This window comes from Podarcis filfolensis, assembly GCF_964270895.1.
Source record: "Podarcis filfolensis genome assembly, chromosome: 15".
Taxonomy (NCBI): Eukaryota; Metazoa; Chordata; class Lepidosauria; order Squamata; family Lacertidae; genus Podarcis; species Podarcis filfolensis.
Window position 1 is genome coordinate 14,639,851 of NC_139618.1, and position 140,589 is coordinate 14,780,439.

Genomic DNA, 140,589 nt, shown 5'->3' on the forward strand with positions numbered 1-140,589 from the left:
AGAGGCAAGGTCACAAATAGTGAGCTTCATGACTGATTAGGGATTCGAACCCTGGTCTCCCAGCACTCTTAACAGCTACACCGCCACTGACTCTATGCAATGTGATGCAATATTATTATTATTATTATTTTCCCCATTCCATCCCAAATGCTGAATGCAGGTTCTCAAACAAAAGGCTCTCGCAAATGGCAATCTCGACAGTTGAACCAGGACGTGAATTGGCAATATATGCCCGTTCCTTGTTTTCCTGCAGAGGGTGGCTTAAACCTGCTTTGTTTCAGCTGGGACAAGGAAGAGAAGCAGCCCTTGGCCACCTTTTGCTGGTGTGTTCCCAGACGAGAGTGGGTTGAGCAAGCTTCTGTTTATATCTGCCTGTTCCTTGCGCAGGGAGCATAATGGATGATGGCTCCCACACCCTCCTCCTTGGAACAGCACACCTGCATGAGGCAGTCATTGCAAGGAGGACACTGCGGAGTTGGGGGTGGGGAGAGAGAGGCAGGTGGGGCTGGGAATCCTCAGCAGAAACAGAAACGGAGTGGTTTGGGGAGCGAAATGGCCCAGCCCCTTGTTCACTCACATTTCTTTGGGGTGGGGTGTCCATACATCATCAGCGCCAGGTTTTATTTTTGGGGGAGAGAGGAGTTGAGCAAGGGAGCCTTCATCAGGTTCCCCACCACCGCCCCCAATCGTAGAACTGTAGAGTTGGAAGGGTCCCCCAAAGGTCATCCAGTCCAACCCCCTGCAATGCAGGAATCGCCGCTAAAGAATCATTGGCAGATGGCTGTCCAAGCTCTTCTACGCCCCACCCTCTCTCTCACACACAAAGCTGCACAACTGCCCAGAGGGAATTGATGGAAAGGCAGATGAAAGAGGCAGGAGGAGGAGGATCTGCAAAACTGTGGAGCTCCAGACAATGCCAGTGCCCACCCTCCACCTTCAAGGCAGCGGGTCTTGGCATGCACCCAGTTATGCCCACCCCTCACACCGGCCCCCTGGCATCCTTCTGCAATCTTCCCATGATTCCCCAATGCTGCTTCGGGGGGGGGGGCAGCCAATGTCAGCCACTCCTCAGAGGACAAACACTGAAATAAACTGAATTAAGGAACTTAGCAGTCAATCAGACGATGATTTGGTAGGATAGCACCCTCCGTATTTTTTCCTTACTGTATGAAGTCTAACTTTCGGGTTTTTTTTAGTTAGCTTCATCTCCATTCAGTACAGCCTTCACCAACTCCAGGCCCTTCAGATGTTTTGGACTGCAATTCTTATCAGCCCCTGGTTGGCAAAGGCACTACTTTCCCTTTTTCCTGAGAGGCCTGGTCTTTAGCTGATTCTTTAGTTGCAATTTCTGCATTGCCAGGGGCTGGACTAGAGGACCTTTTTGGCGCCTTCCAGTTCTTCAACTGATTCTATGAAGTGGGCAGTGGTGCTATTGGGCAATTGAACCCCTCACAGCTCAGCTTACATTTCACCTTCATTATTTTTTTTTAAAAATATTAATATTAAAATTAAGTCATTAATCACTTCCTAAACCAGCCTCTCAATGCAATTTGCACATAAGATAATGAAAAACCATTAAACACACACGAAAAGCAAGACTAAAAACCTAAAAAGTGGACATTTGTATTTTTGGTGGGGTTTTTTTTTTACTATCACTATTTTATTAGGTCCCAAAACACTTTTCAGGCTTTTTCAAAAACAAATAAAAGAAATAGCAATAACAACATACTGCTTAACCAAAGGCACTATAACAGCTAAACACTATATATATATATATATATATATATATATATATATATATATATAATATATATATACATATATAAATATGAATGAAAAAATAAGGCTGGCTTATCACCATTTTAGCACCTGTTTCCCCGGCCTAATTAATATCCCTTCCAATCCAAAGCAAACATTTAACACCATGTTGTTGACATTTAACAGGCAATAAAGGACAATCACTGTTAAATCAATAAGCACTTTGTGACAAATAAGTAACGGGATTTAAGTGCTTTTTGGAAAAACCAATACTCAGATTTCCCACCCACTTTACAAATATCCACTCTGGTGAATTGGATCCTCCCTCATCCATCTCATCCATTTCTAAATGTGCAGCACTTCTTACAAAGGAGGACATTCTTGCAAATCCGAGTCTTCATTCTCGGCAAGGAGTCTGCAGTCGCCCTACTGATTGGACAGAAAGCTATTTGCAATTCTGCTTGCAATTCAGAGTGGAGGAGCCAGAAGCTTACTAGCACTAGGAGTTGCCTGTCTGGGAAGCAGCTTAGGACGCCAGCAATCATAGAATTGTAGAGTTGGAAGGGACCCAAAGGGTCATCCAGCCCAACCCCCTGCAATGCAAGAATCACAGCTAAAGAGGGAATTCGTAGTTTGCAGAGGTCAGTTTGCTCTTTTCTGCTCCAGTCTCAAACATCCAGGGGAGCGAACTGCACTCTGCCCTTCACGACACCGTGTTTGCTCTCAAAGCAGGCAGGGCACAGCGTGTTCCCAAAGACCTCACCCTCATCATAAAAGATCCAGTCCCTGGCTAAGCCCATTTAATGCCAATCAAAAGCTAGTAAAATGCTGCAAGCTTGACTGGGAGGACTCCAGCTCAGGTTGGAAGACGTGCTTTTCAGTTACTCACGGCAGATCTGTACATCCATAAAGCACGTCCTACACCTGTTGAAAGTTCATGGCTTCACCCAAAGAATCCTGGGAACTGTAGTTTGTTAAAGGCACTGGGAATTGTAGCGCTGTGGGGTGTTAACTACTGTTCACAGTATGGGGGGGGGGGGAGTCTTGTGCTTTAAATGAGAATTTGATGGGCTTTAAATATATAGTGTGGGGCAGTTGTTCAGGGCAGAAGGTGGCCAAAATGTCTGAAAAAAGTTTTCCTGAGAATTTCTCTTAAAGTCAAGCCCTTCCCTGGAGACTATTGGGTGACTTCAACTTCTCAGTCCTCTGGACAGAGTGGATCCAACTCACTGTGTGTGTGTGTGTGTGTGTGTGTGTGTGTAAGCAAAATTGATGAAGAGTCTAGTGGTGCCCGAAAGACAAACGATTTTTATGAAGGCATGAGCTTTTGTGCGTAGAATCTGTAACACGGCTCCCCCCCAAAAAAATATTGTTGAAGGTACCCCCCATCACACACTTTTTATTCTTCTCTTCCTTAGCCTGTCACTTTCTTCAAAGGTAGCACGGTTCAGCGTTCCTCAGAAGGATTTTCTGAGAAATGTGCTGATCACCTTTTTCCCTTGGAGGGCAGGATGTTCAGTGTGAAATGCACACACACACACACACCATTCCACCACCCATAAACAGGGCAGAGAATCTGGGCAGGCCATTTTCGCCTAGCCGGGTTGCACTCTGCACATACTCAGCAAACCTCCGTTACTGCACACTTTTGTTAAGAGTCCTCCCCAGCAATCACTCTTCGTCCCGTGTGTTGCCTTTAAAATACAGCAAGCACTCAGCTATCCTGCTCCAGTCTCTGCTTAGGAGCGCATGGGTGGTGCAGGAGTTGTGGCTTTGGCCAAAAGAGCAAAGGCATCTGTAGGGTGGGGGCTGCCATGTGGATGCACCCTAAGAAACGCTCCGTAGCAGGCTAACGGCGGAGGACACAAGGACTGCTCTGTGCAACTGAGTGCAGAACAAAGAATGGGTTTGTGCGACCGTCACACCCCAAAGCACATGACCGATACCTGTGATACTGAGACAGGTGCAAGATACTTGGCCCATTGCCAGCCTCTCTGTGCATGCCGCTTCAGTTTAACCCTTTCCTGGGCCCAGCAAGTCCTTCTAGGGAGAGCTAGGTGGTGCTGGCTGAGGGTTAGGCGATAGTGCAGGCTACAGTGTGAGGAGGAGAAAGACATCCAGCCCCTATTCTGCCCCGCCTCACCGGATAAATACGGCACTGCCTTCTTTCCATAACCCAAAACACAACATGCTGTGGCTTACCCTGCCAGGTTGTTAATAAGAACAGAAGAAGAGTCCTGCTGGCTCACTGAGTCTAGCATCCACCAAATGCCTCATCTGGATCCAAGCAAAAGAGCACTCTCCCACGGTGTTTTCCAGCAACTGGTATTCAGAAGCACACAATGAAGGTGGAACTTAGCCATTGTGGTTATTCTCTGTGCCGTGGATGATTTCCCTGGTTTTGCAGTGAGTCAGATAGAAAAGGGGGGGGGGGAGAACAGGGGGAAATTTAGCCAGTTACCACCAGCACAGCTTGTCACTGCTTATACAGTCCTCTTGTGCGTAAAGTTGACAGTGTGATGCAATGCCCACAAGCTGTATCTCAGCTTGACCTACCTCCCGCTGTTGTAAAGATAGGGTGTGGGACATGTATGGTCCCTGAGCTCCTTGGATGAAACATGGGATAAATATATAAGAAATTGTGGCAGGCATTACGCAGTGGTTTGGGACAGGTACCCGGTGCATGCTCAGAGGCAAACTCATTGCTCTTCACATGCCACAACGTTTCTCATAGCTGAGTCTTGGCACAAATTAAGTCCTGGGAAGGGGAATGGCAGAGTTTTGCTCTGAGTTCATAGTTGGATGGGACCAAATGGCAATTCAGTCAGTCCACTACTGCTCCACCCAATCCAAAGGCAAGACAGTCTACCAACCAGCCCACACAGATCCATGTGGTCCCAACCACCAAAGTGTACAAGAAGTTGTTGTACCACAACATAGCTCCAGGTGACTTAAGGAAGCGAGCCAAGCAACGTTGTGAATGGGAAGATAAAAACATCCCTGACGGTTCAGGCCACAGAGGTCTCTCTGGTCCAGCAGTAGCCAAATACCTCCTGGGAGTTCAAAAGCGATGAAAACGCCCATTGATTGCTCCTGTCATCTGCCCTGCTGCTTTTGCACATGCAGGCTGCATTTTGCTTTTCCATCAGCTTCGGCTCATGGCCTAGCTGCGCCCCTATCTGGACAGGGATAGCCTAACTTCCATCATGCATGCTCTGGCAATTTACAGGTGCTGCCTCTGAAGATGGTTTGGAAACTTCAGCTGGTGCCACATTCAACAGCCAGGTTGCTCTCCAGGGTAAAAGAATTTGAGCATATAATGCCAATCCTGGCCTGACTGCACTGGCTTTCAATTACTTTTCCAAGGTTTTGACCAATGAAACCTTAAATCGGTTCAGGACAGCAGTATGTCAAGGACTGCCTTTCCCCCTAAGGACCAACCCGGACCCTGTGATCATCATCTGAGGCCCTTCTTTGCGCGCCTCCTTTGTGGCAACATGAGACAGGGCCTTTTCTGCATGGGTCTTTTTAACAGGAAGACAGGAAGCTGCCTCATACTGAGTCAGGCCATTGGTTCATTTAGCTCAGCATTACCTATGCACTGACTGGCAGCATCTTTCCGGGATTTGAGGCAGGGAGTGTTTCCCAGACCTAGCAAGCGATGCTGTTGAGGACTGAACTCGCGACCTTCTGCATGTAAAGCAGATGCTCTACCGGTAAGCTACAATCTCACTGTCATCAATTTAGCTTGGTATTGTCTACACTGGCTGGCAGCAGCTCTTTAGGGTTTTAGGCAAGGGGACATTCCCAGTACTGCTTGGAGATGCTGGGGACTAAACCTCCTTCTGCATCCAAAGCAGATGCTCTACCACTCTGGTAGGACTCTGACTTCCCTCCCTGAGGAGCCAAAGCTGGTCTTTCTTTCCACAAGTGTGGCCGTGTTGACACTTCTTCTGAGCTTACAGGAGGTTCAGGACAGGAAGCACTTTCTGTTCTACTTTTTTTCTTTTTCTTTTTAAAATGTTTTTATTAGCAATTTCAACATAACAAAATATCAAAACATATCATATTCATTATTCCCCTTTTTTCCCACCTCCCCATCAAACCCCCTCCCCCCAGAGACTTCCCTCAGCTCCTCTCTCTGATTTCTCAACATATATTATTCTCTGCATATTATAAAATTGTATAAATCCTTATATTATCTGTCTACCATATTATCAACCAATAAATTTGTGTATGTTTATTCAAAGCCTTCCAAGGAGTCCAATTCATTTTGTTGTCTTTTTAAATAATTTGTAAAAAGTTCCCATTCTTCTTTGAAGTCACAGTTGTCCTTATCTCGCAATTTATATGTCAGTTTAGCCAGTTCTGCATAGTTCATCAATTTCTCTTGCCACTGTTCTTTTGTTGGGGTTTCTTCATTCTTCCATCCTTGTGCTATCAAGACTCTTGCCACTGTTATAGCATACATAAATAAGTTCTTTGTTTTCCTTGGCAGGTCTTGTCCTACAATCCCTAACAAAAATGGTTTTTTTACAAATGTCATTTTTAAGTGTTCTACTTTTTTCTGATTTGGCTACCATCTACAAAATAAAACAAAACAGAGAAAAGCTGAGTGGCACGTCATCTTGCTTGGAAATTGCTTCATTCCATCAGACAGTTTTGGGAAATGATTTACAGTGAGCTTAAGAAAATGTTCAAATGCTCTTTCCCTAAAAAGCCTGAAGCCTTCCTGCTAGGAATTATGGGTAATGAAATTCCAAAAGAGTTCAGGAAAGTCTTTATGTATGTTACAGTTGCTGCCAGAATTTTAATTGCAAAAGGCTGGAAGGGAGAGGATATCCCATCTAAATCAGACTGGCAACATAAATTAAGAGAGTACGCTGAACTGGCGAGACTATCAGCAAGGTTACGAGACGTTACAGATGAAAAAATTATCAGAGAGTAGGACACCTACAGAGTTTATGTAAAAGAACATTGTCAAAATATCAATCTGTTGGCAGGTTTTGATTGAACTTCTGTGTGTAAATAGGATAATTTTATAAAATTTAAAGTAAGTTGAACAACACGGTGAAAATAAAGTTAAGTGCGTATTCAAGGAATCTAATTTGGGAACAATGGGAAGATCGGAGGTCATATCAAATTTAATTACAAAATAATGTACAAAGCAAGTACCAGTTAAGGAATGAATGACTTTATTTTTTATTTAGTCTTTAACATCTATTGATCATTTTTGTTATACAGTTTACAATCAATAAAGCATTTGAAACCATTCTTCATTCCACACAACCCACTCTCTACACACCCAGATCTGTGGGCTGCTACTTCTCAGTACTGTTTGAACAGCACTTTGTACATGCTTGGTTGCACTGCTTGTCATAACATCCTAGGTTTGGTCCTGTATGTGGAGGAAAAGTGGAGACTGAAAACGAGAGATTGAAAGAGGGATAATAGGATGGCGAAGACCCTGGTATCCAAATCTGATATTTTCCTACACTCCTGCAAATCCTCTGGAGAGCTCTTTTCTTCTTTCCTTTGGAAAGGAAGAGCATGAACTGCTTTAAATATGAAATTTCCTTGCCTTTTCATTCACTACATGTGTGTGTGTAGATGTATGTATGTATATATATTAGGACCCACCCTATTTTTGTAATTTTGTTTAAAGCTGTTTTTAATATTGTGCAATTTTGTGTTTTAATATTAATGTGTTTTAATTGTTGGAACTTGTCTTGGGGTTGGAGTCTTAGGGTAAAACAACAACAACAACGACAACAACAACACACATATATCATGCGCTCTGCGAGCTTTTGAATTGTGCAGCACTTTTCACGCATATATGTATAGATAAATGCCAGCTTCTGAACGACACAGCATTCTTCTATTTTAAATAGAGGAGGAGCGCTGCTCGATTCTGAAAGCTGCAGATCACTCAGTCACCAAACTGTATTAGACGCCCTCTCGCTGCTCTCTGGCTCCCCCTGGCGGCGCATGCCTGCATCCCTTCTCGAAGCGACACTAGGGAGCGGAGCCTCCACACAAAGCTAGAAGAGGCGGGACTGCTGCCTGCCACTCTTCCCTGTAACCGTGGCAACAGACGGAAGTGATTCTGTGGCCCCGCCCCCCGCTTATTCGCCGCTCCCCTGTCTCCTTGGTGACCGCTAAACCCGCCCAAGGATGCTCCGCGCTCTCTCCTTCCCGAGTTTCCCGCCCCGCTGGTCCCGGCTCCATTCTTTTCGCCGCCGCCGCACAGGCCCGGCCCGGGAAAGGAAGGGCCTCGCCAGCCACGCCGTGACGTAAGCGCTCCGGGAGGGGGAGGTGAAGGCTGAAGGACGCGGCGAGGGGGGAGAGAGCGGCTTTACGTTTCCCGAAATCCTCCGCGGGGGGCCTAGCCGCTGCTCGAAGCCTGCATTTACCCGGATGTTAGGACCATAGAGTTGAAAAGCCTAGGTAGGCGCTGGGTGTCTCTTGTTGGCGCTCAGCTGTGGGCCTTTAGGTTCCCGGATGGAGCCACCATTAGAGATGTGTGCGCGCCATATTTATTTCCTGGATAGTCTCTGTACAAGGAACTGAAAGACATCGCCCCCTCTTGGGCCGATGGAGGCAAGACATCCGTTTTTCGTGCACTCAGGATAGGTATTAAAGGCTTAGGACAGGCATCCCCAAACTCGGCCGTCCAGATGTTTTGGGACTACAACTCCCATCATCCCTAGCTAACAGGACCAGTGGTCAGGGATGATAGGAAATGTAGTCCCCAAACATCTGGAGAGCCGAGTTTGGGGATGCCTGGCCTAGGAAATGGTGTGTTGCATAGAGAAAGCAGGTGCAGGAGAGAGATCCCCACTTTGCTTAAAATTTGCTTAATAATTTCTCCACGCTGCCTCCCATGGCAGCAAGTTCCATAGGTCATATGTGCTGCGTGAATAAGTCCTGTATTTTTTCTTTCCTGAATCTTCCAGCATTTTGCTTCATTGGATGTCCACGAGTTCTAATGTAATGAGAGAGGGAGAAAAACTCTTTATCCACTTCCTCTATGCCATGCATAACTGTATAAACTTTTATCATGTCACCTCTTACTCACTTTTTCTCCAAAATAATAAGTCCTAAATGCTTCAGCCTTTTCTCATAGGGGAGTCGCTTCACCCCTTTGATAATTTTGATAATTTTGGTTGCCCTTTTCTCAACCAGAAGACGACAGAATAACCTGCCACAAGTTTAGACAGATTTAAAACATGATTGAGGAGCATCTGTGGCCCTCTTCCAGCTGTTGCTCGGTGACTGTAAATATGCTCTTATCTAAGCAGAGCTCTTTTTAGAGTCCTATACCAGTGGTGGAGTTTTTCACCCTATAGCTGTTTGCCGACACTTGTGGCAAAGTCCGGACATCCCTTTCTTGGAAGGAAGGCCTTGAGGCTTTTTCCTTCACATTAACTCTCTTTCACCTCTGTTTGCAGCCCAGTGCCCGTATCGTATGCAGTGTTTGATGGGCCCTCTCCCGAGCCCCCGCTCGTTTTCCTACATGGGCTGTTTGGAAGCAAGACTAACTTTGCATCCCTGGCCAAGAAACTGGTGCTCCAAACTGGCCGCAAGGTGAGTGAGAATTGGTTTTGGGCTACATTGGGGAGGTGATTGCTGCTGGTTTGCGCTTTGGTTTGCATGCAGAAGGCTCTAGGTTCAACCCCTGGCATCACCAGGTAAGGCTGAGAAGGACTCCTGCCTGAAACCCTGGAAACAGTGTTAGAAACAAATATATACCGTATTTTTCGCTCGATAACACGCACCTGACCATAACACGCACATAGTTTTTAGAGGAGGAAAACAAGAAAAAAAAATTCTGAATGAAACAGTGGATGTATCATTTTTGTGCTTCATGCTGCGGCCACAGACATGTGATTTGACGGTGAGTTTGGGGTAGCCCAATGCAAAGATCCTGAGGATCCATGTGGATCCATGCTTTGTAACCACGTTTTTGCACCATTGCAGCCCCAGGCAACAGTGGGTGCATGATTTTTTTGGTGCAGGCTGTAGCCATGGACATGCTGTGTGATCTGATGGTGAATTTGGGGTGACCCAATGCAAAGATCCTGAGGATCCATGTGGATCCGTGCTTTGTAACCACGTTTTTGCACCATTGCAGCCCCAGGCAACAGTGGGTGCGTGATTTTTTTGGTGCAGGCTGTAGCCATGGACATGCTATGTGATCTGATGGTGAATTTGGGGTGACCCAATGCAAAGATCCTGAGGATCCATGTGGATCCATGCTTTGTAACCACGTTTTTGTACCATTGCAGCCCCAGGCAACAGTGGGTGCGTGATTTTTTTGGTGCAGGCTGTAGCCATGGACATGCTATGTGATCTGATGGTGAATTTGGGGTGACCCAATGCAAAGATCCTGAGGATCCATGTGGATCCGTGCTTTGTAACCATGTTTTTGCACCATTGCAGCCCTGTTTTTGCATCAGATCATTGCTATGTGATCTGATGGTGAATTTGGGGTGACTCAATGCAAAGATCCTGAGGATCCATGTGGATCCGTGATTGGAACCACGTTTTAAGTAGGGAGGGAAGGAAAAACATAGAAGCGACAAGGAGAGGGGTGTGCAGAGAAGCAGCTGGCTAAGAATGCAGGAGAGGGGTTTTACCGGAGGGAGGAAAGGAAGGCAAAAGTCCCCCCCCCCACAAGCCAGCCAGCTCTCTCTCTCTCTCCCCCCCCCCCCAACCTGCATGTTGCCTTCGAGTCCCAGACGCACGGAGAGGACTTAGAAGGACGCTCGGCTTGCCTGGAGGGGAGGGGTTTTCTCTGCTCTTTGTTCCGTTTGAGCAAACACAGTAAGGAAACAGAAGCGGGTGGGCAGTAAGACCCTGAGGCAGAATGCAGGAAAGCAGCAACTTCCTCCTTTCCTCCCTTCTCCGGACGTTTTGATATTTGCCTGATTTTTGCCTTCGCTCGCGCTTGTCAGCTCCAGGGGCCACACATTCGCTCGATAACACGCACAGACATTTCCCCTTACTTTTTAGGAGAAAAAATCTGCGTGTAATAGAGGGAAAAATACGGTAAGTTAAGTGCCAAATGGCACCTTAAACCTAAGTTATGGTCTGCACAACAGAATGTCTTGTTCACTAGGGGGTTGAACTAAATGACTCTCGTGGTCCCTTCCATAGAACTACAATTCTATGATCCCAACTGCATTGCTTGACTATAGCTTGCTCTTACAACAATTCATTTGTCATGGTATACAAGAAGGAGAAACACACACCATGGAAATGGTATTAGCTATGAACTAAGGCAGAGATTTTTAAACTGGTCACAAACCTGGCACCCAGAAATCTCCTTGTAGTCGTGTTTGGACCCATGCCAGTAGCAAAACGTGCCTGGTGCCTGGAGGATTTTGAACACTGCTTGGAGAACTGCTGCCAGTTGATGTGGAATAATACTGAGCTAGAGGAACCATTGCCCTGACTTAGTAGCATCTTTTTGCCACTGGACCGGGCCTGTTTGGGGGTCATTTTTATGTAGCCGGGTAGAAATCCTGGGTGCTCAGAAGCTGCGGGGCCCCCTCAAGATTTCGTACTGCATCATCCAGAGCCTATGCAAAGCCAACCTTGTGCCAACCCACTGCTGTCCCTCTTCTCCTGCCCAGTTAGGTGCTGACGGTGGACGCCCGTAACCACGGCGACAGCCCCCACAGCCCGCTCATGACGTATGAAGCCATGAGTGCCGACATCCACCTCCTCCTCCGCCAGCTGAACCTCAGCAGGTGTGTCTTGATCGGGCACAGCATGGGCGGCAAGACAGCCATGGTGATGGCGCTGCAGTGGGTAGGTGGAGTCTCTTGGTGGCCCTTCCTGTGTTCTGCTGCTGGATTCCTGCCGTGGGAGTGGGGCGGACAGTGGCTTAAGGAGCAAGCGCATCTCCTGAGCTAACTGGGAACTGGTGGTGGGGATGGTGGGGACCGGTAGCTCAGAGGTGGGGAAGGTGTGGTCCACAGGCATCCCTGCTTGTACCTGCACCTGACGCTTTTCTGACCCTTTGGCTCCTTTGTCTTTCCTCTGCACCCCAGCCAGAGTTGGTGGAGCGCCTGGTGTGTGTCGACATCAGTCCTAGCGAGACGACGGCCATTTCAGGCTTCCAGAGCTTCATTGCTGCCATGAAGGCGGTGGACATCCCCCGAGGCATCCCTCGTTCCACCGCACGCCGGCTGGCAGAAGAGCAACTGCGCCCAGCCATTCAGGTAATGCCCCACCACCACAACCTCGGAGGTCCAACATCACATGGGCCAGACCCCAAGCCTCGTCGTTCTGACGACTTGGACAGAGAAAGGGAGAAAGCGAGGGCCACCAACCTAGATGAGTTTAAAAGAGGTTTGGACAAATTCATGGAGGAGAGGCGTATCATGGCTACATGATGGCTGTGCTCTGCCTCCACAGTTGGAACAGGGTGGGGTGGCCTTTATGCGATTCTTTGGGGGCTATGGTTTAATTTTGGTGGTGCATCATTTTTTCAATTACATTTTTATATTTTGTTGTTAGACCTTATTATAAATTACAAGGTGGGTGTTTAGCTTTATTTAACTTTTCTTAACAAGAAGTTTTCATTAACTTACTGATTATTTACATTTTGTTAAATTTCCTAACCCGTTAATGAGTCTGCTCTGAGCAAGGCTTAGTTGGGCACAGCTCTAGCTAACTGCATTATATGAACCGTAACTTGAAAGAAAGGGACGTGGGTGGTGCTGTGGTCTAAACCACAGAGCCTAGGGCTTGCTGATCGGAAGGTCGGCAGCTCGAATCCCCGCAATGCTGTGAGCTCCCGTTGTTCGGTCCCAGCTCCTGCCCACCTAGCAGTTCAAAAGCACATCAAGTGCAAGTAGATAAATAGGTACCACTCCAGCGGGAAAATAAACGGTGTTTCCATGCGCTGCTCTGGTTTGCCAGAAGCGGCTTAGTCATGCTGGCCACATGACCCAGAAGCTGTCTGTGGACAAACACCGGCTCCCTCGGCCTATAGAGCGAGATGAGCGTGCAACCCAAGAGTCGTCCGCGACTGGACCTAATGGTCAGGGGTACCTTTACCTTTACCTTTAACTTGAAAGATAGTGCGCTTGAGCTTGCTTTCCCCTCCTCCCTCCCCTTCTTTTATCCTTATGCGCTGTGTCTTTTTTCAGTTATGAGCCTAGGGACAAGAACTGCGTTAGTAATTTATTTTGTTAGTAGCTCTGAGAGTTCTTTTTAACAGAACACTATAGATAAAAAATAGTTCAGTGATGTCTACAGTGATGGACAGCAATTCTCCAGGGTTTCAGGCAGGAACATACCCAGTCCTACTGGTAGATGCTGAAGATTGAACCAGGGCCCTTCTGTGTGCAAGGCAGTCACTCTACCACTGAGCTACGGCCATTCCTCTGGCATACCTCGGGGGTTGGGGCAGGGGTTTCTGGGGCACAGTCAAATGGGGACTTGCAAATCCCAACCCCAGATTCCATGCTTACAAGGTAAGCACACAGTGCCTGTTGCTGGATCCTGTGTTTCCCCATGAGCCCCTTCCATCTTCTTTGCTCAGGAGCCAACCATCCGCCAGTTTCTGCTCACCAACCTGGTGTACGCCGAGGACCGGTTTGTGTGGCGCGTGAACTTGGATGCCATTTCCCAGCACCTGGGCGAACTGATGGGCTTCCCTCCTTTCCAGGTGGACTACCCAGGGCTTACTCTCTTTCTCGGGGGCTCCAAGTCCGGCTATATCAGGTGAGCTGTCGCCAGCAGAGGGGTCTGCACCATCTCCTGCGCAAACCCTTTGGAGAGTCGAAGGGTCCCTGCTGTGTCCCCTTCTCAGTGTAACATGAAGCAAAATCTGATACCCAAACTGGCTTGTTTCCTTTTCCCATCCCTCTGGCTGAACTTTGCTTTCCCTCCCCTTCTCTGCAGCTCTGACGACTACCCTGAGATCGACCGGCTTTTCCCGGAGGCAGAGATCCAGTACGTCCCTGACGCTGGACACTGGGTTCACGCGGATCAGCCCCAAGAATTCATTGCTGCCATTTGCAACTTCCTTCGCTTTCTTCCACTGTAGTTTTCAGCTGGCCTCCCAGAACAGGAAAGACAAGCAGGTCCTTCTCCTGACGCTAGTCAGGATACCCCTCCTTCTTTTTTGCCAACTTTACTCCTGTGAACGACTCCCGTTCTCCAGAACTGGCTTCCCCAGCTCAAGACTGGCATGTGTTCCTTGTCAAGAGCCCTCCTGCCCCCTCCACGGAGGCCTGCATAGCTGCCATGTGGAATATGACCCCACTGGTGGCTGGGATGCCACTTAACTCCATGGGGCTCCTTCACTGTACAGTATTTAATATTAAATAAAACGGTGTTTCGTTTTAAATGGGTGATCTTTGACCTTCCAGAGATCCAGGAGAGAAAGAAACAGCCAACAAGGCATCTGATCCAGAGAGGAGAGAGAGCCTGGTGAGTGCTAGTGTAGGGCAATAATATTGGTTTATCGTCCCAAACTGGTTTGAGGTCCATATTGTGATAACAGTTTTGTAATTTTTGTCCTGGCAATATATGGCAAGCTGTGTGTGTGTGTGCGTGTGTGTGTGTGTGTGTGTGTGTGTGTGTGTGTGTACTATGCAAAAATCACAATGTGGGGAAAAAACCATGAAGCCAGCCAACACCTCTACATCGTGATATATCGGTATGTTGCTTTTTCCTTGCTTTAATGTGTCCTTGGTGATGCCTCTTGTTTGCTTGGACGGAGGAGGGAAATGAGTGTGTAGAAGCCTCTTGACTTCTGCATGGCTGGAATGCATCCTGTTCTACAAAGGTAGACTCCACACGTATTGTTCCACCCGGTACTGACATGCGCTCTGCCCCCTGCCAGATGGTTGCCCACAAAAGATGAACGAGCTTATAATAGGAGAGAGAAGTGGGGGTTGCAGATAGGCATTTATTTCTGTTCCATGTACTTTGGCTGAGTTACAGGAGGAGATGGGTACCCACCCAGCAGAAAAGGCAGCGGGTTCTTTCGAAGGAAAAGGGGTGGCGTGACTGTGGAGGAGTTCAAAGGCGAGGTAAAGCGAAGCTGCCTCCAGACTGCTGCTGAACATGATCCCCTGTTCACAGCGGTAGCCAGGGCCAACGATCGCCACAGAGGACGCTGGCAGAAGAGAGAAAAGGAAAAGGAATTTAGAAATGCCTCTCTTACCTGCCACAGTCTCTTCCCCACATTAATACTGAAGGCGCAACGTCTTACTCAAGTGACCTTGAGGGTTCTACAACCCTGTATGGCACTGGCAGCTGTGGGGAGCCTCTGCCCCTCCAGATGTTGCTGCAGGCAACTCCTGTCAACCTGGCCCCGCTTGCTGGGGCTGGTGGGAGTTTTCGTTCAGCAACATCTGTAGGGCCAAAGGTCCTGCATAGTTGCTGTTACGAGGACAACAAACCTGTATACCCCATGCTGGGAGCCTTTGTGGTAGAGGAGAAATTGGAACAGAAGGCTTCCAGATTTGTCACTCCGAAAACTTAAAAGTCTTATTACCAGCAGATGGTATTGAGAGGTTTCCTACCTCTGGCAATGGAGGGATGCCCGCCCCTTTTCCATCCCCTTTTTATCGTTTTAAAAACTTTTTTCAAGCTCATAAAGCTGAATGTGCACAAGTTAAATGTGTGAAAGTTGTGGGCTTACTGTATTCCAAAAGGATCAAGACATTCCTCACATCCATGCTCTTGTTTCTGCACGGGATGGACTGGATACACAGAATATGCCTTTGGTAGCTGGTTCACTTTTAGTGTCCACTTTGCTGTAAAAATGCCCAGTTGCAGCCAGAGTTTGAAGTGACAGGAAAAGAGTCTTTAGCAAGGTGTGCTGGGACGTGGGAGAGATGCCTTGGACTCCAGGGCTGCACTGCTGTGGGGGACAAGCCCCACCTGAAATGACCATGCTGCAAGATCTGGACTCCCTCTATGCAGACTGAAGACATAAATAGGTGAATAAACCACACACACACACCCCAAAACCGTCACTGGGTTTAGCTAGAAAAACTGATTCTCCCTGGCTGGTTCAGAGAAACCAGAAGGTTGATGATTCGAGCCCACCCAGGGGCAGTTGTAGGCAAGACTCCTACACTGCAAGCGGTTGGACAAGATGACCCTCGGGTTCCCTTCCAACTCTACAATTCTATGACAGACTCATCCATTGAAAGGGTAGTTTATGGAGACATTAGATGGGTTTAGCTGGAAATGGTATCACACCTCGGTTTAAGAACAGTTTTGGTTTAAGAACGGACTTCCGGAACACGTTAAGTTCATAAACTGAGGTACCACTGTAGCTGTATCTGGATAAACTCACTCGCCGTTTAAAGGTTTTGCAAGGAGCTGTTAACTACTGAACCGTGCCGCCACCTGGTGGACTTTTGTAACGCACTATGAACAAATAATGCCTGAAACCACTTCTTCCTGGTAAAAATCACTATAGTGGGCAATATTAATAATTTTCAACTTCACATCCTTTCCTTTATTGAATTCCCGAGATACTCCCTTCCTGATGTATTGCCTTCTGCTTTATCGTCCATGCTTCTCTCCTTGCCGCTCCCTCTGTGCTGACGGCATGTTTCAAATCTAAACACATTTTAAAAAATTAAAAAGGGAGAGAGACACACATCAGCTGCATCTTCCTTCCGGAACGTACGGCGGGCACAACTATTTGCGCGGGAAGCATCCCAAGTCCCACGACTGGGCAAGCAAAGGGCCGCTCCTCGGAGCAGGCTGGCTTTGCAGGGCTTGTTTGGGTGATGCTGATGCAGATGTGCTTTTGGAGATTGAGTGGTCAGAGCCGGCTTGGCATCGGACTTAAGGCTCGTCAATGCGTCATGTGATTGATTATATGGAGTGGGGCTTACCTCCCCCCTCTCCGCCCAATATTTTATTCAAGTTGGCACCTGTGCCACCAGCTGCGCCTTGTGCTTTGCAGCCCAGTTGGCAGCCCGGGAAACTGCCTGGCCCCTGGGCTAGAGAGAAAGGCCGGACCACGAAGAGACCTCCCTGCGGGGCTGCTTTAGCCCGGGGGTGCCAACTTGAATAAATTATTGGGGGGGGAGTTAAGCCCCGCCCCACAAAATCAATCACATGATGCGGCACAAGCATGACATTTGAATGGCAATGCCCATCAACTTGGGGTGGTGCTCAAATATTTTAGGGGGGGCGAAGGGACCTCAGTCCCAGGAGCTGGTTCCTATGTTTCAGTCACTGGCTTTCCCGGCATCTCCTCCACCAGGAGGCAGCCGCTCGTCTGGGCCAGTCCCTTCCCCGCCCCTTGCTAGCAGGACTTTGTTTTACTTTCACAATCGCGGTCAGAAAAAGGTGAGGTTCCTTCTCGCAGAGGCGCTGCCCCACGTGTTGGTTGAGCCTTGAGGGGCCATGGCGGGTAAGATCGCGCAAACTTTCCCCCTCTTTCCTTCTGCTAAAAGGGGCGATCGGTCACTACGGAGGGAGGCAGCGTGGGGACCAGGCTGACTCCGTTTTGTCTTTCCCTCCCTCCCTCCCTCCCTCGGCATCCTCCAAAAGATGCTCACGGCAGGAAGGAAACTTGATCCGCTTGATCCCTTTCCATTTCTGGCGAACGGCGGCGTTGCTCTCAGCCTGGACTGACAGCGCTCTCTCCCTCCTCCCCTCCCTCCCTCCCTCCTCTCTCTCTCTCTCTCTCTCTCTCTCTCTCTCTCTCTCTCTCTCTCTCTCTCTCTCTCTCTGTGTGTGTGTGTGTGTGTGTTAACGTTAACCTCCTCTTGCTTGTGCACCTTGCCCCGTGTTCCTGAAACACGTTGAAGGCGATGCTCTGCTAGGAAGGGAGAGAAGCGTCACACGTGTCATTTTTTCCACTTTCTCATTTCTCCAGTCTTGGCTCACCCCATTTCTGCATACATTTTGCAAGTCAAAGCAAAAACGAAAAAAGCCTCTGCAGGAAAGTGCATTTCCCCCTAATATTTTCTGGGGTGTTGCAGCTGGCCAGGGTGGGCAATACTGTACTGGCTGGACCAGCAGTCTGATTCAGTATAATGCAGCCTACTTTTAAAATCAGCCGTTGATGTAGAGTCATGAGCAGGGGCATAGTGGGAGGGGGCAGGCGGGCTGTAGCCCTGATAGCATGGTTTTGGGGGGGGCACAAACCAGCCCCCTCAGTAGGGATTCCACCCTGCCTGCTGCCAGGGGTCTCTGGGCCCTGGAGCCTGGCCTGGCCTTGCCACTGCATCCTGTGCCCCCTCACTGAATGGCCACCCAACCAGCATTGGTGGGAGGATACACCCACCAAGGGCTGCATCAGCCAGCCGGTTCAGCCCATATGCAGGCAGGCAGGCAGCGCAAAATGGCCCCATGAACCTTCTGTGCCCCAAGCCTGCCCAGTGGCTGCAAGAGTTAGCCTGGCATGATGGTTTACCCTGGGGAGCTGCTGCCGGTCAGTGTAGACAGTACTGAGCTAGAGGGCCCTATGGGTCTCGCTTTGTACAAGACAACTTCCTATGTTCCTGTGCCTTGGGCCAATTTTGGTGACCTGATTTTCCTTGCAGATGAGAAGCTGAAGGAAATCCGCGCAGAGTTTGTGACCTGTGCTAACAAGTCTCTCATCAGCCAGCTCCTAGATAGGCTTCTCCAGGAAGGAGTCCTGAACGAGGAGGAGGCGGATGAGGTGAAGGAGAACACGAAGAAGCAGGACCAGGCAAGGATCTTGATTGACCACGTGAGGAGGAAGGGGCCCAAAGCCAGCCAGATCTTCATCCAGGCCCTCCGGTGCCAAGACAGCTTCTTGGCTGAAGAACTGAGGCTTCAAGTCCCTCCGCCAGGTGCTTATTTAAATAACCAGTTTAGCAGTTCATAGAATTGTAGAGTTGGAAGGGACCCTGAGGATCATCTAATCTAACCCCTTGCAATGGAGGAATCTTTTTGCCCACAGACATCCCTGGGTGGGCTTGAACCACCAACCTTTTGGTTAACAACCAGATGCGTGAACCAACTGTGTCATGGATTTCTCTTCTTGGATTGTTTATGCAGATATTTAAATTTTAAGAACTACAGTCCAGCTAAATTCAATTTAAATGCATTGTTTAAACCAGTGGTTCCCAAACTGGGTGGCAGCGCCCCCTGGAGGAAGAGAGGATTACCCAGGGGGGCAATAAGAGACAAGGGGGCAGCAAGGGGGAGACTAACAGACTTTGAAAAGGATCAACTGGGTCAAGTTTACCCATTTTGTTGAATTAATTAAATAGCTTTAATCGGATTTTGAATAAATGCGCAATTGGTGGTTACTGTTTGGCATTTTATTGCATTATTATCTAGTGGGTCATGTAAACTGATATCCTGCATAATGCTTTTCATAGGGTAGGAGGCATTGGGGATGAGTGTATGGAACTAAGGGGGTGGTGGTCCAAAAACATTTGGGAGCCACTGTTTAAATAATAAATAAAGTGTGACCTGATTTATTGATTTGATGATGACATGTATACCTGACCCTTGAAGTCCAAAAGGCTCTTAGAGTCGCTTTCAAGGTCCCAATTGAAAAAGGCATGATGCCTGAGGAAAAAGAGAGGAGGGAGGAGGGGAAGAGCAACCTCACACACAAGTTCATAAACGTGCAGTTCATGCAGCTGGTGCCACTGGCAGTTCTGGTTCTCTTGCCTTGGATAAAGGCCAGACATCCCCCTTACAGTGTATTTCCCCAGCCACCCTCAAGTCCCTTCTCTGCCCCAATTTTCTTAATGAGTCTGGCCAGTTTTGGGGTGGGGGAAACCGATGATCAGTGTGGAAAGGAAACCTCAGCACAAGTGACATTTCCTTGTGGTCTTTTCCGTATAGCTACTCGCTCTTAGGAATGCACATCTACCTGTTGAACTATCGAGTCCCAGTCACACGAAATGCAGCCGTCTTCCCTATTTCAGTTGCTTGTGACACATCGTCTCATCCTATAGGTACTCCCTTTTATTCCCCCCCCCCACAGATGGGAGGCAGGAAACAGCTCTGCATTCCCCCCCCCCAAAAAAAACTCTCTAGTGTCACTGACAGGAAGACGATCCATCTGGGTCTTTGATAGAAAATAAACCTTGGGAAATCAGCCTGGTGTTTAAGAGTGGGAGGGTGGTACTCAGACTGGACGTAAAAAAGCTTGCTATCTTTCTCCGTGCATGCGCGCACACCCGCGCACGCACACACACACACGTTTGGAACCAAAAACCAGGCAATGTCACACAAAAAATCGTGTTGTGGTCCACCATCTTGATCCAAACGTTTACAAAAACCACCTAGCTCCCACCTCAGGAGCTCTGATGTAGAGTTTGATGGCAATATCTTGAGAGGGGGCCAAATCCATAGAGAACAGATGGCCAAATAGACAAGCCACTTAAAAATGTATATAGTAGATTATTATTATTATCACTATTACTATAATCTATATTATTATAATTACTATTGCATTCTGCTCTCCTTCCAAAAGGAGCCAAATGTTGTAACCAAATTCAGAATATCTACAGATACTTTCCGTGATCCTCAAGAGCATCCAAAGGTTTAACCTGGTACCCGAATCTCTCTTGTCTCCAGAGCAACAGGCTCATCTGCCACTCCAGGAAGTCGGCCCAAGGGCCATTGCCTCAGCAAAAGCAGCCCAGCTGCAGGAGACCAGCGATGGGCTCATGCTTTGCCCCCTGGACCTCTTTCAGAAAATACAAGCTGAGGAACAGGACGAGGTGAGGAAGGACCAAGTGGGCAGTCACAATGAGGTGTGGGCAGACCTGGCTAAATCCAGATCCCATTTCACTCCCTGCGCTCTTGCTGAAGGTGAGGGTTGTGGGGTGGGGGACTCAGGCCAGAGTTGAATGCGGCCCTTGAGGCCTCAGACTCTCCCCAGGCCCCTCCTCTCACCAGCTCTGCTCTGTGCCCCTTTTGAGTGCTTTGGCCTAGCTAGAAGTGTGATAAGGCTCCTTAACCCAGATTTCAGTGAGCCTAACTTTTCTTCCCTGGCAGATCTACCCGATCAAGAACAAAGAGACACGCACCCGACTGGCCTTGGTCATCTGCAACATTGATTTTGAGCACTGTAGCAAAAGGGAAGGAGCCGAGGTGGATCTGGCCCAGATGAAGCTTCTCCTGGAAGGGCTGGGATACAGAGTGGAAACCGAGACCAACTTATGCTCACAAGTAGGTGGTTGTGGTGGTGGTGGGGAGTTTTCCAAGGCGGTTTCAGTTTCCATCCTCCCAAAAGCCTGTTAACCTTCTCTTTACCCCAGAAGCCTCTTCCCTTTAAATCTTTAGGTTTAATTTCCCTTTAGCCATCAAACTTCCTTCCTGGAAACTCCCTGAAATTCCTGCTCAAAACAGCCTCCAAAACAGAAGCCAAACATTTTATAACAAACAAATAGCACAGCAGTTTTGTTCCTACACACACAGAGACACAAATCCTGAGGCCCGACGGAGAGTCAGAAACCTTGTGGTGATACGCAGAGCAGCCAGAACTGAGATGCAGAAACAGCTCCGTAATACAGTGGAACCTTGGTTTTTGAGTGTCTCAGAAGCTGAATGATTCGGAACCCGAACGCTGAAAACCCGGAAGTAATTCCTTCTGTTTTTGAATGTGCCTCAGAAGTCAAATGGCTTCCGAGGTGTGTTTCTCCATTTTTTCAATGGATTTTGCTGACCGCCCATTGATCCTCGGTTTTCGAACATTTCGGAAGTTGAACAGTCTTCCGAAATGGATTACGTTTGAAAACCAAGGTTCCACTGTATATGTTCTATTAATATATTCTAGTATGTCACAGAGCTGGAAAGTACCTTAGATACCACTCAGTCCAACCCCCTGTTCAATGCAGGATAAACATAGTAGAATGAGCACATTAGGTTCCCTGTGCTTAAATCCTGGCAGTGTGGTGTAGTGGTTAGAGTGTTGGACTAGGACCTGGGGGAGAACCAGGGTTCAAATCCCCATTTGGCCTTGTAGCTCACTGGGTGACCTTAAGGGTCAGTCACTGCTTCTCAGCCTAATCTGCCTCACAGGGTTGTTGTGAGGATAAAATGGAGGCATGTGTGCCGCTTTGAACTCCTTGGAGGAAAGTGGGGGGAGAGATATCGAAAACATACAAATAAATAAAGGAATAAATTTTCTTTTTTTTATAATAAATTTTTATTGGTTTTACAACATATATTAACAAACAAAAACAGACACTTCACAACATGACACATTAACAAACAAACATATAAACACGTATAATTTCATCACCTTTTTTTCTTAAACCTTATTTCGACGACTTCCCCATACCTCCCTTTTCTGCATCCCTGTTTTAAACTTTTTCAGCAACCCCTAATTTCTAAAGGAATAAATTTTCAATCCCACCTTTACTCCAGACATAAGGCAGGGATGATCAGTGTGGTGCATTAAAGATATTATCTCACTCCCAACTGCTGAGAGTTGGAGCCAAGCAAATCTGCAAGGCAGCCTTGGTCACTTCCCTGGACATGAGGGGGGTTCTAGGAGTAGAAGCTGCCCCTCTTCTTCCCTTTTAGCTAAGAAAGCTGCCCTTTTGCTGCTGACCCAACACCCCCTTCTCTCTGCTTGCAGGACATGGCCACGTGCTTAAAGAGCTTCGCAGCCCAGGAGGAACACAAGACCTCCGACAGCACCTTTGTGGTGCTCATGTCTCACGGCCTCCGGGAAGGCCTGTGTGGGGTGAAGCACGAGGACTCGTGCCCAGATCTCCTCTCTGTAGACACAGTCTTCTCCACCTTCAACAACAAGAACTGCCCGGCTCTGAGGGGGAAGCCCAAGGTCATCGTCATCCAGGCCTGCCGTGGGGGTACGTGGTGGGTGTTGAACCCGGGATTCCCTCCGCCTGCCTGGGATGTAGCGCAAGGCACCTCTGTGGTTAAGCAGGAAGTAGTGGTGGTCTTTGGGACTGGTAGGGTGGAAGGTAGGGAGCCCAACAGTAGGGGGAGCCAGAGGCAATAATGAGCAGAGCCAATCCCTGATTGGGGGCCAGGAGGAAGGTGGTTGGCTGAGGGCAGACTGGGGATGATGGGACAGCAGCATGTTTTCTCTAGCAGACCAATTCTGTTGGGGGGCATTGGCTGTTTTATTGGGTCCTGGTCAACAGGATCAAAAGAATTGCCCCTGATCAGCTAAATAGTTTGAGGATCTATACAACTTTGTAACATGCAGAAAACAGCAGTCTCAGAGAAACCAAAGACTGGAACTGAGGGAAGTCGGGGGTGGGGATGGGTGGGTTTTGTGTGGGAGGGTGGGGGGAGGGAGGGAAAATGGTGGAAAAACAAGGATGATTTTTTTTGGATAATATATTTTGTTTTAATTTTGAATAAAAAAACTTATAAAAAAAAGAAAAAGAAAGAATTGCCCCTGAATTAGTCAGTTTCTGTTTCCGCATGCAGTAATGTGGGGAGTAGGGGCCTGTATTAACTGGATTTAATTAATTTCTAGAATAAATAGCACCATTTCACTACAACAGGAAAATCAATGCAAGGAAGCCATTCTGAATCTCCCCTCCCCTCATGTAATGGGGAAGAGTAGTTGACAGATTCCGGGGGGCAATTCCTCACATGTCTCTCTGGTCTCAACTGAATGGTCGCCAATAAAAGGCGCAAAACCAGCAAGCAGGAAGCTTTTGATTAAAGGCACAGCAGCCCTTCAGCACCTCAGCAGTGCTCCACGCTGCACAAGCCAACCCCAGAATTGCATTCTGTCACCAATAAACCGCTGACAGGGCCGGTCTGCCCATGAGGCAAGATGGCAGGATCCACAGGGACAGCTGATCCGGCCTCCAGGGAATGTTTCGTCCGCTGCTGCTGTCGCAGTGCCAAGAACAATTGCAGCAGGCTCCTTGGAGGCCCCTTGCCTTGGCAGCACCCCCCATGCCGCCTCCACAGCAGCCTTTTGGTGAATAGGAGGCACTTCTGTTCTCCTCCCGCTCCCTGTTACTGACGTAGAACTTTACTCCCTCTTTTTTTCCCCTGGTGGGGAGAGCACCGTTTTGTGGTTCGCCTCAGAGGAATAGGTGTGGAAAGAAGTGGTGGTGTGGTCAGAACATGGAAAACACTGGGAGATGACCTCAGGATTCCCTATGAAATTTGAGCAACAGGTGATGATGATTCCAGGAAAGAGGGGTGCTGTAGAGTCCTGACAGAGGCTCTTTCCTTTTGTTTCCCCAGTGAATAAAGGATTTGCATTTGTGAGCGACTCAGCAACACCTTCGGCCGCCCCCCTCAACCCTGTCCAGTGGCAGGAAGAAGACTTGGAGAGCGATGCCATTCACAAAGTACACGTGGAAAGCGACTTCATCTGCCTCTATTCCACAACCCCAGGCAAGCGGCTCTGGTGGTCTTGTTTTTTAGTTTCATAAATACACTGCTTGATTGAAAAACAACACCTCTCACAGAGGTTTACAAAGAGTACAAAAAAATACAATTACCAAGAAGAAAAATTAAGAACAATAACTTAAATGCTTCTGAAGAGTTAAAATAGCAAATAGACTAAAAACAGATGAAGCCCCGCATCAGCTTACTAAACACCTGGGTAGATTTGTCCAAACAAAAATGTTTTTAGCAGGTGCCGAAAAGAGTACAGTGAAGGCGGCTGCCTGATTATCAAGAGGCAGGGAGTTCCAAAGTGGAGGTGCTGCCATACTAAAAGATCAACTTTTTACAAAGGGAAAACAAGTATTATGTAGCACTTTCTCTAACAGTGCCAGTTCCATCAAAGCAGTGGAGTGGGCAGATAATGGGGTAAGGTGATTTTGTAGGTAAACTGGTCGCAAGTTATCATCTGGCCCTATTCACTGGGAACTGGATAAGCTGCCCTGGTCAGCCTCAGATGCTGTGTGTTAGCATTAGCCGCCCAGAGTTGCTGGCTGACAACTCTTAGAAAAATGAGGAACTGAGATAAACCAACAGTTCAGAGATTCATCTAGCCCTAAGCGTCATACGTTCATGTTTCCTCTCCAGATAATGTATCCTGGAGAAGCCCCCAAACTGGATCTCTCTTCATCGTGCAGCTGATCAAAGATATCAAGAAACATGCCTGGAACTGCAACCTGGAAGAGATCTTCAGAAAGGTATGCCCTCCGTCCTAAGGCTGTGTCCTGCTCTGACCCCAGGTGAGGCAAAGCTCCCTTCTGCAGGGCTCAAGCCGGAGCGCAAAGCTCTGAGGTTGCTTCTGCCTTTCTTAATTCTTATTTTTCAGCCAGCCTTAATTAATTCTTATTTAATGTAAAATAAATAAACTAGTCTTTTTGCAAGAGTGCATGGAAGTTCTAGGAGCTAGTCCTTTCTTCAGCTGGACAGGGATACTATTTCCCCCCCTTTTCATTTCTTAATTATTATTTTGGGGGGGAATGACCTGCTGTGAACTCTCTCCTCCTCTGCATTGCAGGTCATGCAGTCCTTTGAAAAAAAACCATGCCAGATGCCCTCCAAGGACCGAACCACCCTGACCAAAAAGCTCTACCTTTTCCCGGGGCACTAAAACTTGAGTAAGTGCCTCTGCTTCCCCTCTTGCTAACTGGCTTTGCCAGGGTGTGTGTGTGTGTTGGGGCAACAGTGTGAGGGACAGGCAAGTCTGGAGGCTTATTAGCCACTATGGTGTAGCGGTTAGAGTGTTTGTCCTGGACCTGGGAGATCAGGGTTCAAATCCCCACTCCACCAAGAAGCTCACTGGGTGACCTTGGGCCAGTTGCTATCTCTTACTTAGCCTAACCTACCTCACAGGGTTGTTGTGGGACTAAAACGGGGAGAACTTTGTATGCCTTGGAGGAACGGTGGGGTATAAATGTAGAACTGAATAAAACCAAGTAAGAAACATTTCTGTAGTGTAGTGAAGAGGTAAAGGCTGTAATCCTGATCCTATTTACCTAGGAGCAAGACTCATTATATTCAAAAGGATTAACATCCGAGTGGGCCTGGTTAGGATTGTGCGGTGCGCTACATAGCAGGCAGTCTCTGCCCTGACATCATTTGGTGTATTTAGCCAAGCCCCCCTATCTCAGTCTCAGGAGTCCCCATGGGAGGATATAACACTGGCCTACTTTGCAGGGTTGTTGTAACCACACAGGGCTGCTGAGCACCCGGAATCACCTGACAAATGTCGAGCCTTCTGTATTATTGTGGAGAATGGCTGCAGAACATCAGGAGGCGTTCCTCAATTTCCTTTTCTTCTCTCTCCTGCAGGCGAAGGGGCAGCATTCTGAACTGAGTCCCTTCCGGCTGCTGTGCACAATCATATACAGTGGAACCTCGGTTTTCGAACGTAATCCGTTCCAGAAATCCGTTCGACTTCTGAAATGTTCAAAAACCAAGGATCAAAGGGCTGCCAGCAAGTTCAGTGGGGGAAATTGAAAAATGCGTCTCGGAAGCCGTTTGACTTCTGAGGAGCGTTTGAAAATGGAAGTGTTAGAGGTATCGGGTGGTTGCTCGAGAGCAATCAGGCAATATGCCTCAATAGTCTGTTCTAAAGCTTTCTTATTGGTGGTAAAAACCTTTAGAATGCAAGAGCACCTCTATTCTATGTCTTGCTCATTCACTGGCAGAATCTGTGAGTGGGCGGTCCTTATACCTTCCCCAGCAGAGTAGTTTCTTGACGCCCAGTCTGCGCTTCCCCTCTCGGCACGGAAGCCTACTGTACAGGGAGGGTGTGGGTAATGGAGGACCTCTCTCCTCCCCGCTTTGCTCAGGCAAGGTGTCCTGGCACCGCCTGGCCTCCTCCGAGCCTTGAAGCTCCTCTCCACTGGAGGCGTGGTTACTCTCCTCTGCTGAGGAGGTGCTGCTTCCCACGATCTTTGGAGGCTCTCTGTAATCCATCCGCCTTTTCCCCTCTTGCTCCTGAGCCGATGGCAATTCCCTGACAGGAAGCATTCACTTATGAGTTTTCGGCGTTCAGCTTCTGAAGCGTTCGGCAGCTGAGACGTCCGAAAACTGAGGTTTGACTGTATTTGCAAGTTCTGACTGCAGCATTGCTTAACCTCATCTTCAAACACCTTCCTTCCACCTCCCAACTCTCTTATTGCGGCACATCCTTGATCATGATCATGATCTCTCTCTGCACTTGAGTGATGCCACCTCTTCGCATCCCTCCTCACAGATTTAAGAAGAGCCATGCAGCTGAATCAGACCAAAGGGGCTAGCCCAGCACCCACAACCAACCAGATGTCTCTTCTGGGAAGCCCCAAAGCAGGAGATAACTGCAACGGCCACACTCTTCTCACTTGTGATTCCCAGCAACTGGTATTATTCAGAGGCATACTACCTCGGACAGAATTGCTTTGCAGATATTTTGTTTAAAAATAATCTTGTAACACGATGACCAGTGAACCTGCTTTTCCTGTGCCAGAATCTCCTACTCCCCATGCACATGATCCAAAATAAATGCACATTCTTCCCCCTTTCCCTCTTCTCCTTCCATTGCCGCCTCTTTCCAGAGTTGTTGCAGGGGAAGAGACTTGTCCTCTAGTGGAAAGCACCTTAGACAATTGTGGTGGAGCCACTGCAATCCTGTTCTCAAAGTTGGTAGGGCTGCAACGAGAGAGTGACCCTCAAACATTCATTGTGGGAGTGTGAAACACGTACTGGGTTTTGAGAAAGCATTTTTGATGTGGTTCCTAATGTTACAAGTCCATCATAGAACCCAAATCTGGCTCTGTCACGTGACACAGATCTAGACTGTCCCCTTATATCCATAAGGACCTCCTTGCCTTGCTGCCTGTTTTAGAAATCGCCTCACAAGTTAATTGTGATCCTTTTGACCAGGTCAGGTTCCCATATCTCAGCTATGGAGGCAGAAGCGATGTCAATATCAGGCTGACTTATAGAGAAGCTATGTCATGGCTAGTTGGTGATTCTTTCAATGGTGGTTTCCCTGCTCAGATTTTCTTTTTGCTTGTGTCAGGAGCCAGAGATAGGTCTGCCCAGTGTCAGTGAAGTTAACTCTTTATTCAAAGAAACCAAAACAGTGCAGGCCTAGTGATCACAGCAACCTTTCCCAGTAGGTCTTGCTGCATTGAGGCAGTTGTGGGCACTACCCAGCACTCTCAAAGTCTCTTCCCTAGGTCCTTCCCCAGCAACCTGAGGCTCCTCCGTCCTGCCTCTCTTTGCTCTGCTCTTTTCATTCCTCTCCATGTTTTGGGAGACTAGCGGGGAGGGGAGCTGGTTGCAACAGGAGAGGGAGACTCCCTAGATTCTTCAGCTACCTCTTTACCCCTCTCCTCTCCAGCCTCTGCTTCATCCTCAGGGTCTGAACTGCTCTCTGCCACAGCCTCTTCCTGCTCACTAAACCATTGCCTCTTCAGCTTCAGGAGGACGGTCCCAACTCCAAACTCCCGGCTTTGCTTTCCACAGAAATGGGCAATTCCATGCCCTAGGCTTGCATGGTCCTCGTTTCAGACAGATCCACAAAAGGTTCTCCAAATCCCATCCCTGGCCCTCCCACCCACCTCACCATGAGGGTAACTTACACAACTTTGCACTCACCAGAATTGCCTTGGCAGCCAGTTATTCTGAGCTTTCTATGCTCCGGAAGCCCCTCTGAACAGCTGCTTGACAGTTCCTGATTATTCAGACCAAGAAAAGCCATGGCAGAAGTCAGGCTGACAGTTCATAGCGAGGTGAGGGCTTCTCCGCATCAGAGACTGCAGAATTGGGGGCAAAGACCATGAGCAGTGGGTCTGAGGGATCCAGTCCCTACTGTTCTGTTTTCCCCAGTACTAATCTCAGGCTCCAGAAAAGCCTTGAAGAGCTGTGGCACAACTGCAACAAGAGAAGGACATGGGGACAAGTTAGTTCATCCCTTAGCAGCTTCCAAGATTATTCCAAGAGACTTCTCCTTAATTTCCCTGCTTCTACTCTTATTAAGTAGACACCTGTAGACACACAATGGACACCTGTAGTTAGTGGCTTTTAAGGGAGAAGTGAGAGATGTCACAATGGAGGGCAAATCATTGTTACCACAGCAACCCACCCACTTTGACCCTGGGCCAATCTTGTTTCTTCAGAACTTTGAGGCACCTGCTGTTCCGTCTGCAGGTTTGCTGAATTGTCTCTCTTCAGGGTTCATTTCATATCATTTTTCATTCAGCCACATATCTAAAGGGAGACAGTCCCAACACCCCTTTAAATGCAGTAGAAGACTCCCAAGTCTAGGGATGTCCATAGCACAGGATTAGACAATATGCTTGAGCTGTGATTCCCTGTGTTGCGGGGGGCTGGATGATGACCCCTGGGAGTACATTTCTGTGATTCTATCTACCATTTTGACCAGGAAAAATGATTTTAAAATGTATTTTTTGTGTATGGAACTATTTCAGAAGGCCTCTCAAAAGTATGGGAATAAATTGAGCATGCTTTGCTAATTATTTTACCCAGGAGCAAAATGAACTGGAGGCGTTCTAACAACATAAGGCATATTCCACCAATTTCTTCATGTTCCTGGCCAGGCTGTTGCCATATAATTATCACTGCCAAACTAACAGTGCTGAAACTTTGCTGCAAAGAAATTGCAGTTTCATGAAATGAGGACACATTATTATAACAATTCGGGGATTTGCTAAGTCTTCATTACATTGATAACCAGTTATTAAATGTCTTTAAGAAGCTTCAGTTTTTCACGAAAGATTCCAATACTTTGAAAAAAATTGTTTATGAGAACTCGCATCACTTAGAAACCTGTGGTGGGTGATGGACTTCTGAACAGGAGGCAACGTGGAACTGAAGAGGAATTAAAAATGAGGAATAGGAATGAGAAAGGAGAAACGTAACATTTTCAGTTTCTGAAATAAGAAAGGCAGGTGCTTAGCAGACAATGGAGTGTATGTTTTCTTTTAGAAAATGTCTGTTCCACCTTTCAATAAAAAGGTGGTTTCTAGAATCCTCCCCTGCAAAAATACAGTTAGAATAAGATCAAAGTGATTAAGAATGTATAAAAACAGCTGCAAGAGGGGCATGAAACAATTGGGTCTGTTTATGAATACAGCAGCCTTGACAGATTTAAGGCACTGCAGAATAAAAAAAAATCTGTCAACCCCCCCAAAAATCAAGGGAGAGATGATAGCCCTCTTTCAGAAAGGCATGCCACTGCCTGGGTGATGCTACCAAGAATACCCCACTTTCTGTGTCCTCATCAAGCTCATCTCCAAAGCTGGTGTAACAGAGGAGAGCTTCAGATTGTTATGAGTTTGGAGGGTCATTCTGGATCACAGAATCACAGAGTTGGAAGGGACCCAAGAGTTATCCAGTCCAATCCCCTACAATTCAGGAATCTCAGCTAAAGCATCTAGGACAGATGGCCCTCCAACCTCTGCTTAAAAACCTCCAATGAAGTATACTGTCCACCATCTTCCGAGGGAATCCATTCTTCTTGCTGTCAGAAAGTTTTTTCTGATGTTTAGTCAGAATCTCCTTTCTCCAAGCTTGAAGCCATGAGTTTGGGTCCTATTCTGGAGCAGGAGAAAATAAGCTTGCTCCACCTTCCTTGTGGCAGCCCTTTAGATAGTTGAAGATGGCTATCATATCTCCTCTCAGTCTCCTCTTATCCAGGCTAAACATACGCAGCTCTTTCATCGTTCCTCATAAGACTTGGTTTCCAGACCCTTAATAATCTTGGTCACCCTACTCTGCACATTTCCCAGCTTGTCAATATTCTTTGCACATTGTGGTGCCCAGAACTGGACACAGGACTCCAGGTGTGGCCTGACCATGGCAGAATAGAGTGATACAATTTTACTTCCCTTGCTATACAGTGGTACCTCGGGTTACATACGCTTCAGGTTACATATGCTTCAGGTTACACACTCCGCTAACCCAGAAATTGTGCTTCAGGTTAAGAACTTTGCTTCAGGATGAGAACAGAAATTGTGCTCCGGTGGCGCGGCAGCAGCAGGAGGCCCCATTAGGTAAAGTGGTGCTTCAGGTTAAGAACAGTTTCAGGTTAAGAACGGACCTCCGGAACGAATTAAGTACTTAACCCGAGATACCACTGTACTTCTGTTGATGCCCTGAATTTCTTCCAGTTCTTGGGATCCTGTATCTGGTGTAGTAGAATGTAGGCGAGCAAGCTTGCCAGACCAGTCCCTATGTCTAGGTAAGGGTTTTGGCTGACTAGTTAAGCACCACAATTAGCATATGCAGAGGTTTACTCTGTGCCACAAAACAAATGGGTGGGCCTTCTCCCGGCCACACACTGCCTCACCTAGCTGCTAAGTAGAACAATAGCCAGTGTGGGGTGTGTGAGCTGAGCTGGAAGCACAGAGAAACACAGAGACATGCTTGCTCTGTCCTGGATCCAAAGCTTTAACTAATGGATCTGTTGGGGGTGTTAATGCTGTTAGCCCCTCCATGCTCTGGTTGTATATATGTGTAAATAAAACCATATATCCTCAAAATAGTCTCTACCAACCATCATCGCATCATCCAGCGCCTGGAACTCCTGAACACTCAGAGATCAGGGTCGCATGCAACACCATGTTGAATGCAGTGGGATAAGCACTAGTGCAGGGGTCTGCAACCTTTAAGACAAAAAGAGCCACTTGGACCCGTTTCCGAATAAAAAAAACCTGGGAGCCGCAAAACCATTGCGACATTTAAAACAAATATAACACTGCATATATTGTTTCTTACCTTAATGTCCGATCTGACAGCGGGCGGGAAGGTGACGTCGGGACGGTGCGTGACTAACGCACACACAGCCCCCATGCGACGTCACAGCCAGTACAGCGCCCGCCACAGTGGGGAGTGTCGGGGCGCACAATACGCCTCCTCCCCTCGCTAGTATCCGCCCCGGAGCCGCGGCAAAGGTGTAAAAGAGCCACATGCGGCTCCGGAGCTGCGGGTTGCAGACCCCTGCACTAGTATGTATCCAGGGGCACCTAGGAGGTCTGAGGACACTCCCCCTAAGAAAGTGCAGGTTTTGCTCCACCATCTTGATTCAAAATGGCACCCAACTGTATCCAAAAATTGACAACATTCTGCTCCTTGAGCTTAGGAACCATGATGCAAAATTTGGTTATGTTGCCTTAATTCAAATGCATAGACCCAGATCCTGCCCCAAATCTAGACGGAGGTCAGCCCTAATGTTTAGAATTCAGAAAAGTGCAGATTTCAAAGGCTGGTCATATTTCGTTTGATGTATTTCTTGGAAACTGTGACTTAGGTTGGTTTGCCTTTTAATTCACTGAATTGTAATTATCCCCACTTAGAGTAGAGCCACTGAAATTAATGGATCAAAATTAGCCATGTATGTTAATTTCAGTGGATCTACTCTGTGTCTGACTAACAAGAGGTACAACCTGAAGATTGCTTTTGTTTTGTCAGTAAATATATAGTGTTTTTCTTAAAAAATGTTTAGGGGTACTCTCTTTTTCCTACTCATATTGAAATACTGCCCCTCAATGAGGCCAAACTTAGATTCACAAAATGTTTTGGGGTCTGTGTACCCCCAGAAAAAAGCCCTGAATATATATGTTATGGGGGAAAGGCAAAACTTTCCTGGTGAATTTGGGAACATCTGCATGCAAAGTGCTAAATCATCAAGCACCCATCCTTTGCTAGGCTAATATTCATGAAATATTAGCTTATTAAGTTCCTCAGTCATTATCATCATAATCATTTCAATTACGTATATGATTTCTCTAGGGATTTTTTATATAGTGTATGTGTTAATACTATAATACTGTAAATTTATGTTTAAATTATACTGAAAGTTGCTTGGAGACTGCTGAATAACAAGAACAGTAATAATATAATAATAGAATCATAGAAGTGTAGCGTTGGAAGGATCCTCAGGGGTCATCCAGTTCAGCCCCCTGCAAGAATAACAACAAATAATTAGCATTATTGCAATTGTTGAATACCCGTTGTTATTACTGCAGCTGTTGCGTTATCTGAACTCACACCAGGGTTCATGCCTCCGATTAATATGCAAATGAACGAGTGCACGGGCCCCACCCACGGAGGAGCGCCACCTGGAGGGCAGAGGTGACAAAGGAGAAAGGGAGCGCCACTCTCACGCTTCCTCGTGCTCCGATTGGTCCAGGCAGAGCAGCGCCCCGCCTCGTCCTTTGATTGGACTGAAATGGAGGCGTCGCAGGGGCGTGGCGAGGAGGGCGGGCGGGCGTGGCCAATGCTCGGAGGCGCTAAAATAGTTCCGGAAGCGCCTGCCTGCCGAGAGCTTCCCAGGCGCGCCTCCCCGTTTCAGCCAATCAGCCGGCGCCTCACTTTCCTCCTCCTCTTCCTCCTCCCTTTCTTTTGACAGCGCCGAGCAGAAAACGGACGTGGGCGCGCCTTTTTCTCTTTTCCCCTGCTCCTATTGGACAGCGGGAAGGACGCGCTGTGATTTCTCATTGGCCGCCGCGGCCCGCCCTTTCCCATTCCTGTGCGTCCCTCCCCCTCTCCCTTGTCAGGCAAGCAGGCAGGGAGGGCGGAGAGCTGCGCAAAGGTCGATCGACGGGAGGGGCGGGCCAATCGGGGCCTTGCGCGCCGAGAAGGGCCCACCCCCTCCCTCAAGGCGGGGCGAGCGCGTGCTTCAGGATTGGCCCTCCACTGCGTTCGCTGATTGGCTGCGTGGCGGGAGGGGGCGCTGCGAGGCGGGAGGGGGCGGGAGCGGCGCGCGGCGGCAGCTGAGGTGGGAGCAGCGCCGTCGGGAGGGAGGAGCGCAGGTGAGGAGACCCCCGCCGTCGCGCCCCCGTCCCCGCCCTGAACCGCCCGCCCCGGCCCCTCAGTCGCAGCAGGCCCACGGGGCAGGCGGGCCGGGTGCAAAGATCGCAGCAGGCCCGCAGCAGGCCGCGCCTCAGGCGTAGGAGGAGGCCCAGCCCCAGCGCCGCCAGCCGCCAGTGGGCACGGAGAGAGGGTGGGAGGGAGGGGCCTCCACATACACACGCACCTCCACACCCGCGCCAGGCCACGCATCTCCCTGGGAGCCCCCCCTCTCATAAGCCCCGCCCACTTCTGCCCTCTGCACATGCTCAAGGGGCGTGCGTGTGTGCGGAAGTTCTGGTCGGCACAGTAGGCTTCGTCCTCCTGCGAAACGGGTTACATTTCCCCTCCCTTAGAGCATGGGCAGAGTGATTTCTCCGCCCACCAACGTTTGCACTGGCAGTTTCTTAAGATGCATCTGCAGCCCCCTCACTCTGACCATGTGCCGAGTGATTTCTCTCCCTCTTGCCCCTCAACAGCCGTATTACCTGTTTCTAGGAAGGCTCTGTATACCTTACTCTGAGCATGTGCAGAGTGATTTCTTCCAGCACCCCCAGCATGTGCAGAACGATTTCTCATTTTCCCTCTCTCATCCTCCTACTAAACTGGTTATATCCCTTCCCTCTAAGCACATGCAGAGTACTCCCCCCAGCCAACTCATCTCTTGTCAGTTTGTAAGGAGCAACTGTAGCTATCCTTTTCCAAGGGAGGTTTCTGGACCCCCAACCCTCTGCAGCCAGCATAGGGCAGTGATTAAGGGTGATGGGAGCTGCAGCCTAAGAACATCAGAAGAGCCTGTGTCTGGATCAGACCAAAGGGTGTCGTTTTAATCCAGCATCCTGTTTCCCACAGCAGCCAACCAGATACCCCAAATGGGAAGCCTGGAGGGTCACAGATGGTCCCTGTCCCTGTCCATGCAGTGATCAGCTAAAAGGAAAACTGATTCTCATATGACTCAGCCTTATGGCAGCCTGATGTGCCCTCCAGATGTTTTGGGCTCCAACTTCCATCAGCCTCAGCCTGAGTGGCCTTGCTCCCATCAGCCCCATCATCACATGGCTGTATTGGCTGAGGCTGATGGGAGTTGTAGTAAAAAAAAGTATTGAGAACACTAGGTTGGCTAAGGCTGATATAACTGATACATACAGAGACATTTGCCTGTTGGTTCTAGAATGCCACCAATGCCAGGCCCCAAATCTCCAAGTGTCCCAGCTCCAGGGACTCTGCCTGTCCTGGGCACAATTCCAACATCAAGGGAGAAAGTAGAAGGGGCAGAAAGTAGAAGGTCCAGCATCTTGGGGAGAGATGTTGCCCCATGTCCTTTGGAAATGTCTGGCTATACTTCGCTTTTAATGGCCCATAACCATAGCTGTCAACTTTTCCCTTTTCTTGCGAGGAATCCTATTCGGAGTAAGGGAATTTCCCTTTAAAAAAGGGAAACGTTGACAGCTATGCCCATAACCCCTGCCACTCTTGCCCCAAATACCACTTGGAGTGGGTGGGTGGGTGCGGGGGGAGAAAGCAAATTTAGCAGGTGGATTCACAGGCCGGGTTTATTTGGTCTGCGAGCTTAGGATTGGTTTGGCTACCAGCTGAAAGGGGTGCAAACATTCAAAAAAATAACCCATGGGGGTTCTCTGAGTTTGGCGCTAACACTGGGGTGGGGGACATCTGTGGCCCTTATATCACCCCCAGCCAGCATGGCCAAGAGTGGGGGCTGTTGAGAACTGTAGTCCAGCAGCATCTGGAGGGCCAAAGGCTTCCCACCCCTGCCATAAGGTTATTTCTTAAAGCAAGTAGAGCTCATGTCTCTTTTGGTCCTAGAAGCTACACCATGTCCATGGCACACAGAATTCTGAGTAAGCCCCAAGGTGGAGGGAGAAGGTGTTTTGCCAAGCAGGCATGGGTTCCATTGTTTGGTCTCCCCCACCCCCACGCCCCATACATTTAAATATGTTACCTCTCACACTCCGCATGCTCAGGGCAGTTTTGCAATGTAAAATAGTAGCTTTTGGTTAGGACTGTAAGTTTTAGGTGATCAGTCTTTAAGCAATCCATTGAGAAAACTTTCGATTGAGTCCCAGTTAACTAGGCCACACTTTTAAATAGTTAATTGTTTTTAATAATTTTCCTTCATGTTTGTGTGAAACTTGCTGATGTCTTTTTCAGAAAGAAACATTTTTCCCTCAGAGAAGCGAAGGCCTGTTGTGATATGATTATTTGCACTCCACTGTTTAAAAACAATGGGGGTTTGTTGTTGTTCTAAACCGTTATTTTATGTGTATGCAAATTTAGGCAGATTTAATTGAACAGAAAACATTTAAATGGCAGTTCTAAGGATGTTTACTCAGAAGGCAGCCCCACTGTGTTTAGTGGTGCTGCTCAGAGCTGAAAAGATGAAAAAAGAAAGCTGGCATGTCAGGGTAAATGACTCCTTTTTTCCATGGGATGATGTTAGTTTGTGCATGAAGGCGTAGTTGGCAGTGTGAGCTCCCCACATTTGCTGTCTGAAGTGGTGGGGTACCAGAAAACAATATTTTGTCATTCTCCTCCTCTCCGGTTTGTGAGAACTAGACCATGGCTAACTGACTGAGAAATACATGTTTGTATATTTCTTACATCACCACCATAATCACTCCTATTACTGATATTACTACTACACCCACCCACCCACTCTTTCATTTCAAGAAGAAATACTTCATGGTGCAAGTACAAACAGGAGTATAAGGAACAACCAATACAGTGGTACCCCGGGTTAAGTACTTAATTCGTTCAGGAGGTCTGTTCTTAACCTGAAACTGTTCTTAACCTGAAGCACCACTTTAGCTAATGGGGCCTCCCGCTGCCGCCGGAGCACGATTTCTGTTCTCATCCTGAAGCAAAGTTCTTAACCCGAGGTACTATTTCTGGGTTAGCGGAGTCTATAACCTGAAGCGTATGTAACCCGAGGTACCACTTTATCTACATTCTGCATGCACCCAGAGACTTCTTTTCACTTGTCGTAGGGTTGAGCTGATGCTGTAATGTCACAGGAAGCTAGCTGATACCAGAGCAGCACTCTGTCTAACCCGATAGTGTCTGCTGCTGTAGTCTGGCAGTTTTGGACTGAGTCTTTTACATCATCTCCTCCCTGATACCTTCTAACTGGAAATCTTGGGGGATGAATCTGGGACCTTCTACTTCCAATACTCAGCAGTGCCCCCTACCCTTGTACCCTTGTCCAGGTAAACTGTGACACACACTCAGCCTTCCTGCTGCAAATTATCTGTGGCTTAATGAGGGCCCTGTGGTGTGATGAGGGTGCACTGGGTGCTCACTTTCCAAAAGGAGAGGACTTGAAAGCACTCCCCCCGCCTTTCCTTCCTCAATCCTAGATGCAGCTGTGTGGGAGGGATACACTGTACACACTGTGAGGTGCTTCCACTTTCACTCTGCCATTTAATACACTCTTGGATTGAGCTACAACATTAAAGGGAGAGGCCAAGGCCTTCAGAGTATGTGTCTGTGAGTATGAGCTTAATTTCTAATATCAGTGGTAGCTGGGCAGGCCACATGCCCACGGTCCCCGAGGCATGAGGGACGTGGGTTTTGTATGGTTGCCTGCTCAGTGATGATTCAGGGAAATTGCTTCATATTCTTAGAGGTGCTTTTGCTATCGCTCTGGCAGCTTTCACTTCGTGCGTTCCAGGTCTGATTCCATAGTGTTCAAAACAGATTCTAGGGTGGGGTCTGACTCTGTGTGGGTGTATGCAGTACTCTGTGCCTATTTTCTAAAATGTGAAGTGCTTGGAAACGACACAGTGGAATCCTTGCCTCTAAACGCAGATATGTGCCTGGGGCTAGCTGTATTTCTTGTGTTTATGAGGGAAAGGGTTCTTATTATCGTTCAGGGATGACCTTTTATTATGAGAATTATAGAACTGGTAGACTGGAAGGTCCTGAGTAGGCAATTCACATGCATCTGATGAAGTCTGCTCTATTCCAGTAACATTTTTGCCACAAAAGATCTGTTTTGTGTGTTTGCTGTAACATACTCTCTCACACACCGTAATGTATTCTACATTTAAAAACTTTGTTTCAGTTTCCAGTTTCTTAGCAAAACCTTCTGAATAATCCTGATCTTGCCTTACCAGATCCTTCACTGCTGCCTGACTTCCTTATCCCAACACCACTATTTATTGCCATCATCCACCGTCTTGTCCAGCTGTCAGGCTATGCTGTATATTTTTTATTTTTTTATTTACTTGCACCATTTATCCCACCCAGATAATTTATCTGGATGGTGAACAATCCAGATACAAGCCATGGTGGTTTGTGTGTGGGGACGCGGGCAGCGGGGGGGGGGGGGGGGACTTCACAAGCAAACAAATAATCAAAATAAAAAATAGAATTAAAGCCACGAGTAACAAACTTTATAAGGAGTATTAGAAAGCACTAAAATATGAGTTTAAAATGCCTGGAAAAATAAAAAGGACTTAACCTGCTGCAAAAAAGGATCATAGCATTGGTTCCAGGAGAGCATTCCTAGGAGGACACTGTGGAATGTGGCACCACCACTGAAAAGACCCTTTCTCCAGTAGCCACCCATCACACTTCCTCATCTAGCAGGCTGCTCAGAGAAAAGGTATGGGTGGATAGATGTGGGAGGAGACAATCTTTCAGGTAACTTGTCCCCAAACTGTTGGGGCTTTAAAGGATAAATCCAGCAGATTGAAATGAGCTGGGCACCAGAACATCTGGAGAGGATGTTTGTCCCTTGGTATGCTTCTGTGCAGCTCTTGTCCTAATCCTCGATAGATGTGTGTGTATGATTGTGATTATTCATTGGTAAGTGGAAAGCCTGTGCTTGCAGTGGCGCTCCTTCTTACTTCACATGTTCTGTTACTGAATCTGGATGTTCAACCAAGATCCAGGGTTGTGCACGAAATGAGTCTTGTCTGCAATTTTTTTTTACATTATTTTAAACACTTGAAAGTTTGAAATTCCCTCTCAAATAAAATTCATCTTCTACGCTTTGATAAATTATGCTGTTTTTCCAGCTCACATGAATTGCCCCAAGCAGCTTACGGTTCATGTGTTAAAAGCAATCAAACACAATTAGAAAATAAGATATACGTAACACAAACATTCCAGGAGGAAAAGAGAAAGAGAAGGACATGTCTATTTTATCTATTGTAGTTTTCATATCCACCCTTAGTGATTGTGTCTTCATGGAATCTTCTTGAAGGAAACACAGCCAATCTTCCTTCATATTACAAATGGTTCACTAATATTCTTTAAGTGGTCCAGCAAATGACCCTGCAAAAGCTACTTGCCCAGCTGCCCACCAACCACTGGAAATCATTCATAGCATATTGAAAACTTGAAAGGAAAAAGGGGGCATGTCTCTTCCAGTTTCTAAGTCTTAAGTTTTCACTTCCTGGTCATCTGGAGCCATTTCCTGATTGATACAGGTGACTCCTGTGGACATGCTTCAGCTTGAGAATAGCTTTTTGGTGAATCAGATGTTCAGTGGGGCCTCTAAATTTCTTTTTACTGTGCCAGCGCCTGTTGATATGATGAGTATGTCTGTTTCTCTACAGCAGCTGAAGTTGGCCCGGTATTCCATTTTTAATTAATAGGTTTTTGTATCATGCCGTCTGCTTATAAGTTCACTTACCTGGAAGTGCCTTACGTATCAAGGCAGTGCATTTAGTATTGAGCTGAAAGTAGTGTTGACACCTCAATCACACATGTTTCAAATGAGCCGGCCACCACAGGTAACAGCTTGTCTCTTATAACAAGGATTTAACAGTCAAGGTATTTGAAAGGGTTTTTGTCATCCACACTGATCTGGACACATTGAGAGAGCATAATTAATCTTTGCCTATGAAGATAAGCAGTGCTGTGGCACCTTAAAAGCTTTGTGGCTTCTTGTGGTGTGGCCTTTCTTAGGTTGGAGTTGGTTCCACCAGATGCATCAATTTAGGTTTGCAATCTGGATTTTCTTTCTGCACCTTTTAATCTTCTGCTGTATCAGGAGACGAAGCAGCCATCCAGGTTTCTCCTGCATGGTTTCCAACCCCCAGGCCCCAGTCCTGTTACACTTGCCCCCTCCCACATAGCTGTATGGCACACAGAAGGTCTTGCTCCATATGGCAGGCTGAACAACACAGCCGGGGCGGGGGGGGGGGATGGAAAGAGATAACAGGGCTGTCTGCCTCATTTCCTTATTCAGTGGTAGATTTTAAAGGTGCACAGGGAATCTCTAGGCTGCAGCCCGACAACCCTCCCTAGCGAGCCACATTAAAAATAAAAATACACTGTGAAGCTGGTAAAGCTGCAGAAAGGCACAACCAAAATGATCGTGGGGGTGTAGGCTGAAGGAGGAAGAGAGGTCGATATGGCAGAGATGGGGTGAAGCATTTTCAACCCCAGGGCCTCATTCCCTTCAGGACAACCTTCTGAGGTCTGCATGCCAGTGATGGGCAGAGCCAGAGGCAAAAGTGAGCAGAGCAATGAATGCAGATTTTACCTTTGTGCAGTAGGCTAGTTTCTGCACACACTCCCACACCCTTCTCTGCCTTCCATTCAGGCAAGCATGATTGGAGTTCAAGGAAACATTCCAGCCAGGTAAAAACACTCAAAAGAAGGGTGCAAAGCAGGGGTTCAACCTGGGGTCTGTTCTGAGGACTAAACACAGGGCGTCAGAGGACTGCATTTGGCCTCAGGCCTGAAGCTTCCCACCCCTGGCTTATGGCAATTAGCCATAGTGGCTGTATGGAACCTCCATGTTTAGAGGGAGTCTTTTACTGTATGCTAGTTCTTGGGGAGCAACAGCAGGAAAGGGCTGTTGCCCTCATGCCCTGCTTCCGGACTTCCTGGAAGCATCTGACTGGTCACAGAGAAACAAAATAATATGCCTAGGCTGAACCTTGGTCTGATTCTGTTCTTACGGAATTGGAGAGCTTTGCATATTGCACTTGCACACTGATTATGATATACTGGGGGGGGGGGGGATAATGCAATGAGAGCTCAGTAAAATGGGACTTTTAACAAACAGGCAAAACACATCCTGACGGAGGAAGCTGTAGGTGTGAAATCTTTATTTGGCCTTAATGTTTGCTGGAGCATCAAGGCATGACCATAAAAAGTTGATGCAGCTTCAAATGAGCAGCAGCTCTTTTGTGATGCAGAGGGAGGGAACCTCAATTATAATCTTGCCCGACCCACTATTTCATGAGAAGTAATGTCAGATTTCTTATTCTTGGTTCTGCAGTTTCTTATTTAAACTTCCTTGATTTTTCTTTTTCTTTTTGGTTAACTTTGGTAAAGTTATGGACAGATTGGCTTGAATGTCTGTGGTAACTGAATTGCTTGGGGAGAGATTTGTGTGTGCCTATGCATCAACCAGGAATTTAAGAAGCTGCTTTATAGTGAGTGAGACCATTGGCCCATCCAGGTATAGGGCAGTATATAAATTCAATAAATAATAATAATAATTTAGCTCAACACAGAGCAGCTTTACGGCATCCAGTTTGCTGGACTCTTCTTTTCTCAAACCAGCTGGAGTGTTTCAGCAGTGAAGGGAGTTGGTGTGGCATGATTTATTAGGGAGATGCAAGGATAAAGCTGTTGTTGTCCTTTGGTATTCTTCCCCACTCCCTTGATTTCCATTCACTTTTCTCCCCTCAGGAAAATGTCTATTTCCAATACAATCGGACGCCTGTGGACCGAGGAAGACTGAGACTTTGCAAGGTACTTTTAATGGCTAATGTCTTCAGTTCTGCGTTTCATTTCCGCATTTGCTGAACAAAGACCCAGGTATAATTTCTCCTAGCATGTTGTAAATTAGCTCCATTTCCCTCAAACTAGGCATTAAGTGGCAAGCAATTATTGGTTCATCTTTAGGGGTAATATTTGAACTTCATCATTGGTAAGGGTAGAAGAAATATCCTGCTGGGAAATCCACTTAGTTCAGAGTAATCCCATTCAGTGTACCGTTCTATCAGGCTGAGAGAGATGTGGGACTTCAAGGCCTCTCCACAGGCTTTGCTGAAACACCTCATGTATCGGGCCCCTTCCTCATCTGTGGCTAAGGAGGCGGGAGTAATCTTCCAAACTCAAATTCCAAAGTGGATTTGTCTGATTCACCCTGGGAGAATCATGACCCAGATTGCATTGTGGGTCCTGTGGATTTCTTTATATGACAGTCCAGTGTTGCCTCTGTTCCTCAAAGATAATATTTTTCCTTTACAAAAAATATTAAAATCTGTCATCCACCCTGGAGCGGCTAGTATGCAAGGTTCCTTTCCACAATGTATTTTGCATGCAAATACAGCAAATGACAGGGCCTTGCATTCCATCACCGTTAGGGGGAATTGCACAGAAAAGCATGCCTGTCCCAATGTCTACCTGGGCGTCTGTCAGATTGTTAGCCCAAGATCAGGGATTGTCTCTTCACTGATACTTATAAACTGGTGTGGGAGGTTTTATTTGGCTAAAAAGCGGGATAAAAATGCTAATGCTCATAATAATATGACTACACTGCCAGATTTTTATTCATTACATTTACATCTGATTTTTTACCACAATGGAGCTTGGGGTGTTAGAAAGCAGTTTCCCAGGCAGTCTCCCATCCAGGCAACAACCAGACCTGGATCTGCTTAGCTTTTCACAAAGTGGCTGCATCATGTGCCTTCAAGCTACACACTGCCTTGTTGGAGTAATTTTGTGCTTCCTGCACAACCACTTGAGAGTTCATATAGCATAGGTGAAAGTGCCTGAGTCCCTGTTTACATTTACTGTATAACCTAAATGTAGGCCAGAACTATGTCAAATTTGATTTGGCCTCTTGCAGTGTGCTGTTGTTAGCAGGACCAGTGGTCAGGGATGGTGTAGGCCAGCAACAGCTGGGGACCCAAGTTTGAGAAACACTGACTTACAGTAAATTGAATACATCCAGGAACTGGCACAGGCACCATCAGAAGTGCTTTTTTGTGAAATGTATCTCAGTTCCAGAGGCTGCATTTCAAAATGTTTGAAAACTACAGCAACCGTAAGAAGTGTGTAATTATTATAAAAAGGGGAGCCAGAACCCAGCTATAAATGAAACAAGAAATCTGCTCATACACTTTCTCTCACATACACACGCACACACACCATTGCATAATAGATAGACACTGCATATTTGGAGAAGGTGTTGGGTGTGGTTGATATGTCAGATGGGTCCAGTCAGCCTCTCTGTGATTGATTAGGAGGCTGGGAGACTTCCTCTTTTCCCAGCATGTTAAAAACATAAGAAGAGCCCTGCTGTATAAGGCCAGTCTGTGTTTCATCTGGTCCAGCATCCTGCTTTCAAATAGATGCTTCTATCAAATCCACAGTCATGAAGGCAAAAGCCCTTCCTCACTGTTCCCTAGCCCCGAGAAACTGGTAGTCAGACATGCACTTCCTCAGAACATATATCCATATATACACCATGATTAAAAGCCTTTGTGGAAATTTCCCCTAATTTGCCTAAAGCCCTTTGAACATAAGAAGAGAGAGAGCCCCGCAGCTGGATGAAACCAAAAGCCCTTCTTGTCCCACAGCAGCCAATAATATGCCTCCAAGAAACTCATTGGCAGGGTAATTAGACAAGTTGCTCTTGCAGCAACCAGTATTCATAGATAGACTGCCTCTGAATGGGGTTCAGTTGAGTCATTGGCAAGTGATAGCTGTCTCCCTGGCCATGAGTTAGTCTCATTTTCATACAACCTCACAAGGCAGCCATCTCTGCACATTGTGGTGGCCATGAATTCCATGTTTTGCATCATTTGAAGAAATTTTCTTTCATGTTGCTATTTTTCTGTAGCCCAGGCTTTCTTCTTTGGATAAATTTCTGGGGTTTTTTTTTAAGGTTGTATCATTGTTTTAAAGTACAGTCATACCTTGGTTTTCGAATAGCCTAGTTCTCGAACAATTTGGCTCCTGAACGATTGAAACCCAGAAGTGACTGTTCCAGTTTTCGAACATTCCTTTGGAAGACAAACATCTGATGGGGCTTCTGCAGCTTCCGATTGGCTGCAGGAGGTTCCTGTGGCCAATCAGAAGCTGTGCTTTGGTTTTCGAACGGACTTCCGGAATGGATTCTGCTTGGAAATTTAAAATATATAAAGCAGTTTACAAATGCTTTTAAATCAACCAATAAATATTTTGATACTGAATGTAATCACGATTCAAGATGATTTAAAAAATGGATGTGGAGGTACAGTCATCCCAGCCCCATACTTGAACTGGCCAAGTATGAAACAATTTCCATGATAGTAAAACAACCCCGCACCGCTACCCTTTTATAGCTTGGTCTCTTTCAAATGCTTTGGACTGTGACTCACATCAGTCGTGACCAAAAAGCAGATGTCGAGTGCCAAGTATCTTGAAAAGAGAATCAATATTTCTCACAAGGTTACTCCAGGTCTGCACATAACAGACTGTATTTTCCCTGCTAATAGAATTTCCATTCTTGGCTTAATTTGTATAAAAGCCTTGCTTGATGTGGTGTCCACCCGGTGTTTTGCAGTCCAAATCGCCCTCCCAGATTGGGCAGGGCTTCGCTATGCAGATATGGAAGACTAGGATTGTTCCCCCTTAAATCCTAGTTGTTAGTAGTCTGGATGGCAAGACTGGCTGAGCAAGCATTGGGCAGTCAAGGGCTAGGGGCAGTGGTTCCCAAACTTTTTGGGGCCACTGACCCCTTGATTTCATAAACCTAATGGGTTTGCACAACCTGCTAAGGAAGAGAATGATACAATAACATTCAAAACAATTCATTGCACATTTATTGAAAATGCAATTAAAACTATTTTGTTTATTCAATTCAACCAAACTGATGAACCTGATTCAGTGTTACCAGCTTTTCAAAGTCTGGTAGTCAAATAAACCTCCAGCGCCGCACTCACCCCCGCCTCTTAGCATTTTCGGTAATCCTATTGCCTGCTTTGGAAACCCCTGGGTTATTGTGTCCTGGGAAGCACCTCTTCATCACATCAGATTGAGACCAAAGCTTTTACATATACAAAAGGCACACAAAATGCATTCTATAGTGGACAGTGATCTTCCCTTTGCTCCAAGGCACCCTCAAGTTTCCTCTAATGTTGCTTATCTGGGCCTGCAATGTCACGTTTCCATACCGGAAGCACCTGCTAGGAAGATAGGCTAATATGTGGACTTTCTTCTACATGGATTGTAAAACGGTGGCGGGGGTGAGGGTTGCAGGATAGACATTCACTCTCCCTGTGTGCTTTCTGAGGAAGCTTTGGTACTTTGAGTCTGGGTGCAGTGCTCCTTGCCAGCCTCTTTGCATTCACACGGTTTGGCACTTGGTGTTTTTGTGTCAAGGAGCATATGAAGCAGGACTTTGTGACAGCAGGCCCAAGCCACCATTGCTTCTGGTTGCAGCCAACACATCCAGTTCCTACATAGGCTTCCTTTTCTCAAAAATATAGGTGGATCTTCAGCAGCTCCGGAGAGAGAACCGACATCTGGAGAACGACCATGGTGAGTGGGCTTTCTGTTCTGCCTTGTCTCCATCTCACTCTGCTGTGGATTTGTTTTGAGGTTTGCTCTGGTGGTGGCTGGAGGCTGCCGGTTCTGTGCCTGTATGGCTTCTTGCAATAAGAGCTGAAGGATGCAGAAATGCTGTGCAGAGGGCTACGGAGAAGCTGATCCGAGATCAAGTGCTGCAGAATGGAGGCAGCTGTAGCATTCTTCTCTTTGGGTAGGAAGGTCTTGCCCAGCTTGCTTGCTGCAGACATTTATGGAGGGACATGATTCCTCTTTAAAGAGCTTGGGGGGCAGGAAGGGCAGGTCAGCCTCTACCTGGTTTCATGTGGCTGGAGTCCAGAGGGAATGTCTGTGTGGTGGGGAGAAGCTGAACTGAGTGGAGAGAGGAAAGAAAAAGGGGAAAGAAAAGTCCCTTGCAAGTGATCAGTTCACATGTCTTGGGGGGAGGGAGGGAAGAGAGGGGTGGCCCCACCCACTTCCACCTTTGTTCTGCCCACTGCCAGTATGCTTCTCTCCACATAAAAATGACCCACGCCCCTTGCTTGACTGTCTTTTTAAGACAAGATGTAGGGCGAGACCAGGGGCTGGCGAGTAGAGGGCTTGGGAAGGACAGCCCTCTGCCCAAGGCCTTTAGAAGGAGGACCCTAGACTGACAGCCTGTGGGCAGGACTCATTTTCTATCCTGGTACAGCCCTTCTCTAATTTATAAGTGCCTAGCCAATAATAATTCTTCTATTCTTAGGCCAGCTAGAAGCAGATGTGCAGGCTTCTTTGCTGCTATTCCCTGACCCGTACAATCGGACCCTGTTTTTATGTGTTTGAATCCCTTGAATTCCTGGTTTTGTTTTTTTAAAAAAATATACTTTTATATTATTGTTTTATTGGTTTTTACTGTGTGTTTTAGTGATATTCTTGGTTTTTTACATTGTATGCTACTTAGAACATTTTCAACTATTAAGTGGTTTATGAATGCTTTTAAATGAAATAAAAAATGCAAATTGTTACTGTCCTGAGATCATAGACAGGAGGGGAATAGCACAGGTTTTTCAGAGATAAGGTCCCAAGATAAGGCTCTTGGCATCTTCAAATCTTCTACATATGATGTTAATCCCGTGGTCTGCCTTTTAGTGGAGGTGTATGCTTTCCAATAAAGTTGGGGTGATTAGGAGTTATAGATCAGGCCCTAGCATGTGGAGGAAGAGAGGGTTTTAACCTTATGCCTTCTGCTCTCAGTCCTGAAGGGGCTCTTGTGCCTGATATTTGCAGCTGGGGAGCTCCCATTAGAATAAATGGCAGGCGGGAGGGGAGGGATTAAAGCCCTCCCCATCCCTTATAGAGTCCCAGTCCAGACCAATGCTGGCTGTTTGTGATGAAGGAACCCGCCACTCAAGGGCAAACTACCTGATGGATGCCAGGTATAGTTTGGCGTTCAGATAGCCAAGCTGGGAACAACCCCTGCTTCAAGGCCTCTGTGAGCCACTGGTGAGTGGAGATGGCTGCAGGTGGTGAGGACAAGTGACCTGATCTCTTCTAGCTGTAGAGGAGCTAGAAGAAGCACACTAGAAGTGCCATCACACCATGCAAGTCCTTCTATGGATGGGCTTATGAGATGGGGGACTGGCATCTGCACACGTATGTGACGTCCCGCCCCTGCTGCCCCCGGTGACAATGTAGTCTAGCTGTTGTCTGGTGGAGGGTCATATTAGAAGTACGGGTGTGTTTTGATAGAACCTTAATGAAATGGCCTTCATCTGTATTTGGCTGGATAGCATTCACTTTCATTGCATTTGAACAACTGCTAGGCACAAGCCCCAGTTACCTCTGACACGAGGGAGCTCTTTTTCCATTGTGCTTTGGCTTGTTGTTGCTTTAAATTGTGATGGCATTATGATTCTTTGCCCACTCTTTGCTGCAAGATCTCAGGGCGGCTTACAGCAATCCAGGCACCTCAAGCAGGAAGCCTCTGTCAAGGGTTCTTTAGTGAGGTAAAACGTGAATTGAGGTGAAACAACATGTCTACCTTACGTTCCTAAAGTTCCCTGAGATGTTTTATAGATGCCTCACCTTTCCTGGGCCCAGCTGTGATCCCTGGCCAGTGCCACCCCCTTCCCAGTCAGTTTCCTCCCGCCCTCTGGCAAGGCTCCAGGAACTGAAATAAAAGCAGGTGTGGGGGAGTGTTTGCAGAGAGAGCCAGTAGGCTGGTAAGAGTTTGAATGAGACAAATTGGAGCCGCTTCAGAGGAGGGCAAGAAAGAAGGTCACTGGCATGGAAAATAAGTCTGATGGGGGAAAGATTGAAGTGACTGGGAATGTTCAGCCTGGAGGAGGGCAGGCAGAGGAAGGAACTTGAGTATAATTTTCAACCCCCTGAATGGCTGTCCCAGAGAAGAGGACAAGCACTTGTCCTGGTAAGAACAGCTTGAGGAGTGGTGGGCTCTCTCCCTTCTTGGAGGCCTTCAAGGAAAGGCTGGACAACTAACCCTTGGGGATTCCCTGAAGCATCTCCAGCAGATAGGTGCTTCTCCAGTTCTTAGAGGAGATTCCCTTCTCCGGTACTTTGATTCTAAATAACCCATTTCCCCTGCATATATATGCCCCACTCCCACCTTGAAAGAGGCAAGCAGAGAGCTGCGAATAGGACTGTTGCATAACACCTAGATTTGTCCTCAGCACTGGGCTTGCGTTGCCTCGTGCTGGAGCAGGACCCTACTTCCCAAGTAAGCAATGCCTGATCTAGCAGGGGACCTGGAGAGGAAATAACAAGGCAGGACCAACATAGTCCTCTAGTTATGTCAGCGGAGGACTCAGGCTGCTTAGCAACATCTTGATCTTCTGCCCAAGTTCTACCATTATTCAGCATTTAACCGATTGCCGCTAAGGTAGGCTGCAATAGAATCCCTGTCCCCCAGATTGCCCCATGCAGAAGAATTGTGGTGCCTTTCAGTTTGGGCAGAGTTAATCTTTGAATAGGTGGGTTAAAAAGTTATATTTTGCCTGGCTTTTTTCCTTTATTTGGGCTATTTTTAGATGTTTTGTAGTTATAACCTACTTGATTGCTGACAGTGTGTGCTGAGGGCTCATGGTCCCAATAAATTTAAGAAGAGGATGGTATAGCATGTTGTTCTCCAGAAATGGGAGGGGCATCTACTCCTGAGCATCTGACTGAGGAGCTTAAGGTGGTCTGTCACCCTCTCACAGAATGTGGCTTTGTTAGTTCAGAAATCCCACCCCCCACCCCCTGGCAAGGTTCATAGATTAAGGGAGCAATTATTTGTTTGTTTTATTTATCATTGCATTTTTATCCTGCCATTTTCTCCATGGAGCTCAAGGCGGCTTACTTGATTTCTCCCCTCCCCATTTAATCCCCATAACAACCCTGTGAGGTTGGTTAGGCAGAGTGGCAGGTCACCCCCATTGAGCTTCATGGCTGCGTGGGAATTTGAACCCTGATCTCCCAGGTCCTAATCCAACACTCGAACCTCTACACCCCACTTGCTCTCTCTCTTGTGCTCTCACCCCCACAAAAGCTACAGCTTTCCTCCCTAGCTTGTGACAAAACAAGACTCCCCTTGTGGACTTGCATGAGAGGTGGTGCTTGGGCAGCTGTCCCCTCAGCTTCCACCATCTGTCCAGAGAACCCCTCTTCCCATGCAATCAGTGCAGTGATACCTGGGGAATTCCCCCACCCATTTTGTGCTGACTTTGTTGCCCAGCCTCCCTTGGGTGCTGAAGAGGGCAGCTCCTTTGGGGCCAGAGCGAGGTCTAAGCACCCTCCCTCCTTGCCTCGCTTTGGCCTGAGTCCCTTGTGTTGTTGTGCCTTATTGCGAGGTGTGCGTCTTCCTGAGATGTCAACCATGTAGTCTTTGGATCCTAGCCAGAGGAGACTGCAGGTCCCGGGTAGCCGTGCAGCAGAGCTGGCAGGCACGGCAGCGGCATGCTCCTTTTCTGCTCTCCTGCTGCTTGGCTATCCTGCATGGACTGGACGTGAGCTCCGAGCAGAATCCTGGCCGGGTCTTTCTCCTGCCGGAACACACAAAGCCAGGCTGCCACTACCGCTGCTGCTATTGTTCCCTGTGCATTCCAGCACATGCCTCTTGGCCCCTTTCCTTTCCGCCCCTCTAGTCCCAGGACAAAGGGGGCGGGCAAGGGTTGCCGAGCCCAGAACCCTGCTGTAAGGGACTCCATTTTCTGTGCTTGGCTGTCAGGGAGTCCCCTGGCATGGCAGAGCCTCCTCTGGCTTCTATTGGAGAGAGGTGGAGTCTCTCTCCCTCCTCCTCCTCCTCCTCCTCCTCCTTCCTTCCCCTCCCCTCCATTGTCAGCAGCCACTGAAGCAGCCAGCGCACCTGCTCTGGCGGCAGCGTCGGCAGAGATGCTCTAGCCCTTTGCATGTCTTGGCGCGCCTGCCCGCCTGCCTGAGTCGTTAGGGGGGAAGGGGGAAGCGATGCCACTTGCCTGCCCCCGAGCCGGCGACCTCCCCGGGAAGCGACCATGACTCTACCGGGCCGTGTCTCATGCTCCATGCTCAACTGCTTTGTAAGTGGGTCTCTTTCCCCGCCCCCACCCCTTTTATTCTCTGTTCTGTCTGCCTACCTGCAAGGCTGCTTGTCAGTCTGGATTTTTCTCTTCATGTCTGATATTGGGGGGGGGGGCAGGCGGGAGGGGTAGGAGGTGTCTGGAAATGGAGCATCTTGTGAACTGCTTGTCTGAAGGCGTCTGGCCTTTCCGTACAGCTCTCTCTCAGCCTAGTACTTGGGGAGTGGCTCTGTTATCCCACCTTCTTCACTCCCACCTTGATCTGGTGGGCTCCCCCCCCCAGCATTTACCTCATCCTCAGCTGGAGGTTAGAGGTCACCGTTCCAACTGGGGTTGCAAAATGGTTGCATAGACACCCCCCTGCCCCCCGCTGAGCAAAGCAATAGGGGTCAAAGATGCAGGCAGGCAGAAGTTTGATTTCCTGCCTGGGTGGTGCAGCCACCCAGTAAGAGTGAATCTCTCTTTCTGGTGGCTGTGGGTCCTCTTGCTTTGTACTTCTCTCTAGGTCATAGCCACATGGTGGCTGTTGAGGGGGTCTGGCTTGCTGAGACACTGGTCTTCCCCTTAGAATCCCCCTCTTCGTGTTGATTGATACCAGGGGAGGCTCACACTGACTGCTGCTTGGTTGCAGAGGGGAAATGAGAAGGCGGCCTGCTTCACGCCCATCTTTTGCTGTCCTCTGAAAGAGATTCCCACTCCCACCCTTCATGAGCAGCAGCTGGCTGCAGCTCCAAATGCAGTTACTCAGCATGGCGGCACGGTAACCTCCCTCCCGGCTTCCTGAGTGCATCCTCCAGCCTGCCGTCTCTTGAAGGAGCTCTGATAGAAAGTCACTTGGACAGATTGTCCCCGAGAAGAATAGAATGTGGAGCCAGCCCCAGGGGGGTGGGTGTGTATGGTGGCTCAGAAGCCAGTTATCCCCTTGTAGTATCATGCAGTACAAGTTGTGCAGCAGGGGTGCCAACTTGAGTAAAATATTGTAGGGGCCGAGGCAAGCCCCGCCCTGCGTAATTGATCGCATGATGTGGTGCACACACACCACTTGAATGGGAATGCCCATCAACTTTGTGGAGGCCCGGCCCCCCTTAAATATTTTATTGTTGGGACCGAAGCCCCCACGGCCCCTAGGAGTTGGCTCCTATGTTGTGCAGTTTTACATGTTGTTGTCCTGACTGAATGATGCTTTGTTATCACACACACAGATGCCTGTACCTTGCATGTGTGTGTGTGTATGTGGGGAGAGCTGTTAGGTGTGCAAACATGATAACAGGTTAGTCCAGTGGGTCAAGTGCTTGCAGACATGGGGGCCTGGGCAGAATTAGGTGAATCACAATGTGCCTCTTGGCATATTATGAAAATAGTTGCACACAGACAACAGGGGGGAGGGGAGAGAGGAGAAGGCATTTCCTTCCCCTGAAAAGCTTGCAGCTTAAATTTCCCAGGACATGGTCCATGAAGGCACATATTGGTGTGGATCAGGGCCTGGATGGGAGACTACCTGGGGTGCCTAGGAGCATGTATTATCAGACCATTGGTCCATCTAGCTCACTGCTGTCTATACCGCCTGACAGCAGCTCTCCAGAGTTTCAGGCAGGAGTCTCTACTAATCCTATCTTCAGATGCTGGGGATTAAATTTGGGACCTTCTGCATGCAAGGCAGATGCTCTACTATTGAGCTTCCTTCCTCCCTCTGTGCACTGCCTTGAGTTCTGTGATAGAAGAAAGGCAGGCTCTCAATATAACAGATGATTTTCAGCCTTTGGGAAAGGATAACGGGGACAAAGTGAGCAAAATCAGCTAAGTGTGCTTGGACTTTCCCCAACTTAATGCCCTCCAGATATACAGGGCTACAGCTCCCATTGGCCTCTGCCAGCACAGTTGTAGGATGCTGGTGTATTTCAAAACAACTGGAGGGCACTAGGTTAGTGAAGGCAGTGTTAGGGAGCAGAATAAGGGTTTGTACCAAAAGCTTCTTGGAAGAGGTGGTGAAGAATGGTATATCCTTGATCCATGTTGTGAGAGTGCATGTGCACATGTACCTATAGTTGGCAGTTGCCTAGCACTATTCCATCCTGTGGCAGACACTGGTGTGTGCATGCAGACAAGCAGGGATGAGGGTCATTCCAGTGCTAATTCCTAAGGATAGGGGAAGGGCAAGCTGGGGGGGGGAGGGTGTAATTGCATGTATTGCATCTATATCCCACTCTTCCCCAAGTTGCTCAAGGTAGTGTACATTCTCCCTCCTCATTTAATCCCCATACAACCCTGTGAGCAAGGTTAGGCTGAGATGCCCAAGAGGCCCAGTGGACTTTTTTGCCGAGTGGTGATTTGAGCCCTGGTCTCTCCCAAGTCCTAGTTCAATACACTACCACTACACAGCACTGGCTGTATGGTTTACGGGAGCAGCCAATGTTTGCTGTTCCGTGCATTGCACTTTGCACTTAGCACTGGCAAGTAAATGTTGAGGCCACTTTTTTTCAAAGCCATTCAGTGGTTTGTGCCAGTGGATTAATTTTTTATAAGCCTGTCTATAAAGATGTATGTCACAGAGAGAGCCTGATTTCATTTTGTATCCCAGAGTCCTTAATTTGTGGGGATAAGCTGAATTCCCATTGATATTACTACCCATGTTCAGATTTTGCTGTTATAGTCAGGTCAAAGCGCTACCCACCACTGAGACCAAGATTGCTTGCCAGGTTCTATATGGGTGCCTAGACCACCTCCCTCTGCTATCATGGAATGACTTATGCATGAATTTCATAACTGGGCATTCTCTCCAAATTGTGTGCTGCCCCATTGAACACAACCACAGGTACGTGGTACATGGTACATGACAACCACCCTCTTCTTCTGGCTCATGTGTGCACAATGACCATGAATGGCGCCAAGGATTGTTTGACGCTTGGTTGTGGAAAAATTATTCTGACTCAGAAACGATATTTCCCTGTTTATTTAGCTAATTTTTATACTGCTTTGTACTTTAAAGAAGCCGCTGAGGGGTTTATAGCATCTGAAAACCCCCACAAATAAGATAAAATAAAATTTCCATATTTTAGCGCAGCATAAAACATGGAGTCGTAGAGTTGTAGAGTTGGAAGGGACCCAAAGGGCCATCTAGTTTAACTCCCTGAAATGCAGAAATCACAGTTAAAGATAGATAAGTTATCCTTAAATGTCAATATAAACCAAAACAATAAATAGATGGGAGCTGTAATAACTACTAGCGGACCTGAAATACAGCAGAGACAACCAGCCCCACCTGCCAAATACACAAGCTTTTATTTATAGGTAGCAGCAACACTCTCCTCTCCTCGCTCCCACCTTAAGCTGGCACAAGAAGGGGGTGGGGGTGGGAATGATACACTTCTCACCCCACCCTTGGAATTCCCTGCTGTCATCAGGGAGCACCTCTTTGAGCACCAGTGAGGTGCAGTGTTTAGAGTGCTGGACTCTGACCTGGAAGACCAGGATTCGAACTGCCACTTGGCCACGAAGCTCTTACTGGGTGGCTTTGGCTAGTCACTGCCTATCAGCCCAACCTACTGCACAGATGTGTTGTAGGGATTATATGAGGAGAGGGAGAACCATGTACACCTTCTCAAGCTCCTTGGAAGAAAAGGTGGGATATACATGTAAGAAATAATTAAGTTCCTACCCTGTTAAAAGCTTCGTTCAGAACTTGGGAGAAAGTTCAGAGACTGCCTCCTCAGCCTCCAGACTGAGGAGGTAATAGCTCCATCTTGGCCTATATTTATCATGGGCTACATACACAGCCCTTTCTTTTTTTAGACTAGCAAAAAAAGAAGTCATTTTCCAGGTATCTAATTTGAAGAACAGTATCTCTCTGGGAAACAGTGAATGCTCAGCCCCTGATTGAAGTTGCCTCTGAAGAAACTGTTAAATAGCTTCCCTAAAATATTTTTCTCCTTGTCCTATTAAACGTCTCCCTCCGCCCAATCTCCACCACCTTCTCGGGGGAAGATAAAATGTGTGCTTGATAATAGGTGAAACAGCTCATTTTGTGAAGTTTGAAAGCAAGCAAAACCTAGTTTGGTATATTTAGAAGAGCCTGGTGAACTTGAATGTCTCAGTGCTGAATTTCCAATGAGGGATGATGTCATTTTTCAAGGGAAGAAATTGTTTTAATGCATCCTAGAAATTCTGGTCTTTGTCAGTGTCTGAAGGCAGACCACAGTCATTTAGTAGATCAAGAATAGGTAAGGCTGTATGTCTAATTGGATCAGATGTTGGGGCATCCAGAATCAATATCTCCTGAGCTTAAAATGGATTTTTGACATGGGGCCAAAACATTTTTGGGTGGGTGGGAGAAATGCTTCAACTTCACAAGGCGTTCACATCATTAAAAAGCTTCTCTCGTTTTAATTAAAACTAGTTTCACTGCAGTCTTCTTGAGTATTACTGTAGGTGGGTGGATTCTAGATTTGACCAATATTATTGAAATATGTGAACATATGACAACTGCCTTTATGTGCCAGACCATCCTGGTATACATCAGGATGAAGATGCTCCCATGAACACAGAAAGCTGCTATATGCAGAGTCAGGTTAGTGGTCCACAATTTCAGCTTCTCCCGACCTGCAGTTTTGGACTACAAATCCCATCTGCCCCAACCAACCTTCATCACGCTACTGGGGCTAATTGGAATTGTAGTCTAACAGCTTCTGGAGAGCACCAGGTTGGGGGAACCTGATCTAGGCCAGTATGCCTTCTCTGACTATCAGTGGCTCCCCAAAGCCCCTAGCAGAGATTCATCCTGGCCCTGCTGCCTTATATCTGTAAAATGGTTATAGAACCTGAGACCTTCCAAATGCAAAGTGAATGCTCTGTCTCTGAGCTCTGGTCCCTTCCCAACATTTTAATAGGTTCAGTGCTAGGTCTGAAAACTCGGTACAGTGTCCATGACCCTCCCAGTCCAAGCTTTGAAACTGTGGTGTGTACATGCGCCAGCCAGACCCAGGTCATGAGATAATATAAGAAAAACCTGGCTGCTGGGATCAGGCCAGAGGGGGTCAATCTAGTCCAGCATCCTGTTCTCACAGTGGCCAACAAGATGCCCCATTGTGAAGCCCACCAGAAGGACATGTGGGCAGCAGTGCTATCTCCACTCATGTTCCTCAGCAACTAGCATTCAGAAGTCTACCAACTCAGACATTGACGGCAGAACAAAGCCAGCATGGCGAGTAGCCTTGACAGCCTTATCCACCATGGATTTGTGTTATCTCCCTTTAAAAACCATCAAAGTTGGTGGCTATGACTACGTCACGTGGGAGCAAATTTCATAGCTTAGCTATGTGCAACTATGTAAGATGCCTTGGTTTATTGGTTTCTGGGGAAGAAGTTTGAGCACCCTCCTGCTTTCTTCAGATTCTTCTTATGCTTCCAGTTGAGATGAGGGAACAAAACACAATCGGGAAAAGATCAGATGGAAAGGGGGGGGGAATACCCTCCATTTCTATCTGATGGCCTTTCAGAGTGAAAATTGACTTTTACGACTGGTAATGGCTGGGAATTATAGCTCCGTGACAACTTTCAGCACTCTTAACAAACTACAGTTCCCAGGCTTCTTTGGAGGAAAGCCATGACTGTTAAAGGGGTATAAGGGTGCTTTAAGCGTATGGTGTGAAGGGGGAGTCATACATGACAAGGTCATTTCTAGCTTTAAAAAAAGCAAGCTAACCTCAGGACCGGAAAGCCCACTCCGCCCCGTTTCTTCATTTCTTACAAGAATTTATGCTGGTTCCTAGGAATTTGAAATATTTTCCTCTTCTGGTAGTTCCTGACACTTAAAGACATGGGCATCCTTTGTGTAAAAATGGGTTTGAAATAGAAGAGGGGCTCAAAATGCTTGATTCCCCATTTCTTTTGTGCAGATCATTTATGGGTAGATCATTTATTCACCTTGAAGGGGGTGGGCTTAACCACACAGCAGGCTTTATTTCATTTATTTATTTGACAGGATTTATATATTACTTAATGGATTATTATGACTTCTAAGCTGTTTAATGGTCATTGCTTTGCACTGAGAGTCTGAGGCTATTGCATTTCTGTTGATCACAGTGGCTTTGTGGAGCCTCCATGTTCAGAGGCATTCGGCTGCAGGATTCCAGTTGCAGGTGACCCTTGCCTTTGTACCCTGTTTATGGCCTCCCCCAAAGTGTCTTGCTGACCACTGGATGGGGGACGGGAGACAGAATACTGGACTTATTTGACCTGGCTTTTTTTCTTCTTATAACTCGTGATTATTTTCAGACAATTCCCAGCATCTGCACATAACTTCGTCCCAGAGTCCTGGGCCACTTTCAAACTGATTTAGTGAAGATGGGGCTAGAGAATTTTTAGAGACTGCATGCAGAATATGATTCTAAGAATGCTGGGATACTGAGATGAGCCTGGGAGTTGAACAGAAGCTATCCAGACTTCAGAGAGAAATCAGGAGAGGTCTTATTTTTAAGAGAGACATCTCCCTGCTTGGTTTTAAAACAGGGGTGTGCTTAGTTTAGGAGGTGGGATCTAGATCCGGTCCATATCTTGGGGAACACACACTGGCTTGTGAGGGAAAGCAAGGGCAGTGCTTCTATACAAAGGAATTAGGAATGTTTCCTCCTCTGCATTTTTGGAATTTTTGTGCTGACCAGCCTATTCCTGGGCAAGGGGGCAAGGGGTCTTACTCTGATTTGTAGTGGTTGCTAACTGGATTGTGAGTGGTTATGTTGTCAGCTGTTTGCCCCCAAGCTGATTATGTTTTATTCTATACCATATTTTAGGATACATTTTTGAGAATATTAATGGATGTTTTAAAAATCTGGTGCTGCCTAAATCTACTAAGTAAAAAATAAATAAATAAATTCGCGCTGGGCAGAATTGGGGGCAGCAGAAAGGGTTATTCCCATGTATTCTGAGTCCTGGACTATAGCAGATGGTTCAGTATCAGTGTGTCAGTATTATAAGCCTCCCCACAGTATGGACCCTGCCTGTCCTCTTCTTTGGCTCATTCCTGCACAGGAAATCTGTGTCGTTTTGTGTTCTTGCAAAGTTACATGCTGTATGTAGGCAAAAGAAAGATTGTTTTCGGCTTGTTGGGTTTTTTTTGCAGGGGAGAGGCAAAGTGTGACAGTGTAGGAGGAGGTGTGCAAGCAGTGTATCTGTGTTGTGTTTGGGATGTGCATCCCGTGGCGTTTTGGCAAATGTGCTGTGCCCCTCTGAGCGTTTGCTCTTGTGTTTGGCATCCAGGGTGAAGAAGGCCCGCCCAGTCTGGAATACATCCAGGCCAAGGACTTGTTCCCTCACAAAGAGCTGATCAAGGAAGAAGAGTCTTTACAGGTAAGCTACCTGGGGGGCTCTGGCAGGCTGGATGGTGCTTGGTGCGATTCCTTATGGCCCGGCAGGAGGAGTGAGGACAGCGGGTGTGTAATAAATCTCCCTCCAGACTCCTGGAAGCGAATGTTTCCTGCAGCCTGAGTGCAAAGCTGTGTCACAGCTGCCGCTGCAAGGACACACTGTTATCACTCTGGAGTCATTCAGACCTCTGTGAGTCCTGGTCCTTTCCCCTGCTCCTCAGAGCTAGTTCTCTGTCCCTTCTAGAGCTGTACCATATTTCTTCTGCTTTGCAAGGGAGGGACGGGGACAGTCAGAGTAGCACACACAATCTGCTGGAATGTGCAATCTCCTGGAGACTTGTGACCACCAAAAGAAAAGAAATAGTGGGAAAGAAACTGAAAATTCAAAATGTTCTTAATGACCCTGAGTTTTTGTTTGCCAGTCTAAGCCACTCCTGGCAATGAACTGGGACAGTGAACAGCCAGAAGCAGAATCTCTTTAAATGTTGCAAATCTGTCTATCAGCTGCTGATAGCCAAGAACACAACTACCTCCCATACCTAAGCTGTCAGGCTGGGCTGGGCTTTATTATTACATTATAGCTATTGTCACAGTAAAAGTCACATTGGGCTCCCAGAATGAGAAATATGTAGCAACAGAGGTCACAAAGAGTCGGACTCGACTAAACAACAACAAAAGCTTTTACCTTATCAAGGGCTCAATCTTTGGGTTACAGAGATCTTTGTGAGTGTTCAAGGCTGAAGAAAACGGCTACTGGGCTAGACTAGCATTGACCCCAGACATGTTTTGTCACGTCTTAAAATAGTTGTACAGTTTTCTGTGCATGCCTTTTAAAGGGCCAGCCAAGCCTTGGTTTCCTTTTGTCTGTAAAGGCATTTGAGAAATTTCTATGTCGACCTAGGATAGTTCAGTTGGTAGATCATGAGACTCTTGTGATTTCAGGGTTGTGGGTTCGAGTACCACATTGGGCAAAATTTTCCTGCATTGCAGGGTGTTGGACTTGATGTTCTTCATGGTCCCTTCCAACTCTACAATTTTATGGTTCTAAGGTAAAGGGTAAAGGGACCCCTGACCATTAGGTCCAGTCATGGCCAACTCTGGGGTTGTGGTGCTCATCTCGCTTTATTGGCCGAGGGAGCTGGCGTACAGTTTCCAGGTCATGTGGTCAGCATGACTAAGCCGCTTCTGGCAAACCAGAGCAGCGCACGGAAACGCTGTTTACCTTCCCGCCAGAGCGGTACCTATTTATCTGCTTGCACTTTGACATGATTTCGAACTGCTAGGTTGGCAGGAGATGGTTCTAGGAGACTGTTAATTCACTGTCCAAGTTCCCTATGCATTTATAGACTGTAAGGTGTTGTGCATCTTAGAAAGGGGAACCTCCACAATAGAAGAGGCCTTCTGAGCTGAAGCTAATAAATAGATAATGTAGTTGCACCTGGATTTCAACATGGGCCATGTAATTGGGCAATGTAATTGGAATGTCATATGAACAAGATCTTGTCTGGTGAACTCAATGCAGATTTAAGCAAAATCCCCAAAATACCACTTCTGAACACATTTATTATATATTGGATTAAAAGGGATTGGGGGGGGGATGATAGCTAAATATCCTGTGAAGTGACCTTAGGGAAACAGAGCCCACACAGAGAGGAATTTTCTGTGGCTCCCCTCTGATGCCGCCTCCTTTCCACCCAAATACTCTGAGGAGGACTGTAATAATTTATTGTTTGGGCCAGCTATTGGCATGGGAGGATTACACTTCCAAATATGAGGCTGAATTTTTAGCCAATATTTTTCTTTGCCTTGATTTTTAAATTGTGTGCATTGACACACACACACACACACACACACACACACACTCTAGATCTTAGAATATTAAACTGAAACAACCAAGTAAAACAGAGGGATGCTGCATATGGAATTGGGGCTCCCTGTCTTCTGTGTGCTCATACATATATTTTATCATGGTTATGCATGGGGGCAGTGAGAACAAATTTCAGGAGGAGGCTTTTGAGAGTATGCCCTGTGATTTGCTTCCTGTGATGTGCCGGTGTGCCTTTGAGCCTTGTTCAATTTTGCTGTGTCAGTGTTGCCACAGAGAGTTGTAACGGGGGGGGGGGGGGCGGGGAGGCAGCCTGGGCATCCTGCTGCACGATTTCATATTCTCCTTCCCCCAGGGAATAAAATCACATTTCATAAAATCTCAGCGGTGTTTCAAAGACGCAGGCAGCCAGCTCTGAACGCTTTCTTGTTCCTTGTTGAAGCCCAGAACTTAAAAAGCCAGAGTGAGGCAGTGAGGCGTCCCTTTTTTATGCTGCCAGCTAAATTGCACTCCAAACCCTCCCCCTCTGATTTCCACAGTCCTGTGAGAATTTCACATCCCCTGCACAATTTCACACCAGCCTTCAGGTGTTAAGCTTCCCAGTTAACCAGCAGAAAGGGAAAAAAGAGGAAAGGAGGAGATCTATATTTAAGCATGGGAAGATACCCCTTGATGTTTTCAGGAGGAAACAAACACAATTTAGCAGTTCGGTTCAAATGCAGTACAGACCAACAGTTCAGAGGATCATCTCTTCCCACACCTTTGATGGGGGGCAGGGGAAAGGGGGTGGGGTGGGGAAAAGCTCTTAAAATGTGGTTGTATGGTATTTGTGCAGTATGTATTTTAACATATTAGGGAGATACAGTAATTGGGAGGTAACTTTAGTTGGCTGGTCATATTAGGAACAAAGAAGCTGCCTTATATGTAGAATCATCTAGTGTAGCAAGTGTAGACTTGTGGGGGTCTCTCTCAGCCTTCCTGAAGAAGCAGGGGTGCCTGCCGCCATAACGCAAACATGCAACATCACATGCACACGCCTGCACATGGTGTGTGTGACATCACACACACAACATGCATCATTGCGTCACATTTTTGGAGGGGGGCTCCTCCAAAAATGCAACGTGACGTTGCGTGCTTTGTGTGTGATGTCACATGCACCTCATGCAGGTGTGTGCATGTGATGTCATGCGGCCAGTGGCGGTGGCTTCTCCTCCTCCTCCTCTCTGCAGCCAGTGAGGTTTCTAACTCCTCATGTTCCTAACTCCTTATTTTAAAAGAAGAAGAAATGCGAGGGTGTATTTTGAGGAGATTGAAGCCATTGCTTCCATGCATCTCTTGGGACCTGTTCCCACTGCAGACACCCAGAAGAGTGCTGGACTGATGGCGGGAGCTGTAGAGCCAGGAACAGGCTTAGTGACCTTGCTCTTTTTGTATCCCAGTGCAGTGTCCTTCAACCCTTCTTGTCCCCAGATGATTTTGGCCTACAGCTTCCATCATTCCTGACTGTTGACTACGCTAGCTGGGGTGGGGTGAAGTGATGGGAGTTGTAGTCCAACATCTTCAGGGGATTCCAGATTGTAGAGCACTGCTCCAGTACCTTGAGAACTTTCCAGCTTGTTCCCAAGTGAAAGTCCTCATGGACTTAGACGTCATTATTTCTCTCTCTCTCTCAGTCACCTGTTCAAGTGATGCTGTGGGTGGTGGCTTCCTTGGAACTTCAGTCATAAGGTTTTAACACTCCTCCTTTCCCCTTCCAGGTTCCATTTTCAGTGCTACAGGGAGAGGGTGTGGAATATTTGGGCCATGCGAGTGACGCCATCATTGCCATTTCCAACTACCGGCTCCATATCAAGTTTAAAGACTCTGTAATCAACGTACGTCTGGGGCTACACGTCTGTCTGTCTGTTTGGGCAGAGTCTGCATGTCTTTGATTAGGTCGCTCCCCCCTTACTATTGGAAGAGTCCTTTATTCTCCCCTTTCCAACCCTGCTGCCAAAATGGTCCTATTTGGGTGCTCCTTGCTCCCCTGTCCCCCTGCATTCCTGATCAACCCACTCAGTCCGGGCTGTTTGTTCTTCAAGCAGCCCCAGGTGACTCAAGCAAAGGGAGGGAACAACCATACCCTCTGGAGGAAGATACATGCACAAACACCCTTAGAAAGATCACTACCAATCTGACATTTGTGGGTGAGGTGCGTGGAATTCCTTCTTGAAGGATTCACTGAAAATCGTAACACAGTAAAATGCAAATATGGGAAGTAAAAGAAACAATGGAAATGCAATTAAAAGTCAATATGAACGCCTCTGGACCACCTGGGTGAAACCTGTGGGCAACTGGTGGTATACAGATAACCTCTGTGTTAGAATAATATAGATGTTTTTGTTGTTGTTAATGCTGTGGCGCCTCTTTAATGTGACATCCCTTTGGACTTCAGCATATCTTGATCTGGGAAATTAGAAATGTGGGAAGTTTTGTAAGGTCTCTGCCCACAGAGGCTGGCATTTGCCTGCCTTGTTAGTTAGGTAATTTACTTATTAATTACGTTTATATCCCACCTATCCTCCAAAGAGCTCAAGGTGGTGTACATAGTTCCCTTTTATCCTCACAGCAACCCTGTAAGGTAGTTTAGACTGTGACTGGCCCAGTGTCACCCAGTGAACTTCATGGCCGAGCAGGGATTTGAACCCTGGTCTCCAAGGTTCTTGTCTGACACTCCATAACCACTACACCACACAACCTCACACTGATTCACTCATTCCTCATCTTTTGTTCTAGGTGCCTTTGAGAATGATGGAAAGTGTGGAGAGTCGGGACATGTTCCAGCTTCACATTGTCTGCAAGGACTCCAAAGTAGTCAGGTAGGTGCTACCTGATGACAGCCTAAGGTTACAGCAGGCGGGTAACTAACATAAATGAGGGGGTGGGGGAAACTCCTTCTGGGTGAAGGGCCGCATTCCCCTTGGAAACCTGTTGAGGTTATATATTCTAGTATTGAATCAGACCAGACCCACACATCTGTATGTTGTGTTGTGACCTGCCTTGAGATCATCTACGAGAAAGGGCAGAATATTAATGTTATTAAATAAACAATGCACACCATCACACATACCTATTTCCCATGGAAACAGATGCATGTATTCAATTCTTAGCAATGCCACTCATGTTTCATGTTTTTCTTCGTCAGTCCCCCCCCCTTTTTTTTTAGCACAGAGATTATAGAAAAAGCTCTTCAACACCCTTTATCTATCCTGGCTTTGAAAAAGGAAAACTCAGTAAATCCCCTTGGAAGAATGCAAATAACTTCAGTGCACACAGTTGAACTACAAACTCTGCCTTACGGTTTTTGTAAACTTCAGATTGCAGCTGCATCTCAGAAATTGCACACATGCAGTTGCAAAATGCATGGACTCCTTTTTCCATATTTGCAAGGGTTCTGAGTCTGCCAAGACATTTCCAACATAGAAAGCCACCTTGCACTAAGCCCAGACCTTTGGTCCTTCTAGCTCAGTATTGTCTACATATGAACTGACTGGCAGAGGCCCTCCAGGGTTTCAGACAGAGAATGTTCTCAGTCCCACCTGGAGCTGTCATTGGTAATTGAACCTAGGGCCATTTGTACCCAAAGCAGATGCTTTACCACTGAGCTACGAGCCTTTCCATGCTTTGAACTTGTAATGGGCAGAGCTGCCATTGCATACTGCATGGTATCAAAACCCTCTTCCCTCCCCAAAGGTACAGTTGAAATCTGGCTGTGAGCTGAATGCAGGGGATTCCCCACCACTCCTCTAACGTATGGTGTTGGTAGTGTGGTCTGTAAACCAGGTCCCCTCACCAGAACATAAGAATTGCCTAGGTGAATTAGGCCAAGGTTAATCTTGTCCAGCGTTCTCTTTCCCAACGGGGAGCAGCCCAGAAGCAGTTCGTGAAGGCAGCAGGGTCCCCCTCCCTTTATTTCCTCCATCACCACCTGGTATTCAGAGGTAGACTTCCCCTGCAAATGGAAGTTCAGTTTTCTACCCTGGCTAACAGCACCTTGCAAGACCTCTCCTCTACAAATTAGTCTTTGGGGCCGCCAACCCTGATGACTTTAAAAGAGGATGAGACAAATTTATGGAGGAGAGGGCTAATGATGGCTGCTAGCCATGATGGCTATGCTCTGCCTCCATAGTCAGAGGCAGTAATGCTTTTGAATACCAGTTGCTGGAAACCACAGGAAGGGAAAGAGCTCTTGTGCTTGGAATCTGTTTGAGGGTTTCCTACAGCCCTCTGGTCGGCCACTATGAGAACATGCTGAACTACATGGGCCTTTGGCCTGATTCAGCAGACTCTTCCTATGTTCTTAAGTGGTTTTTTAAAGTTGTATTTATATGTATGTTTTAAAAAGCAACAACACTAGGAACAAAAGTGGTTAACAGAATGGGGGAGGTAAAGGAAAAAGGGAGTTCAAACCTTGCTGTTCTTAGGTACATGTCACAGGTCCAGTAGATGTATCATCCCATTATACAGAGTTTTTGTTGTTAAATGTTTTTATTGAGTACGTATCTAAGCTAGTGGCCACAGGCAGTAGACATCAAAGAGATTGTGGGTGCTTATATCTCCTTTCATTCCTGTAGTTCAGTTTGTCTGTCTTGCTTTTCTGAGCGTTACAAAGTGCGCCTGTACCCATCTATGTCTTGCAGGTGCCATTTTTCTACTTTTAAGCAATGCCAGGAGTGGCTGAAAAGGCTGAGTCGAGCCATCGCTCGCCCTACCAGGCCGGAAGACCTGTTTGCGTTTGCTTACCACGCCTGGTGCTTGGGGGTTTGTGCTGATGAGGAGGACCAGCATGCCCACCTCTGCCGCCCTGGTAGGTCAAAAGGGACACCTTCTAAGGCAAATCTAAGAGGGGCCTCTAGCCGCCGTTTTTCATGCCTCGCCATGCTGGGCCCCGTTAACCCCTCGTCACCAATTTAAGACAGAGCTGTGCTCTGACAGCCTTTGCTAACCTGGTTTCCCTCTAGAGATTTTGGACAACAGCTCCCATCAGCCCCAGCCAGCACGACTGTGCTCCCATCTTTTGCAGCATCATGTGGGAGTTTTGACAGGGAATGGTGGGAGCTGGAGTCCCAAACTTCTGGATGGCACTTGGTGCTTGAGCTGACTTTTAAAAAACTGCTTATCCGTTTGCAGGAGACCATGTGAAATACCGCTTTGAGATGGAGCTGACTCGGATGGGCTTTGACTTGCAAAATGTGTGGAGGGTTTCTGACATCAATAACAACTACAAGTGAGTCATCGATTAAGGCTTCACCGTCTTCAGAGGCAAAAAGAATCTGCAGCCCCTCACCCGCCTTGTTACTGAAGTCCAAACTAGGCATTACATTAGCTAGGCATCTATCCCTTTAGAACAGTGGTTCCCAAAGGGTGAGATTACCTAGGGGGTGCTGGAGGTGGATATGACTATCAGACTTCAAAAAGCTGGCATCACTGGATCAAGTTCATCAGCTTTGTTGAATTAATTATTTAATTGGATTTTGAATAAATGTGCAATAGATTGTTACTGCTTTGAATTTTATTGTGTTATTATCTTCCATAGTGGGTCCTCCAAACGGCCATTCTGAATAATGCTTCATTTAGGGTGGGACACTGGGAATGAGTTTATGGAACCCAAGTGGGCAGTGGTCCAAATAAGTTTGGGAACCCCTGATTTAGAATATAGGAACGTGAAACAAATAATATAGGAACAGAGACAATGCCTCTTGCTTGTCTGGATGGAGAGAGGACGTGTGTGTGTGTGTGTGTGTGTGTGTGTGGTGTGTAGAAACCCACAAAAATTCCAGTTTTGTGTGATTGGAATGCATCCTGTTGTACAAAGGTGAGAGTCACATCTTTGACCCACCCACTTTTGCCTCTAGCTCTGCCCATCACTGGCATGCAGCCTTTGGACGTTTCCCCAGGTCCAAAGTGCTGCCCTTGGGCTGAAAAAGGCCCCCTGCTCCCGCCCGACTTGTGACCACCTAAGATTGCCTATCCCTTTTCTTCCCCTTCTATTTCTATTTCCAGTTGAAGAGCCCGTTGTTGTTGTTGCTGCACATTTCAGAAGTTCTTTTTAGTGGCTCTCCAAACATGCACAGCCTTGCAAGTTTTTTAAAAAAATAAGGTCTGGAATTTGCTCTCATTTCTTTCACTCCTGTCCCATGGTCAGCTCCCTGTGTCTTTTCTTTCTTAGGTTGTGCACCAGCTACCCGCAGAAACTCCTGGTTCCTGTTTGGATCACTGACAAGGAGCTAGAGAACGTGGCTTCCTTTCGATCGTGGAAGCGAATTCCAGCAGTTGTGTATAGGTATGAAAAAGAATGCTTAAACTATAGAAGGTTGCAAATCCAGTGGCAGCTGAGGGGAATCACTGAGATTCTGTGGGTTGAAGGCTGCAAACCATGGTCCTGCTTACATCTTGCCAACCAAAGATTGATCAAATTGGATTATTCATCTGTTTTGAGATATAGGCTGTCCTCCTTCTGGCCAAGTAGACTAGTGGGCTTCCTTGATTTCTCTTCCAGACATTTGCGCAACGGGGCGGTGATTGCGCGCTGCAGTCAGCCGGAGATCAGCTGGTGGGGCTGGCGCAACGCGGATGACGAGTACCTCGTAACCTCCATCGCCAAAGCCTGTGCCTTGAACCCTGGACAGAGGCTGGCAGGGGGGACCCCGCACTCTGGGCTCAGCGATGGGAACGAGGCCTGCGATGCTGGTTTTGGTAAGTAAGGCAGGCATGTTCTCATCTCTCAACTTTTGCTGCTTAAATGCTGTATTGCCCTTCGGCAGAGTTTGGTCTCTTGACCATGGTAGCATGGGCCTGGCCTTACTTCTAGTGTCTTCTTGAAGAGTGTGGTTAAAATTGTAGCCCCAGAATTCTCTTTAGTCCAGTCCCTGTTCCACATAGGAATTGTGCAAATAAAGCCACAAGCTGGTTTTCTGCTGAAAGGTTCTAGGAGGGCAGCTACTGCCAGAAGCTGGAAAGAAAGACTCCAAGATTATGATCCCAGTTAGCCATCTAAAAAGCAAATCCAAGAGAGCTGATAAGTCGTTTTCCCCCCAGCTCTGCTTTGAACACACTGCAATTGGGAGTGTTGTGAGAGCACAGAGAGAAGGCTGCAAGCCAACCTCTTGATTCCCTATCAAAACAGCTAATGGCCAGTGTAACGCCATTAATGGTTGCGCCTACAGTTTTTGTTTAAAGAGTGTAGTTCGTTGTCATCTCTTGTTATGCCTCTGACAGACTTGCGGAGTGCAGTAATACCCTTTCCTCATTACTTTATCCCTGAAAGCTGCTCTCTGTTTGCCACCCCCAATTTCTGCTTGAATTTCTCCTCCTTGAACACTTGTTCACAAGGCCCAAACCAGAAATAGTATTCTAGATATGGCATCATGTAATGCTTCTGAGAATTATGACTGCAAAGAAGGCAAAGGCTGCTTAGTTATCCTTTGTTGGTGCTTTTGTTCAAGTTCACTCTGAGGCCGCTTTTTTATTTTTCTTCTGAATTCCATATTGCTGGGCTGATTGTATAGAATTAGGACATGGATCGGGAGATGGGAGACTGAACTGTCCTTTTTGCAGATTCATCTCTGACTGCGTGCTCAAGTGTGGAGAGTTCAGCGACACCTCAGAAGCTGCTGATCCTGGATGCCCGGTCCTACACTGCCGCCGTCGCCAACCGAGCTAAGGGAGGTGGCTGTGAATGTGAAGGTACGAGGGGCATTTGAGCGCACAATAGGGGCGCATGAGTCAAAGCCCCTAAGAGAAGGGCTGGTGTTGCTTTCTGCTCCCCAGCTCTGTGGTTGACATGTCAGGAGGGGATGGGAGAGGAAAGGAGCATGTGCCCAGGGCGAATCCAACCTGTTTTGCCACAGCTGAGTCACAAGGTGTCCTTTTCAGAAAAGTCTCTGCTGCTATTCATTTATTCACTCACACACGTGCTATTCTTTGTGAGTGGGTTGGCTGTAAGGCAGGTTGGATGTGCTGATGTGTGGTCAGATTTTAAGCATTCCTCCCATTATTCATGCCTCGTTGTGGTTGGGTTATATAGGCTCATGTTACAAACTTTGATATCTGTAATTGCAACTCTGTAATTTGTTTTTTATACCGAATATGTTCCGTGTATGGTTCTCTTACTGTTCACAGGTTTATGTGTTAGTTTGTCAATAACAAATAGAATAAGATTTTTTTTTTTGCTGTGAGATATTTCCTTTGACAGCCAGCATCAGCTTCCAGCTGACCCCCTCCCTTTCTGTGCTGTGTTTCAGAGTATTACCCAAACTGTGAAGTGGTGTTCATGGGGATGGCCAACATCCATTCCATCCGCAACAGCTTCCAGTACCTGCGGGCTGTCTGCAGTCAGATGCCAGACCCCAGCAAGTAAGTTCCAATCGGCGTTTTCAGTTGGTTAATGGGACTGATAGCTTTTAACTCCAATTTAGGGTGAGGTTTCTTCCCAGGGCCTCCTGATCAGGATGGGATAGCACAGGGGCACAGCCCAACACCTCCCCACCTGTGTTCAACTAAAGGCAAACTGTTCCAGAAGCTCTGCAAATGCCATCTTGGTAGTTAAGATCACCCTATAATTAACTGGTTGTTCTTGTAACAGTGAGCTCATATATGTCTATATTCACTTGCTTTGATACAGGTTAATTGCCTTGCTTTGAAGTTCTCCTTATCTGGGCGGTTTGGAGTGCTGGGCTCTGAGCCCAGAAGGGAAACTTACCTGTAAGATTTGGGTATTTGCCACCTATGCCCTCATCTGGTCAGGTGAAGTGATAAGAGGTCCGTTGGCACGGGCAAGGCATCTCCTTGCTGCGGTGTCTGTCCCACGTCTGTAAAAGGTTGGGAGACCTGGCAGGTTGATTTGCTGTAAGTCTGCACCTTCTTTAATAAAGCCCTAGAACTGGCCGTTCTGTTGTTTTTTGACATCCTTCTTTGGTTATACCTGCACCCAGCCACTCCCACAAGCCCTCCTTTGGGCTTGTAGCTCAGAACATCACCCCATTCATCCTTCCAGCAACCATGAGAGTTTGAGAGGAGGTGATTGTTCCAGGGTCACATGGTGAGCTTCATGGCTGAGCATGGATTTGAACCCAGGGCTTGACAGTCTCTCCACTATGTCTCAGTGTCTCTCTGGTTTTGTTTTGTTTTTGGGTTTTTTTTTTGCAGGGCAGGGGGATCTGATCTGGCCACTCTCTTCCTAGCTGCTCCGCTTTCTCTTGCCTCCTTTCCACCCCACAGGGCAATGACCTCAATATTGATAGCTGCTCTCTCTGCCCCTGCCTTTTCTGCTGTGTCTTTTTAGGCCAGCTTCATCACATCACTCTTCTTTTCCCCTGTTGCCATGGAAATGTTTCCTCCTAGCTTGTTGAGGGCCAGCAGTCTGAAGAGCAGGAGGGAGCTTTCTCTGTTTCCTTGTGCTGCTGCTGGTTGCCAGCAGCTGCAGCAAGTGCATGTCATGTCCTTGGTAAGGAGCTTTCTCCTTGGAAAAGGTGGCATCTGCTGTCAATCTCTCTGTGGATCCTCACTTTCCAACCCTTGAAGCAGGGGAGGGAAGTTTCAGGTTGGAAGGTGTGCAACCTTCCAAGGGCCATATGCCAATTGGGGGGTGGGGACAAATTGGAAAGTGGGTGGAGCAATGAATATAATTAGTACCTTTGTACAGTAGGGAAGTGTCTAAACACACTTCCACACATCTCTCCATCCTCCACCCAGGCAAGGCAAGGCAAGAGGCATGAACAGGGAAGGGCAGGAGTGGGCTAGGATAGCAGTTCAGGGTGTAGGTTGGGAGGAAGCTAGTTAAAAAAGATCAAGACTGTTGGATCTGATGCAAGGCCATTCCGGTCCTGCATCTGGAAACCCACCCCTGCGGACAACCAACTTTGTGGGCTCTGATGAGGGTGCTACTGATTGAGAGAGAAAAGGAGGCATTTCTGGATGAAGCAGGTCATGGAGACAACTGATAGGACAGGGCTGAGGGGTGGTTGTCAGCTAGAGCGCCACATTCCCTTGTGAGCCACATTCTGGGGGTCACAGCCCTGTGGTGGCTGGGAGCAGAGGCAGAAGTGGGTAGGGCAATGGATATGACTCTTCCCTTTCTACACTAGTGGCTTCCAGCCATGCAACAGCCAGAAGCAGGATCCCAGTTCAAGGACATGTTCCATTTGGGCAAAAGCAGCCAAGGAGGGAGAGGAGCTGGGCCAGTGATGGAGGGTGGCTGTGTGAGAGGGAGTGTGGCTGAGAAAGAGAAGGGGATAGCATGGGGAGAGTGAGGGCTGAATTGAGGGGCCTGGAGAGCAGTTGCTCCCTGCCCCAACCCTGGTCTGAGGTTCCCCACAGCTCCCTTAGATCTGTCAGAAGCTTAATGTTCTCCCATTCCTGTGTCCCTTTCCAGCTGGTTGTCGGCTCTGGAGAGCACCAAGTGGCTGCAGCACCTTTCTGTCATGCTGAAGGCAGCTGTGTTGGTCTCCAATGCTGTTGACCGAGAGGGGCGCCCTGTGCTGGTTCACTGCTCAGACGGCTGGGACAGGACCCCACAGATTGTCACCCTGGCAAAGATCCTTCTGGACCCTTACTACCGGACAATGGAGGTATCATATCTCTTTTGCCTGTTGACATAAGATGAAAGGGCAGTTTTCAGGAGAACCTGACCTGGGCGGGTGGGGCATTCTCTTGCTTTGGCCTCTTTATATAATAGTCCAAAGTGGACAAAGCACAACCTATTCTCAAACTTCTCCCAAGTCCTCTGCGTCTCTTTTTTCCAACTGATAGAGCAATCTCCTTGTTATCTCTTCCGGAACAAGCTTGTGCCTTTCTGTGAAATTAAAAAGAGTGTTCTTTTTTTATTTTGGAGTGTTACCCAATCAAGAAAGTAGGACATCATCGGCCATATAAAGTTGGTCGGATAAATGGTTCTTCATATTATTTTTAGATAGGCACACAGCACCTTACAGAATGAGAATACAGTAGTCAGGACCCTGCCCTCAAGGAGCTTACAGTCTAAAACAAACAACATGGAAGACAAAAGGAAGCTGGTGGGGGAAGGGTAGATGAGGACAGCAAGGGGTGAAAGTGGGCAAATACAGTAACATGGAGTTAGACTTCCTACATTTCAGGGAGTTGGACCAGATGGCCCTTGGTGTCGCTCCCAACTCTACAGTTCAATGAATAGGTGAGTTTTGAGTTGGGATCTGATGAGTGAGAGAAGGCACTGCACAATTTGCCTAGGAAAAGTGTTCCAAGCATACAGAGCAGCAAGGAAGAATGGATATTGTTGTATATGGAATCAAGGGATTTTCTGGTGGCCAAGCTGGGACTAAAGATCACAGGAAGCGATCTAATGGAAAGGAGAGCAGAAGAATGGGGTAGAGCAAGGCTGTGGAGACCTTTCAAGGTTGGAAGCTGCCTTATACTAAGTCAGGGCACTAATAGTATTGTCTATTGGCAGTGGAGTTTCAAACAGGGAGTCTCATCCAGCCCTGCCTGGGGACTGAACCTGGGATTTACTGTGAGTGCTCTATCGCTGAACTATAGCCGCTGAGCTAAGGCAAGGGGTTGTGCTGGAAACACCAGTGAGGGGACATGAGGAGGAATGTTACAATCTGAGGAATGACTTTGGCAGCCCTAGAAGCTTCCTTCCCCTTCATTGCAGCCTGCCCAGTGGGTCTACGGCGGTGACATTTCTCTCCTTCCTCTTGGCAGGGTTTCCAGGTGCTGGTTGAATCAGACTGGCTGGATTATGGCCACAAGTTTGGGGATCGCTGTGGACACCAGGAGAAGGCGGAGGATCAGAATGAGCAGTGCCCCGTTTTCCTGCAGTGGCTGGATTCTGTCCACCAGTTGCTCAAGCAGTTCCCCTGCCTTTTCGAGTTCAGTGAAGCTTTCTTGGTAAGAGAGAGCCTGCAACAGCCTAGGGAGGGGCAAATCACAGAAGACCCATCATTTTATCACAGGCTGGTCTTTCTAATGGGAGAGTCAAGATGGCTCACAAGAGCTTAGTTTGAAGAATAAATCATGCATTCATTCATCATTTTATTTGTACAGCATCCTGCTTTTGTTGGAGAGAGAAGTTTGGAAGAGAGATTCTTACTCTTTCATAGCAGAGTTAGCACAATGGTGATTGCTCCTAGGATGTTGAAACTTGGTGCCCATATCCACCTTTAAATAAACAATTCCCATGAGAATACTTAGGCTAGAATAAATCAGACACTTGGCTTACAGAGTTTCCAGAAGGCCCTTCTCTAAGTCCCACCACCTTCACAGGCATGCTTGGTGGGAGGGAACTTTCTCAGTGGCAGTTCCCAGGCTTTGGAACTCCCTTCCTAGAGAAGCCAGAATGACTCTGTCATTGTCCTTCCCCAGCAGCTGAAGACTGTTCCATTCCAACAGTCCTTTGGGAACTGACTGGTTTTTCAGGAAAGGGCCTTCAACAGTGCTGTGCTCTTTTACTACCTGTATTTTAAGAGATTAAATGTTTATATTCTTTTAATTCTATTAGAGTTTAATTACCTTTTAAGTGTAATTTTATATGTTTTTTAGTTGCTTGTATTTTATCTGTGTTCTTTTCATTTGTGTAAGCTGCCTTGAAACCCTATCCGGGGAAAAGACAGGCTAAATAATAATAATCAAAGAATATCAGATATTAATAATAATAAATAATTTGAGAATGAAGAGTTCAAATTGTGTAAAATAGTACATCACAGTTTTCCCTTTCTTCATGCAACACACTTTCTCTTGCCCTTGACAGTAGGTAGGCTGGTCCAGTCATTAGTTTCAGTTATACTTTAATCATGAGCATCTGAAGTGTGAGCGCACAGGGCCAAGAATACTCCAGGTAGTTTCCAAATATAAGTCTATAAACATTTATTTCTCTTATATATTTATTTCTACTGACCGTGTCCTGAGACCCCTTGCAGAGTATAATATTTTTTTTAATAACACAGAAACATGAAAAGAGTTCTTCCGGAGATGGGCTCATGCAAGCTTTAACCCAAAGCCCTTCCTGTCATCTCCTCCAGGTGAAATTGGTGCAGCACACCTACTCCTGCCTTTATGGGACCTTCCTGGGGAACAGTCCCTGTGAGCGCGAGATCCACAACATCGCCAAGCGCACCTGCTCGGTCTGGTCCCTCTTGAGAGCCGGCAACAAGAACTTCCACAACCTGCTCTACATGCCTGGTAGCGAACAGGTGAGTGGGATTCCCACCCCTGGTGCTGGAGGAGGGGGAAGGGGTCCTGCCCTGACTGAGCTTGCTTTTCTCCACCTTCCATGGCAGGTGCTGCACCCCGTATGCCATGTGCGAGCACTGCACCTCTGGACAGCTGTGTATCTCCCGGCATCCTCCCCATGCCCCCTTGGAGAAGAGGGCATGGACCTCTACCTGCCTCCTGGATCCCAAAGCCAGGAGTTTAGCAGCAGGTCTCTTGACAGGTAGGATAAAGTGCCCCTCGTCTTGTGAGTTGCACCAGGGGTTCTAAGGATGCCTGCTTGCATTAGCTGTGGTTTCTGCATTGTAAAGGGTGGGACCAGATGACCCTTTGGGTCCCTTCAAACACTACAATTCTATGATTCTAGGTCTAGAGCATAGCTCAAATTTTGCCATATATTTTCCGTTTCCACTATATATAGTGGGTCTTGTCCAAGGGAAGGTTCTGGTGCTTTCAACCTACTTTGTATTCCATCACATTATCCACTTGTATATTCTGACGTTCCCCACTGTCCTAAAAAATCTTGGAAGAGTTGTTAATGTCAGTGCTTATCAGGAACCTGACATTTAAATCTAACACACCAAAAAAGGATGCTTCTACTTATATGGTGATTTCTTTACTGATTTTTTCAAAGCTTTGGAGAAAGGACCGTATAAGATATATTTTGAAATGCCGAGGTGCATTGTAAGGATTGAATGCCTCTTATGCAAATGGTTGCTGATATTCAGAGGGTCCCCTCAACCTGTTCAGGTTGTATCTCATTCTGAGATACACAGTCTTAATTGCTGTGTACTGAGCATTAACATCTAAGAAAGAGACCATTAGAAACAGTGAGGCCTCTGAAGCCCTTCGGAAAATATCTAGGTTTTTCTCCATTGGCCATAAACACTTGACGTGGGGCCAGAGACTAGTTGGCAGACTTTCAGGTAGTGGGGACAGGCTCTGGCCACTTGGCTGCTTGCGTCCATGGTGAACCCATATCCTGTTTCAGGCTCTACAAGGGCCTCCACAGGCAGAGAGAGATCATTCTCTCCAGTGCCTAAGGTTGCCTTTTGTGGTTCCAGATTACCAAAGACCAGATCCATGGACGATCTTCTTTCTGCCTGCGATCCCAGCAGCTTGCTGACCCGCACATCAAGCGATCCAAACCTGAACAACCACTGTCAGGATGTCAGGGTCAGCCTGGAGCCCAGGCATTCTGGTGCTGAGGAGACGGCAGCTGGCAAAGAGAGTGTGGGAGAGGAACCTCCCCAGGTGCCTCCACAGCAGCAGGAAGAAAAAGAAGAAGTGCACCCCTTGCCTGTTGCCAGCGACGGAAACTCTGACAACAACAGAACTGAGCAGCCACAGACATCACAAGACCATAGAGGGTCTCACCAATTAAACGGTGTATCTCCCAAGGTAGAAACTGTAAGCAGAGCAAGTCCAGAAGCAGTGGAAGGTCCCTGCCCCGCTCAAAACGCTTCTCAGCTGAAGAAGCCTTTAGGGGACGTGACTGGAACAGATGAGCAGCTTGGAAAGTTCCTCTGCAACCATGCAAGAGATGTTGGCCTGGAATCTAACGGCCCCTTGGACCTTGCAGAGCCCTGCTGCCCTGACACCTCCCTCCAGCCTTCAGTGGGTGGCCCCCGTTGGATTCCACCAGCTCCGAGTGTTCCAAGGCAGGATGCTCCTGGATGCCGGAACGAGGAGGAGGATGGCAAGAGTGGCCGCGTCAGGCATGGGGAAGAGGGCAGCCAGACAGGGAAGGCTCAGCCGGAGTTGTGGCGGAAAGGGATCTCTCAGAGCCAGACGAGCGAATTTTCTTTCCTGGGAGCCAGCTGGGACAGCTTTCAGGGAATGGGGACGTCGCTCCCCGGAGGCGACGTGGGTCCCCGGCGGCTCCTCTCTTATGGCTGCTGCAACAAGAGGCTGAGCAGCAGGCACTTCTGGGCCTCTGGACTGTGCCTCAGTGGTCAGTGGCCTTTGAAAGAGAGTGCAAAGCCCCCTGGCTGCTCCAGCCACTCCGGCACCCACTGCGCAGGCTATGCTGGGAAGTCCAGCAAGGTGTGGCTCCCTTGCCATCTGAAGCAGGCCCTCGGCTCCAAGCACGCACCACCGAGCAGCCCCTCCCCAGTGCCTCCACTCTACCTAGACGACGACGGGCTCCCCTTCCCCACAGACGTGATCCAGCACAGGCTGCGGCAGATTGAGGCCACCTACAAGCAGGAGGTTGAGCAACTACGCAGGCAAGTGCGGGAGCTGCAGCTCAGGCTGGACATTCGCCATTGCTACCCGCCTCCAGCTGAACCGCAAATGGACTACGAAGACGACTTCGTAAGTGACGGCTTGCGGGTGTGGTTTCTCCAGCAGCCCCTGGGGAAGGCACGCAATCATTTAATTGTAGATGGGAAGAGTCTCCTGTCTCCTAGTGCGTTCCAAGCAGAACATAGCTACAATGCTGTGAGGTTCTGGTGGAGCAGATAAGGCGCACACGCTGCCAGATTCCATTCACATAGTTCTGAGAATCATTTGTTCCTTGCTTGCGTCTCCTCTTGTTTCCCCCTCTCTTCCTGTTTTCCAACAGAGGCATTCCAGAATTCCCCAGTCTCCCACTCCTCTGTTCTGTTGGTTGAAGAGGGTCTGTAGCTCAGTGGGGGAGCTCATGATTTGCGTGTGGAAATCCCGTCCTAGGTTCCATTTCTGGCAACTCCAGTTATAAAAAGATCAGGCAGCTGTTATGGGAAGGACCCTCTGCTTAAGACTCTGGAGAAGTGCTACTGGTTACAGTAGATACTGGGGTAGATGGGACAGTTGGCTTGACCTGATACAAGGCAGCTTCTGATGCCCCTGTGAGAGTAATTATTCCCAACTCACTATTAGGGGATACTGATGTTTCAGGGGGAGGTGGAAATGTGTGTGATATGTAACAGATTAGCTAATGGCTGTTGTGGCCTTCCTTGCAGACCTGCCTCAAGGAATCGGACGGCAGTGAAAATGAGGACTTCTACTCTGATCACAGTGAAGACTGTCTATCTGAAGCAAGCTGGGAGCCTGTCGATAAAAGGGAAACTGAGGTTTGTTGCATCTCCTTAGTTGGCTAGCATGACATGGGAAGCAGCTGCATGGCTGACATGGGTAGCATGGCATGGGAAGCTCAGTATTTCCACTATTATTATTGTGTGTGTGTGTGTGTGTGTGTGTGTGTGTGTGTGTGTCTGCTATTGCCCCATCCTAGATCTGTTGTTACAAACTCTTGCATTTCACTATATCTGGATGTATTAAGGGTTTAATGAACTGTATGTCTAGAAGTACCCCTTATTGTCTACTCTGGACTTCCTAACTGGATGTCCTTCCTATGTTTTGGACTGCAACTCCTATTATCTTTGACCAATGGCTGTGTTTACTGGGGCTGATGGGAGTGCTAGTCCAAAACTTGTGGAGGGCACCAGGTTGGGGAATGCCAGTCTACTCCAAGGAGCAGTTATTCTCTGACATCCTTTCTGATGCTTGAGAACTCAGCATTCTTCCTATTTCTAGAGAAAACATTCATTTTATTGTTTCCTTTTTTCCATCTTAAACTGTCAGTGTGGCCCCTTTCTGAATTGTTTCCTATGTGTCAAACACTTTTCTGAAACTGGAAGTGCTGGAAACACAGAACTCCAAGCAAAGCTTTCAAATGTGCCAAGTAAATGCTGCTCCCTGACTCTGTATACGAATATCCTTCTAACTAACAGATACACACTGTGATTTCTCTGCAGGTCACTCGCTGGGTTCCAGACCACATGGCCTCACACTGCTTTAACTGTGACTGTGAGTTCTGGTTAGCCAAACGCAGGCACCACTGCAGGTAACGCTTAGCAACTGCTATGACTCTTCCTCGTCAGTTGTCTGTTTTATTTTTCTTCCCCTCAGTTCAGTAATGTTCATGGTGAATACAATTTTGAAGATTGGGCAGCAGATTCCCCACTGGAGAGCAGGAGGAATGGTTTCTTTCCTGGCAAGGAGGGGACGGTTGGCCAGTATAATTGCCAACCATTTGCTTAAATGCTTGAAAGAGTGTAGGGTGTTCTGCTCTCAGGAAATTGACAAAGATTTTCACTACACCAGTATTTTTAGATTACATCCTTTATACTTAAAAATCGTATAAACAGTTTGCCTGATGTTATGCTTTTACAAGGAAAATTTAGGATTCTGAGGATGAAAAATTGGATAATGAATATTCCTAGAAAAGCCATTTTTAAAACTCTGTGGGATTACAATCCACTAAGTCCTGTTTTTTGTTGATGACAGCATTTTCCTGAAAGTACTAAATCAGTGCCTTAACAAGACTGTAGTATTAATAACCAAGATAAAATAATAGGTATATAAGAAGAGAGGCCTGCTGGTTCAGCCCTAGGGGTGGAAGGATGTCTGTGTCTGTTTTTCATGTGTGCATTAATAAGACCATTTTGTCCTTTTTTCCAAGCAGTTTTGTCTGCTGCTTTCTAGACATGGGTCCAAGTGGTTTTGCCTTTGCCTCACGGCTTCCCCCTGGAAAACCCACTCCTTTAGTGTTAAGTCAGAACAAATGTTTGTTCTGATTCAGTGATAAACCACAAGTTTCCCTGGGGGAAAGTGGTGGGGCACACGGACGTGTGGATGAGCCCCTAGCACCAAATGTTGCAGCCTCTTCTTGAAGTGGAGTTGCTCCATCCGCTTGATCAATTTGGTTTCCCTTTTCTGTACCTTTTCCAGCCCTTAAATATCCTTTTTAGGCGTGGCGAACAGAATTGTGCACAAGTATTCCAAGTGTGGCTGCACTGTAGAATTCCATAAAGCATTGGCAGTCTTGGCAGTTTTATTTTCAGTCCCTTTCCTAACGACCCCTAACATGGCGTTCACCTTTTTCACAGCTGCCACACACTAGGTTGACGTTTTCATTGAGCTATCTACTACAACGCCAAGATCCTTTTCCTGGTCAGTCACCACTTGCTCAGACCCCATCAGTGTATATAGAATCATAGTATTGTAGGGTTGGAAGGGACTAAAGGATCATCTGGTGCAGCCCCCTGCCATGTGTAGTTAGGAATTTTTTTGGCCCAATGTATAGAAAGTACAGGTACATCAGCATACATGAGGAAGCGAAAGGCCTTACAGAAAGGGAAAAAAAGACGGACAGGGCAAAGATGGAATTCTGTGAGGAGATAGTGGAGTACTGTAAGCAGAGCTGAAATGGAAAGCTTGGAGGACAAAATGGGAGTGGGGATGAAAGGTTTCTGAGCAGGAGTTGTGGGCTAAATCAGCTGTCAGTGCTTTAGCCCAGCTTTATGTGAACATATAAAGCGGAAGGTCTCTCCCAGCCCCACTGAGATGCCAAGGACTGAACTTGGCACTTCCTGCATTCAAACATGTCCTCTGCCGCTGAGCTATGGGCACTCCCTGCAAGCAACTGCTCTTCCATTCCCACTTATAAGCCAAAAAGTAGTGCATAGCAGATGTAAGAAGCTCTGGTTAATTCATGCTATATTCCCAGTGCCCCCACAGGAGAGTCTGTTCCTTAGGCCACAGGGGCTACTGAAGAACCACAGTGCAGCAGAATACCTGGGGTTGCTTGGATGACATTGTCTGATCCATTACTGTGCCAAACAAGATAACAGAAGTCCCTTCTCTTTAGACAAGAGCCTCCCCACACCAGACCACTTTGGCTCCAGGGTCACAGCTGTCCTTGTGTTCTTTTACTCCTTGCCCAGGAATTGTGGGAACGTGTTCTGTGCCAGCTGCTGCCACCTGAAGCTGCCCATTCCTGATCAGCAGCTCTATGACCCGGTCCTCGTCTGCAACACCTGTTACGATCACATCCAGGTATCCCGTGCCAGGGAACTTATGAGCCAGCATCTGAAGAAGCCCATTGCCACCGCTTCTAGCTGAACGCCAGCAGAGGAAAACTTGTCAAGGCCTGGCCTTTTCAACTTGCAGACTGGAAGGAAAGGGGAGGGGCTGCCTCTGCTGCAGCTGAGGAGGTCGGTAGCGCAGCACTTGATCACCAAGCCTTGTATGCACTGTTGGCGATTTTCCCCACTTGGTGCCCCGTGTATTGGAGATGAGGAAATTGGATTAAAGAGTGTGATATGGCCCACCTCATGGTACTGTTTGTGGTCTGAAGACCTGAGGCTAAATCGGAGACTGCGGTGTCTTTACTTCAGAGGGCTGGCGAGGGATGTGGTGCAGATTACAACTGCCTTGTTCCCAAAAGCAATAGGAAGGTATGATCAGAACCAGACCCTCTTCTCCCCCACCTCACAAAGGCAGGCAGGTTGACTTGTGCAAGGAAGAAGAAGACTGCAGCCTCAGAGTTGTACATCTGCAGGAGCTCACTCTGGCTGTGTCTGTCACGTCTCAGTTGTGTTTGGCTTGCCAACCACTTCCTTGAGTGGCTCAAGGCCAGCACTAGTACAAAAAGCAGGAGCTGGGGCGGGGACTTCCATACTAAGCAGAGCATCTCTCTCTGCCCCTTCCCTGTGTCCCTTCAGGGAGTAAGACTCTTTGCCCCGGCAGCTGGGCTGTTGCTTGTGGAAAGCAGTTAAGTTTGGCTTGCTATACACTTCCTGCCCTCTGTGGGTTTTGGGCAGCCAGTTCCCGCCTGGCGTCTTCGCAGGAGACACCTTGAGCCTCCCTCGATCTACACCACAGTGTGTCATTCTCCTCCACTCCTTATTGCTGCACTTGTGTCTATTTCTGGTTGCTCTTTTATCCTGAAAACCTGGTGCCTGGAGGGGGCAGTCTGTGTAGGTTTTCTTTACCTCCTGGAATGTGCTGTTTATAGTGTGCTTGAGGGTTTCAGTCCAAAATGCTGCTAATGTTATTTCTCTCTGCACTTAAAAACTGTAGTCTGGAGAACAAAAGTGGGGGGTGGGGGTGGGAGGGAGGGAGGGAAGAATGCCAATTTCGCAAATGGGAGGCGGCAAACACTTGCAGACAGGGACTTCTTGTTCCTGTCACTCAAGAAGCTGCAAGGGGTAATATAAAAGGCCATCATCATCATCACCACCTTCACAAAACTGCTCTCCAGCTCATTCTGACATCAATAAACCCCCTTGTTGGAAATGTCTCTCTTGATTTATAGATGCTTCACTTCAGTGACTGTATCAATTACGTTTCCCTAATACTTTCTCTTCCATCCAAACGAGCACTTACATGCTTTACAAAAGGGGAGTGAGATGCGGCCAACATTTCCACAGCTTTTCATGAGCGCAATGTTCATGATCACTTTATCCTGAAGTGTAGTACACCTGCAGGGGGGTTTGTAGCGTGAACAGGATTGTGAGGGTTTCTTCCAGTTGGTCCAAGAGCTCTCAGATGCTCCACAAATAGGCTGGGCCAAGACATCTTGTCTCAAGAATGCGAAAATACTGCCCTCTCCACACTCAGATTGCATTCTTGCCAGCAGTCTATTCCTGGCTGGTTTTTTTTATATAAAAAAAAACTTTCAGTGAAGTTAGTGGTTCTGTCTACCTTATTCTTTCTTCCACATTTCAGCTTGCTTTTGGTCATAAACCTAAAAGCCAGCATCATCCTCTGACACTGGATCTCCTTGAGTTGCCCTGTGGCCTCTTTCAAGGAGCAAAAAACCACACCACACACCTCATATTGCTAAAAGGTGGGATCTCCGATTTTGCTATATTCTGAGCTTTGTCCATGTGAAGTGATGGAAGTAGGAGGAAGAGTTCAGGTTTGGTTCCAACTCATTTGCACAGATGTTGAACAAAAATCCGAAAACAAAAGTAGAATAAGACCCTCCCAAATCATGGTTAATCAAAACTGCTTTCAGCTCTCATGAATTTGTGTCACTGTCTTCAGGCAAAAAACAACTCCAAAATCAGATCAATAGCTTTGTGACAGGCAATGTGCTGTAAGAAATTCAATACAGTTGAATAAAATCTCTATATTAGTGCTGCTTTGTTGGACCGTTTTATTTAATCATGAGTGAATGAATGATCTTCCTTGAGGATATAACCGGGGCTGCTCTGTTTCTCCTAGGTGAAAAAATGGCTTCGCAAAAGAAAAGGTTAGTGGTTAACAGCTTGGAGAGGGCCCTTAATTTATCTGTGTCAAGAGCAGGCTGGGGGCAGTGCCATTATGGACTCCACAGCACTTTGCAGAAAAATAATAATCACAGGACCCTGGCTTGAGAAATTTCCAGCTGAATATTCAACACATGGCAGGCAATGTTTTTATATGGCTTTTCGGGCAAAACAAAGCCATTTAGATAAAATCATTCAAACAGCCTTTGACAACCTGGTGCCCTTCAGATGTTTTGGATAATTGTTCCCATCAGCCCCAGCCAGCTGGTCCAAGGTCTGCATTCCCTCACAGGGCAACTTTCCAGGGGCTGTATGTATGCCAGTGTTGGGCAGGGCCACAGGCAAAAGTGGCGGGAGGAACAGGTATGACTCTTCCCTTTGGACAGAAGGGAAGCCATGTAAAAGTCAGAATTTCCACACAGACACACGCTTCCACCCCAGCAAGCAAAGAAGCAGTCACAGTTCAAGGGCGTATTCCAGACATGCAAAAGCACTGGAAGGCCATTGCTGCAGCAGCATTTTTACAGGAGAGGTTTCCTAACCCATGCCACCAAGCCTGAGTTGACAAATGACTAAAGCATATTTTGGAAAAGCCATCTTAAAATATCCCCTTTTTAAAGTGTGGGGGCTCAGACCTACTTGGGAACCCTGCTGATTGTAAGGCCACCTGCGGGGCCCTGTGCATTTCATTCATATAAAGCACCTAGTATATTTTTGGCACTTACATAAATTGGGGTGACAATTCTAAGAGCATGGGGCAAGATTTGTTAGTTTATTATTAGTATTAGTTATTATTATTATTATTATTAGTGGCAAGGGGGAAAGCTCTGTATATGCACAGAGCTACATTTATTACATTTAATTATTTTCAGATTTAGGTGGCAATTACAGTTAAGGGTGGGTACCGCTAATGTGATGTTCAAACACTATGGTTTATGTATATGCATTTTTTGCATAAGTTGGGAAAGTGTCCTGAACACATGCAGTTCTCCCTCAATCACCAAGTTTGAGAATGAGGAACATAGGAACCCAGCTGCTGTGTTTGGCCAAAGGGGGCCCATCAAGTCCAACATCCTGTTCTCACCATTGATGGTAACATCCTCTAGGAAAAGCCAGCCACCCACCCACTGGCTCAGATTACACTTTTTAATTTGTCAAAGTTCTGGGACTCAGGCTACGTACACCATATTGAGTTCCTTGAAGGAAAGGGGATATAAAGGTAATAAAAAAAATTGTAGATTCCGTGTCAAGTTGTGAACCAACATGAATTTTATTCATGTGCTGTGTGTAGCGTATTTTAAGACTGTTTATGAAGGTGATTCTAAGAGTGCAGAATCTTGTGCTCCTGAGGGCAAAGCACCCATTGTACAGAGGCTCAATTGTTACAACCCATACCAATTTGTTAACTATTTCCATGATGTGCATTTGTGTTTACGTAGCCAGGGTGTACATTGTTTTTTATTTTTTTTTTTTAAATAATATTTATTAAAATTTTTCAAAAATACAAAAAATATCACTTTACGGGACTCCCCCCTTCCCCCACCCCTACCATATTCCCCTTTCATATTGTTGGCCAAACAAGTTCCCCATTCAAATTGAAACTTAATTTGTTTTACAGTAAAAAAAAGAAAAAAAAAAAAAAACCCAGTGTTCTTTCCCCAAGACCCACCCCATGTCATTCCACAATTTCCATTTTTTAATAAAAGAAGCACCCCAGATAATAGAAACAGAAAAGGTAGAGAATAAAAAAAATATAATGAATAATAGACCAATTCAGCAAAAAATAACCAAGTTGGCAAGCCTTTGGAGTTTTAGTTCTCCCCCCCCTGTCCCCGGTTTAATTTCCCCCTGACCATCAACCCCTGGTGTCTGCCTGGAATTCTTAAGACCATAAATCACAACTTTTCCCCAACTCCTTGCTGGCTTTTTCTTTTTTAAAATTAAAAATAAATTTTTTTGAAAATCAAAATTATTATTATTATCATTATTTTTCAAAACTTTAACTTCAGTCTTTAATAAAACTGTAATAGAACTCCCTCCATTGTTCTTTCCAGGTTGTAGTCTGATTTCCCTTTGTTCCGCTGCTAAAACGTTGTAGTTCGAAAGTTTGGTAAGTCTGCAGGGATGGTTGTTATTCAGGGGCAAAACCTTACGTTCAGTCCCTTCCTTTCTTCAATAGAAAAATCTATTGTCTCCTTTAAAAAAAACAAAAAAGAAAACATAGGGTGTACATTGTTTTTTAATGACATTTGCACATCTCAGTGAGGGAGTAAAAGGAAACTCTGAAAACTGAGGTGATTATTTTAAAAGATGCACTTGTTCAGTTTGCAGAAATAACACGCAAACAAAACAAAGAACTGCGAGATGCGAATTTGAGGGCGAGGGGAGGAAATGGATGAGAAAATCCATAAGATTTTCGCAGGTATCATAAGACTCTGCAACGGGAACTCTTTACAAGTCGCCTATCCCAAAGATAGCCTGGCAACACACGAGGCGCGTGCCGCCGCGTGTGCAATACGTTATCGTTACTATTTACTGTTTTGTCAAATTATTACTGTTGTCGTTGTTGTTGTTTCTATATTTTTATGTGTTTGCCCAATCGCCGTTGTTGTGGGGGTCGGTTGTGCGGTTTTGGCGGGAGACAACGAGAGCGGCCTCGGCGCGTGCCTCGCCCGCCCGCCTCTGCCTCGACGGCGGCCCCGCGGGTGATTGACGGCGGCGGCCGTTGGGGGAGGGAAAAAAAAGCCGCCGGTCCCTCGCGCCGTCCGTCCGTCCGTTGGGCCGTCCTGAGGCGGGGGCCATGGGGGCAGGAAACGAGTGAAAGGAAAGGGGAAAGAAGGAGGGGTGTCTCGCTCTGAGGTGCGCGCGAGGCCTCGCCGCCCGTTTCTTCCTCCTCAGAAGCGCCATGGAGGACCCGCTGCTGTCGGCGGCGCCCATCAACCCCAACAACTTCCCGGCCAAGCTGTGGCGACTGGTGAACAGCCCGCGCTTCCGCTCCATCCGCTGGGACGCCCGCGGCGAAGGGCTCCTCATTGACCAGCCCTTGTTCGAGGCGGAGCTCCTGGGCGCCGGGGGAGGAGGAGCAGGAGGAGGAGGAGCCGGGGGAGGCGCGGCGGTGGCCGTTGGGGGAGGCGGCCCAGGCGGCGATGGAGGCGGCGCCTCGGCCTCGTCGTCGGGCGTCCCCTCAGGGCCTCCCGCGTCTCCGGAGCTATTCAAGACCACCAACTTCACCAGCTTCATCCGCCAGCTCAACCTGTACGGCTTCCGAAAAGTGGTGCTGGGGCCGCCCGGAGGGGGAGGCGGAGGAGGGTCGTCCTCGTCTTCTTCGGCCTCCTCGGCCTCCTCCTCTTCCCCGGCTTCGTCGTCGTCCTCGGCCCCCGGCGGCCCTCTGCACCATTTCCACAGCCCGCACTTCCGCCGCGACCGGCCCGACCTGCTGGTGCACCTCAAGCGCCTGACCAGCGCCAACAAAGCCAAGCTGGCCGCCGGGCTGGAGGTCACCAGCCGCCCGCCCAACCGCTTCCAGCGCCTCCTCAGCACTTCCCTGCACGGCGGGGAGGCCCTCCTGGCGCAGCAGCACCAGCAGCACAACAGCCCCGCGGGGCAGGCCGCCGCCGCCGTGGCAGCAGCAGCAGCCGCCTCCGCCGCCGGGGCGGCCGCCAAGAGCAGCGACAACAAGCCCGGTGAGAGAGACGGCGCGACGCAGCAGCAGCTCCTGCAAGACCAGAAGGCTCTTGAGCACGTGCAGAGTAACCACAGCCTGTCAAGGGGAAGAGGGGCCGTCGAAAGAGCCTCCAGGGTTCAACCTCACACCCCCAACCACACACAAAAAAGCATTTAGTTTATTGAACAAGGGCAGCAAAAAGCTTTGTGGCACCCATTTTATGGATATCTTTAGGCAGCAGTCCTAGACCTGGGAGTGAGCTCTGTGGGATTCAGTAGAGCTTACTTCTGAGCAGACATTTAAATGGCTTACAGCTTTAATAGTTAAAAATCCCAGTGCGCTGTGCAAAAGAATAAAAAGCATTCAATGCACGTTTTAAAATCCAATATAAAATAACAGTGTAAAATAAAAGTTATCTGTCACCAGTAATATATAGGCCATGTAAATATATTATTAGCATATGTAGTTGGCATATGTCTTATTTCCAAATATGAATTAGTTAAAGATGAGGCTTAAAATTGAAAAAAGGCATAAACGTTCTGCTTCAACAGAATCACCAAGTGTTATCCACAGTTGACAGTTCTGTCTGTGTGTAGATTACACATATGTATATGGTCACACAGGTTGGAAGTTCATGTCATAATAAATGTACTAGTCTTTAAGGTGCCACAAAACTTGGTCTGCTGCAGAAACAACACATAGTGACCCCCCTGGTTCTTAGCACCCCTTGGAAAGCTGCTGCCACTCAAAATACATAGAATTGGACTGTATGTTCATGGCCCCTTACAGCAAAATTCACTTTCATTTTTACATGGAAACTCCTAGTCCACATAACGGTTGGATGTGTGAATGTGGCTGCAGTTACTCAGTGCTGATGTGGAATGCATATGACAGGCGCACACCAGAGTTTAGTTCTAGCATTCAGATTTAAGCCGCCTATGAACACCTCCCACAAGTTGAAAGCACCTTGGAACCACATGTGGGCATAGTTCCATTCATACACATGCCTCTCCCCAATTTCCTAGGGTATGAAAATAGACCCTGTTGAAATCCATCTAGCCTTTTTTCAAGTAATCATGCCATTCACTTCAGTTCTAACATTCTCTGAAACAGCCTTTTGCCCCAGATTAAACCTCATCCTCCGGATCTATAATCACAAAAACGCTTGTTTGAATCTCACTGTGTCTGTATGTACTGACTCAAAGGGCAGGAGGAAAATCCATTTTGTTACCATCTTAAGCTATCCAGCTTCTGAGTACCTTAGGGAAGTTCAGATACCTCCACAAGCATCTAGTTTATATTAATTAAAATTAAACACGCAACCTCAGAAAACAAGATCACAGGATATTCACAAAGTCATACTCGAGAAGGTTGCTGGTGGTAGCAGGTGCTCTTATCTCCTCCCCTCTCCCACTCCACGTGTTTCAGCTCTGCAATGCCTTAGCTGAGAAGACTCCTCCCACCACAAACTCCATCTACATTACTGTTGCATTCATTGCAATAGAGATGTGGAGCAGGATTCTCTTCTATTGCAAATCAGTGCAGAATAACTCCCCGTTCATGATACTGTCCTATTGCATACTGCATATACTGTAAATTTCAAGTTTGCTTTCCTCAAAGGACAATGGAAAATAAAGAACCTCTGATCCTAGTCAGGGCTACAATTTATTAATTTTTTTAAGAGAGACAGGTGGTTAAGTGGACTGAATTTTGCTGCGTAGATATGCCCACAAATACATTTTATCTGCTCCCGACCTTTAGGGCAAGTGTGCACCAGCTCATTTTGTACACTAGTTGTCGCTACATACTGCAATTAGCTGGTGCAGTTTGCATCTTATATCACTCGGTGTCCCCCCCCCCCAAAGAAAAAGTAGAGCACCTTTATAAAGAATAATTGACTCCTACAATGCCCCATGAGCAAACCAGGTGTTGCTAAACAAATTGGACTATTTCTTATCCTAGCCATTGTCTCACTCTTCCTTTACTACTTTCCTCAGCCCAAGGAATAATGATATTTATTTTTATAGCTGCTACAATTAAGCAACGTTCACAAGCCTCTCCTCTTTTGCATACCCAGTAGGGTGCAAAAATGACTGCACAGTATTTCGAGCCCTAGCCCCAAACCCAAAGAGGAGGTTGTGTAGCTGATGGTCCTACTAGGTTAATGATACAAAAGGAAAGGAAACAAGAGGCAAAACATTGGGTTGGAGATTGCCCTTCCTCCATTTTTAACACAATATACATTTGTAATTGATATCTATCCTCCCCCCAGCTCAGCCTGAGGAGGAAATGTATAAACATCAATAATGGGTAAAAGTACTGCTAACCTCTGCAGGGAGATAAAGAAAGGCTCACCCTTTAGAAGAGCAGTGCATTTGCCTGAGATTTACATCTTATATGCAGGGACTCTTCACACAACACACAATTCCTACACAAATATCACATCCATACAAGAAAAGCCCACAAATACAATAGAATGTGACAAATAGGAAACTGGTCTATGCAGCTCAGTATTGTCTGCGCTGACTGGCAGGGGCTCTCCAGGGGTTCAGGCAAGGAGTCTCTCCAGCCTCTTCTGGAGTTCTGGATGTTCGGTATTGAACTTGGGACCTTTTGCATAACACTATGCCATGGCCCTTGTTAATTTCTTTTTAAACAAATTTATTTAAAACATCCACTTATACTCAGTTTAGCTCAGGGAAGTGAATAACAATGAATTAAAACAATGTTAGCTGTTTTAACAGTGGAAATGCTGAAGCAGCAGGATATAAAACAACAAATTGCCATTAAAAATATTTTATCTAGAGATCCTATACAAATAAAAATAAAAATACAAGGACAACTTCTCATGGTTAAAACTCTGGTTAGTTTTAAAAAACCAAACAGCTGTCAGTCTGTTAACTGGGCAAGAGTTATAATAAGAGCTCTGCCTCATGAGACTGAAGGCCTATCTAGTCCAGCATCCTCTTCTCACAGTGGCCTACCAGATGCCTTTAAGAAGCCCACAAGCAGAAGATGAGTGCAAGAGCACTTTATTGATTTGTGATTCCCTGGCAGCCAGCAGTTGGGATTCAGGGACATACATAGTCTGAATGGCCTGGTCTGTTTCTAGACCCAGCTCTGCATACTGGTGCTTACCTTTAGAGCCCTTCAGGGTTTGAGACTGTAAATAATAATAATAATAATAATAATAATAATAATAATAATAATATAGCAAGTGGCAACCAGAGAAAGGGATAATGGTGTCCCATTTCCAAGGTATGCCTACTAAAGATGCTCTCCTGGCTTTCCACGCTGATGCTGTTTTAGCGTTAGTTAAAGCTCTTTCTTAGTTATTTTAATTGTGAATATTAATTTCTGGTTAGTTTTTTATTTGCTTTTCTGTTTCTTTTAGATTTTATTGGGTTTTTGTTTCTTTATTTTAACATTTAATAACAATAGTGTGTATATTTGTTTTAAACTTCCCTGGGATCTTTTTGGGGTGCAGGACACAAATACCTTAATATATAAATGAAAACCATGCAAGTAGCCTCCATCACACTGCACTCCTCCAGTTTCAATTTGCACATATAATTCAAAAGAGTTTGCAACACTGATGTGGCAGTAAAGTCAGGCTATTGGCATCATAGTCCTGCCTGCTATCTAAATGGCATCTTCTGATTCTGAACTGGAAATTCAGGCTGTGTATCCCTCTAAAGTTTAACTTTGTAGTGAGATTCTGGGCGTAGTTTGATGCGAAAAACAGTAAGGGCTCACAGTTAAATCCTGGATCAGGGCTGTACATATGGATGGATAAATATTTCAGTTTCTCATTTTTCCAATCTTAAATCCAGTTCACATTTCTGCAGCAATGTTTTTTTTATAATCTTCAAGAAAATGTGTCAGCTATTAATGTGAATTTCTCACAATAAGCACATTTCTGCATGCAGTTTTGACTATTTTTTTTGCAAGCAGTTTCCCAGATGCAGAATATGTTTTTTGTATGTTATTTTCAGTAATAAATGCATTTTTGTGCACACTTCCCCCAAACTCAGCAAATCCAATAGAAATAAAAATCATAAAAATCTTTAAATCAGAAATAATTTAAAATGCTTGCTGAAATAAAAAAAGGTATTGCTCTCTGTAATATTTTAATTGTAGCTAATATTGAGGTAGCTACTGTTTTATGCTTGTTAATAATCCAGTGAATACTTTCTTTCCCTCCCCCTATGCAGCACCGCTGACTTTAGGACAGTTTCACCGGTCTTTTCGGCGAGATAATTTATCTCCATACTCATACCTGTCACCATCATCTCACAACCAAAATACCTTCCCACTGAAAGGTTCAGAACGGACTCCTCTTCCTCCAAGAACATGGCAGAACTCCCTTGGGATGCTCCCAGGGCAGGTGGAGACATCAACTTTTTCTGACAAAGGAGTTCCATTTCCTGTGCTCCAGAGGTTTCCAACTGAGGTAACTTACACTCTGCAGCCCAGCGCTACCTCAGTGCACATTCAGCAAGGACCACAGACGATTGCTGCATCATCCCAGAAATATACCAGTTACGCAGCTTCAGCACCATACTCCCAAGCTTACTACCCAACAGGTAACCTGATCTAGGTATTTCAGAAAACAACAACATACAGGTGTGCTTTAATGCAGGGTGGGCAGAAAGCAAATGGTAGATAACCGGATTATTTAGACTAGATTGGGAAGAGTTTCTGACTCCCAGTTGTTTAACAATAGCAAGAGCAGACCGCCGCTCTCCTCACCTAAAAAAAAAAAAGCCTGTTAGAAGCTCTGATCTGTAGTAATTCAGATATAGAATGATACTTACGTAGGGTATTCAAGTGTAGGGCTCATGGATTATAGGGTAAACCATTTACTCTGCCCCATGGGCCACTACTTTGAATCTGGCTTCCTTCACAGGCACAATTTTGTACCTTTATCTAGTTGCAGGACATTCATTTGGTGGATTTCTCATCAAAGTAAATTCCACAAGCCTAATGTCTGTCCAGGATGAATATATATTATATATTGTGGGAAGAAGAAAATGAAAATAAAGTAAATCCAAAGAGAAGGCATTTTGCTTTTCCGTCTTGGTCTAAACCCTAAACAAATGCTTGAATTTTTTTTCAAAAGATACATCCTGTTTCAACAGTGCTTGGCCCTTTATACAAGACTTATATCACTGCATTTGAACACTGATTACAGGAGCGTTAAGTAGGCTTTCTCTGTATTAAACAGGTTTTTAGTACTGGACTGTCATTAGTTAAAAGGCACAGGTCATTGTGGATTATTTTTATCTCATAGTCCCATCCACTGTCCTCATTATATATTTTGGAAGGAAACTTGTGACACTGTTGTAGGGCATTTAGGGTGGAATCATCCTTCCTCATTTTCTATTTTTTTGCAGTCCATCCACACAACATCGTTACCAATCTTCTTATTTTCCTGGAGGCTTTTCTTATGGCTATTTGAAAAATGGTTCATTGTGCTCCTTTCTCATCTTTTCAAAAGTTGTGGTTTAATTGCTTATAGTGGGCAGAGGAATCTATCACCATTTTTCATATCTGCTGCAATTGTTTTCTGGTGTATGGGTTGGGAACGCTGTATTGGTGCTGCTTTCCCAGCAGGGAGACAAACTTCAACTGATCAGTGTTCCTGGATGTATTCAGATCTTACCACAATGGCGCACAACCAGATTCAGAAGAAGGAATATATAAAGTGAAGTGACCTCTGAAATACAGTGGACATTATGTGAATAATGTTGTGCATATACAATATAATATGTTACAAATGGGCAGAGAGACAAAAGTATGAACTTAACAAAAATATCACAACAGAAGGACAGAAAAAATTAGATACTCTAAACAAAGTGTATGCCCACTAAGGAACAGGCTTGGCTTATGGCTCTTCCTTTGTTCACCTGAAAATTATGTTGCAATACTTCCCACCTTTGCCCCCCATTGTTTAATTCATTCATTCAATAATGGGGGGAAAGTTTGTGTGCACAGATCAGCTCTTGTGGGAACAAAAAAAGGATGCTTCACTTGGAACAGATTCATCTACTAATTGGAAGCATACATGCAGAACAATCTGGCTTACACATCCCTCTGCAGCAGGCTTGTTTGGATGAGTCCCAAGAAGAGCAGCAGGTACGCAGCCGTCTCTTCTTGTGGCTTCCTTGCTAAGATTGGGTTTTAGGTACCACTACTGGAGCCAGGTTGGGACAGATAGATCTGACCTATGGGACACAATTTATTGTAGAAATGTTGTGCAAACCAGCCCTGAGTCTGGTTAATCACCATTCTTGTGCTTGGAAGGTGTTTTTCTGGGTCATATAGAGAAGTAACCCCCATGGGGTCTTTTTTGCCAATATTCAGAGCATGGTGCTTAGGCTATCTACATGAGGTTTTACCTGCAGTAGGCACCTCTAGCCTAGATTCATTACTTGCCTCTTATTTGGAGTGCATTACAGCCTGCCATGCCAGCAGTGAACTGATTTCATTTTAGTTTGGATGAGACAAGCAGTTCTTTAAATTTTAGAGCTTTTGTTTACAACACAATAAGTTTGCAATTGCCACTCATTTGTTGGGAGAGTATGGATCCTGATATATCTTGAGGGGTTTTCCGGTCCTAGTTACAATAGTAGGAAAATGTAATTGCCCCTTGAGCTGGTACCACACTTGTGAACATAAGTTGGTTGCCAAATTACAGCAACTGCCCTGTGGGAAGGGGACTCTGATGCCTGCCCCTGCTCCAGTGAGGCTGGTGTGGTTCTTGGGTCACCTCCAAACTGTTGGTTTTCTGAAGGGATTCAAGCACATACCAGAAAATTTGGGTTTGCACAAGTAAAGTGTATTAAAGGGCTCTCTTGCCCCAGTGAGAGAAATCCACTAAAAAAAAAAAATAAAGCTGACTTTTTGCAGATGGAAAAGTGATGGGAAAATGTGTGGGATGAACACGGGATTAACAGGCAACACCTCACAAGCAGATCAAAATGAGTTTTCAGTGTTGTATAGCCTCTCTGCAAAATCAGAACTCATGACCAATAAAGACTTTATATAGTCTAGCCTCTATGTAAGCTTTGTGCAAGCAAATGTGGAAGAGCTCTGTTGTATTTTATAAGTGCTGTTAGCCACCTTGAGGACACTAGTGGAAAAGCAACTAAAAAAATAATACATGAGTGCAGCGTGGAATTTATTTGTTTAACAAAATTTATGTAAAACCAAAGAAACATCAAAGTAGTTTACAGAAAATTGGAATACGGTTGCATGATTGTTATATACCTTTTAAAGTGTGCTCTGTAAGATCACTACGAAAAGCAGTACAAATCCATACTCACTCATCCCACTGGCTGATGTTCTAAATAAGTTTTATCATTTATGTTCATGTATGGTGTGAATGTCTTCTAAATTAAGAAAGAAAACTGGAAACAAAATAAGATAGACATTTATTCATACGTCAAAATCTAGACATTGTTGAGCAGGACCATATACTTTTCAGTAGAGCATGGGATTTTTAAAACGGAAATAGTAGCAAACATCAGCAAAGCTATTCTCTCTTTTGGCAAGAGTACCCTGCTATTTTTGAAACCCTGTGTTTTTGCTTTCTATGTACGTCTTTGCCAAGCTGTGCATTCCTCCTCTTTAATACCTCTCTGAAACCAGGCTGTTCCTTCTCCATTATGTGCAGATAGAATATTGCATTTTTGTGCTAGTTTGGAGCTAGTAGAACTATAGTATGTATTTAAAAATACAATCCAGAGGGGTTTATTAATGGTTGGGAAAGTTTATTATTATTATTTTACCTTTTCTTCCCCCTTTCCAGCTGTATTACAGTGTTGCTCTCCACCTACCCACATGGATCCCTTAAGTGGCTGTGCTAGTCCTACTGCCTCAACCTATACACACTGCAGTTATTTTCAGGTGAGTCAAATAAGCAAGTACATTGGCCATGATCTAATGAGCCACTTTAGGCATACCTAATGCAATATTTGACTTTGAAGAGCAGACTCTTTTGATGTGCACATCGCAAACTGTTTTTGAAGTTGTACTCTGCTTCAAAAGTGGCTTGCTATATGCCAGAGAGGAGATGCAGATTGAGAAACGCAAGACCAAAGCTTCCTTGGTCACACAGAACAAATTGAACATGTCTTTGGATCATAGCCCATGTATCAAAAGAGTTTCATTCTGGTTCGCTACTTCAGCTACATATCAATGCATAAGAAACGTTGTTTTGCAAAATTGAAAAATAAATGGAAAGAAAACACTTCATATAATCAGAGAGCTGGAAGGGACATTGTAGGTTATCAAGTCAATGTAAGATCTGCAATGGAAGAGACAACTACAGCATCCTTGACAGACGTCCATCCAGTCTCTGCTTAAAATGAAAGAATAGTGTGTGAACTCTTTACATTGTTTTGGAGCCAAATGACTGATATAAACAAGTACTCACAAATAACTATTTAAGTTTCAAAGAGAAGTAAAATTACTTTTCCTTTTAAAATCATTTTCTTCTAAAATCGTTTTGCCTTACAAAAACCTTAACTAAAACTGTCTTTTGTTTTAGAAACATTTTGTCTGAGGCCTTGTTATTCACCCCATGTCTCATTGCCATACCACTTTACCCACTATAGGGAGTAGGATGGGTCAGTTAAAGTCCAGAAGGCTAAAAGGCTGTTTAGTGGAGGCAGCCAGAAAACACACACACACACACACACACACACACACACACACACTTGGTGGGCTTGGCTTGGCTTGGCTGTTTATCTCTCTTCTCTCACAATCCTTTCCATCTGATGTGTTCATGGTATTGAAATAAAACATTTTTGTTTTTAATGAACATCAAAAATGCAGCAGCTCAGTGGTAGAACACCTCATTGAAAAGTTATCAGGTTCAATCCCCAGCTTCTCCAGCTAAATCTTTGTAAATCAGCAGCAGCCGCATCATCATCATCTCGATGCACCAGGGTATCTGACATAGTATAAGAAGCTTTCCGTGTTCATATGTTCCTAACCCAAAAGGCATTAATAATGCTTCATGCCCCTTGTCTGCTCCATACTTATAAATTACACCTCATTAGACAAGGCGTATTGTTCATTTGGTTGGACAAATGGAAGTGTTTGAAGTATTAAGCCAAACCAGAATGATAATGTTAACATGGTTTTAATGCATGTTTGTATGTGATTTGGTGGCATTTAACATTGTTTGTGGAGGGCCCAGTTGACATTGTTGAAAGAGCATAATGTATATGCCAAAAACAAATAGATAAATGGAATAAATATATTTGTTGCCTTTACCTTGCCAGAACCCACCAATGCAATCTTCATACCCTGTTGAATTTCTACCTTCTAACTGGTCCTGCAACACCTCTGATGAAAACAAGAAGACAGAAGTAAACTTGGAGGCTGTCTTCCAGATTGTAGATGAGATGCATTCATCCCCCAAGTTGGAAATGGTGAAGGTGGAACCAGTGGAGACCCAGTGTCCTACTTCACAGCCAAACCGAGGCCAGCAGTTACTAGTTAATCCGGGGAACAATGATGCACCTTCTTCAGGCCAAGCTAGCCACCTAGAACCTCTGACACCTGTGGGCTCAGATATTACATCCTTTGTGGTGGAATCAGAGCAAGCTATAGCATGCTCCTTGCCGCAGTCTCCTGAGTTTATTTACACTATCCACACCACTGAACCAGTGGAGAATACTACAGCGCAAATAGTGCAGCAGCCTGCAGCCACGCAGCCAACACCAGCAAAGCTGAAAGAACAGCTGAACCAATCTTCAACACAGTCTTCCATGGTGTTTGTACAGGAGGAACTTCCCTTCAGTCAGCCGCAGGTATGGTGTAATGCAGTGCAAAGGGGTACAACATTCTGCAGTGATAACCTAGCTTGAATATTTTTATGTGACAAACCAATATTTATATTACTATCAGTATAACTTATATTTACAGCATTGTTCATTTTCCAAAGTTATAAACATAAATATTCCATATTGCATGTCACATAGACTATTTAGATCACTGTATAGCTTTTGCTGAGAGACGTAATGCAGAAAGCTAGTGTGGTACAGTGGTTAGTGGGCTAAGACTGGGGAGACTTAAGTTCAAGTCCCCACTCAGCCAGAAAGCTCTCACTGGTTGACCTTGAGACAATCCTTTTCTCTCAGTCCAATCTTGCTCACAAAATTCTGAGTACATATAAGATAGGGTGTAGGGAAAACCCTAGTCACTTTCTTGGTCTCCTTAAAGTAAGGGCAGGATATAAATGTTTCAAATAAATAATATGGTGTAAAGTAACATCTTCAAGGGACTGTTAAAAGGACATTTATGTGAACACTTCATGGGAGATTTTTTGTGCATTTTTTAAAGGAGGATCCCAGTATCAAGTGTCAGACAAATCCATCAGAGGCAGTTGTGTCTTCAGAGCAGATAGGATTCCTCCTTTCGGAGGTGGGTCCTCTCAGCAAATGTGCCAAAGATTCAGTTTCCTCCATCCAAACCAAATGCAGAGAAAGAAGGAGCAGTTCACAGAAAGGCAAATCCCCTGGTAAGAATGGCAGGCTTTAAGGATTTGTTGAAATAAATGTATTGCTGTGCGCCACCTCAATCTCTGAGCTGTGTGAAATTCCTGGGCTTCCAGGTGCTTACCCAGGAGTTGTGCTTTCTTTTGGAAACGAGGCACAGCAGAGACTGAAGTGTCTTTATGATATATGGTTTATTTACACATATATACAACCAGAGCCTTCAATGGAAGGGTTAACAGTATTAGCACCCCAAGAGGTTTTTGTTTCTCCCATAGCCACAGGCTTGGATTCAAACAGACACCAAACATTGCTTTTGACTCTCTTTCTAGCTTGCTGCTTTTCTTCTAGGTCACACCCCTCCTAAACTCTAAATTCTGGTTTTATCTGTTGAGGGAGGGCCCCCCAACCATTTGTGTCTCCCACGGAGCCCCTAAGCCCCCTTAAGCCTCTTTAACAGCTCATCACCCAGGCCATCACCTCACAGGAAGCTAGGTTGGCTTGATTAGATTTTAACATTTGATGGATATAGGGATTAATGGGGTCTGGTACCCATAAACTCAAAGCAGTTTTTATACTGCTTTGGAATGTGTACCAGCCATAAGATTTGACTGTTACTTTGTATCTCTCAGGACTGAATTAGATTTGTTAAAACTGAGGGTGTTGTGTTCTCCACACTCACTATAATGTCACCTCTAAAAATGGCTATACCTTTCCCCCCGTTTTTATTGAACTGAGTAAAATTTGCAGGCATAGCAGATCATCCAGGGGTTTTGTGCAGAGCACCTTTAAACTTTGATTTTTTAAAACAAAGGGAAAGTCTACATTTTCATTTTCTGCCATAGTTGAATGCAATTTGCAGGTATGGTCACCCCTTCTGAGGGAATGGAGCCTGCCTAATTTCACAATGATGGCTGTAGTGATTCTCCTGCAAGGACAGAATTTACCATTTTGGGGCGGGTACATAGGGGATGAAGTGCGATGGTGGTGGAAGAAAGAGCATATATCCCTAGGAATGGGGTGGGCATGTATCACACCCCAGCAAGGGCTCAGTGTTAAAGATGGTTAGCGCTAACAAGAGTTTATTCATAATCAAGGTGTGAAGCTGGTTAATAATCCTGGTTAGAGAATGCATCATGATTAACCTTGGCTCCAGTGTAACCTTTAACAGTGATCAGAGTGACTGAGGAAGACATTAAACATGAGAGGCAAGCAGGTAGGGGAGGGAGTGTAGGATCTGCTGACCTGCTGCTGATCACTGGACAATGATTAAGGGACAGAGTTAAATCTCTGTTTGCCCTGTCAGTAATACATTTTTAACATGAATCACATTGTAGATGAGTAGGGGAGAACTACATGTTACATTACACTCTTGTGTCATGAAATCCTGATCCTTTGCAGAGCAAACCCTGGAAGGCGTGCACTGCACTAGACAAGGGTTTGGCAAAAAGGAAGAGCTCCATCATTCTCTGGGACTCTACTCGTACAGAAGTTGTTGTTGTTTAATTTATGAATGACCTTTTGCAAGTGTTTCAAGGCAGTTAATAAATGTGCCATAAATACTGCTAAACAAATTTAAACCCCACAAAACAACTAAATATAGATTTTAAAATAATACAAACTGGGCAACTGGACTGAGATCTTTTGATTCAGAAACAAAAATATCTTGAAGTGCTTCTAGAATGTACAGACCCTGCGTACCTCTTGTGTGCTCTTCCACAGAACAGGGGCAGCTACCCTGAAAGCCCTGCTCTAAGTTACTACTGAGTGGGCTGGCTGGATAGCTCAGCTGGTTAGAGTGTAAGCTTCTGTTACTGCTGCCAGTGCTCTGGAACCATTTTTAATTTACTGACATGGGGCTTGAATCTCCCAAGGATAAAGGCAGGTATTGGTGGGTGAGTTTCATGTGGAAAGTAACTGGCAAGGGAAGGCCTGAGCACGCATTTCTGCCTCTTAAGATGTAGCATGCATTTCCAGTGCCCTCCAAAGCAGATATTGAATTGCCCTTTCCATTCCTCCTAGATCTACATCTGCTAGTGGATGTGGCTTGCAAACAAGAACATTTTCCAAAGGAAGAAGAATTAAGGGAGTGAGAACTTGGTGGAAACTGTGTGCAAATGCTGAGTAGTGGCCAGCTGGGGAAGAGCAGTGCCTTTCACTCCAAAAGGACTTTGGATACTTTTACTTCGTTATTAACAAAACACTCTCCTTATCTGGTCATTTTTGTTTCACATGTAAATAGTCCCGTCATTGTTTTTATTATACCTCTTTCATAGGTTTAAATATTTTTTCTGGTCCATTTCTCCTGATTTATTTGCCCAAAATCTTTAAAAGTAGAAAACATGGTCTCTTGATAAACAGGAAAACTTAACATCCTCAGGGAGCTGTTTCCAGTTGCAGAATGTTCTTTGTTTTGCACTGGAATGTCTACACTGTGTTGTAGCAAACAGCACCAGCAACTTCTCCCACCCTTAGGACTGTTTAAAATTCATTTGGAGAGCATTTAAAGGTGGAGGGTTTTCCAAAACGAACAGAACTCAAAGGAACTTGAGGTCTCAAAATCTGAGGTCCAAATTGGTCATTAATTCTAGAAAGGCACTCAGAATGATGAGCTCATATTCTAGGTGATTGCACAGGAAGTTTTCTTCTTTTTTGCATTTGTTCCTTTTCAACAGCAAATATTATCTTGTCTAAGAGAACAGCTGCTGCATATTTTATGTTAATGTAGCATTCTTGGGTTTTAATAATTTCCTCATTCTAGAGGCACTTTATAATAATTAGTTAAGGCAATTGTTGTTTTACTATATTGCTTAGTTTAAATATATCTTCTCAGGCTATTTTAACTTGTTTAACGTAATTATATTTATTGATAATATATGTTAAAGAGCCATGTCTTTGCACTCCTATTTATTTGTGTTGTAAGTATATTGGTATATATGTGTGTGTGTTTGTGTGTGAATGATGTAGCACGGTGAGAATGTGCTTTAAGCTAGTTCACTCATATTTTCAGTGTCAAATTCTGCAACTGTGAAAAATGCACAAGAAAGTACTTGAAAAAAGCAGAGAGAACAAACAGATCTGCAGCTTATTGCTCTCTTACATTCGTTATCTCCCAGTACCCATGTGAACAGCAGGATGAACCAAGGTCAGATGTACATACTCGGCTGGAGCCTCATGTTAGACAGAGATCTTAATGTTATGTCTTTTCCTTCAGAAATGCCATTGCATATCTTACAAGATATTTTGAATACTTTGAGATAGCCCTCAATTAGTCTTCTGCAACCTTGTTTGTCCATCTTGAAATTCAGTATTATTTTAAAACAAGCAGGTCAAATTGAGCTGGGAAATGCTATTGTAATCAGGGACTATCTAGCAGAGTCTCTATGAGATGCTGAAACTGAATGGTAAGAGTTGTAGTAGTATGTTGCTTGAATCCAAAATAGCTTAGCGATGGGTGTTTGGCGCCAGACTAGTATTGATCCATATTAATGCGGGCAAAGCTGATTTTTTAACACTCCTTCATAGGATTATTCCAAAATATCTCTAGTAGTCATTTATGAGCAATCAGTAAAGTAAGAGCTTTCACATGGGTCTGCAGTTTTAAAGCGGAATTAGGAAATTGTAGTATTTATTATCTTTCTCCTGTCCGTGAGCTAATTGAAACAAAGAGGCCAAGGAGCTGGATCTCCTGCCATATTTATAGGCACAATTATTTAATTTTACTGGCTCTTGAGCATTTGTAAGATAGCAAAAGAGAAAGGACATTCACACTGTCTAAAGAAATCTGCTTAGAAATCTGCACAGTATCGCTGAAACTAATAGAACAGGGTTAACTCTCCAGAACAGTCTTCTCAGTGTTTCCACAGTTTCAGCCCTAATGTATGTAGTCAATAAACAATAAAGTGCCCACTCCAAAGAAGTCTACAGTTTCGTAGTTTGTTTTAAATTGAGTAGTGAATTACAAAAACATCCCACCCACTAAGTGTGAAAGGAGACTTGCATATCCATTGAGTTGTAACCTTCTACTGTAATGGTACAATTCTGTCTTAAAGATCCAACAGCCAAGAAGCCTTAGGAAGTGATGGAGGTACTGTTCTACCACTGAAGACATAGCCACACCAGTGGAATGACTGGCAGACTTCCCCTAGTATGTTGGTGGAAGCCTCCGCCAGTGTGGATGATCTGGAGTGGACAGAAACAGGGTGTATTGTGGGCATAAAAGTGTTACTCTGTATTGCTCCTCTTTATTTAAAGCAAGAAGTTAGAAACCATCGTACTTAACACTTTCAACCTAGATAATGACAGATAATTAACTAACAGAGTTCACAGAACTATAGTACTGTATCCATATTCAGCTTGCCACAATTGTACAAAAGGTGAAGCTGGCTAAATGTTTGGATTTTGGCAGTTTTCCTTCTTTTATTTCAGATGATATAGTTTTTCTCTGTACCTAAACTGATTTTATTGAAAAAATAGATTTTGTCACAAGTTTCTGTACATTGCAGGATACTTGACTTTCTAGTAACCTGAACACTGTAACCAGTATATCACATGTGAAGTTACAACTCCCACTTGCAAACTTACTCACCTCTTAGTGATGTCAGAGGAGAATAATACAGTAGTTGAATTCCAGGTCTCTGACATCAGCATGACCTGAAATCTTCCTTGCAGTGGCTACGGCGGGATGGGGTGGGGTGGCAGCAGTGGTGGAAACATCTCCTAAATCAAAATTAACAAGAGCTGAAGAAAAACTGTGGGATACACAGTTCTCCTGGCTGTGAATTGATTCTTGCTCCTGTGTGGAAGTGACTTACAGATACTAGCCTCTGTGCTATTTAAAGTACTACAGTGAAGCTGGTTAGTCTACACTGGCAAATGAAGGAGCCCTAACAAATTTTTTGGACTGAACTCATTTGACTTTTAATTTCCATCTGTGCTCTTGTTGCGTGCAGTTCTTTGGAAGGGAGAAGTGAGCAAATCTGGCTTGCATAGAACAGATGATTTGGTTGTCAGAAGCGAAGTGAAGGCTGTACTTGAATGCAGTTTAGCCGTGGATCAGGAGAGGGAGTCTAGGAGCTCTGAAAACCAGATTTAGGGGGTGGGGTCGTTGCCTTTGGCTGCTCCACCCTCACTTTGTGTCAGCAGGTAGAAAGTGCTTGCAGTCCCAGGGGAGGGAGGCAGAGAGCAGAGAGTACAAGCTACGAGCCACAGGTTTTTTTGGAAGGGTTTTTGCCTCCCAGGAGCTGATCCAGTGGTGCTGTTCTGGAAAGGAAGCTCTCCCACGACCTCTGCAGAGCTGCCCAAGTCCACTCTACCCCACGGGTCCCTGCTACTCCTTTGAAGAACAAGATCACATTCTCCCTTAAAGCAACCTTCCGAAGTTTGCCGCTGGATTTCTGCTGTTTGAAGCGACTTCTTTCCTGCTCCCTGCTCAGACTTGCTTACTGTATCTGCTGAAAGAAGGGGAGGTTGTTCTGCTCAAACTCAAAAGGAGTTTTCAGAAGTGCTCCTGGATTCCTAGCAAGATTTTTTTTAGGTTGCTTTGGAAGCTAGATTGTCGCCACGCCTGGCCCACGAGTCTTCAGCCTGGAGTCAATTTTTCCTTCTGATTCAGACTGGAATTTCACATTTACCTGTATAGAATGTCTCTGCAAGTCTCCTCACTCTCCCCTCACTCCCTGAAATCTGTAAGTAAGATTCAGCACACATTTTGATTGATTACTGAAATATTTTTTTGTCCAGGATTTGTAGTGAACCTTCCAGCTGTTACTTAAACCCATGGATTCTTGGAGGCAAACTACATACCAGGTTTGCTTGCCACTTAAAAAAAAATATTTTCCCTCCTTTACTTGACTGAACAAACATTTTCACAGATAAATGTCTATGACTTTGTGCAGTCATGAAGATTTCCGGTGGATATTTTTTTTCTAATGTTTAGGATGCCTTCTCTCATGTTTTCAGTAATGCACATCTAAAAGCGGATATATTAATTCCGAGATTCGTATAGGAATGGAATAAAACGCACAGGTGTCTCTCTCTATAGTTGTTTTTCCTGTTTGGGGCCTTTTTAAATTTCCGAGATCTGAAAAACATCTGAGCAATGTCTTGTTCCTTTCATGAATTTAGGGAGTTGCAGATTATACCATCTGGATTAAAAATGACAAACGGGTGGAAAATTCCAACCTAGAAGATTGATTTTAATACCCACAACCAGGTGACTGAGGTGTTGGCACCAGAGGCAGGTGGAGAGAAATAGATGAAGACATAGCTGATGACAGTGATCTTAATTTAACATGAAAAAAACTGGTTGACTGTTCTGACTCCTAAATGGAGCCCCTTTCCAGTCACCATTGCCTGTTCATGTGTGGCATGAAAAGGAGAGAGAGACAAGAATAGTTAATGTTCTTGGAGAGGAGTAGATGGGAAAAGTAACTCACTGGTCAGAAGTCAACAAGGGCTGCTAAGGCCATCTGATATCAGGAGATTGGCCCTGTTTGCCATCCTAGGATATAAGAGGCTAAAAGGATTTGGGAAGCAGAGATTGTCTTTCCATGGGGAACTGCCTCTCTCCAACCACCAGTTCTGACACCCTTCCCGGAAGAACCCAAGAGCTCTTTGTACCCTACGCTCCCCGAGCCCCCTTGGTTCTGCTTACAACATCTGAGTTCATCTGGAGAAGGAGGAGGAGGAGGACCTGACCTGATCCTTGTAATCTTGTGGAGCTTGAGGCCTTCATACACGTGGCACGGAGAAACCCTCCTAGCACGGGGGAAACAAGGAGAACCCGGAGGTAGGGACGGCAGGTAACCCTGCTCTGTTTTCTCCTCTGACCCATTGACTGCCGCTGCCACACGGAGGGCTTCTAATCCTCAACAATTTTTGCCTGTTGTTGGAACCTGCTGGCGGGGTGAGGACACATTCCTGAGCAGTATGTGTGGCCGGAGCGCACTGCTGCACCTGGGAGCATGAGTGTTGGCCCCCAGCTACAGCTGGCAGTCCTCTGGCCTTGGCTGCTAATGGCTACGCTGCAGATACGCTTGGGCTACTCAGGACTGGCTCTGGTGGCGGCCATGGAAGCCGAGCGCTCTTTGGCCCAGAAGGCAATCATCCGGGTGATCCCTCTGAAGCTGGAGCCCCTCACACTGGAAGGAGTCTTCGCAAGTGTGGCCGAGGTCACCCCAGCTGAAGGGAAACTGCTGCAGGTAAGAGGACCTTTATTCTGCTTCCCCCCAGCCCCTCTCCCTGCCCCACATCTGTCCAGTGGTTGGTCTGTTGACTACAGGGGTCTTCCATTCCACCAAGAAACTAAAGCCTCAGAGTTTTCTTTCTTGTGGAGGTGCCCACCTGTCTGGTTTTCAGTGTTGTTTTTTTCAGAGTGATAGATGTGCTTTGAATTACTCCTCTTTCGGCTGCTAGGCAAGCATAAGGTTAGGGACATGTGGCTTCCATGCAAAAGTGTGAATTCTCTTTGTGAATGAAATGTGAAGGCACCAAATACCCGAGGCTCTCTCTCTCTCTCTTGGATGCATCATTTTGGTCTTCCTCCATTGCATCCAGAAACCTTTCCTTCCATTTGGTTTCTTTTGGTGACAAGGTGCTTTTCCAAATAGTCACCTTCACTGATCTGCTCTCTTCTCCTGTCCCAAAGAGCTGTGTTCTGAAGTGATGGCCATGTATCTTCTGACCATGAGTTTCTACGATGACTCAGAAACTTCAGTCATGGGTCCTCTTGTTTTGGTCATGAGAGGGAGAGATGCACGAAGGGGCTTCTTGCAAATGGGAAAACCCAACGCCCCTCGTTGTGAAGCCCAGTCTATTGTGATGGAGCACAGCTGCTGCTCTGCGTTCGTGTGCCATCTTGCCTCGCAACCTGTGACTCACCTCGCAGGGTCCTCACATGACTTGAGTTCATTGTTCTCAAGGCAAGTAGTACAAAGCCCAGCCGATGCCCTGTAGTTTACAAAATCCAGTTCAGAACCCTTAATGAGTTGGAAGCTGCCGACAGTGATTGAATTTAGCTGGGCTGAAACCAAAATTGTAAATGAGTTGGAGCAGTTGCGTTGGATTGAACTGATTTGAGGGGGCTACTTGGGAGACAGAAAAGAAACAAAAAGTGGCAGCTTTATTGGGTGGTTTATGAATGCCCATGTGAACAGAAGAAGATAAGAAGAGCCTGCTGGATCAGGACAACGGCCCATCTGGTCCAGCATCCTGTTGTTACAGTGGCTGACCAGATGCCTGTGGGAAATGCACAAACATAGGAGCACTCCTGTGGCTCAATGGATCAAATTGTTGAGGTCCAGGAGTTGAGGGATTAAGAATGCAACTGCCCACTAACATGTGAGAGAACATGAGTCTTCTCTTGGGTTCCTGTGTCTTCTCTTGGTGGTGTTGGTAGAGCGTCCATCTTGCATGTGGAAGGTCCTTGCTTCTTATATTCCTAGCATCTCCATCTCAAAGGATCTGACGTGAGTAAAGAGCCCTGTCTGTGACTCAGAGTACCTCTGCCAGTCAAAGTAGAAAATGTTAAGCAAGTTGGACCAATTTTTCAATGCAGCACCAGGCAGCTTCATATGATTAAAGGAACATGTACTTGTTTGGGGCAGGCCTATTTAAATGTGGAAGAGCCTTGCTTCATTGCTGACATCACTTATTAAAGGATCTCAGGTAACAGGCTGGGAAAGACCTCTCTCTGCATGAGATCCTGGCTGCCAGTCAGAGTAAGTGATACTGGCTGCAAGGAGCAGCAGCACAAGGCAACTTCGTACATTGCATTGGATTTATTTACTTTTCGGCAATGTTCACTAGATGTCTGATGCTGACATCAATCAATTATCACAGCTTAGATGCTAGTAGTGATAAAGTTGGTTCTGGATACTTGTTCAGAGAGTTTTGGGCAAATGATTACCTTCTGGAGATGCAGAATCTTATCTCGCAGAGCGGAATGAGATGGTTCTGGAATAGAACATCTCTGATAATTGCAAACGAGAATAAGGCTGCCTCCTGCACACTTCCAGAGCAAAAGAATGTCCCGTCACCTTGATCTGACTATCTCAATCTTTTTTAGAATCCTAGAACTGCAGAATTGGAAGGGACCCCACAGGGTCAGTTAGTCCAACCCCCTACAATGCAGGAATTACAGCTAAAGAATCCATGCAAGAGTAATATTAATATTACTCATAGTTCTTGTATCCCGCCTTATTTTGTCCAAGGCTCTCGGAGAAACCTATATGGCATACACAGTAATTTAGCTTATTTTATCTTCAGAACAACCCTACGATATACATTATTACTGAGAGATAATAAATGGCCCAAGGTCCCCTATTATTTATTTATTTTCATGCCACCGATATGCTTAGAAGTCCAAAAGGACCAGTCCCTGCCTGATGAAGGAACGTAGAGGAATTTGACAACAGGAGAAGTGGAGGCAGGGAAAGAATGTGCAATTATTCCATTAATTTCTTAGATTTATTTCCTGCAACTTTCTCCAACATGTACGCATATTTAGGCTTGGTGACAGACTAAGTTACAGTATAGCATGGCTGTGCGGAAGACTTCTTAGGAAAGTTGGGTATTAAGGGGGAATTTGAAGGAAGTGATAGATGGTAGCATCCATGCGTTGTGGGGGAGCAGGTCCAAGCAAAGGAGAAAAGATGGGGTCGTATGAGAGAGCTGTGGGTCCCATCCATCATGTGGCTGATTCAAGGCCCATATTTATTTATTTATTTATTTATTCAGTCTGTGGCACCAAGTACATCATACCGGCTTTCAAACATCTTGTCATGAGCTGAAAGGCCCCTGCTGGGACCCGGTGCTAGAGAGAGCATGATTCTGCAACTGTTATTTGTGCCTTTCATAACAGGTTAGGGTTGCTGCTATGTGTTCTGTGTAGAACTGCCTTTAAAAATGGCAGTGGCTCACATAATGATGGTCAATAGCCACAATTGCACTCTGTGTGTTCGGTATGAATTGTTTATTGTTGTTGATGCTGCAGGCAAATTTAATAAAAACTTTTTTTTAAAAGAATAAACTGCCAGAATGTTATCTGAGCCTATCATATGGAGCCTACAATTTAGAGGGCTGGCTTTAGCCTTTGGAGCCGCCAGACCCAAAGTGGGCTATATTGCCCCTTCCGGAGGGGGCAGTGTGATTCCTTAGGGGACTTGAATTAAATAAACTACATAGTGTTAACGGGATTTTGAATAAGCATGCATTGAATTGTTGCCATTTCATGTTTTACTGTGTTTATTCTCTTCCTTAGTGTGTCATGCAAACTGCTATTCTGAATAATTCTTTTTATATGCCTCATCCACACTATATATTGATTTCATACCACTTTAACAGTCATGGTTTCCCCCAAGGAATCCTGGGAACTGTAGTTTGTTATGGGTGCTAGAAACTGTGAAATGACTCCCACCTTTCTCCCAGGACTATAATTCCCAGAGTTCCCTGGGAAGAGGGATTGACTGTTAAACCAGTTTGGCATGGATGTGCCCTATAGTGTGTGGTAAGGGGTATTCCGAATGATTGTATGGAACCAAGGGGATGGTGGCCCCCCAAAATTGGGAACCACGGATTTAGAAATCTATTCTGAGTGGGACTAACATTAGATACAACCCATAAGCTTTTCCATTGTTGGCACTGATATTATGCAACACTCTCCCAAGGGACACCAGTCTCCATCACCTTCTGGCTGGCAATAAAATTCCAGTTATTCATTGAGGACAGGGAGGCATTGAGATAGGACAGGCTGATTGTGAGTAGCTTCCTTTTGACCCATCTGTTGGCTGCTGCTATTTGTTATTCCTGCTGTGTTGATTTGACCTCCTGCCCGTTATAAATTGCTTTATAATCTTTTTATTGTGGTAGTCCACCCCGGGAGGTCTTTCATTTGGAAAGTGTTTGAAGTCAATAAACAACAAGGAACTTGGGAGCCCACAGTGATACCTGGAGGCCAAGTGCCGCAAATAACTTCTAGGTCAAAAGCTCAAAATCTGGCAGCTATACATCTGGTAAGGCCACCTCTGAATCCATTGTCCAAGCAAGGCAAGGACTCAGTGGTGACTGTTTTTTTTTTAGGGTAGTGGCACCTCTCAGCACCTCTCTTCTGCATGTGTCCAGGACTTCAAACAGGCTGATACCTTCTGTGCATCCTTAGAATCCAACAGGGCGATTGCTGGCTGCACCACATGTACCAGCAATCTTCAAAATTTACTTTTGAGTGGACGTACCCATGTTCCCTTGAGAGAAAGTGGGTACTGAAGTGACAATAATAAAACCAATTTTTAAAGAAAGAAAATAACTATATGCTAACATATCAACTAATCAAAAAGGAAGTCACAAAAACACACATACAAAATGTTTCTTAGCTTTAACAAAAGGTGAGCAAAGAGGCATAATTCCTCTGATCTACAGGAATGTCCTTGTTCCACAGTATCAGGGCCACGGCTGCTAAGGATGTGCTTCTAATTCTCAAACTGCACAGGTAGATGGTAGTTGAAACAAGGCCTGTTTTGATGAATAACCATGGCAGGAGGGTTGATGCAAGGAGATGCAGTCTTTAAGGATGTGGGTCTCAGCCAGTGTTGGTAAAACCCCCCCCCAAAACCAAAACCCCAGTCCCTTGAATTGTGCCCAGAAGTGCATGTTGTCAAGGCTGCTAAGGACAGACTGAGCGCACTTCCTTTTCCTGAGCCTCTTGTGCTACCTGAAGCACTTCCGACATCTTCAAGGGCAGTCCAATAGCAAGCGCATTGCAGCAGTCCATCCTGAAGACTTACACATTATGTTGCACATATCTGTTTCAAGGGACAAGCACTTGATCTTCTGAGGGATTCTTTCAACACTGGGGGTGTGGGTGGGAGGGGAAGCTGCCATTCAGGCATCCTGTCTGAATGGCAAAAGATGCCCAAATCCAGGGCAGAACCTGCCAGGTTGAGCTTCTGCAACATCTGCTCAAAGACAGAACAGTTTTAGAAAATCAAAAGTCGGTTTAGGTTAAGGGGATGGATGCCCACACAGCTTGGGGAAAGGAGAGGCCTTTAGGTCGTTCTGAAGGTGAGGGCAACATGGAGTAATGCCCTGACTCTCATATTCAGGAGGGTCAAGTAGCGGAAATCAAGGATAGTGTAAATTCAAAAGGCTGATATGAGATGAAGCAGACAAAGAGCCAAAAGAGGTCCCTCTCAGGAGGGAGGAGCCAGAGAAAACCCTGCTCCGCACATAGATCTGCCACTCTAAACCCCAATCCAGTGCCAGAGGGTCTGTGTGGAGAGACTGAGGTGTGTAGCTCTGTAAACCTGGGGTTTGCCTGATCAGGTGAGGGAGCGGGGTGGGGGGCGGACTTGCTTGTCATCCTCCACTGTTCTTGCTCTGTGTGCTGTGAGCAGGAAGGAGCATGACGCTGGGAGGGGGTCAAAGAAAACAAGCAGGAGGCGAGGGGGTCAGAAGGGGGCTCAGTTTCAAGCCAGAGTTCTCAAAGTGAGTTTGGTAGTGCTCAAACCCCCGCCCTGCCCAATAATTGCATTTTAATCTGGGTTGGTGATGGTCCCATGTAACACTAGATCGGACAAGTGGGGGGTGGGAGAGGCTATGTGATGCCTAAACCCCGATTGTGGCCATGATTCAGAAGAGAACCCAATCCCATCCCATCCCCCCCTTTTAATTTCACAAATGCCAGCCCCATTGTCCTAAATAGTTTTGGATTAAGAGTGCTTAACCAGATAGGAAGCTTCCAAGACTGGAGGCTCACTTCCTCCTTACATTAATGCAACCTGAGAGCGAATTAGAAACCTACAAAGGTTTAAACTCAAATCACTCCCAGCTTGGCTTTTGCATGCATATATTCACATATATTTTACATATATAGATTGCGTACTCTAAAGGGCCTCAGTGCTACAGTAACCTCAGAAAAAAAATCTTTCTGCCACAGTCTTAACCAGTGGCGTAGCGTGGGTTGTCAGCACCCGGGGCAAGGCAAGTAATTTGCACCCCCTAACCCGTGGATTTGCGCCCCCTAACCCCCAGATGTTGCGCCCGGTGCGGCCGGCCCCCCCGCACCCCCCACGCTACGCCACTGGTCTTAACCTAGTGTTTTCATTTCAACCCCTTTGAACTCTCTCATTTTCTCTCGGTACCACATTTCATTTCAGTACCCCATCTCTGTTGACCCCCTTGCATACTGTAACATTTGCATTCTCCATCTTCCAGTAGCCTCTTTTTTTCTTCAATCAGGTTTTCTTGTTGTCTTTCTTTTTCTTAATCCCCATCTCTTTCCCCTCCCTGCCTTCACATCTTTCCCCTCCTCCTTGCACAGCTCTGTGGCAGAAGCACACAAGCCTTTCACTCTCCCAGCAAGTCACACTGTAGGAAGGCTAGGGTGTCTTGTATGGCAGGTTGGTTGGTTGCATTTGGCTGAAAATATTTAGTTCTGCTTCACTTCTAAATCCAGGGACAGGAAAGCACCATTTCTCCATTTTGGCTGCAAAAAGTAGGTGCCTTACCTGGTGCAGACCTTGCTTAATTGATATTATTCTAGAGGATTTGTTCTGGACTAACCGCTGCTTTTTCTTTTCTTTTTTTCAATGGGAAAGGGAGTGAAACTTCATCCGGATCAACATTCCTTTGCAATATCTATAGCTGTGAAGGAAGTGGCCTGTTCACTGCACTCTTGAATTTAGCAAGAAATTTAAGCCCCTAGTGAACACCCAGCTTCCTTCATGGCTATAGATATACCACCTGCTTGCTTTCAAGAAAATAACACAAGCAAGACAGGGGGACGCCTGATCGAAATGTGCAAAATTCAGGTGGTGCAGCCCCTGCATGGGGACTGCATTGCCGCAAGTTTCACATTTGGAACGTGCCCCTCTCTTTGCTGCTGTAATATACATTTCAGTCTTTCGGTTGTGCTCTATCTTGAAACATGTAGATATGATGAGCTCCCAGCATGTACCTGTATTTCTACCACCACAGAGGAATGATCGGTGACTTGTGAGGCATGTTCACAGTTCACGCACAACAACCCCAAGACCTGTCCAGCACCCTGTTTGTGAGCTAAGGGTGTGCCCTAGAACTGCTCACATCCCCATACTTCTTTGCAACATATAAGGGCTCAAACGCAAAGCTCATTGGCAGCTGAAAACATTTTGACAGTTTTTCCTGAAGGCAGAAGGACTGATCTCTAACACCAGGGTAATAAGCAGGGCTGCTATATGTTCTCCTGGTTGGCACTGGCATGGAGAGAGAAAAGTGTAGGATGTAGAATTGGGTACGTAAACTTGCTTTCATTGTGTTAAAGGTTCTAGTCCTCATGGGTGCAAAACTCCATATTTGGGAGGATATTTAGCATTGGGGAGCACTGGATGCAGTGACCAAATTCGGGGGTGGGTGGGTGTGACACAATTGTCTTAGTACAGGAAATCTCACTGAATTTGGGAGTGAGGAGGCAAGTAGGTGACACCATACATTTTTTGCTTTTCAAACATTCATCGGCATTCATTTCCTGCATAGTCCATATCCATTGTGCTAAACATCCAGTTCCTTTGATGATCCGTGTGTGTCGTGAGTTGACATTCCTGCTACCTGATAAGATCACCCCTAGTTTCTTAACTCATGAAAAGATTGGTTAACCACAGCCCCATGACTGGTTTAGCATGAAAAGCTACCCTTCAGAGGCTCCAAGCTGTAGGAGGAGAGCAGCAGTGAACATGGTACGTTTGGGTGAACTCAAGTCTCTGGGTTCCTGGCAGCTTCTTGCTCCAGAACTGATGAATGAACTTCCCCAGAGGCTGAGTACAGGTGTTAAACAGCACCAGGGACAAGATCTTATCTTCCGGTGGTAAAATAATTCCTAGGGGCACAGCAGCAGTTGCCCAACACTGCCTTTGAGGACCGAACCCCTTAGGTAGGAACAGAAGGGAGTGCTCGGCAGTTTCCCAATATCCTTTGAGATTGTTCAGGATGAGTTGATGGTCAGCATTGATCACTATTAAGAGAGGCCAGGAGAATAATCAGATTAACATTCCCCTCCAGACACTGGTCATTGCCTGGGGACAGCAGCGTGGGTCCAAGGTCCAGGGGTCCAGGTTTATCTTTTTATTTATTTCATAAAATTTATACACTGCATGACTGTAGAAAACAGCCTCAAAGTGGTTTATAGAGAGAATAAAAGAGTAAAATTATCAGTAAAAGCAACTCTTTAAAACATTCAAAAGATAAAATAAGCAAGAAACTAGAAACAGATCAAAACATACATACACATTCTACGTGTCTGGGGAGACTTGCCTAAACAAAAATGTTCTTAGCAAGAGCCAAAAAGACTACAGTGAAGGCGCCTGTCTGATATCAAGAGGCAGGGAGTTCCTGAGTATAGGTGCTGCCACACTAACACATCAATTTCTTATAAATGCAGAATGGGTATGATGTGGCACCTGCAGCATTGCTTGTTTAGCCTCAGAAAACGGGATCCCTTCTTTCAAAGAAGACTTTAAACTAGTTCACCTCCACACACTTAGCTGCCTTGCCTACAAATGGTTACATGAGCTAGTTGAGAGTTCCCTACAAGAACTGGAATGAATATACCTGGGGCTGAAGATCCTGCCCAGCCTCCCGACTCATCCCAGTGAAGCCAAGAGCAGAGGCCTCAAAATTGGTGTCTGGCCAATCCTGGACCGTGACTGATGCCTGTTGTGACACCCAAAATGGACACTTAAATTTGTTGGTGAAGAAGACCTGTCCTTCTCCATCTCTCTGTCTTGCACACACTCATGCAGTAGGGAAATAATCGTCCACTACAATAGTTGTTGTCGTAAAACAGGGGTAAAGGTAAAAGTACCCCCGACCATTAGGTCCAGTCGTGGACGACTCTGGGGTTGTGTGCTCATCTCGCTCTATAGGCCGAGGGAGCCAGCGTTTGTTCGCAGACAGCTTCTGGGTCATGTGGCCAGCATGGTGAACCAGAGCAGCACACGGAAATGCCGTTTACTTTCCCGCCAGAGCGGTACCTATTTATCTACTTGCATTCTGACGTGCTTTCAAACTGCCAGGAGCTGGGACCGAACAACGGGAGCTCACTCCATTGCAGGGATTCGAACCACTGACCTACTGATCGGCAAGCCCTAAGCTCTGTGGTTTAGACCACAACGCCACCCACGTCCCTCTGCCACCCAGGAAATTGGTTCAGCTGGGAATGCCTTTTAATGCAACGCTACCCAATTTGCACTTTCTGAAGTGATAGATGAGCCAATTTTTAGCCTGGAGAAGAGAAGAAAAGACTGAGAAGTGATAGGATAGCCATCTTCAAATATCTAAAGGGCTGTCCCAAGGAAGATGGAGCAAGCTTGTTGGCTTTTTGCTGCTCCAGAGGGAAGGACCCAGAACCAATGGATTCAAATGACAACAAAAGGAGATTCTAGCTCAACAGCTGGAAGAACTTCCTGACAGTAAGAGCTGTTTGACAGTGGAACGGATTCCCTCGGAAGTTTGTGGGAGGTTTTTAAATAGAGGTTGGCTGGCCATTTGTCAGGGATTCCTTGCTTGTGATTCCTGCATTGCAGCAGGTTGGGCTGGGCTACTAGCCATGATGGGTATGCTCTGCCTGGAGTTGGAGGCAGTGGTGCATCTGAAAACCAGTTGCTGGAAACCAAAGGAGGCGGGAGAGCTCTTGCACTCAAATCTTGCTTGTGGGTTTCTCATTGGAGTATCTGGTTGGCTAATGTGAGAACAGGATGCTGAACTAGATGGGCCACTGGCCTGATCCAGGAGGCCCTTTTCCTGTGTTCTCATATTAGCATGGCCATATGATGCTCTGGAACAGAAGGGAGCACAGCCATGCCAGTTGAGGGGAGTTGTAGTCCAACACATCTGGAAGCCTGCAGACACCAGGCTACAATTACCATTGTAACCTGATGGCACTGCAAAGTTGACCACTGCTACTTATGAAATCTTCTTTTGCCCGATATTGAAATACATCCCAATTGCCCCGAACATGACACAGGCCATAAACTTTCAAATGGGTATATTTGGCTTCCCTCGTCCACATTTCCTTACTGCTGATTTGTATAATTATTAACAAATCAGTGGGCTTTGGGGCACAAAGTGCAATTGGCCTATGGGGAAAGTGCTTTGAAATGATGCCGCCGTGAGGCCAGACCCTCCATTCTCCAGCACACACACACAATATACTTATAACGATTGTATACCATTAACAGTCATGGTTTCCACCAAAGAATTCTGGGAACTGTAGTTTTTTGAGGGCTGGGAATCGTTGGACGCTCCCTCACAGAGCTACAATTCCCAGAGTTCCATGGGGAGACGGATTGACTGCTAGACCAGATTAAGTCTGCGGTGTGGATCTTCCCTGATATGAATGTATTTGGCATGAGTGCAGCAATCGCTGGCAAACATCCTTTAGCTTACATAATAACTATGGATGCAAGGCATTGCGGCGGCTGATAGGCCACTTAAAAGCATACGGAAAAGCAGGTGAGATGTCCCCACCCTCCCAAGTTAAAGGTGTGCTTGTGCAGAATGTTTCCCTTGAGCTTATTTCTTATTCTATTTATTGCATTTATACCCCATCTTTTTCTCTAAGGAGCTTGAGGTGGTGTACATTGCTCCCCTCCACATTAAATCCCCACAACAACCCTATGAGGTAGGCTAGGCTGAGAGGCAGTGACAGGCCCCCGAGGTCACCCAGTGAGTTTCTGTAGCCGAGTGGAGATGGGAACCCTGATGTCCTAGGGCCTACTATGCCACACTGACACTGAGTTATGGGAACAAAGCACTTTCTTGGTCTCTTGAGAGAGATGCAAAGCACAGTGGGAAGCTCCTGTTCGTTTTACTGGGGAGGCCTTTCCACCAGCTTGTCCCCAAAGTGACTGGGTTAGAGAACAGCAGAGGAAAGGGAAATGTGGCTTTCTTATGCTTGCATTCTGCCCCGCACCCTCCCACTCCATAAAAACCAGGTGTACACACACACACTGTACACTATGAGCTCTTATCTTAGTTTTTCCAACAGTACTACAAGAGTAAACATGGAGCTCTGTTTCTACCTCTTGCTTCCCTTCGCTCTTCAAAGCTGCAAAAGACTCAGCCTTGGATCTCAACTGTGCCTGAGCATGTATCCTGAACAGGCCTCTAGGCTGTTGTTGTTATCATCCTCATCCTCATCCTCATCATTAATATAAGAAGTGTCCTCTGGATCAGGCCAGTGGCCCATCTAGTCCAGCATCCTGTTCTCACAGTGGCTGACCCCAGATGCCTCTTCCTAGGAAGGCTGCAAGCAGGACCAGAGCCCAAGAGCACTCTCCCCTCCTGTGGTTTCTAGCCATCCATAGCTCTCTCCTCCATGAATTTGTCTAATCCTCTTTAAAAGCCATCCAAGTCGGTGGCCATCACTGCATCCTATGGAAGCGAGTTCCACGGTTTAACTATGCACTGTGTGGATACGTAATTGTTGCTGCTGCTGTTATATTTATTTATAACACACCTTTTCCCCATGGCGGCTTACAAAACAACCCAGATAAAATGCAAAAAGCTAAAAAGCACATAAAAGATAATCACTTAGTTCTAACTCAAGTAGAATTAAAAAAGCAAATATATTAAAGTGCAGATAATTAAAATAGCCCAGCCCTAATTAAAAGCCCTTTCCTTAAAAAAACACACACAACCAGTCAGTTCCCAAAGGCCTATCGGAACAAAACTGTCTTCACCTGCCAGTAGAAGGACAGCAGGGAGGGACACAGTCTGGTTTCTCTAGGGAGAGAGTGCCAGAGTCTGGGAGCAGCCACTGAGAAGGCCCTCTCCTGCAACTCCACCAAGTGTGCCTGGGGGCAGGCGTCCCTCAACTCACAAAAAAGCAGCCTTTTTATGTTATTATTTTATTCTTATATCCCAAGGAGCTCAAGGGGGGCACATGTGCCTTGTCCCCTTCCTGTTTTATTCTCACAACAACCTGGTGAGGTAGGTTAGGCTGAGAGGCAGTGACTGCCCCAAGGCCATCCAGTGAGCTATATGGCTGAGTGGGGATTTGAACCCAGATCTCCTAGCCCAACACACTAACTGGCACACTGGCTCTTGATGTGAGGATCGAACCTTAGGTGGCATCAAGGTCTTTTTATTTGTGCACCCCATCAAAAGAGTCTTGAGAACAACTGTATAACAACTGTATAACAACCATATCTGCTGCACACTAGGGTTGCCATATTTCAAGCTTTTTTTGGCGAAGTTTTTGAGCTTTTTTGTTTTTGGCAAAATCGCAAAAATAATAATAATGCTGTTTTTGAGCTATTTCTATGAAAAAATGGCAAAAACGGCAAAAACGACATGGGCTCCCATACATCTGGATTTCCCCGGATATTTGTTTTGGCCAGTTTCTGCCCAGATATTGCTGACAACTGCAGTATTCCAGACATAGGCAACCCAACGCACACCCCTAGCCTGGTGCCTTCTGCACGTTTTAGACTACAGCTCCAAATTCTAGGAATGATAGGAACTGTAGTCCAAGATATCTGGAGGGCACTAGCTTGGGGAAGACTGGCAAATGGAAATGTGGCAAGAGTTGTTGTTTTGCCGAGTTTTGTGCTTCACGTGCAGATAGCCATTTATAAAATTACTCATGGCATGGAGAAATTTGATGGAGAACACTAGAACACCACTGGTAGACATCCAATGAAGCTGAATGTTGGAAGATTCAGGGCAGATGAAAAAGGAAACACTTTTTCATGCAGCTCATAGTTAAACTATGGAACTCCCTCGCCCTGGAGGCAGTGATGTTCACCAACTTGGATGGCTTTAAAAGAAGATTAGGCAAATTCATGGAAGAGAGGGCTATCGAAGGCTACTAGCCATGATGGCTTAGCTCTCCTCCACAGTTTGAGGCAGCAATGTAGAGTTGGAAGGGACCACGAGGGTCATCTATAGCTCAGCCCCCTGCAATGCAGGAAACTTTTGCCCAATGTGTTGCTCAAACCCATGACTCTGAGATTAAGAGTCTCCTACTCGATACCAACTGGGCTATCCCTGCTCTGAAGTTCTTAAGGTAGCAGATGCAAAGGAGTCTCAAGCTACAGATTTCAGAGATTAAAAAATGGAAACGTTGAGAATTCCTAATGCTTGCTTGCTACTTTGGAAGCAAAGGCAGGTGAGCAGGAACTCCCAGATCGGCAGAGGAATCCAGGAAGATTTATAGAAGCATCCCTTGGTGCAGAACATGAGAGCGAGTTTTAAAAGGATGGTGCCGCCGCCGCCGCCGCTGTTACGAAAACATGAACAGGCACGCACAAATATTCCTCACATTTTTCTTCTCCCTCTAACAATTATTTCTTTTTCTTTTTCTTTTTTTAAAAAGGCACAGGGTCTCCAAATTAGATTTCCATCTTCTTTGAAGTTCCCAGAGATGCCTCCTTGCTAGGAACATGCTTGAGGTTGGAAGGTCAGCAAGGAGGGGACAGCGGTGACTGCTTAAGAGAGCTGGGGAGGGCAGGTCAAGAGTGTTTTCTGCATCTGGGGCTGCGACCCTAAACACTCATGGGTTGGGAGAGAGAACCTTGTAGAGTTCAGCAAGACTCGCTTGCATGTTAAGACGCATAGGGTCCTCCTGGGTACGGGATTATAAACATAGAGAACACATCTGGATCAAGCCAATGGCCTCTCTGGTCCAGCATCCTGTTCTCACAGTGTCTGACCAGATACCTCTTTTGGGAAACCCTCAAGGAAGAGCACCAGAGCCCTCTCTCCTCCAGCAACTGGTGTTCGGAAGCATTACTGCCTCTGACTATGGAGACAGACCAGAGCTAGGATGGCTAGTAGCCATTGATAGCATTACCCTCCATGAATTGGTCCAGTCCTCCTTTTCAGCCATCTGAGTTGGTGTCCGTCACTGTCTCCTGTGGGAGCGAGTGCCATAGTTTTAACTACACACTGTTTAAAGAGGAATTTCCTTTTATCCTTCCAGAATCTCCCAATGTTCAATTTTATTGGATGCCCCTGATGTCTAGCCACTGGTGCGTGATGAATTTTTTCATAGGGGAACATATATGGCCACAGGCGCAAGCTGGCGAGGACAATTGGAGGGGGTGACGTCATATGTGTGAGCATTGCGCCTCCCTTCCTAAGCTGGGCAGAAGCTTCCCGGGCTTTGGGAAGGGGACTTGCCTAGTCCCCCCCCCCAAGTCCACTGACCACACACTGCTGCGGTCTAGCACTATGAGAGAGGGAGAAAAACTTTCTTGCTGCATCACCTAGTCCTGGGCATATATAATCACCCTCATGAGCATGAAGCATAAGAGCACAAGAAGAGCTTTGCTGGATCAGGCCAGTGGCCCATCTAGTCCAGCATCCTGTTCTCACAGGGGCTAACCAGATGCCCCACTGGAAAATCTGTATGCAGGACTCAAGCACCAGAGCCTTCTCTCCTGTGGTTTCCAGCAACTGGTATTCAGAAGCATCACTGTCTCCAGCTCACATCTCAGTGCAGGATCCACAATATACTGATGAGCTGCAACCTCCTTGGCTTTAATACGTCCAAGGAAGGAGAGCCCACCTCCCTAGAGTTGGTCCTGCTGTTGGACAGGTTTCAATGTTAAGAAATGCCTCCAGATGTTTTAGCTGCTGCCTTCCTCTTTGCAATTCCTCCCCAATGCTCCCAGCCATGAGGCAACAGAGAGCAAGCCTGATCCATCTTCTGTGTGACCAAAATCCATCAGATACTTAAAGGTCCTTATTATCCCATCATAGCCATATCTTCTCCAGGTCTTTTGGTTTCCAGACTCCAAACTTTCCTGGACACCCTCAACTGGGTGTGCTCCAGTTTAGGTGTGTCAGGTGCCGCCCTAGGCTGAGTTAGACCGTTGGTCCATCTACCTCAGTGTTGTCTGCACTGACTGGCAGCAATGGCTGTGCAGGGTTTCAGGCTGGGGACATTCCCTGCCCTCCCTGGAGATAACTAGTCAATTAAGCTTTCACAGAATCATTGAGTTGGAGGTGACCCTGAGGTCAACCCCCTGCAATGCAGGAATATGCAGCCCTCCCATATGGGAATCAAACCTGCAATCTTGGCATTATCAGCACCACGCTCTAACCAACTGAGCTATGCCAGAGATTGAACTTGGAAACCTTGTGCATGCAGAGGAGATGCTCTCCCGGTACAGCCCTTCTTCTAAAACCAGCCTAAGGCTCCAGTCCTCATTGTTATGAATAAAGCTCTGGTTTAAATAGGAGTCTAGGAAGCTGATCTATACAGAATCAGACCATTGGGGTGCATTCAGCTCAGTATATGCTAAGAGGGGGGACATTCCCAGCCTTCCTGGAGATGCCAGGAATTGAACCAGGATGTCAAAGCAGATGCTCTGTCACTAAGATACAGCCTTGTCCCTGTGTATAAAGCAAGGGTCGTGGTTTGGAAGAAAGGGCTGGTTTAAGCAGGAATATGGGAAGCTGCCTAATACCGAGTCAGGCCGTTGGTTGATTGAACCCAGTATTGTCTACACAGCCTGGCAGCAGCTCTCCAGGAGGGAATCTCAGCCCTAGCAGGTGATGCTGTTGGAGACCTTCTGGATGCAAAGCAGGTGTTCCTCCACCTTCCCCAACAGTCTGCCAACTTCCTTAAAGAACTGGGCGTCATACTTCAGTTGCATCCTGAGCAGGTCACCCTCCTTTGCAGAAAATAGACTGCATCCAAAAGCAATGGTTGGAATCTGTGCTGTACCTGCACAGGTGGGAATAAAGGGCAGCTAAAATGATCAGAGGCTTGGAGCGGAGCAAATCCTCTGCCAAGGAAGGCTGCAGCATTTGGTAATGTGGAAGAGAGGATGACACAGGTGTATAAAATAGTGCCCAGTATGAAGATTTTTCTCACTTGTAATGCTTGCAGAAATTGCCCTGCAGTAGGTTCAGGGCAGATCAGAGAAGAGACTCCTTTGTGCAGTGTGTGTCTGGTTTACGGAACTGGCTACCACAAGATGATGAGGGGCTGGGATTACTGCATTGCAGGGGGTTGGGCTAGATGACCCTTGGAGCCCCTTCCAACTCCACAATTCAATGATGCTTTTAAAAGGGGATGGCAGATTCATGGAGGAGAAGGAGACAATTCCTCCTGGGAAGTGCAAGGGTGCTGGATTTGATGGAGGGCATAACAAATTAAAGAACGGAAGTCCAAGAATTGGACTTCACATCAATTTCACAGGTGGCTGGCAACTCTGATTTTGCTGTGGCTTATTGTAGGAAGGGACACGTCTACTAGAACCCGTTTAATCCCATGTGTGAAGTTTGCTGGGAACGTAAAAACAAGAGCACAAGAGCCTTCTGAAGCAAGACAATGACCCATCTAGTTCAGCATCCTCTTTTCACATTAGCCACCAAGATGCCTCTTCTGGGAAATCCCGCAAGCAGGATCCAAGCACAAGAGCCCTCTTGCCTCCTGAGGTTTCCAGCAACTGGCATTCAGAAGCATCACTGCCTCCTACTATGGAGGCATGAAGGGGAGAGTTGCTCCTATGGTCAATTCCTACTTGCAGGTTCCCCACTGGGGCCACTGTGCGAAGATGTTGGACTTGATGGGCCACCAGCCTGATCCAGCAGGCTCTTCTTCTGTTCTTAAGAAGGGACTTGTTTTGATTAATGTCTGCAGGAGACTTTGTGGATATTTAAGTTATAATTGGAAAAATCTTAATAATTATTCATAAAGGAAACAGCTTATAAGAAGTAAATAAGGAGGCCAGACACAGGATAAAGGAAGTCTTTTATTTGGTTGTTTGTATTGTTGTATGTTATGTTTATTGTATTTCTGTATTGGGGTGGGTGGGTGGGTTTATGTTGTAAATAAAATTTCCAATAAAAAATATTTTTTAAAAAAGAAGGGACACACGGGGTCTTGGATTGGTCCCAGGTCTCATACTCCAAATGAGTAAAGCAAAGGTGCAAACAACCAATAATTTGAGCACGTGCAGAGTGCCTCTCCCTCTGATGCTGAATTGGCACATGTGGGATTAAGGGCAACAGGGTGTGATTGGCAGGGTGTGGCAGTGATGACGGCTACTGGCTTAGACAGCTTTGAAACGGGGATTAGACAAATGCATCGAGGAGGAGGAGGAAGAGGAGAGGTCCATCGCCAGGTAATTAGGTTGCGTAGAACTTCCATGTTCAGGAGCAGTCTAGCTCCAAATATATCACACAAGGCAAGGCGGGTGCCTTCATGCCCCGGAGAGCCCTCTGGTTGGCCACTGATGCAGCTGGCCTCTGTGGGCCACCATCCAATCTTCCTTGTGGTTTTTCGATCCCTGGAGAGCGAGTGCAACATCTCTGCCCCCCACCCCAGGCTCCCCCTGGGTGTGTGCTGGGCCCTTCCTTCCTTCATCAGGGCTGGGGAGAGAAAGAGAGAGAGAGAGACATTCCAATCCCTTCCTTTGCCTATAAAACCATTTCTTTTGTCGGTGGGAAATTTTTGCAGGGTGTGATCACCCAGGCAAAATAAAGAGCTCCTTTGAAGTGCGGGCAAGTTACTTAGTGAGCGCCTGGGGGTGAGAATCAGATTCCTCCCTCTCTGGAGCAGGGCAGGCCTGTCTGTACAAGCTGGAAGGCGAAGAGCAGCGAGCAAATGGCCCACAGCGAAAGAAGAGAGAGAGAGAGAGAGAGAGAAAGAGAGGGAGAAGACTGCCAAGAGTGAGCTAGCAGGGTTTCCAGTGTGTGAGAGAGAGCATATCAACGCACCTGCCCCCGGACTCCTTTAAAAGACCCTTCCCTGCCTGGAATCATAGAGCTGCAGGACAGGACCCAACGGGTCATTGCCTTGTCTCAGCCAGGCCCTCCGCTAGCTGCTGTTGTCCAGGCTTACAATTTGTGGTGAATCGCTGTAGGAGCTTTGTCAAAGGGGTGTCTCAAGAGGCAACCCAAGAAGAGCTACAAGCAGAGCTCACAAGTGGGGGGAATGAAGGCCGCTACCTTCCCTTGCTGCATGTGATATTCAGAGCTAGACTGCCCCTGCACATGGAGGTTCTGTTGGAGGATAATAATCTGATGATAAGCTCTCCTTCTCCATGCATTTGTCTAGTCTCAGGTTGCTGGAGAAGCCCTGAGCAGTGCCAGAGGACCATCAGAAGAGTCCCGTTCAGCTGGATCAGGGCAAAGGGGGGGGGCATGTAGTCCAGCGACCAATCAGGTGCCCCGTTGGGAAACCGACAAGCAGGACCCGAGTGCAGCAGCGCTCTCCCTGCTTGCGATTCCCAATGACTGGCGTGATTCAGAAGCCCAGGACATGGACATTGTTGTTAGAAGCTAGCCATGGATTTGCCTTATTATCTGCCATGAAATTGCCTAATTGGCTTTTAAAGCCGTCCAAGCTGGTGGCCTTCGTGTGGGAGCAAATGATACCATGGTTTCAACTATGTGCTGTGCAGAGAAGCACTTTTCTTTTGTCTGACCTGAATCATCATCATCAACTTCTTCTTCTTCTTCTTCATTTGGAGAAAAGGCGAGGAAGAGGCCACACGGTAGAAATATATAAAATTATGTGTGGCATGCAGACAGGAGCTAGAGGAAAGCTTTTTCTCCTTCTCTCACAACACTAGAACTTGTGGATACACAATGAAGCTGAATGTTGGAAGATCAGGTCAAATTTAAAAGAGGACTTTTTCACGCAGCGCAGAGTTAAACTGTGGAACTCCCTCCCACAGGAGGCAGTGATGGCCACCAACTTGGATAGCTTTAAAAAGGGTTTGGGCAGATTCATGGATAAGGCTGTCTTTGGTGACTGGCTCTCCTCTACCTCCACGGTTGGTGGAAGTCATGCCACTGAATACCAGCTGCTGGAAACGGGGGGGGGGGAGTGCTCTTGTGTTCGAATCCTGATTTCTAGTTTACTTATTTACTTATTTCATAAAACGTATATACTGCTTGAGTGGTTGGCCACTGTGAGAACAGCATGCTGGACTAGATGGACCATGGGCCTGATCTAGAAGGCCCTTCATAGAATCATAGCCGGAAGGGACCATGAGGATCATCTAGTCCAACCCCCTGCAATGCAGGATTATACAGTTGTCCCATACAGGAATCAAACCTGCAACCTTGGCGTTATCAGAACCACGCTCTAACCACTGAGCTATTTGACTTCTTAAGTTTTTATGCTTTTGCTGTTATTTATTAATTTTATCGGTCGTTTTTCTTGCGACTGCAATTCAGCGCACGCAAAATAACACATGCATATATTAAAACCAGCATTAAAAAGAAAAAGCAGTCTGAAACACACATACACACACAAAATTCAAACCCATGTAAAAACATCATGGATAGTTTAAAGGCCTGATGAAAAAGGAATGTTTTCACCTAGGGCCTAAAGATATGGAGCAATGGTGCCCACAAGTGGGGAGCCACCACTGAAAAGGCCCTGTTCTTTTGGACCCCCCCCCTCCATTGAGTTCTAGAATTTTGAGGGGGTGGGGAAATCTCCCTAATTTGATAATTTACACTGACCCATTTTGTATGCCTCCCTTACTTGCGTTTTATCTAAACTAAAAAACCAAACTCCACATGTAGTGGCTATTCCTTGGAGGGAAGTTGCTTCAGTCCCATAGAAGTATAGAATTGTTGAGCTGAAAGGAACCCCAAGCGTCATGTGATCCAGCTCCCCGCAATGCAGTTCCATTTACTGGGCGCTCAACTAGGTTTCCAGTGCTGGGTTTTTAATCCACGTTTACATGGGCTTATCCCAAATTCAGGTTTATCCTGTCCTTTCTTATAAGGATACACCTGTTTGATGCTGATCTTTCTCAAGCCCAGCTGGATCCGCCCCAAAGGGGCCCATCCAGTCCAGCAATCCTGTTCTCCCCGTGGCCAGTCAGATGCCTCAATGGGAAACACACAAGTAGGACCTGAGTGCAATAGCAACTCTCCTCCATGCAGTTTCCAGCAACTGGTATTCAGAAGCATCGCTGCCTCCGACCCATCTAGGTCGGTGGCCATCCCTGTCTCCCGCGGAAGTGAGTTCCACAGTTTTAACAGTGGTACCTCGGGTTAAGAACTTAATTCGTTCCTAGGTCCGTTCTTAACCTGAAACTGTTCTTAACCTGAGGTACCACTTTAGCTAATGTGGCCTCCCACTACCGCTGCGCCGCCAGAGCACGATTTCTGTTCTCATCCTGAAGCAAAGTTCTTAACCCGAGGTACTATTTCTGGGTTAGCGGAGTCTGTAACCTGAAGCGTATGTAACCTGAAGCGCCTGTAACCTGAGGTACCACTGTACTTGGTTACCACTCTTCTGGTGATTCCATCTAAACAACAGGAAGAACTTTCTGATGGCAAGAGCTGTTCGACAGCGGGACAGGCTCCCTTGGAAAATGGCGGACTCTCCTTCACTGGGGGCCTTTAAGCAGAGGTTAATCTGTCAGGGATCCTGTAGCTGTGATCCCTGCGTTGCAAGGGGGTCCCTCCCAACTCCATGATTTGACGAGGTCCCCAGTGGCAACTGGGTGCTCCTTTCCCCCTCCTGCCTAGGCGCCCCAGCCTCTGCCAAATCCCGCCAGATGCCCATCCCAGGCTGGGACTTCTCCCTGGGCCTCTGGAAAGAGAGAGAGAGAAAAAGACAGAGTGCCAGCCAGTGGCTCCTCCCCGAACCCAGGCGGCTTCTCTCTGAGGTGTGTTGGACGGGCTCCAGGCAAGCATCGAAAGGCTCTTTAATAATATCTGACGGCCGGGTAAGAATTCGGGCAGGCGGCCAAAGCACACAGAGTTTGTAATCGTTAACTCGGTCTGTAAACAGTTCAAAACGGCACTGCAGAGGCCATCAGTTATTACATGAGCCAGGCGGCTTTTCATCTCTCCCGCTCAGCCAGGCAGGCTCATGGCTCCCCCCCACTTTTCCTTTTCTGTTGCTCCTGCCTCCCTGCTGCAATGGCTGTGGGACCTGCTAGCAGGGGTGGCTTGCAGCAGCCAGGTAGGCCCAGCCAGACAAAGGAGCTCCAACCCCAAATGGCTGACCTTCAAAGCTGCGCCGAGCCGAGGGCGAGTTCTGAACCCGGTGGCGGGCCTAGAGGAAGCAGGCAGGGCCCCTGGTGCTGAATCAGGCCCTCAGGGTCCATGGGGCTCAGTGTTGCCAGCACTAGCTGGCAGCAGCTCTCCAGGATTTGAGAGGCAGGGTTCTCTCCCATCCCTACACTACCTGAAGTGAGCCAGTGTGGTTTTTGTGGTTAAAGTCTTGGACTAAGGCCCAGGAGAGACCAGAGTTCAAATCCCCACTCGGCCCTGAAGCTCACTTCCTGACAAGTTTGTTGTGGAGTGACAGAACCACATATGCCCCTTTGAGCTCCCTGGAGGAAAAGGTGGGATATAAGCACAATATATTTTTTTAAAAAAAGATGCTGCCAGGGTTTGAACGGTATGCCTTAAATGGCTGCTGAGGCTTAGCTCCAGCACCTATTTTCAGTGACTATGTTCAAACCTGGAACTCATTATTCTTGTTAATTCCATCCATTGTATGCTATTATTGTTGTAGTTATTGCTACTGTAATCATCCTGGAACTTGGTTACTTTCCTGATTAATCCCCCCAATGAAATAGCCTAAAAATTAGTACTAAGCTCATTCCACAGGTTCAAGCATTGCAAACATTTCTGCTGGCCAGATGGAAGGACTTCCCCTCTGCCCATCCCCAAGTACTGTACACAGTTCTGGGGGTTCTCCTGACCACCACCCCAAGCTGATTGGGGAAACCCCTTGCCCCAGTGGGACTCCTTGCATGGGCTTACGGTGCTCTCCCCAATTTGCAAAAGGACCGGAGCCCCGAAAACCCTATAGAGCTGAAAGAGGGGTTAAGAAAGAACATCACTTTTCTAACTTCCTCCTTCAGCCCTTACGTACTTTTCCTCTTTCAACAAGCCTTTTTAATGAGAGATCTTTCCCAGTCCGCATCTGTCCTGGGATTCTTGTGATATGTCGCCATCGCTTTATCTTTTGTGTGTCTGCCAACCTGGGCTCCTTCTGGAGGAAAGGAGGGATACAAATTTGAATAATCATTTTCTTGAAGGAAGAAAATGGGAACCACCTTCACCATTTCATCACCAAGGGGGAAGTGTGTGGAAGTGGGGGTGGGGGCTCAGAGGCCTTGCAAGCCTCAGGGAAATACCTCAAGGATGTCCTTGTGCCCTTAGGAGGCACAGTAAGGACCCCTGCCTCAGACCCTGCCCAATAACCTGCCCAATACCGTGGTACCTCGGGTTACATACGCTTCAGGTTACAGACTTCGCTAACCCAGAAATAGTGCTTCAGGTTAAGAACTTTGCTTCAGGATGAGAACAGAAATCGTGCAGCAGTGGCACAGTGGCAGCGGGAGGCCCCATTAGCTAAAGTGGTGCTTCAGGTTAAGAACAGTTTCAGGTTAAGTACGGACCTCCGGAACGAATTAAGTACTTAACCCAAGGTACCACTGTAACATGGCTCAGACTCTGCCTAATAACCTGCCCAATAGCTTGCCTCAGACCCTGCCTAATAACCTATGGTTACAGCCTCCTTTAGCCATCCTTCCTCCATCTTTGGCATTTTGATGTCCTGATTCTTTTCACTTACTGACACGTTACTGACTGACCTCCCTGGCCCAGTCCTGTGGGCTTCAGTGCCAAGGTGGCTGCTGAAAATATCAGATGGAATTTGTCCCCTCATTGTACCACTGGATTTTGATTTTGACATAATTCCCCCAACCCATTGTCCGGCCTCAAGCATGTCCTCTCAACCTCAGTTTCCCCCCCGTGAAAATGGGCACTCTCAGCTCCGAAGTGCATTCTGTATCTGGAAGGGTGAACCTTAAAAAACTCAGTCTCTGTGAATTCTGATGCAATCTGACCAGATTTGGACTAATGTGAAAATCGGGATGTCATTTCCTTTTCACACGCCTGCAAATGTTGCAATAATAATAGTAATAACAATGCATTTTTACTGTTAGCTGCTCTGGGTTCTCATGAGTGTATCTTGTAATTACCTTTTCACACTTCTGCAAATTTGGCATTATGATTATTATTAGTAGTAATAATGCTGCACTTTTACTATTAACCACTCTGGCCTCTCATAAGCCGAAGGGAGAGGAAAAATAAACTATTATAATTCCTTTTACTCAGTCAGCCCTTCCTCTCATGAGAGCCCAGGGCGGCTAGCAGTAAAAAATGTGTCATTAAAACAAAAGTAGAATATACATTAAGAATCTGCATTGCATTATTCAAATGGGTTAATTCCTATTAAATCCATATGTGAAAATGCTCTTTTAAAACACATTTAAAGTGTGTGTGTTAGGTTGAAAAACATTTAGGAAGGCATATACTGAGATAAAATACATAAATGTGGGTTGAAACACATATTTCAATATAGATTTCTGTGCAGATTTTTTTGGTTAAAATCAGATTAATGCAGAAATGGAACAGGGGAGGGAGCAATTTTTTTATGGACACATGTAGAAATGAGAGCCAGCGTGGCACAGTGGTTGGACCAGACCAGGGAGAGACCAGGGTTCGAATCCCTCCCTTGGCCACAAAGCTCACTGGGTGACCTTGGAGGCCAGTCAGCCTGCTTCACAGGGTTGTTGTGAGGCTAAACATGAGGACGAGAACATTGTTCACCACCTTAATCTCATCAGAGGCTTATTGCATATAAATGCAATAAGTAAGTAAATAAATAAATGGATACGAAGGAGTCCTGCTGGTTCAGGCCGATGGCCCATCTACCCCAGCATTTTGCTGTTATAGCTGCCTCTCCCACTGAGGGGTGCCAACTTGCCCCCCACATTGAGGGGGCACGGCATCACGTGACAGGTTCTGTCCCCATCCGCCGCCCCAGCAATCTCCCGGCAACGGCAGGGGGTAGGGAACGTGGAGCGTGATCTTCACCCTCCATGTCACCCTTGCCTTGCGCATGAGCGCTCTCCTGGCAGTGGCAGAGCATGACGGCCCCCTCAATATTAGGGGGGAGCTCAACCCCCCTTGCCCACAAATATTGAGGGGGCTGAAGCCCCTTCCACCCCCTATAGTTGGCACCCCTGGGCCTGCCAGATGTCTATGGGAAACCTGCAAGCAGGATTCAAGCATCAGAGCCCTCTTCCAGCTACTGGCATTCAGGAGCGTTGCTGCCTCTGACTGTGGAGCCATCCATAGCCTTCTCCTCCTGCCTTGGTGCTTACGCAGCCTGGGTCCAGCCCCTTCATGTCGCAGATTGCATCCCCGCTGGGAGTGAAGATAAGCTGTCCACTCGGAAGAGCTCCTCTATAAAAGCTTGTGCCAGTTTCCCCTTAACCAACCATGGAGCGAGGCGGGAGAGGAGAGCGGTGCTATCAGGCTTCCAGTGGAAGAGAGATATCCCTTGATCCTTTGCCAAGGTCCTGGAAGCAGGTGCGAGCTCACCTTTGGTCTAACAGACAAGGCGGCCCAGGAAAGCAGATGTGAGGCAGATGGCCCCTTCCCCCAGCATTCATTCATTCATTCATTCATTGACAGCGTTTGTACCCAGCTCCTAAAAGTCTTCGAGAGCAACTGACGTACAATAAAAACAAGAGAGTCCCTACTCTGCAGGCTTACAATCTAAAAAATAAATAAATACATGGCACACGAGGGAAGAGGGACAAGGAGGGAAGAGGAAAAATCAAAACCTGGGCACTGATTTCTAAATAGTTGCTATAATGTCTAGCTGGCACAGTTTGGGAGCCAGGAGGTGCCTGATGGGAGCTGTGTCTCCAGCATAGTTGATGGAGTGGGTCTCTTGTTTCCCATCTCTCCCACTGAGGCAGCAAGATGGACTGACTTCCCCCAGGTGACAGGTGAGGGAGAGGAGGTCTGATGAGACGGACATCTTCTGCAAATATTTGGGGCTTGGGGGGAGGTGACCGATGGAGCACCCTTTCTCCCCACCCATTTCTTCTTGGTTTTGTTTCCTTTCCGGACTCCGGATACCCTAGTGAAGACAGAATTGACTGATCGATGGATTGCATTGATTGATTGATAGACTGGCTGTGGTGTTGGTTTTCTGGATCCCTCCCCTGCTAAGCAAATTCAGGGAATTTGTATTGGGGGGGGGGAATTTCCCGTGCTCTAGCCAGCAATCTAAATTAGCGTGTTTATTTTTCTTGCGTTTAGTAAACAGAGGGGGAACCTTTGAACGTGGCCACACTTGCCTCAGATTGAATTTGCAGCTGGCATTTTGCAAATGGTTGCTAAAGAACTTGTGAAATGGAAAAATTTCCGTGGAAAAAACAAAGGGCTGGGAAGAGGTTCCATTTTGGAAAAGTTTCTGCCCTACACCACTACATTACTGGATACCTGTGGCTTATTCCACCCTGAAGGGGCTCGGCAACCTATGTACATACTGAACATTTTGCATTTCCAAACCCCCACCCCCAAAATGAGTAGAGTTGTAATGATCATAGGAGCAGATCTCCCACCCCAAGTAGCCCACGCCCTAGAGATCAGGGGGGCGGTTTTGGTGCAATGGTACAACATCTCAGCAGCCCTGGGTCTTCCGGACAGCTTGGATTCTGGACCCAGCTCTCCTTCCACAGGGCAAGTAAATTACTTTCAGGGTTGTTGTTTTACAATCAGTCTTAAAATTTGTGAAATAAATAAGTAAGTGCACTTTGGGATGAACTTGCAAGCCCTGAGGTGCTTAGTCAAAGCCATCTCTGTCCAAGGAAGAATGGGGCAAGAAATTCCAAAGTGTCCATTATGAGCACTTGGGAGAAACTTGCACAACCAATGGCTTCGAGCTGCAAGATAGGAGATTCCAACTAAACATCAGGAAGAACTTTTTGACAATCAGAGCTGTTCGACAGTGGAATGGTCTCCCTTGGGAGGTTGCGGACACTCCTTCCTTAGAGGTTTCTAAGCAGAGGTTGGATGGCCATCTGCCAGGGGTGCTTTAGATACGATTCTTGCCTTGCAAGGGGGTTGGACTAGATGACCCTTGGTGTTAATTCTACAATTCTATGATTCTAACCTGAGATGCGTAGTCAAAACCATAACCATGAGATGAAGTCGTCCTTGTCGTCTGGGTGGGTGGGTGACTTGCAAACAGTTACCTCATCTGCAAAAAGAATTCTCTATGTGGGCTCTGTCAAGAAAATTCCCGTAAAGTGGATTATTTTGTTTATTTATTAAAAAATATTTGTGTTCCGCCCTTCATCCATTACTAGGATCAGTTAAACTGGAAGTGAGTTCACTCTTTTTCTTCCTCAGGCTTTTGATGATGACCAACTGTTACCAGATGGTGTTTGGATTTACAGCAGCAATTTCCCCCTATAAGAGTGGTTTGGATGCCCTGCCCTTAGAGGCGGATGGAAACCATAGAATCATAGAATTGTAGGGGCCCCAGGGGATGCCCCTGCAAGGCAGAAATTGCTACTAAATAATCCCTGGCAGATAGCCATGCAACTGCTTCAAAATCTTCAAGAGCGTCCTCCACCTTCTCAGGTAGCCCGTTCCACTGTCGAACAGCTCTTACCGTCAGAAAGATCTTCCTGATGTTTAGTCAGAATCTCCCTTCTTGTCATTTGAACCCATTGGTTCAGGTCCTCCCCTCTGGAGCAGCGTGAAACAACCTGCCTCCATCTTCCGTGGGTTAGCCATTTTAATATTTGAAGATGGCTATCTTATCATATCATACCGAGCTGTTCCTGGGAGAAAGCTGATGTTTGAGTCCTGGTTTCGCTATGGAATGGAGAGGTGAAACAGGCAGTTGACACAATTGCCCCTGAGCACCCTCTGCAGCGTGGTGAAAGCCCAAGTGGCAAATTTGGTACTATGGAGAGCTCTGGGCGATGAACCAAAGGCTCAAGTTGTGCTCCAAAGCTGACTGAACACTGATTAGCACACATAAACATTGCCTGCCATGTGACAGTGCAGGCTGTGAAAATGGCTCATTTTGTGGCTTGCACTGCAACCTCTTGTAGCCGGCCAACAGAGTTATTTTGGACGGTCTTGAGGTTTACTGACTCCCACTGTGAGGGAGGGACCTCTGGAGCTTCCAAGGACCTGCTGTGACCAGCTAGCTAGGCATTCCAGGGCTAAAGTAACTAATCTTTGGAGCGACCTTGAGTCCGCAGTCATTGCTTCCAGCACATAGTGGAACGATGGAGCAGTGGAACTCTCTCCTGCAGGTGGCAGTGATGGCCGCACACTTGGATGGCTTTAAAAGAGGACTGGACAAATTAATGGAGGCTATTGATGGCTAATAGCTCTAATGGAAGCAATGCTTCTGAATACCAGTTGCTGGAAGTCACAAGAGATTGGATTAGTGCAATCCACTCTATGTGAGGCCTTCCTTGCACGATCTGGAAGCTGCAGTTAGTGCAGAATGCTGCAGCGCAATTGCTGAAGAGACCGAGATCCTATCAGCATATAGCACCTCCGCTCAGAGATCTGCCCTGGGTGCCTATTTGCTAGTGGGTCAAGTTCAAGGTTTTACTCTTGGTATGTAAAGTGCATAACAACATGGGACCATTTTGCCTGTGAGATTGTCTTACCCCATATACACCCAGTCGACCACTTCAGTCTGTGGAACTGGCACTGCTGCAGGTGCCACATAATACCTGTTCTGCCTTTGTAAGAAATCCATCTTTTAGTGTGGCAGCACTTATACTTTGGAACTCCCTGCCTCTTGATATCAGGCAGGTGCCTTCATTGTACTCATTTTGGTGCCTGCTAAAAACCACTTTTGTTAGGGCAAGCCTACCCAGATGTTTAGAAAGTCGATGCAAGTTTTAATCTGCTTTTAGTCTATAATTATTTTAACTTTTTGCAAGTTTTAATTTGTTATTAATTATTCCCATTGATAATTTTATTGTTTTACCTTTTTTGTAAACCACAGTGAGGGCTTTTTTCCAATCAAGTGAAGTATATATTTTAGGAAACAAATAAAACAAGTCTACTGTTGCCCTCCAGATGTTGTTGTACTACAACTCCCATGACCCCATATCATTCACCATGCTAGCTGCTGGAGCTTCTGGGAGTTGGATTTCAGTCATGCCAAGAAGGCGCTGGTATATAAACAAAGCTATGGTAGACATTTTGACAAAGCTCCAGGTCAAGCCTGTTACACTGTATACTTAGTTGCCTTTGAAGTGTTGCTGCATACCTCGTAGCTTCACTTAATACTGCGATGCAGTTTTCTCTGCCGCATCTCCATGGTGATTCTCCCTTCCTTTCTCTCTCCGCAGTTCCACCCCCTGTCTTTGTGCAACACCAGCGAGGATGAGCACACGGTCCCAGGATTTGTCTCCATTGTCAAACTGGAACGGCCTGAGCGCGATCCCCACCCCTGCCTGTCCTTGGCCAACAAGGTATGTGTGTGCATGTCGTTGCAATCAGAGCAGACCTGACAATCTCCTTTCCTCCCACTTTGCAAAACTTTGTGATCAGCTTCCCACACTCCTATATTGCCAATCAGGAGCACAGCGGCTCCATTCTGCATTCCATTTCCATCTGCTAAATTTATATGCATAGATGGCTCTGGGTAAGTTAATAGGGCAGAGGCCCAGCGTCCCTCCAGCGCTGCCCTTTGTGGTATATCCGGCTTCCCTGTAAGCAAGGTAAAATAGTTCTCCAATTCTTCATAGGCTCTGTTTCCTTGGGATTTCCGCTGCAAAAAGGCAGTGCAATTTGGGGCAACATCCTTGATGGAGTCCCTGATCGGTCCTTCGTTTCCAGTTCACTGGCAGTAGCTGGAAATTGCAGTATGGGAGAGATGCTGCTGCTGCTGCACTCAGGTCCTGCTTGCGGGTTTCTCATGGGCACCTGGGGGACCACTGTGAGAACAGGATGTTGGGCTAGATGGGCCCTTGGCCTGATCCAACAGGCTCTTCCTATGAACTTAAGGAGCTCCCTCCCACTGGAGGCAGTGATGGCTGCCACCTGGCATGGCTTTCAATGAGGACTGGACAAATTCATGGAGGGCAATTGTTGTAAACAAAAATCTGCCCTTTTTCCCTTATGGGGTATCCAAGAGCCCATATGGAGTCCTTATTTAAAATGACCATATAAGGGCGGACACACCTTTGTTCTGGGTTCCTCCTCTCTCCTGCGTGTGAGGGGAGCACCCTGTTGCAACAGCTTTAATAAAGATCAGGCTTACTAGTTGCTTTGCTTCTCAATATTCTCTGGTTGGCCTCTGTTATTTTCTCCTACCAATAGGGAACCTATGTAAAGACTCTATAGGGGGTCTTGGATACCCCATAAGGGAAAAGGGCAGATTTTTGTTTACAACACAATAAGGCTATCGATGGCTACGATAGCTATGCTCTACCTCCATGGTTGGAGAGAATAATGCTTCTGAATGCCAGTTGCTGGAAGTTACAGAAAAGGAGAGTTGCTGTTGCACTCAGATCCTCCTTGCGGGTTTGGCCGTTGTGGGAAGAGGATGCCGGCCTAGATGGGCCCCTTTGGCTCAGTCCAGCGGGCTCTTCTTGTATTCAGTGGAACAATGTCCTACGAACTTTGCACCTGCAAAAAGGCTCCGTGTAATATTCTACAGGAATGCTGCCTCTTTCTTCTCCTGCTAAGCCCCAAGAGCGGAGCTTAGTGGATCAAAGGGAATGTGCTAACCAGCCTACCTCATGCAATTCGGCGCAGTTCCTCCAAAAGGCCTATTACCCTGTGCTTTGCAACACTTTGCAACAGCCCTTTTCCCGGCCCCCACTGCCTGCACAAGCAAGTGTAAGAGTTCCTCTCCTATTAAACCGAGCATGGGTTCGATCCTCTGGACAGGAAAGGAAGCTGTGGGCAACCAGTTGCGCCCCCGGCAGCTTGAAGAGAGAAGTGGGAGACCTGCTTTCAGCAGCAAGCTTGTTTCTTGGACGCCTGCAGGACCTCACCTGCCGGAATCCGCGAATCTGGAGCTGCAGGATAGCTCAGCTCGAAGGTCTTGCCAGTTGCAAGCTGGCCAAAAGATTTACCTGCACCACCGGTGATTCTTTAAGCGTTGCTGTATGAAGACTCTGTTTGGGGCAAAGGCAATTTGGATGTAAGAGTGGAGATGGGGAGTGGAGACTTTCCGAGAAGTGTTAATCCACCCTTTGGGGGATTTTTAGTTGCTGGTAGAAAAGGGTCGCAGTCGTGTGGGTCGCTTCATGGCAACCTTGAGCCCTCCGGTTTTTTTTCCACGAGGGTGGTGTGGTTCTTTCTCCGAGGGTAACCCTGGAGCCCGAAAGTGCCGCCTCCACCTTTGATCTCCCAGCTGGGAAACTCTGCTGCTGACCTCCGACCCCTTCGCTCGAGGCAGGCTCTGCAACTGCCAAGCCAGCTTGCTGGAGTTATTCTGGCAGGTACCTGCTTGCACACGCACTCCAAGGAAGCCCAGATCAAAGGCAGCCGGCAGAGGCATGAGCTAAGATCGTTCAGGCCCTGCACTTTGCTAATCAGACTTCCTCTCTTCCTTCCTAACCAGGCAGCAGTTAACTACTTCCATGCCAGGATCTGGGCGTGAGACTGTGTGGAGCTTAGAAAGGGTGAAGAGGGCTGTCTCTCTCTCTCTCTCTCTCTCTCTCTCTCTCTCTCTCTCTCTCTCTCTTTCTCTCTCTCTCTCTCTCTCTCACACACACACACACACACACCCTCCACTGGCTGAGAGAAAGCTTTCTGTACTGTGCATCGTTCCAGCTGCCTCACCGCAAAGAGGATATGGCAGGGTTGGAAAAGGTTCTGGAAAGGGCCAGCAAAAATGATCCAGTGGAGATGAGGGGATGAGGAATGGTTGCAGCATTCAGGACTTTTTAGTTTAGAGAAAAGGAGAGCCCGAAGCAGATGCTTATAAAATGATAGGTGGCATGGGGGAAAGAGGCCAGTTACTGCTTCTCAAACTAACCTACCTCACAGGGTTGTTGTTGTGGGTATTAAATGAGAAAGGGGAGAACCATGTATATGCAGCAAGTAAAGAAATCAATTGCCTGGAGTGGATGGGCCCTCTTCTAGGTTGTTGTTTGTTTCCGCAACACCCTGGGAGAGTCACCTGGACAGGCTGCAAAACCCAATTCAATGCATTTTTAAATTGCATTCATATCTCACCATTTTCTCTCTGGAGCTCAAAGTGGAATACTTTGTTCTCCTACCTCTTCCTTTAACACCTCCTCACAACAACCCTGTGAGGTAGGTCAGGGTCAGAAGCAGTGACCAGCTCCCAAAATCACACGCAGTGACGGGATTTGAACCCTTGTCTCTCCCAGGTCATAACTACTGGCTCTTTCCTAACTCTGGCAGCAGAAGAGTTTCTGGGAAACAAATTGGGAGGCCCTTCTGGGCTTCAGACTTCCCCGGGTTTGGGAAGAGAGAGGAGCTGTTGGGTTAGCTGTGGTGTGTATCTAATTGCAGGGAGGGCGTAAGCCAGGAGTGCCACCCGCCAGCCTCTCTCTCTGTCTCCCTCTCAGATGGGTCTGGCACAGCCCAGGAGAGGCCCTCTCTCTCTGCCAGCATTTCTTAGCAACAAGATCTGGGCTGCTCAGTTCCTCCTCGCCCTCCTTCCGAACCCCCACCCCTTTCCATCTGCAGAAGAATGTAGATTACAGGCTGCCCTTTGCATTAAATTTCCCCGGCGGAGAGGAGGAGTTGCCACGTGTCGTCCCACGGAAGAGAAGGCCCAGTGCAAACCACCAGTTGTCAAGGCCTGGGAATGCCGTTCCTGATCTGAAACCCCATCCCCTTAAACCCCCCCCCCAAAGGAACAGCTCTGAGCCTTGCAGCAGCATGGTCTCCATCAGTACTCCTGAGCATGTGCAGAGAGCATCAGCTCTAGTATGAGCACCGGGCACTTCCAGCAGGGCAAAGTAACTTTGATGCTGGATTTAAATGTGTGTTTTCATGCCTTTTTAACTACTGATTCTACTGCTTCGTGTTTCGTAGTGATGCCTCGGAAGTTTGCCAGCTGCCTCAAATCCCAGTTTGGGAGATGAGTGGGCTATAAATGCGTTAAATGTATTTATTATTGCATTTATACCCCACCTTTTACACTCCAAGGCGCTCAAGGCGGCCTGTGCACTGTTCTCCCTCTTCCTCATTTTAATCTGCACAACAACCCTGTGAGGTTGGTTAGGCTGAGAGGCACCTAGCGAGCGCCACATCTGAGCGGGGATTCAAACCCTGGTCCCTCCGGCATCGTGGCCTGACACTCTAACTACTACGCCGCACCACTATTAAGAACAACGATAACCTGCCGTGTGTGCCCTGCCTCCGGTCATGCCTCCCTATGCCTTGAGACATGGCTCTGCTCCAGAGCCGACTTTTCTGGCCCCGGAGATCCTAGAGTGAGCAAAAAAAAAACACGCGAGTGCCTCTGAGCACGTGCAGAGGTTCCCTTTGGTGGGCCCTGAGAAGGAGGCGTGAGGCGGAGTTGGGGATCTGCGGCAGGCCTCTGTTTTGTTTGCTGCCTCCGTCTGAAGGCAGGTCTCCCGCCCCGGCTCCCTCTCCGCACCAGGGCTGGCGAGAGGCCCTGACGGAACAGCTCAGGCTGCCCCGGGCTGCGGCGAGGCTGGCCTACGCTTCCAGATCCCCGGCTTTGATGTGGAGCCAAGCGGGTGGTTTCTCTGGGGCCTGGCGGGGATCCAGTGCCAATGGGAGGCGGGGGAGGGAGGCAGGTGAGCCGGCTGGCCAGGGAGGGCGGAAGGGGACTTGAGGTAGGCCCGGGAGTGCCAGGCGTTTGCAGGGTGAGGGCGCTTTGCTCCACCAAAGGCAGGAGCAGCACAGAGCAGCCCTTTGTTCCTGCAGACAGGGCAGGGCAGGGAGCGGAGGGGAGGGGAGGGGGCCGGCTGGCCGGCTGGCTGGCATCAACAGTCATCCTTGGAACACTGTTGTCGTTGCCACACCTGGCTAGCCCTCAGTGAGGGGTGGCAGAGCTCTGGCCCACCAGGAGGCAGGGAAACGGGCACCGCTTTCTCCCTCTTGGGGTCTGCTTTGTGCATTGCACACAGAGAGGCAGAGAATGGTGGCTTTCCTGCCTTTCTCCTGCCAAATGAGAACCAGAAAATTGTAGAGTGCGAAGGGATCCCCCCAGGGTCATCGAGCGCAACCCCCTGCAAGGAGAAAATCACAGCAAAGGCTTTCTCTCTCAACCCAAGTTTGCTGGATTCAGCTTTCTGCCCAGGGGGGTAACAGCTGGGGTGGGAGTCAAGTTCATCCCCCGACCCCACGGCTCTCTCTTTTTCCTATTTGAACATTTTTTAACCAGTGTCATAAGAGAATCAGGGTCAGAGAGGGGAATAAAGGAAAAATGACCCTATTAATAACAGATTATTATCATTCTACCCCAAAGCCCCACAAGAATAATAAACTGTGCCTTGAAGAATGCATCATTGGGAATATGTTGAACATTTTTAAACAAGCTAGCATGGGGAGGCTTGTTCACTAGCCCGTCCAGCAATTCCGCAGTTGTATTACGTATATGTAAAACAAAGCAAATGACTTTATTAGCCTGGGAGAATCAAAGAACCGACTTGCTGGGTTTCACCAAAGCCCAGTGTCTTGTTCCCAAGAAAGGACAGTATCTAGGAAGCCCTTCATGAGGAGGGCAGGGAGTCAAGAGCCTTCCGTGGTTAAAATCATGCTCAAGGAGGCTTGCAACATGAAAAGCTTTCCATGACTGCCAGAATATAACAGAAGTAGCCGCGGGCGATAAATAAAAGCACTTCAAAATGTACGCGGAGAAATTAAACCATCCCCACATAAGTCAAAATGAGATATTAAAATAAGGAGACCAAAAATTAATATCCGTAACAGCAAAATCAACATCTCCAAAATTAGATTTTGACCCCAACGGAAAAGAAATCCTAGGCAATACGCCGCTCCAAGAGTCTGCAGGCATCCTGAGAGGCAGGTCTTGAAGGACTCTGAGCAAAGATGGCGTCTTTCAGCTGACCAGCAGCCCTCAGGCAAGCCAGGGGATGCTGACCTGTTGCCGGCATTGAAGGAAGAGGCAACTTGGAGGAAACATCAGGCCCTTCCGGACTTTGTATGCGGCCCTCAGGGATCTCTCCAGGCCACACCCTCCGTGAGCCTTTTTGCCTGCCTGGGATGTGTCCTTCAACTCTGGCTTGCTTGGAAGGAGGACACAGAGGGTGGGTGGGTGTGAGAGAGGAAAAACACACCTGCTGTACAAAAGTAAACTTCACATTCGCTGCTCCACCCAGGTTTGCCTCCAGCGCCAACCATTCCTGGCGTGCGGCCCCCATAAGGCTGCCAAGAAGGGAATGTGGCCCTCGGGCTGGAAATCCCCCCCCCCCGCTGCTTGTGCTCAGGCCATGATACAGTTGCCCAGGGGACCACAACCACTCAGCAGGCCACCTGCGCCCTCCCTGTGAGTCCTGCACTGCAGGGGGTTGGACTAGATGCCCCTTTGGGCCCCTTCCAACTCTTCCCTTCTATGATTCCCTGATTCCTCTTTGCTCTCTTTGCACAGGCCAAGCTGGCGGGAGAGAGAGGAGCTCGCGCCGTCCTCTTTGACATCACGGATGACCAAAGTGCTGTCGACCAGGTAAGGAGTCAGCTGTCTCCCTCTTTCTTTTTAAGTTGTCCCTCTCTCATTTTTTACAATTTTGCCAGGAGGCCAACAGCAGGTGGCGCCAGAGCCAATGGCAGGCAGAGCCAACTAAGTCTAGTGTTGTCCCCATCCTCCTCTCTGCTGAGATCTACAAGGGGCAACACGAAGACTGAGGAGGAGGAGGAGGAGAGGCTGGGTGAGGGCTGGGTGAGAGCAGACTATCCTTTAAGAGCAGCTCCCTGTTCCCCCTGATGAACCTTCCCTCACTGCTGCTCACCAAGGCAAGAGTCAATGGATTTTGGATTTTGTGTTTGCAAAATGTTCCTGTTGTTAATCTTCTGTAATATTTAGGGCAGATCCACACTAGCTACGTCCTGCATATTCAGCACATGTTAAAGGCACATGGCTTCCCACAAAGAATCCTGGGAAATGTAGTTTGCCTCTCACAGAGTTGGTGTTTTGCAGCAACCCTAAAAAAAAGTACAATTCCCAGGACTGGTAGGGTGTCATGTGCTTAAACCATAGGATTTCAGAGCTGGAAGGGACCCCGATGATCATCTAGTCCAGGGGGCAGCAAATTTTTCAGCAGGGGGCCGGTCCACTGTCCCTCAGACCTTGTGAGGGGCAAGACTATATTTCGGGGGGGGGTGTGTGTGTGAATTCCTATGCCCCACAAATAACCCAGAGATCATTTTAAATAAAAGGACATATTCTACTCATGGAAAAACACGCTGATTCCCGGACCATCCACAGGCCGGATTTAGAAGGCGGTTGGGCCGGATCTGGCCCCTGGGCCTTAGTTTGCCTACCCATGATCCAACGCGCTGCAACGCAAGAATACACAGCTCTCCCATATGCAGGTTGAACCTCCAACCTCGGCATCATCTGTACCACACTCTAACCAACTGAGCTACCAACGTTGACGCAAAAGAAGCCCCAACTTTTCAAACCAGTTGGCTTCACACAAGCTCTTTTGTTCCTGCCTTTGGACCTGGTCAAAACAAAAAAAAATTTTTTTCCTTCCAGTAGCACCTTAAAGACCAACTAAGTTAGTTCTTGGTATGAGCTTTCGTGTGCATGCACACTTCTGTATTTGGACCTGGTATCTTCCTTAGCTCAGGCATTGCTCCTCCGTTGTGTCGCTGCAGTCTGCCGTCCAGGTGGCCGCTCACCTTCTCAGCTCCTTCTGGGTCTCTTTGCCCTGAGATTCTTTGTCCTTTCCCGTGACGGTGTGTGTGTTGATTGCTAGACATGCAAATAGATATGAGAAGGAATGGCATGACAGCCCCTGAACAGAAAAGCACAGATCCCGTAAGCTAGGGAAAGCCGTGCTGTTGTTATCATCAGTGTATTTATTTATTTCTTGCATTTATATTGCACCTTTTCCTCCGTGAGTTCTCCTCATGTAATGCCCACAAGAACCCTGTGAGGTAGGTTACGCTGAGAGGCAGTGACTGGCCCAAGGTCACCTAGTAAGCTTCAAGGATTCGAACCCTGGCCTCCAAGATCCTAGTCTGACACACTAACCACTACACCACACTGACTCCCAGTTCCTAAGGAGAGGGAGTGTTTCTTCTGAATGATGGATGACCGGTTTGCCAAGCTCAGCCTTTTAAACTTCTGCTTATGTGAGCAATGAGGATCCAGAGGAGCTGGTAGGCAGACCTGCCCAAAACATTTCACCGCCCGAGGCACAGAAGTCCCTATCCCCAGCTTTCTCACCCCCCAGGCAGGGAAAATGTAAATGAAACCACTGACTGTGCCTCTCACACATGGCAGTGCCCAAATCCTTCCACCTGAGGCATGCGGCCTCGTTTCGGCCTGGTGTTTTGCCTGGTCTTTTCCTGTAATGAAACCCGGCGGTGTGTGGGAAGCACAATCTCCAGCTCTGCAAGAAGTGCCGGGGCTCAAATATCCCCAGGTAACCATCAGGGAATTTCCACTCCAGATCCAGATTGTGTGGAAAATTCGAGACACACACACACACAGAGAGAAACCTGACTTCTTCATTCAACACTTAGTTACGATAACTTGTGGAACTCCCTGCCACCGGAGGCAGTGATGGCCACCAACTTGGATGGCTTTCAAAAACTGGACAAGTTTATTGGTGGCTACTAGCCATAATGGCTATGCTCTGCCTTCATGGTCTGAGGCAGTAATGCTTCTGAATGTCAGTTGCTGGAAACCTCAGGAAGAGAGCGGGTTCTTGTGCTCGAATCCTGCTTGCTTCCCAGTGGGACATCTGCTTCACCACTGTGAGAATAGGAGGCTGGACTAGATGGGCCCCCTCTTGGCCTGATCCAGCAGGCTCTTCTTATGTTCTTAATTCTCGGCCTCAGGCATCAAAATACATGGCCGCTGTGCTTCTCCTCACAAAAAACTCCCGGGTTACCCACGCAAGCATTTTTTTGCTGGGTTGGGCAAAGCCACAGCAGAGCTTCGAATCTCAAACCCAGGCCTTGCCTGGGCTGTTGGTTGGATGGGATTCCTGGAGTTCTCCTCAAGCCTATCAACTGGGGTGTGGAATGGGGTTCCCAGTGCCCAACACATCGATCTGTGGCACCTGGTGACATGCAGCTCTCACCTCAAAGGTTGTTTATCCACAGCTGAGAAATCCGCGAGGGCTCAGTCACCCCGTTGTTTTGATTTGGGGCCATGACGCCGAGCTGCTGATGGGCGTGGTGAACAACAACCGAGAAGCCCACGTGAAGATTGAGGTGAAGGAGATGGCGGCCTGGGTGAGTTCTTACTTAGCCCCACTGCTGCACCTCTCTCAACCCCTCTCTGTGCTAGGCCAAAATCAGCCTTGTGAGAAGTGGCGCCCTCTTGTGGGCTCCAGGTGCATGAGAGTTCCAAAGCTTAGGTGCAGCCACCGAGAAGGCCCTCTCCTGCGTCCCCACCAAGTGGGCTTGTGAGGGTGGCAGGATCAAAAGAAAAGCACCCCCCAAAGATCCCAGAGCCTGGGCCAGTTTGTATGGGAGAAGACAGTCCTTCAGATAGCCTGGAGCTAAACCAGGTAGGGCTTATCTAACCTCTTCTCTCTCCAACAGCCCGACTATGATGTTTGGATACTGCTCACCGTCATGAGCACCGTTCTGGTGATCGTTTTAATCTTCATTGTCCGTACTCGTTGTCAGCCAAGCAGAGATCGGGTAAGAGCCCTCTGACAGATGCCAGTCCTATTCTGGACACCCCAAACTGCTTCTCAAGAGCCCCTATCTATCTGTGCCAATATCCTTCATGCCTTGCTCAGATCAGTGACCAGTAGAGTCCCAGACCCATCTGCCCGCCTGCTGTTGAAATAGGTATCTGTTTGTCCAGGCTTTTGAGACATGAATGTTTACTAAAATATCTACAGCTGGTGCTGCTTCGTATTTTTGATTTTAGAAATGCATTTTTAAAGGTTTTATTTTAATGCTGTTCCCTGCTCGGAGCTCCCATGGGAGGAAGGGCAGTAAAGAAATGGAATCAGTCAATCAATCAGCGTATTTTCAACAAGGCAAGAGTCAATGAATAGGGGATTTTGTGTTTGCAAAATGTTCCTGTTGTTAATCTTCTGTATTATTTAGGGCAGATCCACACTCGCTGTGTACTGTATATTCAGCACACGTTTAAAGCACATGGCTTCCCCCAAAGAATCCTGGGAAATGTAGTTTGCCTTTCACAGAGTTGGTGTTTTGCAGCAACCCTTAAAAAAAAAAGTACAGTTCCCAGGACTGCTGGGGTGTCATGTGCTTAAAATGTGCAGTGGTCCTATTAGTATAATATAGATGCTATTTGTATATATTGGAGTCATGTAGCTTGCTGTTGCAAGACTCCTGGAGTATGCATCTTTGACCCGAAACAAGAACATGCACATACACATACATTTCTGCAAACTTCGTCAGTGAACAGGACAGAAACTGATGTTGTCATTCTGCCTGTACAATGGTACCTTGGATTACATACGTTTCAGGTTACAGACTCCGCTAACTCAGAAATAGTACCTCGGGTTAAGAACTTTGCTTCAGAATGAGAACAGAAATCACGCGGCGGCGGCGCGGCGGCAGCAGGAGGCCCCATTAGCTAAAGTGGTGTTTCGGGTTAAGAACAATTTCAGGTTAAGAACGGACCTCCGGAACGAATTAAGTTCTTAACCCGAGGTACCACTGTACCAGGGATGGTAAACCATTGGGCCCTAGAGATGCCACTGGACTCCCATCATCCCCCGCTGAGGACCAGCCAGGCTGGCCACTAGAAATTAGCATCCAACAACATCTGGACAGCAACAGCTACCCCCTCCCTGTTACGAACCATCATCTCCTAGCCTGGTGCCATATGTCATGGCACCAGCTTGTCCAAGCGGGCACCCTCCAAATTCTTCCAGTATGTCTTTGTTGTGAGCCTGGCTCCTAGTAAAAGGTGACTTATTAGCGATTTGAGCAGTAGGTCGGTGTTATCTCCCCTAACAAGATTGTGCACAGCCAGCTCTCATAGAATCATAGCTGTCTTGGGTTGGAAGGTTCATTTAGCCCACTTCCTGCAATGCAGGAATCTCAGCTAAAGAATCTGTGGCAGATAGCCATCCAACCTCTGTTTAGAAACCTCGGTGGAAGGAGGTTCTTGGTGGTTTGTCTTGCAGTTACTTGGATTTCAACAAATACCTCCAGAACTGAGCCACTTTCCCGCCTGTCCACCATGTAGAGTCATAAAATCGTAGAATTGGAAGGAATCCTGAGGACCAACTAGTCTGATCCCCTGCGTATGTTGGCTCCCTTCCATTTCCGCTCCCTCAACTGTCTGATTTGCCCCCGCAGACTAACGTGCAGGAAGAGACCCTGCAAGCTATCAACCAGCTGGCCACGCGGAGGTATCAAGCCCGCTGCCGGCAAGCCCCCACGGGGGACTCTGTTAGCACCTGCAGCTCGGCCCCCGTCTGCGCCATCTGCCTGGAGGAGTTCGCCGAGGGCCAGGTAAAATATACATTTTTTAAAAAACCAGAAGCATT

General features: G+C 46.8%; 5 protein-coding genes and 1 long non-coding RNA gene across 14 annotated transcripts in view; 5 read left to right on the forward strand and 1 right to left on the reverse strand.

Annotated features, from left to right (window-relative positions):
• The first annotated feature begins 7,879 nt into the window (after nucleotides 1-7,879).
• On the forward strand, nucleotides 7,880-14,125 carry ABHD11 (abhydrolase domain containing 11). Of its 2 annotated transcripts, none has more exons than XM_083588233.1 (6): nucleotides 7,880-8,051; nucleotides 9,210-9,345; nucleotides 11,401-11,574; nucleotides 11,817-11,987; nucleotides 13,442-13,497; nucleotides 13,678-14,125. In XM_083588233.1, exons 1-6 carry the CDS (start codon nucleotides 7,933-7,935, stop codon nucleotides 13,820-13,822), a joined length of 801 nt encoding a protein of 266 aa, XP_083444359.1. In that variant the 5' UTR covers nucleotides 7,880-7,932; the 3' UTR covers nucleotides 13,823-14,125. The 2 variants fall into 2 exon arrangements, with proteins under 2 accessions (XP_083444359.1, XP_083444358.1); XM_083588232.1 differs by having other exon boundaries at nucleotides 7,882-8,051; nucleotides 13,316-13,497.
• A 544-nt stretch (nucleotides 14,126-14,669) lies between these two features.
• Nucleotides 14,670-15,986, reverse strand: LOC310749903. Its single transcript, XR_014541863.1, has 2 exons — nucleotides 15,428-15,986; nucleotides 14,670-14,899 (listed from the first exon to the last, which is right to left on the reverse strand). It is a non-coding gene; the product is annotated as an uncharacterized lncRNA (long non-coding RNA).
• A 910-nt stretch (nucleotides 15,987-16,896) lies between these two features.
• On the forward strand, nucleotides 16,897-29,367 carry LOC310749902 (caspase-1-like). Of its 3 annotated transcripts, none has more exons than XM_083587223.1 (9): nucleotides 16,897-17,164; nucleotides 18,303-18,575; nucleotides 20,323-20,468; nucleotides 20,746-20,919; nucleotides 22,334-22,568; nucleotides 23,935-24,087; nucleotides 24,727-24,836; nucleotides 25,154-25,253; nucleotides 26,858-29,367. In XM_083587223.1, exons 1-8 carry the CDS (start codon nucleotides 17,158-17,160, stop codon nucleotides 25,244-25,246), a joined length of 1,191 nt encoding a protein of 396 aa, XP_083443349.1. In that variant the 5' UTR covers nucleotides 16,897-17,157; the 3' UTR covers nucleotides 25,247-25,253; nucleotides 26,858-29,367. The 3 variants fall into 3 exon arrangements, with proteins under 3 accessions (XP_083443349.1, XP_083443348.1, XP_083443350.1); XM_083587222.1 differs by having other exon boundaries at nucleotides 16,902-17,164; nucleotides 25,948-29,367; XM_083587224.1 differs by lacking the exon at nucleotides 16,897-17,164 and adding an exon at nucleotides 19,585-19,697 and having other exon boundaries at nucleotides 18,509-18,575; nucleotides 25,948-29,367.
• A 3,785-nt stretch (nucleotides 29,368-33,152) lies between these two features.
• Nucleotides 33,153-79,829, forward strand: MTMR4 (myotubularin related protein 4). Of its 3 annotated transcripts, none has more exons than XM_083588165.1 (20): nucleotides 33,153-33,419; nucleotides 41,131-41,193; nucleotides 44,922-44,973; nucleotides 56,763-56,852; nucleotides 60,452-60,568; nucleotides 61,470-61,552; nucleotides 63,374-63,540; nucleotides 63,864-63,960; nucleotides 64,903-65,016; nucleotides 65,233-65,429; nucleotides 66,291-66,419; nucleotides 66,977-67,088; nucleotides 69,106-69,301; nucleotides 70,413-70,598; nucleotides 71,729-71,899; nucleotides 71,987-72,141; nucleotides 72,983-74,234; nucleotides 74,864-74,974; nucleotides 75,659-75,747; nucleotides 77,630-79,829. In XM_083588165.1, the coding sequence occupies exons 3-20, from the start codon at nucleotides 44,971-44,973 to the stop codon at nucleotides 77,805-77,807; spliced, it is 3,447 nt and encodes a 1,148-aa protein (XP_083444291.1). In that variant the 5' UTR covers nucleotides 33,153-33,419; nucleotides 41,131-41,193; nucleotides 44,922-44,970; the 3' UTR covers nucleotides 77,808-79,829. The 3 variants fall into 3 exon arrangements, with proteins under 3 accessions (XP_083444291.1, XP_083444292.1, XP_083444290.1); XM_083588166.1 differs by lacking the exon at nucleotides 33,153-33,419 and adding an exon at nucleotides 36,836-36,960; XM_083588164.1 differs by lacking the exons at nucleotides 33,153-33,419; nucleotides 41,131-41,193; nucleotides 44,922-44,973 and adding an exon at nucleotides 49,295-49,511.
• Nucleotides 79,830-82,671: 2,842 nt separating this feature from the next.
• Nucleotides 82,672-98,051, forward strand: HSF5 (heat shock transcription factor 5). 2 transcript variants are annotated; one of them, XM_083588190.1, is made up of 6 exons: nucleotides 82,672-83,643; nucleotides 87,839-88,210; nucleotides 91,438-91,535; nucleotides 92,918-93,448; nucleotides 93,981-94,158; nucleotides 96,155-98,051. In XM_083588190.1, the coding sequence occupies exons 1-6, from the start codon at nucleotides 82,866-82,868 to the stop codon at nucleotides 96,223-96,225; spliced, it is 2,028 nt and encodes a 675-aa protein (XP_083444316.1). In that variant the 5' UTR covers nucleotides 82,672-82,865; the 3' UTR covers nucleotides 96,226-98,051. The 2 variants fall into 2 exon arrangements, with proteins under 2 accessions (XP_083444316.1, XP_083444315.1); XM_083588189.1 differs by having other exon boundaries at nucleotides 82,728-83,709.
• A 470-nt stretch (nucleotides 98,052-98,521) lies between these two features.
• RNF43 (ring finger protein 43) overlaps nucleotides 98,522-140,589 on the forward strand; it is a 51,479-nt gene continuing 9,411 nt past the window's right edge. For 2 of the 3 annotated variants that reach the window (XR_014542050.1, XM_083588169.1), the window contains exons 1-6: nucleotides 98,522-101,334; nucleotides 129,301-129,423; nucleotides 135,522-135,596; nucleotides 138,209-138,340; nucleotides 138,653-138,754; nucleotides 140,399-140,554. Coding sequence is in view for 2 of the 3 variants with exons in the window: in XM_083588169.1 (XP_083444295.1) it covers nucleotides 101,098-101,334; nucleotides 129,301-129,423; nucleotides 135,522-135,596; nucleotides 138,209-138,340; nucleotides 138,653-138,754; nucleotides 140,399-140,554 (825 nt within the window). In the remaining variant the exon portion in view is untranslated. Of the gene's footprint in view, nucleotides 101,335-121,629; nucleotides 121,816-129,300; nucleotides 129,424-135,521; nucleotides 135,597-138,208; nucleotides 138,341-138,652; nucleotides 138,755-140,398; nucleotides 140,555-140,589 lie in introns of those variants that run through there. The other variant, XM_083588170.1, reaches the window with a different exon arrangement.

Bases quoted from the DNA above. Each gene is read 5' to 3' on its own strand.
- ABHD11 (XM_083588232.1), top strand. From the start codon at position 7,933: ATGCTCCGCGCTCTCTCCTTCCCGAGTTTCCCGCCCCGCTGGTCCCGG. The intron at 9,346-11,400 runs GTGAGTGAGAAT...CTGCCCAGTTAG, and splicing joins TGCTCCAAACTGGCCGCAAG to GTGCTGACGGTGGACGCCCG. The intron at 11,988-13,315 runs GTAATGCCCCAC...TTCTTTGCTCAG, and splicing joins AACTGCGCCCAGCCATTCAG to GAGCCAACCATCCGCCAGTT.
- LOC310749902 (XM_083587223.1), top strand. The intron at 20,469-20,745 runs GTGAGGAAGGAC...CTTCCCTGGCAG, and splicing joins AAGCTGAGGAACAGGACGAG to ATCTACCCGATCAAGAACAA. The intron at 24,088-24,726 runs GCAAGCGGCTCT...TTTCCTCTCCAG, and splicing joins CCTCTATTCCACAACCCCAG to ATAATGTATCCTGGAGAAGC.
- MTMR4 (XM_083588164.1), top strand. From the start codon at position 49,467: ATGACTCTACCGGGCCGTGTCTCATGCTCCATGCTCAACTGCTTT. The intron at 63,541-63,863 runs GTAGGTCAAAAG...ATCCGTTTGCAG, and splicing joins TGCCCACCTCTGCCGCCCTG to GAGACCATGTGAAATACCGC. The intron at 70,599-71,728 runs GTAAGAGAGAGC...CATCTCCTCCAG, and splicing joins AGTTCAGTGAAGCTTTCTTG to GTGAAATTGGTGCAGCACAC.
- HSF5 (XM_083588189.1), top strand. From the start codon at position 82,866: ATGGAGGACCCGCTGCTGTCGGCGGCGCCCATCAACCCCAACAACTTC. The intron at 93,449-93,980 runs GTATGGTGTAAT...CATTTTTTAAAG, and splicing joins TTCCCTTCAGTCAGCCGCAG to GAGGATCCCAGTATCAAGTG. The intron at 94,159-96,154 runs GTAAGAATGGCA...CATTCCTCCTAG, and splicing joins ACAGAAAGGCAAATCCCCTG to ATCTACATCTGCTAGTGGAT.